Source organism: Rattus rattus, chromosome 3 (assembly GCF_011064425.1).
Source record: "Rattus rattus isolate New Zealand chromosome 3, Rrattus_CSIRO_v1, whole genome shotgun sequence".
Classification (NCBI taxonomy): domain Eukaryota; kingdom Metazoa; phylum Chordata; class Mammalia; order Rodentia; family Muridae; genus Rattus; species Rattus rattus.
In genome coordinates, this window is record NC_046156.1 from 69,313,489 (window position 1) to 69,438,141 (window position 124,653).

General features: G+C 44.8%; 1 protein-coding gene across 6 annotated transcripts; it reads left to right on the top strand.

Moving 5' to 3' along the window:
- The first annotated feature begins 7,787 nt into the window (after positions 1 to 7,787).
- Trim2 (tripartite motif containing 2) lies at positions 7,788 to 120,940 on the top strand. 6 transcript variants are annotated; one of them, XM_032898167.1, is made up of 12 exons: positions 7,788 to 7,903; positions 69,654 to 69,835; positions 73,225 to 73,462; positions 86,600 to 86,751; positions 87,751 to 87,931; positions 88,771 to 89,494; positions 101,324 to 101,427; positions 101,717 to 101,884; positions 107,324 to 107,504; positions 108,652 to 108,722; positions 113,791 to 113,931; positions 116,375 to 120,940. In XM_032898167.1, the coding sequence occupies exons 1-12, from the start codon at positions 7,874 to 7,876 to the stop codon at positions 116,525 to 116,527; spliced, it is 2,325 nt and encodes a 774-aa protein (XP_032754058.1). In that variant the 5' UTR covers positions 7,788 to 7,873; the 3' UTR covers positions 116,528 to 120,940. The 6 variants fall into 6 exon arrangements, with proteins under 6 accessions (XP_032754058.1, XP_032754059.1, XP_032754062.1 ...); XM_032898168.1 differs by having other exon boundaries at positions 7,789 to 7,903; positions 107,324 to 107,492; XM_032898171.1 differs by lacking the exon at positions 7,788 to 7,903 and adding an exon at positions 19,375 to 19,792.
- Positions 120,941 to 124,653: the final 3,713 nt, after the last annotated feature.

The following is a 124,653-nucleotide window of genomic DNA, read 5'->3' on the forward strand; positions in this document are numbered from 1 at the left end:
ATTTGCTTGGGTCTTCTTTCTTCTATCGATGTGACCAGACTTGTGGCCATCTCCTTTGCTCAGCTTGCCTGGGAGCTGTGTTCCTAGTGTATGTATCAATACCTTAGCTTTACTCCTGAGTGAGGGAAGATGGTTTTTTTCACTATTCTCTTACTTCCAGATCTGTGTTATTATTAACATATCTAAGAGCAATCTAGACATGTTTTCGTTTATCTTAATTAATTGGATGACACGCCTAGGTTTCAAAATGCTTACCTTTATAAAACACTGCCCAAGTGTCATTCCTTAAGTGGGCGTGCCACACTACGTACCCTGGCCACATGGAAGAATTCCAGCTACCCTTGTCATTGCCGGCTCTCGGCGCTGTTAGGCTTTTGAGTGTTAGCCATTCTGTGGTTGGTTGTGCAGTGGCTTTTGATTTTTACAGTAATGATTAATAAGCATTTCATTGTGTGCTTTTTTGGATGTTTATGATTTCTTTTATAAAATACTTGTTCAAATATTGCCCCCACTCTGAGACAGTGTTCCCCTGAGTATCTCTGGCTATCCTGGGACTCACTATATAGACCATGGTGGCCTCTGAGTCACAGAAATCCTGTCTCTGCCTTCTGATTGCTGGTATTAAAGGCATGTACCACCACGCCCAGCAGCCCCCTCTTCAAATTAATCTTAATGAATAATAGGATTCTGAATAGCCCTAAAATTTGTCTCAATCTGTGACTTGCCTTTTTGTTTTATTTTTCTTGCCAGTACCTTTAATTTAATTTTATTAAAAATCGCATTCGTCAACTCCTTTTGTTGTTTTGTTCTTTTGATTATAGAAGGCATTTAAAATACTGAAATGAGATTCTGCTTTTTAGAGTTTAAAATGTTCAGGAGACTTTTAGAAACCTAAAATAGACCTAAGATATTGGAGCTTTGCCCAGAATTCTATGCAAAGGGGAAGAACGACTAGCAGCCCCGGGATGGTTTGAAGAGGGTCAGTGAGATAGACATGCTGTGTGACTGCACGTGCACCCTGATCCCTTTCCGTAATACCACAGACACCTGCAACACATATCAGCCCATCAGCCTCTGTGTCCACCCCATTGCCCAGTTTCCACGATAGAGTTAACCTGGTGCTCTAAGGCATCCGTGGTATAGGGTGGTCAGAATCTATAACCAGCCTTGGAGGGTAGAGAAAAAATAATCCTTCCAGTGCATCCCTGTGCTCTGATTCACAAAGGGAAGCCTGCTTTACACTAAGAGCCCCTTTACTCACAGAAAAGGCACACTTTTATTTATCAAACTCGAAGTTTTACAACCAGGGAAACTCTTTTCCTGAGCTGGGCCTGCCTGCCCTCCAAACTCACTTCATCTACAACTACTCCCACCCGTGTGATTGTGTTTGTGCCGGCCATTTTCTCTAATTAGAATATCACTTGCTTCTTGTGATACCAGGTAAGCCTCTTGTATAAAAGCTGTTACTGATTCTGAAAATCTCCTACAGGTTCATGTTGAGAATGCCTGTGCCCCAACTTGCTAGTGCTTCGGAGGAGAATAGGGGCCGTGGGTCATTTGGTAGATGGGGCTTGTCTGGCAGAAGTTGGTCACCAGCCTTTGAAGGTTATATCTGGCCCCTGGGCCTGGCCTAGCTTTCTGTTTCCTGTTCTGTGGTGATTGTCTTGGTTAGGGTGACTATGATGAAACACCATGACCAAAAGCTATTTGGGGAAGAAAGGGTTTGTTTTCCTCTTACTCCCATAGAACAGTTCATCATCAAAAGCAGTGAGGGCAGGAACTCAAGAAGGGCAGGAATCCGGAGGCAGGAGCTAATGCAGAGGCCATGGACGGATGCTGCTTACTGGCTTGCTCCTCATGGAGCTGGGCCCATCCACATCAATCACTAAGAAAATGCCTAAGGGGCTTGCCTGCAGCCTGATCTTATGCAGGCATTTTCTCAGTTGAGGCTACCTCTTCTCAGAAGACTCTAGCTTGTGTCAAGTTGACATAAAAGCAGACAGTGCAGTGATGTGGACAGCCCTGAGACACCCTCACTGTAGTAGATTGAGCAGCTGCTGTGGTATACTCCCTGTGTAAGGGATTGAGAGCCTCTGAAGCAGCGAGCCCAGTAAGCCTTCCTCCCTTAGCATGTTTGGTCAGATGTTCTGTCAATTCCTCAGAAGTAGCTAATACAGAAGCCAATTCTGTGGCCTTGGGTTTTCGGTAAAATAGGTAAAAACTGCAGTGACTGCAAACAAGGAGTCAGGAGGTGTGCAGATCCATTTCCTCTATTAGTGAAGGAGCATGCATGCCCAGGAAAGCAGCTGACTGGTTGTAACTGGCATATTACTGAAACAGTGTGTGTGGGTACACAGGGTCAAGTAGATTGTGAATAATTATAGATAGCAGAAGATTTGTCCAGGGGAGACCCTGGGTCCAATCTCAAGCAACACATTTTTTTTAAAAAAAGGAGATTTAGTTTAAACTCATCTGTAAAGTACCGAGCATATGTATATAGCATGCAATTCTGTCATGAATAAAAGGGTCAGAAGAAGGCTGGACAGGTGACTCAGCAGTTAAGAGCATTTACTAGAGGACCTAGCTTCAGTTCCCAGTGTCCATGTCAAGCAGTTCACAGTCACTAGTAACTCTAGTTCCTAGGGGACCCATCACCTTTCACCTCTGAGGGCATTCACACTCACCTATACAAACCCAATCTCCACATACACACAATTAAAAGTGATTTTAAAAATTCAAACTCATGACAAGTTCCTTTCTGCTTTCTTGTCCGTAGAGTTTGGGAAAGTCTTGTAATATGTGAGATACAGTTTCTTTCTCAGAAGTGTTTTGAATAATAATTCAAGATTATTGCCAGGCATGGTGGTACATGCCTTCAATCCTAGCACTGGGGAGGCAGAAACAGGTGGATCTTTTTAGGTTCCAGGAAAGACTGGTCTACACAGCAAGTTCCAGAATAGCTAAGGCCACATAGAGAGACCTTGTTTAAAAAGAAGAGGAGGAAGAGGAGGGGGAGGAGGAAGTGAAGGGGAGGGGAGGGGGAGGGAGAGGAGGAGGAAGAAGAGGAGGAAGAAGTCATCTACACTGAGAAAGGTAAGAAAGAGGTGGGATGAGAAGGAGAATCTATCTTGGATAAGCCTGATAAAAGCAGAGCTAGCAGATGGTAGGAAGGTGACTTGAAGTTCACTGTGATGCGTGGTAACAATACTGTACATTTTCTGAACACCTATTCTGTGTTCAGCACTGTGTTAAATACATCCTAGAATTCATCCCACCTTCTGAACAAGAAGCCTATGGGTAAATGTTGATATTATCCCTACATCACATTTGAAAAAAATGGGGGCATATTTTTATAGGGAGATGGCTCAATGGGTAAGAATGCTTGCTGAGCAAGCATGAGTACCTGAGTTCAAATCCCCAACATTCTTGTAAAAATCAGATGTAGCCATACACATGCTAGTAATCCCAGCTCTTTGAGGGGCACAGATGGACTTTGCTGGCTGTCAGTCTAGCTTCTTCAGGTTCAGTGAGAGACTATGTCTCAGGGGAATACAGAAAGTGATAGAACTTCTGTTCCGTCAGCTACCCTCCTTTGGCCTCCAATCACCCCTGGCTAGACACAGAGAGAAATCATTATATTAGCTTGGGTATGGATAGACCATGAGCAGGTTAACACGGCAGGAACACAACTCCAGGGTAGAAGGGTCATCCCAGACAAGAAAAAAAAATGCTAAATTCAACAGACACCAGCCACTCGGTGCTTAGAAACACAACAGAGATGCTTGAGGTCCTAGGATGAATCTTAGCATCGGTGAACAGTAACAAAACAAAACTCAAAATCTATATCCTGAGGGGTGTGGAATGTTCAAATGGAAGCATCTCAATGAGAAGCCTGTGAAGGGAGGCTCCTGGGGATAGGGTAGGAGTCAGATATGCTCTGTTCTTAGAGAATGCAGCAGACTGATGCTGTGTGCTCCCCATGTGGGGAGAGCTCGCCTTGCCTTAGAACTAACTTCCTCCCCTTCAATTATCCCCACACCTCCATCCCTCCAGCCCCTTCCTGTTCCTTCCTTCTTTCCTTTCATGTAATCTTCTGAGGTTTAACTCGTTTTTATTCTCCCATCAGTGGGTGTACACCATGACAGCATAGACAGGCAGACAGATGGAGGGTTATTTTATTCATGTGCTTCTTCCTTTCAGTAATTTCTGTGACCCAGAGTCACACGGTCTGTCATGTAGAGTGTAGCAAGCCTTCCCAGGCGGACGCTTTCTCTCTCACGGACAACACCTGAAGTCATCGTGCATAAATCAGGCCCATTCTGTTTATCCTACAAGGAAATCGGAAGAGCACAGAGCACACGCCCCTTCTATTGAATACACTACTAGTTTACATTTTAAATATAAATGTTAAACTTTCAAAAAATTTTAATTTGTATTTTTAATAATCTTCACTTACTGCCTTTTGTGTCCCCCTTGCTGGTGCCTTACTCTGAGTGGTTCCCAATTCTGTTTTGGTTCTTGTCGCACACAGGCTCCTTTAATTTCCCTTCTTCCTTAATAAATTCCCTTAAGCTCTCTTCCTCCTTCTTATGTTCCCTTCCACTTTTATCATTCATTTTTGTGCATACACACACACACACACACACAAACACACACAGCTCACACTCATTCACACACACATATTCACACTAAAACACACACACAACTCATACTCACACTCACATACACACACACTCAACTCACATATACACATATTCACACTAACATACTAACACAACTCTCTCTCTTTTTCTCTCTTTCTCTCTCTCTTTCTCTCTCTCTCTCTCTCTCTCTCTCTCATACACCACACACACACACACACACACACACACACACACACACACACACACACACGTTCCACAGAGAAAATGGGAAATAGAACCGGAAACAGAGAAATTCATGTCTAGTAGAGTCCACAAATGAGAGAAAATATGTGGTATCCATCTTCCTTAGCATCCACCCCCAGCACCACACCCACAGCACTGGAGCTGAAGTGCAGAGCCTGCTGAAGGATTAGACTTTGGCCATTTCAGCTTTAGAGTTCCTGCCCACAAGCTCTTCTTCCCTCTGTTTGTGGAGGCCTCCCCTGAGAAACATGAGAAGCCAAAGGTTATGGTACGGGTCTGGCCTTTGACCTCCCTCCCCAGGAGGCCTGATGATAATGCTTGACACTGTCTGCTTTGCTCTGAGAAATGCCATGAGCAGAACCAACTTGTGAGAGGAAAGGGTCTATTTCATACTACACTCTCCAGGTCAGTCCATCACTGAGGGAAGTCAGAGCAGGAACTCGGGGCAGGAACCTGGAACAGAGATCATGGAGGAGTGTTGCTCACTGACTCATTTCCCCTGAGTCAAGCTCAGCTAGCCTTCTTCCACAACCCAGGACCCAGAGGAGGCACAGCCCGCAATGGGTTAAACCTTCCCACATCAATTAGCAATCAAGTCCCTTACCCACGGATGTGGCAGCTGGCTAGTCTGCTTTGGACAATCGAAGCTTCCCCTTTCCCGGTGATTCTTGGCTATGTAAGTTGGCAATGAAATCTGACCAGGACCCAGAGCTGCATGGACATTATGCTTTTAGTATGAGGCACCTGTCACAAGCTCGCACGTTGAGTGCTTGACCCCAACTATTGGCGCTATCTTGTAAGAATGAGCCTAGCCAGGGTCAAATTTTGAAGGTTGTATCCAGTCCCTGGTCCTTTCCTCTCTTTGTGCTTCCCATACACCATGAGGTAAGCAGCCATGTGTCCCTGTCACTTTGATGCTCTTCCCCACATGGCTCAGTACAAGGAGCCAAGTAACAGTGGACTGACTCTTCTAAAACCCTGAGGCAAAATAAAAACGTCTGTAAATCGTTAATGTCCAGTACTTTGTCACAGCAATGAGAAAGCTAGCAAAATAGCCTGACTGGGACACTTGCCTGGAGCCTTGCTCAGAAACTTCTGGGTTTATCAGTGATTCCCCAGAACTTCTGACCCCTTGGCCTACAGCTGAGGCCTTCCTTCATCACCAAAGACCATGAGTAACGGCTGAAGAGCAGAGGACTGTACCCGGATGGGAGCCAAGCACTACTCAAAGGTGCTAGGAAGCCTTTGTTTCAATGTAAGGAGCCTGGGCTACCTCTCCGGCCCCTGTCTTTGGGTTAAGCAGAGGAACTGTAGGTTACATGTGCTGTAGGCCACCGGAGACTCTCAGCATCCATCTGGACACCAGGAATGGTGGATTACACTGTGCAGTGAAAGAGGAAGAGGGCTGTATCTGGCAACTGTCCACTCTGACGAGGCTTGTTCCTTGACTGGACAAGAGTAGTCCTCCACAACGCCCTTTCCTCTTTCTCCCATGAAAATGCCTGCTGATGTTCCCTCAGAGAAGTACTTGGCTCCTTCATGAGCCCCACATGAGGCCCATCTCCTTCCTTGGAGTTTCTAACACCCTTCAGCCCCTGACCTCAGAAGACCGTGAGGTTAGGGACTCTCAGCGAGATGAGCTGCCAGCCCTGAGCTGCTGCTCCCTTTATAGGGACTTCAGCCTCTGTGGGAAGACAGGACACACAGGAGGACCGTCTGCAATGCACAGTAAGGTTTTGGGGCTCCTTGTCATCCAGAGCTTGATCCTGTCCCTCAGGACACTTGGGACTTCCAAGATGCTCTCTACTGGGTCCAGCCTCCCGCTGAGCTGATAGATACTGAGGGTAAGGGAGATTTTGTTCAGCCCCACCCCCCACCTTGGCTTATAGCAGCCAGGCCTTCCTAGATATCAGCAGCAGTGCTGGAGGGCTCCCGCAGTGATCTGAGCTCTGCTGCAGCAGCGGGGGCTGGAGAGACGCTGAATCACAGCACCAGGTTGAGATAGCCCAGTATCTGAGTGCAGGTAGATAGCCCACTATAAAGTGCAGTCAGAGACTGGGCTTCTGTAAACAGAAAACAAGCTCAGAGGGATTCCCGAGCATGATAGGAGAGGCTTTCTCCTTCCTCTGCCCCACTTCGACTTCGACTTTGGGTGGGGGCGAGGACCCAGCACCAGCAGCTGTGTTTGGAGAGCAGTCTAGTTCCCTTTCCTGATTGGTCCCATTTTACAACTCTGCTTTCGGATGTGGACTGGACCACAAAGACCACAGCACAGTGGTCTCTAGATAGTAGGACACATATTTACTAGAGGAGAAAGGCTCAAGAGTCAAACTCTTGATGAGAATCCAGCCCCCAACTGACTCCTGGCTCCTGCCTGCTTAGGGGGTGATTATAGCTTGAGCTTTCTTCTGGGTACTTGGAAATTGAGACCCAGGACACCAGTGTATCACAAAGTGGACACAGGAGGCATTGAGAGCATTGAGACTAGGAAAAGCAGAGGGCAATACATCAAGTAGGTGGGTTGGAGGGAGAAGCTTTGACTTGAAGGGAGCCCGGCCCCCCTCCCCCACCCCCCACCCCCGCAATGTGCATTCTGAAGTAAGGAATAGGGACCGGAGATTTCAGAGTGGGATTCAAGCTTGTGCCATATTTGAGGGGATTAGGCATGGCCTGTGAAGATAGTTGTTCAAGAAGAGGTCAGAAGCAAAGAGAACCTCAATTAAAAAAAAAAAAAAAGGCATTGCCCTTCCTGCTCAGTGTTCCCTGCTTCTGGGTGAAACACAATATCTTAAGCAAACAGAGCTCAAAGAGGCTGATCATTGGCTCCCATTGTCCCTTGATACCACGGCCCCTCCCTCCCTCCCCTTGGTCTGTGCTGACAAGCTGTTTGTAGTTTTTGTAAGGGCCACCCTTTAACTCATGGGCTCACTTGTCTGAGGGCTAAAGGGAGCTGAGTTCCTCGTGCTGAGGAGGCTGGGCTGTCTCTGATGCCCAGCAGTGGCCGTTATGGAACCCAGGTAAGAACTTCTGTATTTGTGATGAGTCTTCCTCTGGGCTGGCTGGTTCATCTTGGGCACGGAGGGGAACAAGCTATGTCTAATCCGGTTGCTAACTTTTTAGCTCTTGTCTGCAAAGGCAGAATGAGGGGGAGACAAGTATCTGAGATCCAGGAAGCTTTACACGGGACTGGTCCACCCAGCTGAGGAAGGAGAGAGAAAGCAGCATGGGGCTGAGCTGAAGACTTTCCCCTCCCCACCGACACCCACTCCCCTCTCCCACTCCCCATGCTGCCGGCTCAGCCATTCACTTATCCAGTGCCGCTCTTTACAGCTTATGTCTGCCACAGTGGAGTTTCTGTACCTTGTGTATCCAGGGTCGACCCCCTTTGGGAGATCTAATATATTTTAGTATTTTCAAAGGGAAGGGGTAGTGGACTTGTCATAAACAGCCATTCAGAAATGTGGGAATGGTTGAGAGCCGGCAAGCTGCCGTAAAGTTTAACTGCCCCATAAAACTGCTCAAAGGGTAGTGGAGTAAGGAACAGCCTTGGGCGAATAGAGAGTTTGTCCTTGATTACTGAAGTGAAAAGGCTGGGGCGTGGCGGAGTGGGCCCCCTGCTGCCCCACCCCCATCCCCTACGATGGTTCAGAGGATATTGTGAGGTGGGGGAGTCTGCTGGGGTTCGGGCAGCCATCTGCTCTCTATACTTTGTGGTTCCTGGTTCTGGTTTCTGGGGATGTCTGTCAGTCTGGTTTCCTCATCTTAGCCCATTTGGCAGTAGACACCTGTCCCAACAAGAATTGATGAGGGCAGGAGAGTGATGGCTGCAGGGCACCCTAGGTAGACTGTCCTAGAAACCGCTTTAGAAAACCCCCCTCCTGCTGAGCAAAAGGACTGCCCCGACAGCTTTGATCAGACATTTCTGTCTGAGGAGCCCGGTGGTGTGGGAACTTACTGTGTGTTTGGTGTGGATAGCGGTCTGATGAACTGTAGAAGTGAGGCTGGTAGTCATGGTCCGTTTGCTCCCAAATCTCGGGCTCCTCCCCGTCCTCAGGAATTGTATGTTACCTGGATACAGTGCCTTTGAAACTGTCATCCTTCTGGGGAATTAGATGAGAATGCAAAAGTAAGTCCTCAAGTCAATTTGGACCAAAAGCAGCATGGTGTTTAGTTCACCGTATGAAAGCACAAAGCAGTTTGCAAGCAAGGCCAGGCTCCTTATGCAGTGGTCAGGAGTAGGAGTCAGGGGAAGAAGGGGGTTAGGGGTGGGAGCGAAGTTGCTCCTTGGAGTAGGCTAGTAAAGGAAAGAAAATGAGTTTCAGACTGCCCAGAGTGGGACCAGTGCAAAAGGGAGGAGTGCGTGTCACCTGCCTTCCAGCCACACTCTGCAAATTCAGTCTGTTGGGGGCACTGCATCCCCACACTCCTACAGGACTAGATAGCTTCTGATTTCTGAAAGCAAAGTTCTGCAAATTGCCTCACCCCAGGAGCTAACCGCATTCCTGGTTGTTGTGTCTTTTGCTACTGACATCAGCTGTCCCAGCAACCTGAAAAGGTTTGGTGACTAACAATGTAACTGCCTGACTTTGTGCTAACTTGGAACTTCTGCGGCTCTTACCCGCAAGTTCAGTGAGTTGTTAAAGAAGGCTGCGGAACTCGGGGAAACGCCTTTGATGTCTGCGGGGCGTGAAGGATGCAACGGAGAATGTGAGCGCAGCCACGCGCAAAGATTCATGGGATAGAGATGGGGTACGGAAGGCGTCCTCCCGGCACCTTCACCTGTTCAGCAGATGTACTGGGACTGCTGTTGTTATTGGCCGCTTTGTTTTGTTGTGTGGGGACTTCATTGCATAGTTTCAATTGGTTAGGTTATTGCCACTGGGGACTGAATCCATCTCCAGAAACATCCTGCCTCCTGGAGGTTGGCACTGGTGCTGCAGCAGGAGAATGGCTCTCCTGACAATCAGACCCCTTCCCAAGGGATGCCCTCGGCCTTTGTCTATTCCCATGAGCACACAGAGGTACTTTTTCATTTTTGTACATCCTAATGGCTTCAAGAACTGTTTGCCAAGAAACAGGGACAAGATATATACCTATATATCTATAATCTGTACTATATTCTAAGTCTCAGATCACACCTGTCTAAGGATTTATATGTCAGGCCACCTCTTACATATATTTGTATAAATTGCATTATGTCTCTATGCACTAGTCCCCAAGTCTACAGAATTTGGTTCGTCCTAAGAAGGGACAGTCGAGGGTAGGTCTTGGGGCTCAGCTCTGCACATTGGTGGGGTAACCCCAGAAGGATGAGGGGGAAGTTCCAGAGCACGAGGCTAAGAGCAAAAGCTTTGATGTAGGCTCATCCCGATCAACTCTTCCATTTGCTGGTTTATTTGTGTAGTATTAGGCAAGTCACTTTTCTAGCGTTTCTGACTGGGCCATTGTGAGGTTTGAATGTGTCCAGAAGAAGTCTGCTGAGTACTGCTCAGCACAACACAGAAACCCTGTGATAAACTCATCCATCTCCCAACTACAAGCATTCAGTGATAGGCCTTACCTATAGTGCTATAGAGAGATCATCTTGTACATTGTATGGATGCTTAGTCTGTCAATTAAAAAGCCTCTGGCCTGTGGCTTAGTTAGGAAATGGAGGTGAGACATCAGGAGGAGAAAGAATTCTGGGAGAGAAGGAGGGAGAAGGAGCCTGAAGAGAGGTAAGAAAGACATATGGACGTTTGATACCCGGACACAGGTTAAAATTAAAGGATAGCTTTAGTTATGATCTAGTCAGAGTAGACCTAGCCATATGGCAAGTTATTTATAAATATAATTTGAGTCTGAGTCTTATTTCTGGGAGCATGGGCCTGGGAGGCAGATTCAGCTTTAACTACAACAGAGTGCATCCCAAGTTTACTTGAAAATTCTTGAGAGAGGAACTAGTCAGTCAACTGTACAGGGTCGTGTTCTAGTCTGTAAACCACGCTGGCTGGCTGGTGACTTTGAATGAAATGTGTTCCTCGAGCCACTGTCATCTGACCTGTCTGTGAGACAATGTCTTCAGTTTTCTAACTCTTGGTCCATGGGTAGATCTGGTGAATCTAGCATATACCCCAGAGTTGAACTTAATCTCAGGTGTCCAGTTTCTACTGATGATGTGTCCTGGGAAGTCCCTTACTCTGTCCAGATCCCTCACATTCCTCACCATCACAGGGTGCCCCTCCTGGGGCTATTTGAGGACTGGAAAGATAGGAAACAGAAATGCCTTCAAAATGCATGTCCTTCCTGTACCTTCCTCCATGAAGCATGCCCCCATTGTGATGGAACTTTCTAGAATTTGTTTCAGAAGTTTCCCACAAAGAATAGGCTGAAATTGTTTCTGAGTACAGAAGCCGGATCCTGCAGGATGAGGGTGGAAGCCAGGAGCCACTCAAGGACAGAGGATGAAAAGTAAAGGCCACACCCACACCACAGAAAAGCAGCCCTTTAGAAAACCCAGCCTCAGCCCCCTCCTAAGATAGACAAGAGCAGTCATTTCTTCACTAGGCCCTTTCTGTAGAAAACCCTAAGAAAATGGAGGCCCCCAAGCCAAGGATCTAATACAGTGGAGTCAAGAAAACTGGCAGGCATTCCCTTTCATCTAAAGAACACACAGCCTGCTGACCTTTGTGCTCCTGGGGCCTTCTTACTGGAGCAATGGGAGGAGTCACAATTTGGTATGTATTCTTAGTCCCTGTACTTTGGAGTTTACTGCTGTCTTTAACTTTCAAACTAGTCTAAATACACCGTCACCCACACTCAGTAAACACCCTGGTTTTTTTTCATCCAGGGACATTAAACGGACTCAACAAAAAGACAGAAAGGAAATCAGACACCTTCCCGAGGAGCCTCTAGACATCTTTCACCTCGAGCCACCCTCTGGGAGCACAGCTCCTATCTCACCTCTGCCCTCCCAGCCTTTCAAGGATCTAATTACCACAGAGTTTCCCTGGGTCTCCACTGCAATTCCCAGCACTGTGGTTGACAAGCTGAGATGCAGGAACAGCCCATCCCACAGCCTGCAGTCCAGCCTCATACCGTTGACTCTAGAAACCACAGGGAATCCAAAGGCCATATCTGACATCACACACACACACACACACACACACACACACACACACACACACACACACACACAAGCACAGGAGCCATCTCTAAGAATGATATTTATTCTTTGCAGGTATGTGGAAGACCTTGGAGTCCATGGCCCCACAAAGCCAGTCTGTAATCCTGTTACTCCCACGGGGGCAGTTGCCAGTGTGTGACCCTTGATATAGCAGATGCCCTGCCAAGAATCTCCAAGGACAGATTCTTACGGGAAGTCTTGTCTTTTAATTCTCCCCTCTTCCCAGAAGAGTGGAATAGAGACTTTTCTGTTTTGTTTAGTTGTTTGTGCTCAGGTGTCACATGGGGTGTATGGGGTGTCCTGCATGCCAGGTCACCCTGTTCCACTAAGTCACATTCACCCCACCTCCCCAAACCTACAACTGAACTGAACTTTAAAGCTGTTAATTAGCTCAGAACCATGTGTCATAAGGCCACTTTCATGCTTCCCAAACTAGTTTAGTTTGCATATCCCTGCCCCCACATCTTTGTCTCTGTCTCTGTCTCTGTGTCTGTCTCTGTCTCTCTCTCTCTCTCTCTCTCTCTCACACTCACACACACACACACACACACACACACACACACACACACACACACACACACTGATGCTGTGGGTGGAGAACATTGGTGCTGTAGGCAAAGGACATGCTGCAGGTGGAGGACAGTATTGATGCTGCAGGGAGAGGACAGCTGATGTTTCAGGTGGAGGACAGCATTGATGCTGCAGGTGGAGGACAGTATTGATGCTGCAGGGGGAGGACAGCTGAGCTGCAGGTGGGGACAGCATTGATGCTGCAGGTGGAGGACAGCATTGATGCTCATGTGGGGACAGCATTGATGCTGCAGGTGGAGGACAGCATTGATGCTTATGTGGGGACAGCATTGATGCTGCAGGTGGAGGACAGCATTGATGCTCATGTGGGGACAGCATTGATGCTGCAGGTAAAGGAGAGCATTAATGTGCATGTGGAGTACAGAACTGATGCCGCAGGTAGCAGACAGCACTGATCCTGTGGGTGGAGGGAGCATACACTGACTTTTCTGCACACCCATATCTATTATAATTTTCTTTCTAATGAGGCACAACAAGCAGTGAACAATAGTGAATCTCAAGGAGCACTTACAGGAGTAAGCAATAGGGTGGACATTCCACCTACAGGCTGCTAGCTTCTAGAATGTCCCATTTTATGACCTTAGATCACAGCTAACCGCGGTTTCCTGAAATCAGTGGAGGTTTAAGACTGTGGTTATAGTGATCCTTGAACAGGGGCTTCAAGGAAAATGTGTGTGGCCTCTGCCTGCTCCAGCAGCCCAGTGAAATCTGTTCTATTCTCTCTTGTGGTCCCAGGTGCTTTCCAGAAAGCTGGAAATTGAATTTCCCGAGTGCCCAGGCTAGCCCAGTCCTTTCGATGTCACCAACCCGAGAGTTCTTCCTCTGGATCCAAGGAAACAGAATGAGGGCTGTGAGCTTTATGGTTCTTGCCAGATCTTAGAGCACAGGCTCATCCCTGGACACAGCTCTTTTCTTGTGTCAGTCCTTTGAACAAGAAATAGCAGCCATTACCATTTTCTTAGGAATGAAAGTTCTTTCAATCCATCCTCAGCTTGGATAGCTGTTGTATCTCTGAATCTTTTCTGTGTTCTGGGCACACTGGGGACATAACATAAATATTAATTACTCCTGGTACATTACCAACATAAAATGGAAAGACCCCTATAAGGCAGCAGTGACCCCAGAAGTCCCAGAAGCCGTGTTGGCTATGTGACGAGGACAGATAATGGCAAGACATTAAAAAGCAGCTGTCTTCCCACACTCAGCACTTGCAATAAACCAAGGATGCCATTGTCTGAGCTGTCACTGAGGCTGGGAGAAAGCTGGGAGTGGAGCAAGGGCAGGCATCCCTGCCTTCCACATGGGCGTTCTGAGAATACTGGTCTCTGGTGGGAGCCTCCTTTTCTGCTTATAGACCACACCAACTATGGGCTCTGAGCTGTGCCCGGTCTAGTGCTATCTCAAGCTTCTGGGTGTGGTTTTCGAGGGCAAAGTCCTTGAGGAAGGAAGAGCTAGTGATCGTGAGGGGAACTGAAGTCAGTAGCACAGGGTAAGCAGAAGGGTTGGTAACCCGCAACCTCCATCCTCTAAAAATTGAGGTTAATGGGTCAGAAAGGCATCTCAGTCTCCAGCAGCCTACAAGCTACTTGTAAATCCTTTTCTGTAGCAACCACATCCAGCTTGTTCCCCCTCACCTAGTGTGTTAGGAGAAAGAGGTAACCTGGCAAGAAGAGTTGGGGTGGCAACTGGGGATTAAAACCACTGCAGCCCCTCTCTTCCTTGTTGCTGCATTGGGTGCTTTTGCTTGGGGGTGGCTCTTCCACTTTATTGGAAGTAGGGCTACACCGATGCTGCCCATGATCACCTGTCCTGTTCCCTCACAGGGTGATTGTAGAACCTAGGTCCAGGCTGGTGTCTATTGTGTGTTCTGCTAACTAAAAGGGACCTTGGATTTTGTTCTGGTTTCTTGTTCCAAGGAATGTCCTCTCTCAGCCTCTGACTGGGAGAGCAGGCACTTGGGAGACAGGACCAGGCAGTCAGGCTGCAGACGGAGATGCTTACACTTCGTACGCTCAGATGGCTCCCAGCTCTGTCAGTCAACTTTCCACATTAAATAGGCCTTCAAGTAAGAAAGCGTTATTTTGACTCATGGTTTCAGACGTTTTAGACCATGGTTCTCTGACACCGTTGCTTTGGGCCTATGGTAAGCATGACTGAGGAAGACACCTGAGGTTGACCTATGATTTCTGGTCACACAAGAACATACATGTGCGCACACCTGCGTGTGAACACACACAGACAGGACACGAACAGGCCTTTGGAGGCACACATAAAGTAATGAAGATGAGTTGTCTACCCAAGTAACTATTGCTGTCAGGGCTTGCTGTGTGTGCATGACTTCCCAAGAGGCTGCAGTCATCCAAGGCCAGTCAAAGTCTGCAGTCTGGGTTTGGGTTAAAGATAGGCTATAGACTGGGGAAAGAGAAGAAAGGCAAGCTTAGGAGGAACTAACACCACAAAAGCTGTGCGAGCTGAAACCGAAGGAGGCAGATGAAAATATGGAGTTTAATCAGGTAGCATAGGAGGGAGTCAGGGTCAAAGGCTTAAAGAGTCAGCAGTCTCTAATGACCTGAGCCATACATGATGTCACTAATATATCACCTGGCTTTTCCTCCAGTCTTCCAACAGATGACTTCTTTGCGCACTCGAACTCTCCCTCTCTCCATCAAGCCTTTCTCACTCCCTAGAGAATGGACAGGCTGCGAGTCTAGTTCACTGTTCCAGCACTTACTCCAAAGGCTCACGGCTCCTGGGTTTCATTTCCAACACATACAGATACACATACATTCGTGCATACATACACACACACATACATATACTCATGTATACATACATGCATATGCACATGCATACACACATATAACTCATACATACAGACACTCTGATGCATACACACATACACTCCTGCACACACACAAACACATGCATGCATGCACACACACATGTATACATATACTCATGCATACACATACGTAACTCATACATACAGACACTCGGATACACGCGCGCGTGCACGCACACACACACACACACACACACACGTGCACACACACATTTCCCGTGAGTCCTCAGAACAATTGCAGTGCCTCTTTCATGGAAAGGCTCATAGTTAACTGTGTACTTGGACTCTTTCCCCCATTAGTCATCTGACTCTTGATACAGGAAACAGTGTTGTCTCCTTCTGTGCCAAGACGCTGTACATAACCTGTGTGCACAGCAAACCCTGGCTACCCCTGAGGCTGAAGCAACCGGCTCTTTCCAGCTGTCTCATGCACAAATCTTTTTGTCATTGTGACATTTTAGATACTAGGCAGACATCAGTAGGTGAAATTCAAGCTGTCTATAAAGAAGCAGGCTGCAGTCACTGAGCAGCGGTGTCAGGAAGCTGATCTACAAAGAACTCCAGCAGGAAACAGTTTCACCTTGACCTTGCCGTAGCCTTGTAATGTTAGTTACTTCATCCCAGGATTCTCAGAACATCCCTTCCCACTTCACAAACTTCCTCACTGATTCCCAAAAGAATTCCACCCTTCTGGTCCATTGAGCACCAGAGAGTCCTCTCAGGAGGCCTGTTTATGTCAGCCAGCCCTCCAATGGAGGGTTAAGTACACAAGTACTGTTGGAGTAAGAAGTAAGACGAAGTGCCAGGCACAGTAGCACGTGTCTGAGTACCAGCTACTCAGGAGATGGAGGAGGATTGCTTGAGCCAGGGTGGGTTGGAGACAAAACTGGACAATAGAGTAACTCCTGCCTCCCTCCCCACACAATTACAAATAAAAAGCTGTGTGAGGAGAGTTGGGGCTGCAGCTCACGGTAGAGCACCTGCCTAGTGTGTGCAAGGCCCTGGCTTCTGTCGTCAGCACCGTGAGATAACATGTAAACTCTTAAAGATATGTGTTCATTGTGCTCTAAGCTGTTTCAGAGCTTTGTGGATCGCACTGAAGATGATCCAGAAGTTACACGTGGTCTCAATCTCACAGCAGGGCCCAAGGGGCTTTGGCACTAAGACAGAAGGGAGGCATGGGGAGGGGGGAGTCTAGAAGGAAAGGGGCAGTTGTTGACCTTCAGGCTTGGCATCAGGACCAAGCAAGTAGAATTAAACGGGGAGGCTGTCATACCTGTGTCTGTGGTTGTGTTCACAGTAGCCACTGGCACTTAGAACCTGTGCCCAGGTAATACATGGTACATGATCGATTCATGTAGAGTAGAAACACTTTAGGAAAAAAAATAGTACAAGTTTACAAGTTTCCAGGCAGTGTTAAATAGAAGATGTGATCAGACAAGTTGGGGTGTGTGTGTGTGTGTGTGTGTGTGTGTGTGTGTGTGTGTAACCGAAATTTAATAAAACCTCTTGTATTATCTGGTCCTCTTTCTCACTCTTTGCACCCAAGGTGTCCCCTGCTCACCTACAATGGCTTTTTTCCTCTCCATCCTCTGATGTAGCTCTGCTCACAATGGGCGAATCTTTTTTTAAAAGATTTATTTATTTATTTATTTATTTATTTATTATATATCAGTATACTGTAGCTGTCTTCAGACACACCAGAAAAGGGCACCAGATCTCATTACAGATGGTTGTGAGCCACCATGTGGTTGCTGGGATTTGAACTCAGGACCTCTGGAAGAACAGTCAGTGCTCTTAACCACTGAGCCATCTTTCCAGCCCACAATGGGTGAATCTTATGAGTTCAATTGTTTTCTCCACATTCCTATGTCAAAGCCTTAACGCCTGTCTCCATACCTCAGAATGGGACATTTTATGGAAAGAAGGTAATTTCCAATTATAAGACAGAAACAAAATGCTATTAGATCTTAGACTTCTCAAAAGGTCTGTGTGTTGAAGGCTTGTCCCCTACCCCAACCCCAGCCTGAGTGCTATTGTCAAGCGCAGGAGTGTGCAACTTTAGAGGCTGGGTCTAATAGAATGAGTTCAGTTGTGGGCACCTGTCCTTGAAGGGAATTTTGGAAGCACAGTCTATACATATCTCTTTCCTGGCCACCATAGGTAAACCGGTCCCCTTTGTCATGTCCCCAACATCATGTCTCACCCAGGCTTCCGTGGATTAACAGTGTGAAACAGAGCCAAGATAAACCTTCCCTTATTCTAAGTTGATTATTTTAGGCATCTTGATATCATGACAGAAAGCTGACTGACTCATGAGGACTGATGTAATTAGTGAAGTGCAGTAATTCTGGAGTAAGGTTGGCCCCTACCCTAATATGACTAGCAGGGGTGAGGGGCATCTGGTCACAGACCCACAAGGAGAGAGCCAGGGAAAATCAGTGCTACAATGCCACAAGCCACAAGGAGCCTACAATGGTCTCCAGCGGGCCCTCCCTGGAGTAAGCCCCTCCCCATCACATTGGCTGCAGACTCCCCGAGGCTGAGGGGCAATGCATTTCTGTTATTTAATACCCTCACTTCCACATATTTTGTTTTGGCAAATGCATCAAACCAATCCGAACCATTTTCCCCTGCTCCGTATTTACCCTTGATGTCTAACTCCACACCTGCCCAACCTGTCTTGCTTAGCCAGAAGGCCCCAAACGCCTTAGAAATCTGTGTGGTTGGTTTGCATTGTAACCATATTCAACTTCTGTGACCTGGTTCTGAACCCAACACCTGGCTTCTCTGGGTCCTCTTTCATTTTCTGCTACTTTTCCTGCTACAGGAGGCACAGACCTCGAGGCAGCAGGCTACAACCTCTGTATGATATGTGTTCCTCTCTTGTATTGGGCGTGATAATCCTAGTTTCTCTCTTGCTGTCTTTGGAGTCCTTCCTCTTCATTTCAAACTCACCTCCACTCGCTATCTAGGTTGGACTTGCCTTGTGAAATTATCTTTCTGCAGTGGGAATCTTATTATGTCACTTGCCAGCTCAAAATCTCTCAAAGGATCCCTTTAATTTCTAGCCAGATGACAGGATCCCAGTTTATGGACAAGCAACCTAGCTTCCTTGTCATCCACCATAAGGCAAGGTTTGTCCTCATTGCCACATTCAGGATCAGCTAGTGCCTAGCCTCTTTGTTCTATAGCCTGCAGAAGCCCAAAATTTAAAAGGTTTGTCTGGGAGGTGGTGGCAGGTGGGGGATGGGGGCGGAGAACTGTCTTTGGACTCCAGAGTGATTGAAAATCCCCATCTGTGCTCTCCCCAACCTGTGTTCCTTTGACAGTAATTTTGCCGGGTTGGGAACTAGTAAGTCTTCCTGGCACAACCCGCCCTAGACTGTAGAACACTCGAGAGTAAGTAGCGACTTCACGCTGTCCAAGACACTCCAAAGCGAGGAAGGGACAGGATGGAGCAGGGTGGTGGGGGTGGGGAGGCAGCAATTTTGCCCAGCTGTTTTGGAGAGTGAAAAATCAATTTGCAACGACAGCATTTCCTCATTATTTTCAGCGCTGACTGTATGATAATTGACTGGTGAATTGGAATTAAAGCAAATGCCGAGCTCCCCCCTCCCCCCGGCCCCCCTTCACGTTCAGCAGTGTTTGCTTTCAATACTGAAGGCTCGGCGGTGGAGGCCGGCTGAGTCGAGCTCGCTCAGCCGGGTGCAGCTGAAGTCACTTCCCCTGCAGGGACAGAGCGTGCTTTCGTGGGGTGGGCGGGCGGGCTGGGTGTGTGTGTGTGTGTGTGTGTGTGTGTGTGTGTGTGTGTGTGTGTGTGTGTGTGTGTGTGTGTGTGTGTGTTTCCCGCAGTAGACCTGAAAACCCAGCCAGCCGCGGATTGGCGCATCCCAACTGCGGCCGCCTTAGTCATCGGGGTCGTTCTGGAACTGGGCACCAACTTGCGTGTTTGTCCGCGGCTCTTTGTGCGCGGATCAGCTGCGGTGTGGGCTCTGGCATTTAATCCAGGATTTGCCTCTGCGCGAGGCTTATGGAAAACAGATGTCTCGCGGCTCTGGGACTGAGCACAGAATGGAAGTGACCCAGAGGGGAGCTGTTTGGCACCGACGACACGGAGGGAAGGCCCCGGCGCGGCCCGCGAGGCCAGCTCCGCTCCTCGCGTCCGTTCTCTCTGCCGAGTCCGCCGCTCACACCGCGTCCCTCAAGCGAGCCGTGTGACCGCGAGGCCGCGTGGGGCGGGAGCCGGGACACCAGGGTCCGCCGCCGCCAGAGATCCGGGTGCGAGCAGCAGCCGCGAGGGTCGCGGTAAGTGTCCCTGAGGGCAGGGGCGTGCGGGGCGCGGGCATTTCGGCTTGGGCTGCGGCTTTTTGGTGCTGTCATCCTGCCAACAGTGTTCCCAGGGTTCCACAGACCCCTGCAGACACTGACCTGCGAGGAACGCTTGCAAAGTCATTTGGAGAAGAAAGCTATTCTACAATCTTAAAGCTTGGAAAGGCATCTTCTTTTTTCGCGTCCTTCCTATTTCTTAAAAAAAAAAAATGTTCTTTCTCTTTGAAGGGACTACTCAACTAGATTCCCTTCCGATTAGTTTTTAAGACCAACTCATGCTATACTTCTGCTTTATTAAAGGGGGCTTTTTGATTGATGTTGAAAATTGCATGCTGCTGTCAAGAGGTGAAGGATTGGGGGTGGGGAGGAAGCTTGTCCTAAAAAAAAGATGCTTGTCAGATGCAAAGCAACCCGCGAACCCCAGACCCTTTCCCATTCGTAATCTAATCAATTCTAGGGAGCAACTGACTTATTTTCTGCACCTCCTTAGTCGAGTTAGGACACAGATAGCATTAAATTCAAATGCTTTTTAATTTGGGGGGGGGCGTGTTTGTTTATTTTGAGGTTCTGGTGATCAAATACTCGGATGAACTAATGAGCTCCTGCTCTCAAATGCTTTTTAGGGAGTACATGTAAGAGCATTTGGAGTTCTGAGAGTCTAAAGATTAGGCTAGACCCTAGGATATACCTGAGAGGTTGTTCTTGTGACAGTGTGCCTATCTATGCCCTCCCCCTCCCCCACTCCCACCCTCACCCCTCCACCCCCACCCCCAGCCCCCGAACCCCCCCGCCTCCACCTCCCACACCCCTACCCCCGCCGCTGCCGCTCAGGATTTGGAATTTTTTTTTCCTTCTAAAATGGAGCTTAACCTTCACATCTGGATCCTTAGAATATAGTTATAAGCTCAGCACAGCATAACTAGTATTTCCAGATTCCTTACTGGGGGCGGGAGTTATCGTGCTGGATTGTACATGACCTTTAGTTTCAGATTTCCACTTGATTTCACCCCTGGCAGTTAGCACTGGCCCTTCAACTCCAAGCAACAAAAGAGCAGGAGTGATTCAGAGCACTTGGTCCAACTCCGCCTTCACCAAAGACAGAAAGTAGTTTATAGACCTTTTATGACACATATTACATTCCCATCCTGTTTAAATGTAGTAGGCTCATATCATCATTAAAGATCAATTAGGAAAAGACCGGCTCTGCCTCCTTTCTCCCTCAGGTAAATATGGATTTTGGTGAGTTGGGCAAGGCCTTCTACACTCAGGATTGAGCAGGGAAGGGTCACACCATATCTCACTGCCTTCCTGTTAGTGTCTTCTTTTCCTGACAGCATCCCCTTTCTTCCCTCACTCACTTGTAGAATTCTATTTCACTCAATTACCGTGACCTCATTTTGGATTGTGGCATGCATGAGGTCATCACCTGTCATTATCAATGTTTGTTTAGGTGAAAATGTTCCCTATCAGTATTTTCTGAGAATGTCTACCCAAACCTTACCTTTATTTTCCTAGAAAACTCTCCATTTAATAAATTGTACTGTGTCTGTCAAAAAGCAAATGTGGCAGCCATATCTTTAGTTATCCTTGTATCATCCTGTTACTGTTGGCTTGAATGGATTATTGTTTGTAAGACTGTAGTTTTTATTTTATACTGAAGTACAACTAGAAGGAACTGATCATAGGACACTAAATATAAATGGGTTAGAAAGTACAACCAACATTACATGCTCTGACTTTTTTTTTTTTTTTTTTTCCTTTTCTCTGCCCTTGGGTTGAGAAGTCTATTGACTCTTTAGGAAGAACTGATAGTTACCATTGCAGATTAAGAGTAATTTGTTTACAATTCAAGATACAGCAGTTTACTGCTCTCCAAATTCATTACTTTGTGGCTGTGTCTCATTCAGTGAAGATATCCCAATGGGGTAATATTAGCAATTTCCAAAGAAGCTTTGGAAAGGAAGTCCCAGAATCCTGAAAGGAAAATATCAGATTATCCTCCTTTCTTTACCGTGGCTGAAGATGACGTTGCTTAGTTTATCTTATTTCTTATCTTGGATAATCAATATGTAAAAGGCAGTGTTCATTTGATTAGTTTACTCACTGAAGGTTTGTTCTGACAGGTTCTTCAGAAATGCCTTTTCATGAGGTTGCTAATGATTAAGGCTGGGACAATGTGGCATTCTCAAGCACAACCACTCCAGAATGTCTGCATGAGTGACCCTGCCAGTCAGAGTTATCATAAAACCCTTGTGGCAGAGACTGAGGCCTTTATCAGACCCGCCATCAAAGTTAAAGTTGGCTCCCTGCACCCATGGCTCCCACAGCTAAGATTCAATCAATGGAAGGTATTACCTTATTGCTGACATTCCTTATTCAGTGAGGCCCACCATGGTATCGTGTTCCTACTGAACAAGCAGCCCCCTTTTTGTCTGGTCCTTACTCCTTAAACAGCACATCAGAACTGTAATTCAAAACTGCATAGACATTACAAACAATCTGAGATGACTTAAAATGGGCAGGGGATAGGCATGGGCTATGTGCAATAGTGTGTGGTTTAATAGAAGCACTTAGTTATATGCAGAGTTTAGTTTCTATGGGGGTGAGGATGTCCTTGAACCAACCCCTTCAGATACCAAGGAATTGCTCTATTTCTTATATTCTTATATATTAGACTTTAAAACTGAATGGCTAGTTAGCAAGTCTCTTTTATTTAATTATTTTTATATGTATTTTATTTACATTGATGTTTGGCTTGCATGTATGTTTGTGTGAAGGTATCAGATACCATGGAACTGGAGTTACAGACAGTAGGTCCTGGGACTTGAACCTGGGTCCTCTGAAAGAACAACCAGTTTCCTTAAGTGCTAAGCCATCTCTCCAGCCCCTAGTTAGCAAGTCTTTAAAAAGAAAGCCCCACAAGTTATCAGTGTGTTCAATGCAATAAGTTCTCTGGAAAAAGAGATACTTAAAGTCTCATCCTATGGAGGGTGTTTGATCTTAGACACAAAAGGAACTGACAACTGCAACTTTTTTGAGGTAAATAGAAAATTAAGGGGGATAAATATGGTGATACCAAACCAATATTTACTTCCCACATGGATTTTATGTCACTTGTGGGGTTTGGTAGAAGTTAAACCTTAGAACCAGTACTTATGTTTTCACATATTAAAATTTCTTCACAATGGTTACCTCCTATGTTTTATATATATATATATATATTTATTTTATATATATTTAATATATACAATTTGTTTCCAATGTAAATAAAATGCATATAAAATCATTAAATAAAAGAGACTTGCTAATATATATATGGTTACTTCCTATGTTTTATATATATGAATAATATATAAATATATATTATATATTTATGCATACACACACACACACACACATATTGCATCCTGCCATTGACTCTCAACTTAATGATAGAACAGAAATATCACTTCTCTAGAATTTTCACTGTTCCCATTTCGCCGAACACATTGTATGTCTACATGAAATTTATTAAATTTATTTATGCAGAATGGTCCTAGGAGATGCTGACATCCTGGGGTCTGTAAATGGAAGGTGTGGGTTGCCTCCTGGCATGCACAAGGCCCTGGGTTTCATCCAGCACCACACCAAAAAACAAACAAACAAAAAATTGCCTATCCCGAGTCCTTGGATCAAACAAAATCAGTGTAATCTGCCTGCATTGTCATCGACCTGTGGTGGGTTAGAAATGTGCAAATGGAAGTGACGGATACAGGCTTCCTTCTGCTTAACTGGAAACAAATGAATCCACCTGAGACATCCCAACTTCCACATCCAGTTTCCAGTAGCAGTTTGCTGAGGATGCTAGAGATGGCCGCAGCTCCAGGAAGTGATTAGTTTTTTAAAATTCCCGTCTTCAGTGTGTAAATGTCGTTGGGTTTTCAGAGTGTCTGCTTCTCTTAGAGATGCCCTGTACCTCCCTTTAGATGCACCCATCAATTTAAACTAAAGTATCAAGAGAAGTTAAAAATCATTCTTACCTTTTCCTCTCTCCTTTTTAGACCTAGACCAACGCTGTAGAATTCTCTGTGTTGTTTTTCAGAAGTGGTGATTTTTAGACCCCCAAATATGGCAAGTTACAGATTTTGGCTTTTGTAAGACCAAAAAGTGGTGGGAAAGTTAGAAGGTTTTATTTTGCTTGTGGGTAGGGGCCTCACACTTACTAATAATGAACTCTACCTCAAGTCCCTACAAGTGTTCATTTAGATTGTTCTGCTCTGTCTGGTAGAAGGAAGGAAAGGTGCCTCTCAAGACACTATTCTAGTCTGTCGGCCAGAGATTTATGGAGAAAAGATCTGATTTCAAAGTCCTGCTTTATGAGCTGGAAAAGCAATGATGCAGATGGGGCAGTGTATAAAGTCTTCCTTTATACAATGTATCAGGCTCCTAAGCCTGGAAGCCATTTTCAAGCATTGGTAATGTCTTTTGAGTAGCTACTAGGAGCCTCCTTCTCCCACCAGTTTCCTCCAAGCCTTCCCTCCAGCTGGGACTGGTGCTACCCCTCTGTGTTGTGTGACACTATTCCTGTGGAGGCATGAACAAATGTCTGCTCACCCCAGATAGGGAATCAACTACAGATCAAAGTAAGGACAAAACCAAAGTCCAATTTGATGAACTATTGAGCTTTATTGGGGTTATCTCCAGGAGTAGAGATGACTCAAATATGGATGCATCCCCAACCCCCCAGCCCCACCCCCAACATAGTTGACAGCTCACCACAGCTGGAAAGCTGGAGCATTCTACACAGCTTACAGGCAACTCAACAGATTAGAGAGTGTCTCTTGATACCCGTGGTCTGAGCCTTTTCTAGGTCCCTAGGCTGATTTCTGCTTCTTCCAGGTGACTGGGGGAGTCCTTACTTCTTGTAGGCAATTAGGTTGGTCTCTTTCTTCCAGGTGGTTCAGATCTGAGCCTCTTCTAAACAGCACAGCTTGCTGAGAGTCTTCTAGGCAGGTCAGCTGGTCACTGTCTTCTTGCGAGTGGCTTGGCAGGTCTGAGAGTGTCTCTCGGCAATCCTTACTGCTTATATATGCTTAGGAGAGAAAGGCCTAGTGTATTTGTTCAGTTTTAGGAACTTCCGGAGGCATGAGTTGCTTACTTCCTGTGTTTAAGGAGTATCCTTGCAGTATACAATGTTTGACTTTTCTTGAGAGTATCCTATACCCTAATAAACATCTCCCTAAACTGGAGGTTTATGGGAAGATTGCTACCATAACACCCTGTCATCCCATCCAGTCAGCTCTTAGGTGGCTGAGGCAGAAGTACTAGACTTTTGAGACCAGCCCAGAGCTACGTGGTGAGACTGTCTCAAAAAAAGCACAACAGCAAAAGAAATCTTTGGGGAACTTGGAGGTTCAGGTGCAAACACTGCCTGGAAGAATCTAAAGACCCCTGGGACTGAGATACATGTCCCTTGGTGGTAGAAAGTATCTTTTTGGGTCTTTAAACATAACCAGTGTCCTAGTATTTGTTGCTTATTTACTCTCAAAGACTCTTAGTAGCCTTGCTCCCAGGGGATTACTTCCGCAGATGCCCAGTTTTGCAGTGGCTATGAGTGGGATGGGTAGTTGCAAAATGACCCATAATGGGAGTGTTGCTTGAGGGTAAATGATAGACACTCTTGAGCTTTGCAGTAATTGAGAAGATGATATCAGACCCCTGCAATCACGAAAATAGCCCCTCAGACTAAACAAAGACAAAGCCGTCTCGTTTTCTTTGACTACATACAATTTATTTAAATTAGTGTTGCACTTTCTGCCATCGTCTGAAGCCATCGTCTGAAGCCAGCAAATTGAATGAGTTTTCCGGGCCTTTGCTTAGAGATGAAAAAGGTCTTAGGCACATTGAACAGGATTTGCATATTGTTAGCTTTCCTGTGTGTCTTTGGCCACTGAGGACAATGGAGAGCGCAAGTCTATTTTTTTCAGCCAGACGTTCTGCCTTGGTTATGATTCTGCTGGGAATTAAACTTGCTATCTAGGAGCCCGGGGAAGGTGAGGGAGCAGCAGGAACTTTCAGAACACTCAAAAGAAGCAAAGCTTGGGGTCAGACCTGACCCCCCTCTTTCTTACAGTTTGAGATTAGGCAGTACAGTTTACCTTGGCTGAAGCAGAGGCTTCCTCCACATGCAGGGATCTCTTTGATGTTACCATGTGAATTGTTTCCTTCTAGATCTGAGTTACTGACCCGTCTTTGGTGTGCAGAATATAGTCAGAGTCCTTCCTTTCACCCAGTGCATTGGATTCTGCTTCAGTCAAAAAAAGAAGCTGTAAAGTCAAACATTGTGTGAAATGTAAATGCATAATTTGGGTCCTCCTTGAACCAATATTTTACATGGCCAAGAAACAGTCTTCCAAAGAGAGTAAATAAAAGGCTACTCACAGGGGCTGAAAGCTTCAGGGTTAGCCACTTGCTACCCATAAACACCTATGTGGCTCACAGATGTTCTACTTGATGCCCTTCACCTTCTGCTCCTTGTAATAGGAGTCACCCTTGCTTACCCTTCTATTTGCTCCTATCTTTTTAAAATATTTTATTAGATATATTTCTTTATTTACATTTCAAACGTTATTCCTCTTCCCGGTTTCCTGTCCATAAGCCCCCATTCCCTTCCCTCCCCTTTCCCCATACGGGTATTCCCCCTATACATCCCCCTTACTGCCCCCCCCATATTCCCCTGCACTGGGGCTCCAACCTTGGCAGGACCAAGGGCTTCCCCTTCCACTGGTGCCCCAACAAGGCTATTCTCTGCTACCTATTATTTGCTCACATCTTAGTTATATAGTTAGTACCTCCTGGCTCTCTAGACCAGAGGGCCCCGGCCACTGTCCCTTATGGAGGCTTGTCATGGCTGAGACAAGCAGTACTGAGTAGCTTTAGAACGGTTTTAAGTACAGAAAAAGTAATCTTGCCAGTGAGAAAGACTAGGCTACAAGCTCACACTCGGTTTATGCAGCTCTGTCAACGGTAATAGGGATGTCAGCATGGTGACTTGCTGTGCAGAACAAATGGCCAAAGCTGGATATCTTTTCATCTCACTCTGCCAATAATGAAGACAGTGATCAAAACCGAATGTAATGAAATCAAGTTTGCAGAGTACCGACCCCAGATCGTTGCCATTAAAATTCTCCTTTGCAGAGCTGTTTCCCTTTCATGAGAACAATACGTTCGCCATCTGCGTAGCACACACTCTGCAGCACAAATGCACTGTGCTGATAAATGGTCTCTTTCACTCCAGTCATGTGGCTGGCACCCACTCTGCGTACAATGAAGTGACAGGGAGCCGTTTGCCCAAGGGAGGGATGGAAACCAGTGCAATCCCTTTCTGCTTTTCCTCAATCTCTGCTATAAAGTAGCAATTACCCTAGGAGGTTCCTTCCTCTCTCGCCCTCTGCTCCCAACAGTTTTCCATCCAGAAGTCTGAAGTACAAAGTAATCTATGCCTGAAGCCTTAAATCTACTCTGAGCTGCACAAACCAGCCACTAGACAATGTAGAAAGATTTAATAGGGGCCGCGGGTGTGGTTCAGCTGTACAACACAAGCTTAACATGTAACAGACTCTGGGTTCACCAGGCCCCCCAAAAAAAACACTATCAGCTACAACCCTAACCCCCAGCTCACTTATAAATACAGTTTCATTAAACAATAAAATACTAAATTTCTCAGGTATTTCCTTTATAAATATTTTGCCTGTAAGTTACATAAGTGTTTTGCTTGAACAAAGATTCTAAATTTTTAATACATTTATTATTTATTTTTAAAATTTAAAAATCTATAACAGGTCAGATTCATATAAATTCATATTGCCTCCTCCCTGAACCTCTCTACGTGGATCAAGTTGGCTTTGAACGCTCTGGAGATTCCCATGCCTGTCCTGTGTGCTGGGATTAAAGGTGTATGCCACCACTCCTGGCTTTTCCTTTCTCTCTCTCTTTCATTCACTCTTTCTTTCTCTCTACTGGCTTTGAGCTCAAAGCCTTGTCATGTTCATGGGAGCTCTATCACCAAGCTATACCCACAGGTCCCATTACTACCTAAAGAGCCTCTCTAAACACCCAGAATAGGTCTTTTTTTTTTTTTTTTTTTTTTTTGGACTTGCTTTCAATAGTTAAATCAGTTTCTGTTATGGAGGAAGACAGATTTATGGGGTTATAAAATTGAGAATTCCATCTGCATAGAAGCTGGTTTGCATTTATAATGCGGAACAAAATATTCTCGGCATGCTTGAGGCTTATTTCCAACAGAATGTTCAATGCTAAACCCCAGTCAAGACAGAAGTAAGTAAAGTGCTTTTCCTAGATGTCTCCTAAGCCATTTGCTTTTTCTTAGGTCTTTGCATTCACCAGAGTGACATCAAGTCCTCTATGAACCAGTCAGGCTTCAGACAGCCGTATACAGACATTCTGCTAGTCTGCTAATGGCTGGTCAGGAAGGTATAAAAGACCCCCAGACCTTCTGCTTGTACCCTGTGAGACCACCCAGGGCTCAGCCTGTGACTTTGCACACAATGGCTATTGCAGTAATTAGAGTTTACAGCCACAACTTGGAATTATTGCTTCTTGGTTCATTCACAATCTTTGGCACAAGTTTTCAGAACAAAGATCAAAGGTGACATGGGAAGAGAAGGTTCAGCTGTGAGGCAGAGGCAGGGGAAATTAGAGGTCAAGGCTAGCCTCACCTTTCTAGTGAGTTTGAGGCTATCCTGAGCTAAGTAAGCACTGCCTCGTACTATCCCCTCTCTACTAAAGCATTCGTTTATTCACTTTAAAACAGAAACAGTTCACTTAAAGTCGTGGGGCTGGAGAGAGCATGGAGCTCAGTGGTTAAGAGCACTGACTGCTCTTCCAGAGGTCCTGAGTTCAATTCCCAGCAACCACATGGTGGCTCATATCCATCTGTAATGGGATCTGATGCTTTCTCCTGGTGTGTCTGAAGACAGCAACAATGTACTCATATACATAAAATAAATAAAAATTTTAAAAAATTTAAATTAAAGTCATATGGAGGCTTTCATGAAGAAGGTTTGGCAGTTTGAGGCTGTGAACACCAAACATACGGACTCTGTCCCACTGCAGTGTGTCTTATTTGAGACAGGCAGTGAGGCCAACAGCTCTTCCTCAATCTGCAGTGTTCATGGGACAAACCGTATTGATACTTGTAGTTGGATTTCCATTCTATTTTGCTTGAATGGTTAGCATTCTGGTTAGCTTTCAGTTGTAAATCAATAGAATTCAATTAAGAAAGAAACAAAACCCACAAACAAGCAAATGTTAAACTCCTGGCTTAGAGTAATTACCGTGTGTGTGTGTGTGTGTGTGTGTGTGTGTGTGTGTGTGTGTGTGTGTGTGTGTGTGTGTGTGTGTGTGTATGAACGTATGTATCAGAGATGTTTATTGGAGACTGTAGGTGGTTTCTCCCTGGAGCCTAGGATACTGGAGCTGCCAGGAAGATTGAACTGACAATCTGCTGTCTCTTTCTTATTTATTACGGTTGCCCTGTTGACCCACCAGGATGTGCTTGGCTATTTTCTTTACTCTTCCCACCACTCTCTATTAGTCATGAAATTTATTGGCTCTGGTGGCGTGAATCTAGAGGAACCTGCTCCCTCAGCTCAAGCCCATAATTCCTTCAGTGCGGCAGTTAACTAGCTGGGCTCCCTTGGCACGGAGACCGTAAGAATGATTTACTCTCAGAGTTGAGAAAGACTTTACCTTTAACGAATTCCCTTCAGGGCTGAGGGTGGGCTTCAGTGGAACAATGCTTGCTTACCTGTGTGTGCTGGATCCTGGCTTCCTTCTCCAGCACCTCAAGTAAAGACTAAAACACAAATAGATACATTGTCTCCTCTACGACCCTTTGTGTGAAGTAACATTTTAGAAGGAATGCTCCAGGAATTTGATGGCTAAAAGGACTATTCCCACCTAGGACATCCTTCTCACTAGACCCGATGCTCAGTAGTTCCCGACTGAATGATACATGATGAAGAGATACTAGGAGTCAGAAAGGTAGCTTATGCTAGGGCCCTTGCTTAGTATGCACGAGGTCCTGGCTTCCACCTGTAGGGACAATAACAAGAGAATTGTGGAAGACTCTGAATGAAAGTGTCTCCGTAAGGGTTTCTATTGCTTCGACGAAACTCCAGGACCAAAAGGCAAGATGAGGAGGAAAGGGTTTCTTTGAGTCACACTTCCTTTGCTGTTCATCACTGAAAGGAAGCCAGGTCAGGAACTCAAACAAGGCAAGATCCTACAGGAGCTAATGCAGAAACCACAGAGGGGTGCTGCTTACTGGCTTGCTCCTCGTAGCTTGCTCAGACTGCTTTCTTATAGAACCTTTTCGTGTAGGTCCAGGGATGGCACCACTCACCATGGGCTGGGCCCTCCCCGAATCAATCACTATTTAAAAAAAAAAAAATGCTGTCTAGCTGGATCTCATGGTGGGTTTCTCAATGGAGGTTCCTTTCAGATCGCTCTAGCTTGTGTCAAATTGACATAGACTTGCCAGCACAGAAGAGACAACCTAGAGTGCAAACAGATCTAAGAAGGCATTCTGAAGAATGCTTTCCAATAATGGTGAAGAAAAAAGTGGGAGGAGCTTAACGGACGGTTGGACGCACCGCAGGAGGGATCAGTTAATAGGCATGTGTGAGGGCAGCCCATCAGGGTTTGTGGAGAGTCACTTCGATGAAGAAAATCAAAGCAAAGAGGCTCTTCATGTGGCCGTGATGGCCAGCCACAAGGGATGTGCACGTAGTGCTGTCGTTGAGAGCTGTGACAGGTACTGTTCTATGCCTCTCATCTAGCTGAATGTAGCTTCAGGCATTGCTTGGCTTCCAGATGGCATTCTCTCTATTGTCACATCATCTTCTCTCTGTCATCTTTCCCCCTTTCACAAGATCAATGGTCAGATTAGGGTCCGCCCTGATGTCCTCATGAAAACCTGGTTTGACCTACAGTCTTCCTGACTTGAGATGGCTTGATTTACAATTGGCAGCTTTACTGTGATATGAAAGTGATATATATCCTATAGACGCTGTACTTTCAATTCAGAATTTTGAAATATTGTTTTTACTTTATGTGTATGAGTGTTTGCCTGCATGCCTATCCGTGTGTAGTGTGTGTATGTGTGTGGAGTGCTGGGGGGGGGGTGCCAGAAGATGGAGTCAGATCCCCTGGGAGGGAGTTATAAATGGTGGTTAGCTGTCATGCCAGCACTAGGGATTGAAACAGAATCCTCTGGAAGAGTAGCCAGTGCTCTTAACTCTCAACTCTTAACTCTCGACCATCTCTCTGGTCCTGAATTCTTAATTTTGAACACTTCCTGAGGCAGCATTATGGAATTTGATCATCTTGACACGCAATCTGGCCATGTAATCCAACCACAGCACCCCAGTCCACCCTATCAGCTCATGAGCACAATTAGAAAGAAGTAACACACTCTACGAGGTGCTGGGTGGTGCCTGGGGTTTCAGATGCAGGTCTCAAATACACTAAGTTATCCAACATTCTTGCATAAATTTGGCTTTGGAGGTGGCTTCCCAGCTGTAGGCACAGGGTAGGCTAAGCTAAGATGTTGATTAAGAAGAGGTATTAACGCTTTATCTGTTTACAACCTTTCCAGCTTCAGGAGGGTTTGTGAGAATGTAACCGCAATGTGGGTCGGGGAGCACCTGTGTCTTGAGGTCTCTTGTGGGGAGATATCAGCGCAGCAGTGGGGACTTGGGCCACAGCAGGGACTTTTGCAGAAGAGTGAGGCACTGAAAGCAGAAAGTTCTAGCAAGTTGACTGAGCAGAGACTGATAAATGCACCAGAGGAAGAGAGATCTGTTGGCTGGTGAGGGAAGTGCGGGAAGAAATATGTAAAATCCAAGGGAAGAATCCACAAGCCTTAAGCAGGGACAGTGATGGTGTATTTTGGGTGTGGCACCTGATGCCTGGAAACTTCTATTGCTTCCTCTGGTGTTGAGGACCGGGAAGTCGATGCTGTGTTATCATAGAGTCTAGCTGAGGAGAAGTGAGGGAGAGGTCTCCCCCAACAGGGTCTGTAGCTGCCAGAAGCAGGAGGATGAGCCCCAGTGCCACAAGGGTTAGCTCTTTGGAGATGGCTGCTGGACCAGCTGTTCTCCCATGGGATAGACTTGGATTTGGGTTTTAGATGCATAGCAGCAGTCCTTTAATCCCCAGAGTAGGTGGGCTCTCTGACAGTGGGAAGCTAAGCCTGCGGATTGCTATTTCGGTAGCTTTCTGGACTTGGGTGATTGCCAAGAACCACCAGTCCAAGAAGCGTTTATAGAAGTCAGGGAGAACAGGGGAGCTCTCCAGTGGAGGCTTTGCAATAGGATGATTGGGAAGGCAGAGAGTGGTCTGAGCTCTTGGGAAGACTTTGTATCAACAGTGAGGACAGTGGAGAAAGCAAGTACCAGGGAAAGAAAGAAAGAGTGTGATTGCAGGATGGCGGGATAAGAAAAGGGACCATAGGCTTTTACTCTAAAGCTGTGAGTTTTCCTACGCAGGGGATTCAGTGGACAGACTTACAGTGTCAGAGGCTGGTATCATTGGCCCCAAATGACTGTGTGCAGGCCAGAAAACTAGGAAACCAATGGGCTCCGAGGAGCTGGAAGTCTCAGAATAAGAGAGATCAATGAGGCAGAGGCATCCTCAGTCTGAGACTGAAGGCCTGGGGTCCCATGTGGAGCTGTTCTATACTCAAAGGCTGAAACGTAGGGAGATGGAGGTCCGTGGGCCATAGATGGAGCAAAATTGTATTCACTTAGGAAGAACTGATAATGCACAAGAATGTGTGCCTCATCTTTACTTTGTCTTCCACAGTTTCCCCCAACCGGCTTTCAGGGAGCGTCTTCTCCCCTCAGTTTGCTCACAAATAGCAGTTAGCCTTAACAATTGACTAGGAGTCTGCCCATTCACTCAAGCCAACATTAACCACCAACTGATAGGGCGGCAGGCGAGCCACTCAGTGGCAGGCGAGCCACTCCCACTCGGTGGCAGGCAGGCCACCAAGAAGGAGTCATTTGGGGTTGGGGATTTAGCTCAGCGGTAGAGCGCTTGCCCAGCGAGCAAGGCCCTGGGTTCGGGTCCCAGCTCCAAAAAAAAAAAAAAAAAAAGGAGTCATTTGATGAAAGGGAGCATGACACGTCTTTCTGTGGAACAGAAGGTAAAGGAGGAGTGCTTACATTCAGGGTCTATGATGTAACTGGGAATCGATTCCCACAGTCCCATTCAGCATTCCTGCTGAATAAGATGTTACCATTGCATTCTATCATTTCTGCCCCAAAGATAATACATCTCCTGCAGTTTCTGTCTGCAGGAATTACACTAAAGAGAGTGCAAGCACGGGGCTGGTTTGCTTTGGGCTCTGTGCCCAAATCCTTCTGCCATGTAACGGTGTGGCAATTTTAGAGCAAATAACTTGAAAAATTCTCCAAAGTTTTGTGCATCTGCCTCCCTTCCTGTATTATAGATGGGGGGAGGGGGAAACTTGGCAGCAACCATGGCTTTAATCCCCACAAAGACTCGTGACAGCCACGCATGACTCAGTGTTTAAGAACTGGCTTCTATAGACATGTCCTCCAGGTATGACTTGGCAGCGGAGGCCTCATCGGGCTGTACTGAAGACTGAAAACCAAACAGAAGCCAAGTTTTTGTCTTTATATTAGCATCTCTGATGTCGGTCACACCTCCCCTCATCTCTGCAAAGCTGCCATGAGAGTCCAGACGCAGGGGTGGGAGGCAGAAGGGCGTTAGACAGCCATTCTCAAGCTGTGGCTCTCACGAGTGGGTTGGGAAGCAAGTTCGTGCATTGCAGTCAGTCTGTTTTAGAAGTGAAATCTGTGCCGGGCGTGGGAGCACACGCTTATAATTCCAGCACCCTGGAGGCTGAGGCAGGAGGAGCATAAGAGCCAAGCCAGCCTGTGATACACAGCAAGACCTTGTCATGAATGCATAAATAAAAATCAAAGATTAAAAATGAAATAGCGGAGGTTATCGGGCTGAGTATGATCTCATACAATCTTTGTTTCAGAGAAATGTATGTCTATATTCTCTCCAACATAAAATACTGGTTTATAGTCACAAAGGGGTGGAAATGCAGCCATAGAAGGGCAGGGAGACTGACTGACTTAGTCTATCCTATAAAATCATGGTGGTTATCGACTTTATTTGGGCATTGAAAGGGTTAAACACGGAAGGCACTGTGACCTTTGCCTGTCTAATATTGCTTAGTGTAATGGTTTCCTCTCCTGGATTTCTTTTTCGTCTCTAATCCTTCTTTTCTACCCAGGCCTCTCTCCTGAGGTTAGAAAAGAGAACTCAGCAGCTGCTGACATTTCCATGTTGTTCACAAACAATTGGAGCTCAATATGTCTGTCGTAGTCAGTTTTCTGTTGCTTCAACCAAATACCAGGAATTGGATCCCTTATAAATAATACACGCTCACTCAGCCAGCGGTTCTAGAAGCCGAAAGTTTGAGGTTAAGAGGCCTCATCTGGAGCTGATCTCTTGGCAGGTGGAGACACTTCCAAGTACCCTGAGGTGGCAGAGGGTATGACTTGGTACCTGGGGTACAGAAAAGAAACAAAATCAAACTAGCTTCTACAGTAGCCCCACCCTCAAGGTAATGTTAACCCATGGACCAATGACTCTGCCCTGGTAGCCCATTCACCATGGAGTGTCCCTTCTGGACCCAACTCTTAATACCTCACAAGAGAGATTGAATTTCAACTTGAGTGTCGATGCGGATATCCATGACAGGTAATGTCCAAACTTAAACTCAAGTCACTGTCGCCTTCTTTCTCTTGTTGTCACCTACATGTCTTATCCCAAAGCACACAGTCTCCTCCATCACCATCCCCCCAAGAGCTTCCTGACTCTGGGACTCTGAAGGGGGAAAGTTTGTAAAGTGAGAATGGCGATGTCCTTTGTGATAATTAAACAACTCACTGTAACAAACGCTACCTGGACCGGGGATGTGGCTCAGTTAGTAGCGGACTTGGCTCACATGCCCAGGACCCTGGCTTCCATCCTTAGCACCAATAAACCAGGTGAGGGGCACACATCTGTTATCCCAGTACTGGAAGGGGAAAGCAGGAGGAGCAGTGAGGCTTATCCCTGACTGCATAGCAAGCTGGAACCGTGCCTAAGACATACAAGACTCTGCCTCCAACACAAATGAACAAACACATTAATTAATAGAACAGAGTCTGGGCTGGAGGGTACAATCAGGGACTCATGTCTCGTATGCACAAGGCATCGAGTTCATTTTCCAGTACTGCAAGCAAACAAGTACACAAGCAAAATCACCCAGTGCCTAAACATATCACACACTTGCTAAACGACTGAGGTCATTATTTGATGTGTAAAGTTTTAGAAAAGCCCAATTTCCCTTATCCCAGACTAGAGCTACCATGAGTGTGAGGTTGCTTAAAGAGCCCTGCACCAGCTGTTCCTTCTGACCAGCGTACACTTCCTAGTCTTGTTCTTTGACCAATCTCTGCTTACCCCTCAAGACTCAGTCTAAGTGTCTTTTGTCTGGGACCCTCTGAGGTTACCCTGTGTTCACCTCCACCAGAGCTCTTGCCTGTAAGAATTAAGATGTTTCTTTGCCCCTGGACTCTGTGTCTTCTGAGAGCTCCATGGGCAGCTTGCCACAGTAGCAAAAGGTCCTCCCTTGAGTGTGCAGGTACCTGACACAGGACGCACAAAAACGCCTACTTGAAGGTGAGCATCCTGGTCTGTTTTCTGTTGATTAAAAAAAAAAAATCTACCACCTGGAAGATTTTTGTTAAAGAGGTCTATTTTGTAGTTAGGGAAGCTGGGAAGTCCAAGGTCGAGGGACCCAGCCTGTTGAGCACATTGATGCTGGTGAGGACTCTGCTGAGTCCCAGGACAGTGCAAGGTGTCACACAGTTGATATAAAAAAGCCAAGAAGCTCACTTTAGAACAAAGCCACTCCTGAGATAATCCATTTCCTCTTAATCCATTAATCCGGGATGCATTAATCTCCTCTTACAGAGCCTGCCTGGACCCATCATTTTACCTCATGGTGCAAATTAAATTTCAACATGAGCATTGGTTGGAGGCATTTAAACCAAAGTCATGAATGCATGAAAGAGCTGACTGGTGCCTCCTTCAGGAAATTCGTCCCGTTGGCTGCTGGATAGTCAGTGCCTTTGTTCCACTTTAGGTCCCCATTGTCCACATAATATCACCGAAAAGTAGGCCATTCACTCCGACAGTGGCCCCCTCCTTCATTCTCTGGTGCCAGAGGTGCTGATCGTTAGGAAAGACTCACTGTGGTTTCTGCTTGTCTCACAGCCCTTTGAAGGCCTCTCAGATGTCACCACATGACAGTGTCAGGCCCCCTCTCACCCACTGTGCAACCAAAAAAACACTTACCTTCACTCTTCTTTGCAAACTTCTCTCTTACAGAAGTCCCTTCGCCCAGCAATGTCTTCACTGCTTGTTTTCAGTGGCTTTAGAGTCCAAGGATTGAGTCTCAAATGTCCTTTTGCCAACTCCCCGGACATCGGTTCTTTGTCACCTCTCATAAGTGCTGGAGGAGCGAAGGGAGAGTTAGCCCAACCTGAGGCTCCTGTTTGCGCTGGCTTAACTTTGGAGACCAGCATGTGAGAGAACTGAGTTGAACCTGCCCTCATCTAACTCTCCAGTGGCACCATGTTATAACCACATGCTGCTAAGGCCTTAAACCGTTTTGACTGAGTGATTGGCTGGTTTCTTTCCTCACTAGTAAGTGTGCCTTAAGTCTCATGCTTAGTCACTTTGAGGTATGCACACTAATAAAACAAAACTTAAGAGTCAAAAGTATATGGGATGTTAAAATGTTAATACACAGACACACCAATGGACTGCTGTGGACATATGCTGGCCCGTGCTGGGTCCAGGAGAAACAAAGATCAGTTTCTTTAAATCACAGGAAATGGAACCACTGTCCCTCAAGAAACAGAGCTCCCAGAAGTTGGGTCTTCTTATTCATTTGTTCTGTCCCCACTCTATTGAACCCTCAAGGAAAGATGAGCCTAGAGTAGGAGTTCTGAACCTTCCTAATGCCGTGACCCTTTAATACAATTCCAATGTTGTGATGACCCCCAGTGATAAAATTATTTTCGTTGCTACTTTGTGACTGTGATTTTGCTACTCTTTTGAATCGTAATGTAAATATCCGTGTTTTCTTATGGTCTTAGTCAACCCCTGTTGAAAGGGTTTTTCTCCCCCCAAAGGGGTTACTACCCATAGACTGAGAACCGCTTACCTAGGGAAGCTGATAGACGTGCCATTTGTATAAGTGTCTATGCCAAACAATGCTCAGAAACAAGCTGGCAGGCCACTCGGTTATCACAGTTTGGCAGGAGGCTTGTCAGCCCCCAGTCACTCACATGTTTCAAAGTCTGTTCCCTTTCCAAACTAAAAAGGCAAATGGTCTACAGAGCACATTTCCCAACATGGACTCGAGCAGAGTCCAATGAGGAAAAGGGTGATGAATTGTGAAAGATCACGTATGCCCTTGCTGGAGACAGCAAGGGCATGCAGAATACACTGGTCATGGCCCAAAGGTCACTTGCTAGTAGTATCTTTTGTGGGTGACCACAAATCAGAACAATAGGAGAGTGTGTATGTGGTCAATGGAATAGTTTTTAAAGAATTTTTCATACAATTTAGAAGGTATCATGCCCACAACACAGATGGAGAACATTTGTAGGTAGGAATCATATGAGAAGTGATGTTCCAATCCAAAGGACACATGAGTAGAGTCCCTCCATCCAAGCCACTGACTACAGACAGGGCGGACCAATGGGTAAAGTCCCAACAGTACAAGTTACTAAAAACATATAGGCCTGTTGGTAGAGCCCCCCCATCACAAGCCACTGAATCCAAATGGGTACCACATAGGCTATGCTAACATCACTGAGGCAATCTTATTGTTAAAATCAAGCTGATAGCCCCTTGGACTCTCACATGTTTTGGTATAAACTGTGCTAAAAGGTTGAATTTCAGCCATGTATACATCACGTTGCTTGGTAAAACACTGACTTCAAGTATTAGACCCCTTCAAAGTAAAGATAACTAAGCCCCAAGAGTACCATTCATTCAAAGTAGAACTGGCATGGCGCTCCCAGTCTGACAATATTCTCTTACTTCTAATAAAGTGGTTCTCAGTCCCAATTTTATTCATATGCACACAGTCATGTGCTGTGTAGGGAAAGTCTGGTTGGCACCGGGTCACGTGTGCAGCGCTGTCTCACAGGACTGGGATGGAGGGAGCTGAGCCTGGTGATGCTGAAGTCATCACGGTGTGCAAGGCACTTTTCCTATGAGTGCCGGGACGCTGTGTAAACAAACCTGCTGCCCTGCCAATCCCATGGCCTCAAGCACACAGCTACACACAGTGCACAGCTACACACAAGGAAGAGCAGCTTAAGGTTTTATACACTATACTCTTATTATTTTAAAAAAAAAACCCTACTCATTTATTTTGTGCATGTGTATGTGTGTACATATGTGGGTACATATATATGCAGAGGCCAGAGGTCAACATCAGGTATCTTCCTCAATAGATCTCCACCTTATCTTTTGAGGCCTGGATCGTTCTTTTCTCTCATGCTGACACAACACGCTTTTTACTGACTGAGCCATTCCGCCAGCCTCCACTCCCCCTACTTACAAAGAAGCACGATTACTACAAACAGCGCACCACGGCATGTGAGCAGTGACCTCGGGACTTGTCCTTTCTGTCACTCTTCATTGTGTCATTTTCTCTCATGCCACGGAGCTTTATCTATTGTGGCCCTGGGGACAGTAAGTAATACCATATATATATTTACATTCAATGAAGCCAAGTTGGATAATCCCCTGGACCACTGGGGTGTCTTCAGGCATATTCTGTGGTGTTACCACCATGAGATCAACTGAGAACTCACCTCAGAACTATCCCCATCGTTGTGTGATGCATAATGGTGTGGTGGCACACACCTTTAATTCCAGCACTTGAAGGCAGAGGCAGGCAGATCTCTGTAGGCCAGCCTGGTCTACATATGGAATTCCAGGTCAGCCTGGGCTACATAATGATCTTCTATGCAAGGAGGAAGTGAGCACAAGAAGATAGCATAGAATCTGGTGTACCTGGTAGTTATTCAACAATCCACTGCCCTTTCTTTCTACCTGCCTGTCGTGACCTGCACCAACACGGTACCGAGAATCGGGCGAAAGCCTACGGGATTAAAGAAACACACACACACAGGTTATTCGTGTCAAGCCAGGAGAGGAAGAGAGAGAGAGACTCCTGTAGCTTTATTCACCACTTATGTACCCAAGTTCCCCAGGTAGAAAATATCTGGGAAGCACAGTGGGAAACCCTGGCTCCTGACTACCTGGCTTAGGTAACAAAAGACCTGAATTAATTAGGGAGAAATCCCAGAAGACCAGCCTAAATCTCAAGGACAAAGGCTGAGAAAGCAAAAGGGAGCGAATTGACCACTGCCCAGGTGTGGCCCAGGTGTGGCCCAGGTGTGTCGGTTCCACTTGCATCAGCCGGGCTCAGCAGGGGTCATGCGGTGGAGACCCCGGGTATTTGCTCTGGAGGTATTTGGTATTTGTTCGGGCTGATTGTTATCTTCTTGTGCCGTTAATTCATGGGAGAGGCTTTTGTCCAACAATCTCAAGACTTTATGGCCATACAGTCACAAAGCGGCCAGGCCCAAATCCAATACGGCTCTCTACACCTGCCTTGTAGAACAAACAACTGATCTTTATTGAGCACTTACTACACAAACTGGAACTGGGAATTCACTCTCAGTCAGAAGGGGTAGACATTTGAAGAAATAATGGCTGAGGCGTGTGGTAGCATCTGTGACAGGATGTGCCGGCCTTGCTGCTAACTGAAAGGGAGCACATGGGGCTTCCCTGTGTCAGGACAGTTTTTGGGATGATGATGATGATGACGCCTAGTGGAACTTTGACAGAGGAAGGACAGGAAAAGAGAACAGTATTTCGTCAGAGGGGAAACACATACAAGGTGTAAAGTTTCAGGGCTGGAGAGATGGCTCTGTGTTAAGAGTGCTGAGTGCTCCTGCAGGAGACTATCGTTTGTCCTCAGCAGATGGTGGCTCACGGTCACCTGTGGCTTCAGTCTCAGGGGACCTGACACTGACACTGACCTCTGCCAAAACCTGCATGCACATGGTAAACTCATGCAGGCGCACACACATATGTATACCCAGAAAGAAATGATAAAACCTTTATTTTTTTTTTTTAAAGACGCTTCTCTGTGTATCCCTGACTGTCCTGAAACTCGCTCTGTAGACCAGCCTGGCCTCAAATTGAGAGATCTGCTTGCCTCTGCCTCCCAAGTGCTGGGGCAAAAGATTTGCGCCACCACAACCCAGCTAAATGCTACTTTCAGTCCCCTTCCACACGTCCTTGCCCAGTGAGCACTCATGCACCATTTCATGAGTTGGAATAGCACAATGAATGGATGAATGCGTAAGTGAGTGACGGCCGGAAACAAGAGACCCACATCATGTTTCCTTCTCATCCTCTCTTCTTCTCCTTCCTTTTTTCTCTTTCACTTTTCTTTCATTGATCCTTGTCTTCATTAGAAGCAAAATTTTAAGGCCAATGAGATGGCTCTACAAGTTGAGGGGCTTGCTGCCAAGCCTGACGATCTGAGTTCAAGCCTCAGGACCCACAAAATGGAAGGAGAGAACCAACTTGTCCTCTGACCTCACATGTGTGCCGTGGCATATACACAAACACACACAGTCATACAGCAACATTTTCTGAGCAAAGCTCATGTGAACACAGAGGCTGAAACAGCATGCGCAGGGCCCGGTCCTCAGTGTCTATATTGTGACTTCCAGCTTAGTGTTTCTATGGGTTCCTGAGTGTGTCAACAGTGGGTATTTGTTTCCTGTGCCTTCTCTTGGGCTCTTTCCCTTCTGTTTGTTTTCCTTGTCCAACCACAACATGATGGATTTTGTTTTATCTTACTATATTTTACTTTGTCATATTTTATTATTATCCCTTAGAAGCCTGTTTGGTTTCTAATGAGAGACAGAGAGGGGGCTGGGTCTGGATGTAGGGGATGTAGGGAGGAAATGGGAGGAGTAGAGGGAGGGAAAACTACAATCAGGATACATGTGTGAGAAGAATAATTCAATAAAAAGAAAAAACAAATAGGTTTGATTTCAGTTTTTAATTTAGAACAATATAATATAACCATGTCTAGGTCCCTAAATAAATGTTGCCTATGATATCTTGTTTGAGTTATACACAAAAGGTCACTGCAACTGAACTATGTGTAAAAAACAGTTGGGCTATTTTTGAAAATATTTTCCTTTGGTAATACTGGAAAGACTTAAGGGCGGGCAGTAAAAATAACAAGATACATCTCATTTGCTAATATTTTGCTTTCGATATTGATTTTGGCCTCTAACTTGATACAGTTTTACAGATAAGAGTTTTGCAGGAGGGTAAAAACTACACCTTTGCATAAACAGTAGTCATCTCTTTCTCAATAACTCTCAAAGTGCTTAGTGGATCTACTATTTCTGCTTGCTTGTTTTGATGGCACTGTGGATGGAACTTACATAGAACTTCCCTCATATCAGGTAGCAAGCATTCTACCGCTGAGCTATACCGCAGCCCTTAGACGCCCTTGGTAAGTTAGAGTGCTGTGAGAGGTCTCTGGGAAGGTGTGGTGTCCTTACTCCTCCCCGTCATCAGTCAGCTACCACATATTCTTCCAGGACTGGACGGTTTACTGGAGCTCCCGAGTTCAGAACTTGTAAAAGCAGGAGTGAAGTGCAGGACTGAGATATGGCTGAGGTAAAGCCTGGCCTAACATGAGTCCCTCTGTTCCCTCTCCAGCACTGAAAAAAGGGGGGCGGGATTGGAAAATGTCCAAGTGATGCTGATTTCTCATTACTTCCGGTATTTACTTGCATCCAGTAATAACATAGGCATGTAAATAGACTGTAAAGCACAATTTAGTGCCTTTGTGCATTAACTATTTTTCTTGTTGCCATAACCAAAATATTTGACCATAGCAACTTAAGGAAGAAGGGTTTACTCTTGCTCATGGTTTAAGATTCCTTCATGGTGGGTAAGGCCCAGCGGCAGGAGCTGACTGGTCACATCGCATCTGCAGTCGGGAGACAAACGCTGGTGCCCAGCTCTCTCTTCTATTCAGACCGGGACCCAACCTATAGGATTACACTACCCACATTCATGGTACATCTTCGCTCTACAGTTTAAACTATTTTGGAAACAGTCTAATAGACTCATCCAAAGTGTGTTTCCACGGTGAAGCTGAATCCAGTCAGGTTGACAGTGAACATCAGCTGTCACACAGATGATCAGTGTAGACACTGTCCCCACAGGATCCGTGTCACTCTTAAGGGAGGGCAGCTGTCCTTTTAGCTTGCAAAGGCCACTTTCCCAGCAGAGCCCATCTACAAAAACAACTCAAAGGGATCTTTAGCAGACAGGTGCTGAACCATTTGACTGTTTCTGAAGTGCCTCACATAAGAATCTGGTCACTTCTACTATGTTCTTCCAGGCAGTGATGGTGACGTTACCCTGGGTGACAGGCAGGACACTCAGTCATTTTTCAGGATGCCATGTTTGGAACTACAATATGTGCTGAGTTGCATGTATGTTGCGTGATCCTGTGAACATGGAGTTAGAGGTTGATGAGGGGTTTGCTCTACCCATGGGAACTGGCCATTACAAACTATGGCAACTGTCACGAAGGATTCAGATGGGATGCTGTGGCATACATAGGTGACACTTAGGATAGGATGGTCACCATGGCCTCAGAAAGGAGGCATCACGTAAGGATGGAGACCTTACATCAGAAGCTGCCCAACCTCTCACAGAGACCCTTTAATATTCCTGTGAACCAAGGAACAGTAATAATCTGTTATAGACTTCGAATCTCAGAGATTGGTGTCAAGGTCATGTGTCTGCTCCCAAAAAGCCAGACAGAGCTGAGAGAGTGTGAAAGGGAAACTTAGAATCTGGAAGCTGCATGAAAGCTGGCTTAAGACTCCAGGCTGTTGCTGGAGAAATGCTCGCCATGAAATAGCAAATTGAACTAGGCTCTCCTCTTAATGAGTAAGTTTTATGGAAAATTGAAATGAAGGCGTCGTTCTCCTGTTTCCGCATGCAAATAAACATAGTAATAGCATTTTAAAAAAAAGAATAAAGTGGGGCTTAGGAGACAACTTAGTCAAGCACTTGCCAACCAGTACAGTGACCTAGGTTCTGGTCCCCAGCACCCATGTTAAAAGCCAGGCGTGGAGTGTGGAATGCTGCGCTGTATTCTAATGCTGTGAAAACAGAGACAGGAGGAGCCCTGGGGGCCACTGACCAACAGAATAGCCAACAAACTGATCTCTAGGTCCAGGGGACCCTGTTTCAAAAACGAAGGTGGAGGCCAGGCATGGAGGCCATGCCTTTAATCCCAGCACTAGAGGCAGAGGCACAAGGACCCCAACAACTTGGAAGCCGACCTCGTCTACACAGTAAGTTTCAGGTCGGCCAGAGCTGCATAGTGAAACCTTGTCTCAAAAGGACTGGAGAGATGGCTCAGCAGTTAAGAGCACTTACTGCTCTTGTAGATTTGGTTCCCAGCACCCACATGGTGGCTCACAACCATCTATAACTCCAGTTACCAGGATCCAATGTCCTCTTCTGACCTCTGTAGGCGCCAGGCACACATGTGGTACAAATAAAGTCATTCAGGCAGGATGCTCATGCACATAAAGTAAAATAAGTCAAAACACAAATGGCAGAGAGTGACAGAGTCACCACACATATACACTCACACATATGAGCATGAACAGATACAAATAATTTTTAAAGAGAAAGTTTAAAAGCAAACAAGTAGAACGGACAACTGAGTTGTAACTTACGGTAAAGCTCATACCAAAGTCCTGAATCCAATCACTAGCACTGTACCCTCCCACCCCTGCTGATAATGCTGACGCCTAACCAGATGCCCAATAATTATGCCAACCACCGCTTCTGTGTTTTTATCACCTCAGTCTGTTCACTCTGCACTAAAAGAAAGGCTTCAGCAGTGAAGCTCCTACACACACACACACACACACCCCACATACACATCACATCACACACACACATACACCACACACACATACACATATCTTACACATATACACACACCACACACACATACACATACCACACACATATACACACACCATATGCACACATCACACACACATTACATCACACACCCACACATCACACATATACATCCACCACACACACATCATACATACACACACACCCCACGCACACATACACACATCACACACACCCCATACACATACACACATCACACACCACACACACAATCACACACACACACACCACACACATATACACACATCACAAATATATACCACACACACATACACATCACACACACACACCACACATACACACACACACCACACACAATCACACACACATCACACAACAATCACACACACACACCACACATATACACATATCACGCATACACAACACACACACATACACATCAGACACACCACATATACACACCACACACACACACACCCCACGCACACATACACACATCACACACACCCCACACACATATACACATATCACAAATATATACCACACACACATACACATCACACACATACCACACATACACACACACACAACACACACAATCACACACACATCACACACAATCACACACACATACCACACACATATACACATATCACGCATACACAACACACACACATACACATCAGACACACCACATATACACACCACACACACACACACACACATTCACACACCACACACACAATCACATACACATCACACACACCACACATACACACACACATACACAACACACAATCACACACACATCACACACAATCACACACACATACCACACACATATACACATATCACGCATACACAACACACACACATACACACCACACACACACACACACACACACACACACACACACACACACACACTCTTTCATGTTTGGGTCAGTGCTAGCTTTTTGAAGCCAAGGCTGTTTTGAAGACTTGGCTGTTTCACTACAGTGTCCTGTGTCCTTTTGCTTCTTTACTATTCCGGGAGTTTGCCTTTTCTGTGAATCCCCTTCTAACAGGATGTCATGGTTTATTTCTTCCCTGCCCTTTGCCCAAGTGGCTGGCCGCATCTTTGACCTTTGAGGACTACAGTACTTTGTGCAGGGTTCTGGTTTCTCTGCTGTCTTGGGAACTCCTGCTGTTTGACTGGGGAGTATATATTCACAAACCTTGAGACATTAATCCCTCTAGAAGCTGGCTGTGCGGTGAGAGCCTTTTTCTATCCTTCAGCCCAGTTTTCCAGCATCACTTACAGCACCTCTTGTTTCTCATATTGCTAGTCATCTCTGTTGTGGAGCGTTCTCTATGAAGCTGTTATTATGAAAGCTATGCCAGCCTGCAAAGGTCTCCAAGGCCCCAGTCTTACCAGTAGATGATGGTAGGACAAAGAGGTATAAGCCAGAAGCTGGCATGAGCTCTCTTGGAGGACTTGCTACTTAGTTGTATAGCATGAGAGAGTCACAGTGTCCCCTTATACCTGCTTCTTTGTCTCCACAGTGGGGATCAAACTGGCTTTATACCCAGCCACCCCACTGTTCTGAGGAAATGTGGGGGAAGGGGAGACAGTGATAAGAGTAGTGATGGAGCACCTTTTCCTATGCCCCTATCTCTGCACTGGGATGGACCCAGAGTCTCCGAACAGTTACTGAGCTACGGCCATGTTGTTTGGAGAAGGTATTTGTGGCGTTCAAATGACTGGATGAAACCATCTCTAAGGTCCTTTCCACTCTGATTCTATGAAACCTGACTTTTGTGTTTACCTTGTTCCAGTTATTGGCAAGATCTGGAACTGGGTGGAGTCCAAGTTCCCTACCAGCATAAGCACAGTGGACCTGGAACCAATGTCTGCCCTTCATGGTAGAGAGAGCACAGTAGCACAAACTTCCTTACCTTGTTCTGAGATGTGAAGTAGAGGAACAGGATAGGCTTGGGGTCCCACGGTTCTCTTGGAGAGCACACCCCTTGTGACTAGAAGACTTCCCAATAGAACACACCTCTTAAAGGCTCCCCAGCTCCCCATAATGCTGCAGACAGTGGACCAAGGCTTTAACCACAGGACCCACAAAGAATGCATCCGAACTGAAGCAGATGGCGTTTATGGCCTTGATCCAGGCTTTTTGGTCCACAGCTTTAAGATCTATATGTCACAGGGAAGTAGACCTCCTCCCTTTAGAAGGAGTGAATGCCACACTTTGTGAGAAGGCAAAGAGGAAAGAAACCGTCAGGTTCTGTGACCCCAGGCTTGTGCTTTTTAGAAGAAATTGATTGATGGATGGATGGATAGATTGATTGATTGACCTGAGAGGTTATTTAACCATTAAGAGTACTCGCTGCTCTCCCAGGTCCACAGGGCAGCTAACAACTGTCTGTAAATGTAGTTCTGGAGGATCTGATGCTTCCTCTGGCCCCTCTGGGTGCTGCATGCATGTGGCTCCCAGACGCACATGTAGGCGAAACATCCATATACATAGAGTAAAAGTAAATAAAATATTAATAAAAATTAGTATATACAACATCTTCTGTTGATTTTTCCTCCCCTTGTCTTTCTCCTGACTCCCATACCACCTGGTGGGCTGTTGCGTATACTGTGACCTAGTTCCATTTCTTTCTTCTTTCTAATGGTGCCTGAGATTGCGTCTTGCTTCCCCCCTTCATCACATACCAGTTAAAACACAAAAGCAAGTCGGCAGGGAGGCAGCTGGTTACCTGTGATCCAAAGTGTCCAGATGGAAATGTCTATGCTTGCTGTAGTGGATGAATAAGGATGACCCCATAGGCTCATTTATTTGAATGCTTGGTCACTAAGGAGTGGAACTCTTTGAAAGGATTAGAAGGATTAGGAGGTGTGGCCTTAATGGAGGAAGTGTGTTAGTAAGTAGAACTTTCAGCTACTGCTCTAGAGCCATGTGTGCTACCGTGCTGCCATGTTCCCCACCATGATGATCATGGACTCACCCTCTGAAACTATAACACGTCTTCAATTAAATGCTTTCTTTCAAAAGAGTTTCCTTGGTCCTGGCGTCTCTTCACAGCAATGGAATAGTGACTAAGACAATCATGGTTTTCCTGGAGGAGAGGTTCCAACGAGTCAGTAGTTATTGGCATGGCATCCAGCATTGAGGGCTATTAGAGGGATCTGTTTGGCTATATAAGCTATTCTCTCTCTAAGGATAGTGGCTGGAGATGCTGAGGACTCTATATGCAAGAGTGAACTAGATTCTTGGATGGCTTTATGAAAAAGTCTTAATTTCCTCTGGCTCGTGAGAAGCAAGTTTAATGATTATTATTATTTAAATTTAATATTAATAAATTGCAATACCTCTGGATTTGGCAGTTACTTTATGTTATTGGAGAAAAAAATCTGTGGCCCGCAAGAAATTTGATATAAAATTGAAACTGAGAGTCTTCTCACATTTCAGAAGAAAGGACAGCAAAGTGCTCTATTTATATCTACAATTATTTAAGAGAAGCACGGCAAGGCAAGGCAAGTGGGAGCGTGCACTGCTTGGGGGAACCCAGGGTGTCACAGCGGACTCATTTATGATCTGACTCCCATATTGTTCAGGACTGCCTCTTTCCAGGAGGTTCTTCCTACCCTCCTTTGCACTCCCCAGGTCTCTTCACTAAACATGAATTCTGATGCCTTCTGACCAAGCCTGTGACCCTCAGTCCAGTATCTCTCACAGCAGCTTCTCAGCTCACCACACCAAGAAACAAAGTCAAACCCTGGCGTCTGTCAAGAGCAGCATGCCTACATTTGCAAAGCCCAGATTGTCTCTTCCATGTCTTATCTTGTTGATTAGCGAATGGGAAGCATTGTTGTCTTGGCTCATGTACAAGTCAAGTGTAGGCATTACTTTTATGTGTGAGGTTCATGCAATCTTTGGATTGGGCTATAACTGTGTCAGTCTGGCTTGCATCTAGATACTGACACAGAGGGGAACTGGAGACCTCCAGTTGGACTTTCCTGTGAAGTGAAAGCTACAAAAAGGAGTGTCCACCATTTCACTCAGCTTATGCAGGGGTGGGCCAACTAGCCAGTGGGCCAACGCCTGGCTCCTGGCCTGTTTTCTACACAGTCTGTGCGGTGGGGATGGCTTTTATGTTGATAGTCAAAGTGATTTGGAGAAAGTCACAGCAAAAGCCTTTTGCAATGGGAAAGTTTGACCACTTGCTCACCCATGCCCATGGCTGTTCCTCAGTAAAGTGGGTGGCTGCTCTGATGCTGCGTTGGTCCACCGAGGCCGAGGTGTTTATTATCTGGCTCTTTAGAAAAAATGTGTGCCTGACTTCTAGGCCTGAGTAGGTAAAGCAGCAATGATATGTGATATGTTTGAGTCTTGTTATGTACTAGGGACTAGGCTAACACCATTTAGGCAACATTTCACCTAGTTCTCACATTGTACAATCTCTCTGTATCTCTCTCCTTTCTGCACCCCACCCATCTCTGGGGTTGGGGGGGGACTACAGAAAGAACTTTCTCTACCTGAGTCTACTATTTTAGAGACAAAGGCCAGAGAGATTAGATAATTGCCCTCCTTCACACACACACACACACACACACACACACACACACACACACACACACACACACAGAGCTTGCCAATGTCAGAGCTGAGGTTCATACCTCTATCCATCTGTAACCCAAATTCTTTTTTTTTTTTAAGATTTATTCATTTATTATATATAAGTACACTGTAGCTGTCTTCAGACACACCAGAAGAGGGCATCGGATCCCATTACAGATGGTTGTGAGCCACCATGTGGTTGCTGGGAATTGAACTCAGGACCTCTGGAAGAGTAGTCGGGTGCTCTTAACCGCTGAGCCATCTCTCCAGCCCTGTAACCCAAATTCTTGCCCACCACAGAAACTATCCTGTCAGCTAGAGCCACATCCATTTATCCCTTCCGGTCTGAGGTAGAGAATGCAGGTAAAAAAGTATTTGGGATTTATTTTTATTACCTTTCTTGTCTAATGAGGATGTTTATGCTGATCTCTCATTAAAATACCTAAACCCCTTTAGTGGTAGTGACCACTGCAGCCCAGTGCCCTGCACATCACAGAGGCTAAATAAGGTTTGTTGGATGGAGCTGGTAAAGAGTAGGGGAGAGGGCAGGATGCCTGTCACACCAAACAAACAAAGCAGGAGAACAAAGAACAGAGAGCAGAGGTAGAAAGGCATCAGGGAAGGATGGGGGAACCTCTCTATCAGCCATGAGTTCCCGGTGGCATGGCCCCAGGACTCACAGGCCCAGCACAACACCCAGTGACAGGTCCAAGCAAAATCTTATTTTCTTTCCTTCCACTGTGACCCAGCTGCTCCTGTTTCCCAGCTCCCATGCCCTCCCCTCCAGTGGTACTGTGACCTCTTGGCTCGAGGCCCAGACACACTCTACTCTCAGAGGGCACTAGGTAGGTCAGCCTTCACGGCAATGTGTCCTCTCAGAAGAGGACATAGAAAGAAATCCTGAGGGCTCCATGTCCAAAAATTATGGCTGACATTAAAAGGCATAGGTAGCTTTGACTCTGGAAGAAGACCAAAAGGGAAACTGGTCTCCTCCAGTCTTTCCAGGAAGTCTGCTGGCTGGAAGAGAGAGAGATGCTGGTGCCAGGCTTTCTCTAAAAAAAAAGAAAAAAAAAAGGAAACAGTGGTGGAGAGCAGAAACTCTCTCCCTTCTTGAGACTGGTCTGGCACTGAGAATCTGTGTGAGGAGCTTCCAAGGTCCACAAGGAGGCCAGGAGGAGATAGCTAAACATGTGGGAAGGAGCCGTGGAGGCTGAGGCCAGACTGGTCCTGTGAAGTACACAGATAGGCCTCTCCTGTATGAGCCTGTCCTCTCTCATATGTTGGCTTTAATGAAAGTAAGATGAGAACGGAAGTTACATAGAATTCTTAGGGTGTTTGTTGTTTATCCTGCTGTTCGACGAGATCTCCCGACACATCCCAGGCTGGTGTAGAACTCACTATGCTCGCTGGTACTCTTGACCCCCCTGCCACAGCCTTCTGAGTGCTGGGATTATAGGTGTATGCTACATACCCGGCTTTACTCTATTCTTGGCTCCAATAATCAAAAGTTTATTGAGTCTTATATAAACCCAGCTCCAGAAGTACAGGTTCCTGAATGAACTCATAAAATCTACCAGGGCTTCAGTGATACCACTAGCTTACGTGCTGATGTGCTGACGGGCCGACTTGCTTCGCTCCCTCTAGCTTGCTCAGTTATCTTTCTTATTCAGCCTCGACCCATCAGCCTAGGGATGGAATTGCCGATCGTCAACTGGCTCTCCTACATCAATTAGCAGTCACCAACCACCCATCCCCAACAGACATGCTCCTGGGCCAATCTGATGGAGACAATTTCTCAACCATTGGCCCCCTCTTCCCAGGCATTTCAAGTTGTCAACCAAGATTAGTCGTCACACTCTTGTCACGTTAATTAGAAAATGGAGGCGCAGAATGGTGCCATTCTGACAGGCATGATGAACTCTCATGCTGTGACCTGCTCGGAACGGTCCCTTTGCTTAGTGTTGTGCGGCTGCCCACCTGTTAGTTGTCAGCCTCCGAGTACGTAAATCCATCAGTGCCTGTGTTCAACTACGCTTTACTAACTTAATAAAGACCCTGGGTGCAGAAGCTGTGTAGCTGTACCAGAGAGACTGCAAAGTGCTTCCTTTAAGTAGAAGGGTAAAAAGCTAATTTACGAACAACATATCACCTGCTTACTGTCTATTGCTTTTGTTCTCTACTTTAATCAGCTGTCAACTTTCACCGCTCCTAATTTCTACATAAAATATACCACCAAAAGTAAAAGTCATCACAGCTACGCAGGTACTTAGGGGAATATGTAACACATCTAGGGTTCGGTACAACCCAGTTTCAGACATCCACAGGGATCTTGGAACTCACCCCCCAAATTAGGGGACCTGCTGTAGAGAGAATCTGAGCCTACCTTAATCAGAGCCCCGCGCTGACATTCACAGTAAGATTCCTTGGGGTTACAGGATCGAGAGGCCTGAAGCCCCACAGACTGCTTCGAAGGATATTGCCCTACAGTGACACACTGGAAGAGGTAGCCAGTGAGGACTAAAGCCCAGTTCTCAATTTATTCCCCTTAGACAAGGTGTCTATTTTATCATCCACTTTGGCTTAAAGCTCTGAGTTATTGGATGCTCAGTAAACGCAAGCCTGTTTCCTTCAGAAAGGCACCTTAAGTCCGCAAGATCCAGAGCATCTGAGACTCTGGAACCCGGATGGGCAGGAGACAGCCAAGCTTTAGTCCTAGAAGACTGGAAAAGGGCGTCAGCTGAGAGAGCACGCGCGTTGTGGGAAGTCAGTCCACCAGGGCGATTCCAGTTACTTATAGTTTAGAATGCTGTCATCGCAGCCGGCAACGCCCATCACTGCTACTTCTAGTGGTTTTATAAAAAGGTTTAATGCCCTGTGAGAAATAAGGTTAGCCAACGAGACCTGCCGAGAGAGGGAAAGGAAAAATTTTTATAAGCAAAGCCACCAATGTCAGCGAAGAAGAGAACGCTTGCCTATGTGTTTTAATTGAAGTAGGGCTGGCTTTCTGAGGGGGAGGGACCCATTGCCATAGAAACGGAAGGCGTGGTTATGCAGAACCAGGAAGTTCCTGGGGCGGCTACAAGCTGAGATTATCTTGTTGATTTTTTTTTTTTTTTTTTCTTTTAACCTTAGAGCCAGAAGGTGGGATTGGTTGCTTAGTACGGAGGAACGCGTGCCAGGTTCTCTCTGATCTCTCCACAGATCAGATATCCACACTGGTGTAAATGTACTTTATTATGTGGACAGAATAAAAAGAATTTCCTTAAGAGAAAGACGGGCGCCCCGCCAGGCACGAGTAGCCATGCACCCAGTCACCCACCTACTGCCTCAGTCGGACACTCTGGGCTTGGTGGCACCTCTGGGTGAGGTCAGCCACGCCCCCTTGGTTGCTAGATAGGACCGCGAGGCCAGAGTTAGAGCCCTTACTAGACATAAAGGCCTCAGGCTTCAACCCTGCACTAACAATCGGGGACTTGCACTAAGTCGAATTTGATCTTTAAAATGAAAAGTTTGATAGCCTCTGATATGCATGTTAATGTTGCCATGAATAAACCTCCTGTACATGTTTCCAAACGCACACGTGTGTGCCCGTGCACGTGGGAGCCAGCGACAACCTCAGCTGCCCTTAAGATGTTACCACCTTGGTGTTTTGGTTTTTTGGTTTGTTGTTGTTGTTGTTTTGGTTTGGTTTGGTTTGGTTTGGTTTTTGTTTTGAGATAGATTCTTGTTGCTCTGAAACTCAGCCAAGGACTAGGCTGGATGACTGTGAGAGTCGGACTCTCCTGACTTCTTTAGCAGTGGTATAACAAATACAAGCTGTTGTGACTGGTGTTTTGTCTTTTTAAACATGTTTTTGGGGGAGAAAGGTCAGGTCCTCATGCTTGCAAGTAAAATCCTTTACCTACAGAGCTATGGCCTGGCCCAGCGTGGATATAACCAGGAACCCAGAGTTAGCACTAAGTATTAGAAGATCCCATTCCAAGTGTGGGAAGAAGACATTCAGCTTTGAATTATACACAGCCAACAATGGCAGAACCAAAGAGCACTTTGCCTGTTTGCTTTTGAACTAAAGTCACCTTGATGCACAGAACTCACAATCCCACTTTCCACCAATCATCTGCCTCCTCCTCCTCCTCCTCCTTCTTCTTCATCGTCGTCGTCGTCGTCTTCGTCCTCCTCCTCCTCTTCCTCCTCCTCCTCCTTCTCCTCCTTTTCTTCCTCCTTATCCTCCTCTTCCTCCTCATCCTCATCCTCTTCCTCTTCCTCCTCATCCTCCTCCTCCTCCTCCTCCTCCTCCAATTTATGGTCTTTTTAACATATAAATATTCTGTCTCCATGTACACCTGCATACCAGAAAAGAGCATCAGACCCCTTTGTAGATGGTTGTCCCCTTTATAGATGGTTGTGAGCCACCATGTGGTTGCTGGGAATTGAACTCAGTACCTCTCTGGAAGAGCAGCCAGTGCTCTTAACCGCTGAGCCATCTCTCCTGCCCAATCATCTGTCTTCTTAGTTGTGTTGCAAACTCACATGGCAACAAGTGCTTAGCGCAAACAAGGCAAACACAGCGCTTCCCACTGAATTTAAGCTCTAGAATCATAAGGGAAGGGTGTGTGGGAACCCAGGTGACACTCAGACAACCCTGCGTTAGCCTTCGCTTCATGTTATGCCTTTACCTGACACAGATGATACAGGTTGAATTATGTCCCCTCCCCTCAAAGTGCACTGTTGGAAATGGAATCTTTACTTGCATAATCAATTTACCATGAGGCCATTACTCAGAGTAGGCCCTAATCCAATGTGACTGGTTTCTCCATGGAGAAAGGAGGCATGGGGAAAATGGCATGTGAAGACAGAGACATACCGAAAGGTTAAGTTAGAGCATGTAACATGACTGGAGTATTGCCTCTGTAAGCCACGGGACATGAATGGGGACCAGAGGAAAGGATGCTCCCTTGATGGCTCCTGGGAACACGATCTTCTCAGCACATTGGTTTTGGATGTCTGGCCTTTGGAACTATGAATGAACATATTTCTCTTAAGTCTGTGAGGCGTTAGCACTGCAGTATCAGAGACTGACAATTATGAGTAAAAATAGTATAAGGGGAAATACACACGATCTAAATGAACCTGTGTCCTAGCTTCCACAAATTACAGTCCAGGACCCAGACGATACACAGTCAACCCTCAGTTTAGGGAGAGGGAAAGATCCCTAAAGACTCAGGTAGGAAAACACACTTTTCAGTCAAGAAAATAAGATGATGAAATTCACAAATTATGGAGGAGCAGGCTATCGAGTTCATGCTGGGTGACGACAGTGGGCAGCTCAGGAGCACCCACTGAAGAAAGCACCCTCAGTTCCGGCATTCCAGACCAACAGAAACGCCTTTCTGCGTAGGATTATGGGACTCGACATGAGTCACCACGGGTAAGGTATTATGAACTCAAAGGTCACTGACAGAAATGCAGGGTTTGGAGGAAGAAAAGCAATCATTTTGTTGCACTCTGAGCTGGACAGACTCCGCCAAAACATGTCTTCAGGTGGGGCGCTCTATTCGGGTCCTGTCTGGAAAGAGCTGTTCTTATCTTTGCATCCAATCCACATGACTATGAGTATGAGGCATGGACCCCACCCCCAGGGGTGATTTCTAGAAGGTCTCCTTCTATCATTTATTTTTCTGAGCCTAACACACCAACTGGCACAGTCATTTGTGAACTGGACACATATTTAGTGGTAATACCAACTCCAGGTGTGGTGGTTTGAACATGCTTTGCCCATGGGAAGTCGCACTATTAGGAGGTGCGACCTTGTGAGAAGAGGTATAGCCTTGTTAGAGGAAGTGTGTCACTGTGGGCTTTGAGGCTCCTAAGTTCAACTCCACCCAGGGAGGAAAGAGAGATTCAGTCTGTCCCCGGCTTCCTTTGGGTGAACATAGAGAACTCTCAGCTCCTCCAATGCTGTGCCTGCCTGGACAGTGCTGCTCTTCCTGCCTTGATAATGAGGGACTCAACCTCTGAACCTGTAAGCCAGCCCCAGTCAAATATTGTCCTTTAGAAGAGTTGCCTTGGTCATGGTGTCTCTTCCCAGCAATAGAAGTATTAAGACACCAGGTCAGTTCTGATATCAACTCTAGCTTTGAATCAATTTGTCTTTCATAAGAGTTGGGCAATAATTCTCACAAGAGTTCATTGAAAGCCAAAGACAAGAAAAATGAAGTAATGATTGCCCCTGGCAGTTGCTCAGCTCTCTGGTTTCTGGTTGCCCATGTGTCACTGGTTATATCTATTATGTCACTGACACACATACCTCTCTAATCAGTTGGCTTTGTTCTTCTCTGTAATTGCCTGTTTACTCTTTCTGCCCTCGTTATCCACTAGGGGCACCATGGCACAGCTCTCCTCTACTCTGTAGCAGCTCCTTCTATAGCTAAGCACTCGACTTCCTAAACCTCAGACTCTACTAAGCCAATAGTAACACCCACACTGCTCCAGGTCCCCACATCTGACTCTAGGAAAGAAGAAACATACCAACAGCCACTACCACCACCCGAACCTGTTGCCTGGGAGTGTCAAGAGGAAGACACCATGACCTGCTAACACATCCTCCAGTAATCCAATCCCCAGCTTCCAAACAGCTGTGCTCAATGCTAGGACTTGCCCAAAAAACAAAGGTGCATGTTCCTATGGCAACCTTAGAAATACTCATGAGATTTCAGCTGAGCTCCCAACACCCCCACAGTAGTAAAACCATAGTGACAAGGATATTTGGGATAAGGCTAACCTATGTAATGCTATATCTACAGAATGGGTGTTCCTGTCCACGTAAAAGATTGGGAACTATGAGCCTTGTGTTAGTCAGTCTGTGGTCACTGACAAATAACTGAGAGTAACAGTTTCAATGTGGGAAGGTTTGTTTTGGAGTTTTCAAACCAAACTTGCTTGTCCCCAATGTAAAATGAATTAAATATTCTGGCTAGCTAGCCTGTATAAAAGACACGTGATCCAGGTATTTTATTCATAAGCTATAAACCTCCCTCATGGAGCCTTCCTCTTCTCTCCTTTCCCCTCTTTTGTCTCTACCTGTGACCCTCAGGCAGGTAACTGAAAACCTGCCTACCTCTATCTACAGCCCAATCACAGGCTTTAACGTTTTATTGACCAATTAACTTGGGGAACAAGGTTACATAGCATCATTTGGTGTACATGAGGATCTCCTCATTGGGGGCAACCAGATCTTGGGGTCCGGTAATTAGCATTTGAATACATAGCAGCACCAGACCAACCCCAACAGCAACATGGTAAAGAGGATAGTGGAACAGGCTTGCCAGAAAGCAGGAGCACAGGACAGAAGGACAAGGTCATCAAAGACATAACCAGCACCCTCAATAAGGTCATCAAATGAGGAAGCTGTTAATCCCTCAATAAAGGTAAAGTGCTCACAGTTCTAAGATTTATTTATGTATATAACCACACTGTCCTTGACACACCAGAAGAGGGCATCAGATCCAATTACAGATGGTTGTGAGCCACCATGTGGTTGCTGGGAATTGAACTGATGACCTTTGGAAAAGCAGCCAGTGCTCTTAACTGCTGAGCCATCTCTCTAGCCCAGGTGCTCATAATTCAATCACTTCCCCAAAGCCCTGCGACATTGGGAACCAAGCCTTTAACACATGACTGCTTGGGGGACACCTTACATCTGAATGACTCCCATTTGTCCTGCTCTCATTCTAGGCTCCAGCAATGATCCAGGACTCCCAGTGCCATGAGCCAGCTGTCCTCCCGGCCTTTGTTGTGTTCAGTGTGTGGATGAATTCACATCCCTCCTGTGGGTGCCCAGTGTATCCCATTCCTCTTCTGTCAGGCACTTACTCCTTTACTCCATGTCTGCCTGGATGCTAAAATCCATCCTCTGTATTTGATTGTAACATAAGTGCTCAGAGCCTGTTAAACTCTTCCCTGTGTCCTCAGTACCGACTCAGTGCCTAAGACACTAGGTAGTGAGTGTTCATTAAAATGGAGGATTGAATGTGTGTGCCTTCTTTAACTATAAAGCCCAGCAGTAAGACCAAGGACCACTCCCTACCTGCAGCCTCAGTTCTTACTGTTTTCCACCATAGCAAGTCAGATACCTTTGTAATGTCCTGTCTTAGCAAGACATCGTAAACTGGTGTATGGGGGACCTGGTTATGGCTTTAAGTATTGGTCCTAAATGCATTGTAAACTTCAGAGGCAGAACGTACATCTATGTAAAACCCTGTACATAAATTTATTATTTATTTTTATTAATAGCCACCCCAAGTCAGAAAGAGCCCTGGTTCCCACCAATTGGTAAGAATGGATAATTATAGCTGGGGGTTGGTGATGGCAGCACATGCCTTTAATTCTAGCAGAGGCAGGCAGATCTCTGAGTTTGGGGCCAGCCTGATCTACAATGTGAGTTCTAGGACAGCCAGGGCTAAATAGAGAAACCCTGTCTCAAAAAATAAAATAAAATAAAATAAAGGAATGGATAATTACAATATTCTACTTCTATACAATGAGATATTGTTAATAAAGGTATGTGATACTGATATATGCTACTGTGTATGAACTTTGAGAACATGTTTCATATATGTGTATGAACTTCGAGAATGTGCATTTTATATGATTCCGTTGTCATGAGTCTAGACCAGAGAAATCTATTTGTGTGTGAGGGTCCCCTCCTTACAAGTCTACACAGCCAGAAAGTAGATTAGAAACTGTTAGGATTATAGGGGATGGAAAGGTAGGTGGTGACAGCCGAAAACTGCAGGGTTTCATTTGGATTTGAGGGATCGAGAATCTTACACCATTGAGTGTGGTCATCGCTGTCCACATCTGTGAATACGCTAGCAGGCTTTGAAATGTGTGTTTTATTATTGTCAGGAGAAGTAGCACTTTGGCTATTTTGAGAAAATTTTTTCCTCTGCAGCCTAAGTTAACCTGGAACTCAATATGAAGACCAAGGTTGGCTTCAAATTCATGACAATCCTCCTGCCTCAGCCCTCTGAGTGGTAGGATTCCAGATGAGACTTACCATGCCTGGCTGAAAAACACATGTGTAGTATATGAATTATAGTTCAGTAAATCTATAAAAAAGAAAAAAAGTCAGCTGGATGTATATAGCATGGCATGCCTTTAGTCCCAGCACTCAGGAGGCAGAGGCAGGTGAGTCTCTCTGAGTTTAAGGGCAGCCCAGTCTATAGAGTGAGACCCTGTCTTTAAAACAAACAAACAAACAAACAAACTCACCAGTTCCAGAAAAGTCTACAGTGTTAATCCTGGTTTCTGAGAGCTTAGCGGTTCTAAAATAGCACACCCAAAATTGCATGTCCCTACATTTTCAAGACCAGTTGACATCACTGGACTGTCAACTGGCCATCCCACTACTAACCAAGGTAACCTTCACCGATGATCTCAGGAATCACAGCTTCTTTAAGGTCTCAGTGCAGTGCTTAACTATGAGGAAAGATTAAGAGTCATCGATATGAGAGCTATATGCAATTTCATATGTTTGAATAAAGAATTGTCAGTTGTCACTTTGAACCTGACAAAGATCAGCATGGAATAGTATTGCCTGCCTCCATAGCGAGAAGGAAGTTGGTGAATTCCATTCTAACATGTATGGCTTTGATTCTGAAATACTGGTTACAATATAAAGAACTAAACGCTGTTTGGTAGGCACTTGTTGGCCATTTTGTACTCTAAATATTTGAAGGAAATTTGATGACTTGGTAGGAAATCAAGTTATGGGCAAATGCAAAGTTTATCACGTTTCTCAATCCTTAACTGAAACCAGAAACAGAACAAAGTCTGTTTTCCCCTGAATCAGAGTACATACCATCTACTTTTTTTCTTCCCTAAATGATTAGAACTGTAAAAATCAGAGAAATGTCCTTTGTATTGTTTGACTTGGTGGAACTGTGTGACACAGACCTTTTCTTGGGAGATACATTGGGTGGGGAGGGTAGAAAAGGCTATGGAGTGGATCTGATCTTGCATTTCAAACAATCTGTATTGTTTCAAGCTACTTGCTACATTCAAAGAAACAGATTTTAGTTTAATTAACCGTTGCGAATCCATGCTGTCACACCCACCCAAAACACGCCTCTAAATGTGAACTTTCCATCCATTCTCAAATCTGTTCTTCCTGCGTCTGCACTGGCTTAGTTGACCAGCAAAACTTCTTTCCGATTTGCAGCACGTTCGGGTGGGTACCAGTTTTGTCTGCACGGCCAGCGATGCTTGCTCCTTATGCTTCCTGGGGTTAATCCTGCAGTCGGGATTTAGGGATGGAGCCTGGCGGCCTTGCACGGGAGCATGCGAACAGCTGACTGCTGACTCAGAGGGGAAAGCCAGCCACCCGCGAATCTCTTTGCAGCTCGCTGCTGCATCCCTATCCCACAATCCCTTGCTGCAGTGTGGCTTGCTGCAGTCTTTTCAACAGACGCTGAGAAAAAGATGTCCTGTAAGATAAAGATTGATTGGTCTGAATACGGAAGGGGGTCTCCTACTTGTTAATGACCCAGAAACAGTCCTGCCGACTTTCCTGAGCCTTCTCTCATTTCCTCCATTTTTCTCTTCCTCTGTCCTGGTCATGAGCCGGCACATCACTACTTAGAGCAGAAGATATGCTGGGCTTCTGATGATGGCTGCATTGCATGGTAGGGAATTTTAACCAGTCTCTTTGCATGGTGCTCCCAAACTTGAGACGGTAGCAGAAATGGGCATTGTTCTTTTGGATGGCCGCGGAGCTGCAGCGTTAGCCTCGAGGGGGTGTCTTTCTTTACCTCGCTGACCAGTCCGTTTGTCGGGAGAAATGGGTAGGTCCTCTGTGTTTGCCTTTATATCTGGTGGATAACTGCTCCTGCTGCTCTCGCTTCCTTTTCTTGGTGATGCTGCATGTTCTTTGACTACAAAATAGGGGAAGACCCACTTTTGCCTAAACAAAAGCATCAAATTAACAAGTGAGGGGAGGAAGCTGTTGTGAACCGATTAGGTTTTTATCCATTTTAGTCGTTATTTTAGTGTTGTCTTGACTTATTTCAAGAAGAATTTCTTTTCCTGTATCTTGATAGTGAGATAAAGTATTAAATTTGCAGGGTTCCTTCCTGGCTACTCCTAGGTGGAGGGTGTGCGATTCTACCCTTCCCCCATCCGGCTCCCTGCCTTGGTTTGAGCTCCCTGCCTCTCAGTTACCATTGGAAACCCATTCATTCATAATGCATGACTCGACCCCCTGGATTCTAGATGCCATTGAGAGCTGCAAACACACATGCATCAAATATTTCTTTCTGACAATTTTTCCTGCCATGGAAGTACAATAAAATTTGGGTGGAGCTCAATGGAAAAAGAGAGAGAGAGAGAGAGAGAGAAATCCTTGGGTTGGCCCTTGATTCTGCTTCCTCGAATCACAGGCAATTTTTGTCAGAGTTCTCTTCTCTCTCTCTCTCTCTCTCTCTCTCTGCAAGAATGCCCCACCCTGTCATTAATTCTCGTTGTACGGCAATAGGAAAGCCAGTAGGAAGGCCATTTATTTCCAACTAAAAACTGAATGTTGAATAAATGAACTCTGGAGCCAAAAGAAAATATTTCCATCTGAAGAGAAGATTGGTCCCGTGTCACAACCTCCAAGAGCTAGGCTCAAAACGAGGCATTTAAAAGGCTATCAGCTCTTCAGCGTATGGTACAGCAGTTTTATTCTCCATGAGCAAATTGCTAGAGGATTTTAAACAGTGTAATAAAGAGGGCTATTTGTTTGCTCGGCTCCCTAAGTTGGATTCTGCTTTGCGTAGTATGAATTGATTTTCAGAGTACTTCCCTGATTTTTAGGCAGGTGCTTTATTGGCCATGTTCTGACCCAGTGTAGTGTTAAATAATGCCGGCCACTGGAGGGCCAGCCGGCAAGCACACAAGGAGAAGTTTCCTGTGTGGTGTGGCCTGGGGAAGCTCCTCTGGTGCCTAGCCCTCCAGCTGGGCTTCCTGGCCCTCAAGAGTTCTTCTAAAAAGACAAGCGATTTGCATTGCAAAGATTGCAAAACAATGTAAAAAATTGGAGACTAATGAATGTCCCATATGTAGCCCACATAGTTTTTAAAAAGATTTCTACCCCTGTGAATGTTACAATTCTAAGATAATGTTTTAATGATTAGGACAACAAACGATTAATGGGCGCTATGAGTTATGAAACAAAGTAAAAACACGTACTCATTGTCTCCAAAATGAAAATGCCCATCACTGGGATAGCCTTTGTCCATCATTGGGCTAGCCTTTGACACTGATTCTCCTAATTCAACATTCTTATCTGCCTGCTTTACATAGAAACCCTAAATATGAAGACATTTCTTAAAGTTACAAAGCTTAAATTTTAAGAGCCCCCTCACCTCTTCTCATTATTTCTCTGATGGAGACTAATGCTCAAGCTAAATGTTCTCATGTACTAGAGTGTATAAAAGAAAGAAATATTTTAGGTGTAAAAAAATGCTGGGTTGGGGATTTAGCTCAGTGGTAGAGCACTTGCCTAGCAAGCGCAAGGCCCTGGGTTCGGTCCCCAGCTCCGAAAAAAAGAAAAAAAAAATGCTGCAATTATCTTTGTGTGTGTTTTCCGAGAAGGGGGTGCGGAGGGAGGGAGGGAGGGAGGGAGGGAGGAAAGGAGGAAGGAAGGGAGAGAAAGGAAAGAAAATGAATGTGTGGAGGCCTCAGCCCTGTTGAAGATCCATGTGCTTGCCAGACAAGTGCTGCTTGAAGCAACTCCCCCAACCCAATCATAGTTTATTCCTACAAAATTTTGAGTGTGTCACTTCTAAACTGTTGCAGAGTGATAACCTGAGCACATCTATCATGGCCTTTAAGAAAAGAAAATCCTCTGCTGCCACTGTCCCTTACTACAGGAGGGCTGCAGGTCAGAGCCCAGGCTTCACCAACAGTGGCTAGCAGGGGTTTCTGGGTATTTCTGTTCTGCAGGTTGTCTGAATTCAGGGGATCAGGTTTCTGCCTGAAACTTGGAGCCTGAGATTAGAACAGAGAGTGGGGTGGGGAGCCAAGTATTCAAATCGCCTCACTTAAAGGAGCCACATGTTGCTGCTTTTTGTATGTCAATCTTTCTAGACACTTCTCTACCTTTTTCTTTCTTTCTTTCTTTCTTTCTTTCTTTCTTTCTTTCTTTCTTTCTTTCTTCCTTCCTTCCTTCCTTCCTTCCTTCCTTCCTTCCTTTCTTTAAAATAAACTTACTATTGAAGAAGCACTTACGCTCACTAACAGCCGGAAGAACATGCTTCCCATGCACCAGAGGCAAGGGCACAGAGGGTGTCTGTCACACAGGTTTGTGTCCTTGGGAGTTCTGAGGTGAAATACTCTTCTCCCTTTTTGTCATCCTCTTGAAGCTCCCAGAAGGGATCCTTACCCCTTAGCAACATGGCTGCTCCCTGCCTTTCTGTGGTTGCAGAACTCTTAGCTGCTTTGTGTAGCCCCCAGAGGGAGCTGGGGGAGCCATGGCACAGTGATGGATGAGGGCAGAGGAGACCCCACTCATCTTGATTGTCCCAGGGCACTGCAAGGTAAATGTCTATTAGCTCAGCCACTTAACACTCCTCGCACAGACTCTTTGGAATCTCGAAAGCCCAGAGCAAAGCTTAAGAGAGTGGGGGCTTGAGTCCTGCTTAGAAATCAACTTCCTGTAGAGAACCCAGCACATCAAGGGAACTGTCACACATCCATCCAGGCAATACAGGCAGAGCTTTGCGGAGCTTGGGCACACCTTCTCCTGGAGACTGAGATTAAAGGAGAGGCCTTCATCCATCACACACACACACACACACACACACACACACACACACACACACACACACACACACACACAGGCTCCTTCTCCTGGAGACTGAGATTAAAGGAGAGGCCTTCATCCATCACACACACACACACACACACACACACACACACACACACACACACACACACACACAGGCTCACAGAGGCACCCATAAAAGAAAAGATCTTGGATTCTAATTTACAAAGCGACTCCCAGGAGATCAGACTTGATTTAACTGAAAGTGGGTCACCCTGTTTTCATCCCGCTGAAGACTGCCCTCTTTCTTCAGGCGGAATCACCAGTCACAGTGCAAATTCAACTACAGAAGGATGACAGTAGGCTCATAACTTAACCCAAAACATCAGCTGGGGGAGATACAGCGTGCATGCATGTGTGTACATGTGTGCCTGTGTGTGGAGGCCAAAGTTCAATGTCTTATTTGATTCCTCTCTACCTTATTTTTGAGCCTGGGTCACCAACTTGGCAACACTGGCCTATCAGTGAGCCAGGGCTCTGCTTGTCTCTGCCCACCAGAGCCCTGCTTGACTTTGTCTGGGGATTGGAACTTGGGTCCTTACCAAGCATGGTAAATACTTTACTGACTGAATCATCTCTCCCAGCTACTAAAACACCTATTCTTTACATTGTGCTTCACCCATGCCTTGGTCACTTATCCTGGCGTAGCACATAAGGATTTATTAGTCCGCTACTTCCTTTCTGTAAATGTATCGAAAAGTTTTGATCTATTAGAAAGCCGGGGTTTTGTTTGTTTGTTTTGTTTTGGTCTGTCTTCATCATTAGCTAAAGAACTTGAAAAAAGAAATGTAAGCATAGTAGTAAATAAACTCACCAGAGAGGCACAAGGCTAATACTGACCCAGGAGTGCCACGAAGCTGACCTGTAGGGACAGAGGGAAAGCCAGGCATGATAATGCACACCTGTAGCGTCTGTTCTCAGGAGGCTGAGTCAGGAAGGCAATGAGTTCGAGGCCAACCTGGGCTTCATAGTGAGACCCTGTCTAAAAACAAAAGAAATAGATTCTTGTGCCTCTGGGATAGTCTGTACCACATCTTACAAATCATACACTTCGATTTTACTGTTCAGCCATCTTCTCAGGACCTGTAAGGCTTGCTTGCAGCCTTCTGGCTTTTCTCTTCTCTTTGCCCTTCCTACTTTTCCTCATGCTGGTGTCAGCAGCAAAGCCGGCTACTCTCCCCTGAATGGTATAATTTGGAGTGAGAAGTGTGGTCTGGATCTTGGAATTGCAGATGCAGCCTTCTCTACCCATTTCAGTTCCTATCGGGTTTCCCCCCATCCGGTGGTAATTCCCATCACCCTGGAAGAGACTTGAGCAAGTGAGCCAGGGGAAACACGAGAGTTGGTGCAAGGGAAGAAAGGCTGGGGCAGGATTTTTCTGTGTAAGGCCTGTGTTTCCTGTTTGCTGAGTTGCTTCTCCCACAACATGCAATGTTTAGCTGGTGGAGCCGCCCGTCATGAGGGCCGTCTGTGCCAACTCTTACGCTGTTTACTGCCGTGCATGTGTGTTCTCAGCAGCTTTCTGATTCTCCCTCGGAATTGGCGAACATGTTAAAATATGTTGCTAATACGTACCCTCTGGATGCTAACGTGTGCTGCTAAGGTTTAGATTGTCACACCCGGAAGCAGGCAACGCTGATGGCAAAGACAACATTCCCAACAAACATGCTTTGTCACAGTGTCTCTTTCCCCGCGTCATGCTTTTGTCCCTCCCTGCTCCCCGCAGTATACTCTGTTTATTCAGAAATTAGTGACAATGAAGTGCCAGGCACATACAGTTCTAGCTTCTAGGATGACTGCAGTGTGCACACATACATCCTCGTCACCACAAACCTTACACAGCAAGATGAGGTGGCAATACAGGGATGGGAAGACAATACGAGATATGTTGAATAAATTGCATATTGTATCAAAGGGGTTTTAGTCAGTTCTTTACTGTAACAAAATGACCGTAGACTAGGTGGCTTTCAACAATTGTTTCTTCCGGTTCTGGGGGTTGGAAGTCCAAAATCAGGATACCAAGACAGTGGGGTTCTGCTGAGAGCTGCCCTCCAGCTTTGCAGACAGATGGCCTTCCCTCTTATTGTATCCTCACATGGAGAGAGACAGCCGGGGAGAGAGAGCAGCATGCTTCACTCACTGCCAGCAAGCACAGTGGGAAGCATGCCATCACTAGGATCAGCTGAGAACAGGCACAGAACTGGCTGCCTTTAACCAGAGTGTTGGGACCGACCAGTTCCTGGTCGTTTTTATTAGAAAAGCAATTTGTACTTGGATTCTTGACTGGACTCCTTTCCCATCTGGGTCTCTGAAGTGTTGAGACCCTTCCTACCCACAGAAGCAGCAGAAATCTGTGCAGGATAATGGGGATGGAGAAATACCACTGCTCTCCTGTTCAGGGCTTGTCATTTGGGCTGTGTCCTCATGACCTAAGGCTCCCCCACAAATGATCGGAGTCTCCAAATACATGAGGGGACAGGACTTTGACATATGACTGGCAGGGTACTGCACAAACATGGGGTCCATCAGAGAAAATAGGTGCTTATGAAGCTAAAAACAGCAAAGACAAGGGATAACAAGTGCTGGAAAAGTGGAGACAGTGTGGGGTTTAAACTGTGTGATCAGGTTGAGAGGGATCCCCTAAGATAGCAGTACGGTGGGGGTCAGGGCTAGGGATGGGAGCCAGGGTGAGAGCGAGAGAGCCTCTGGAACTACAGTGAACTTCAGCTTGGTTTCATGTAAAAGTTCTTCGAGCTGGTGAATGTCAGGATCTGTCTAATGTGGACTGTATCGTGTAAAAATGACTTTTGACAGGGTATGGTGGCCTGTCATCCCGGCACTTGGGAAGCTGAGGTAGGAAGACTAAGAAAATCTGGTTGTGTAACAAGACCCAATTTCAAGAAGAAAGGTTCCTCTGCCTTACCTTCATTGGCCCTTTGCCAGTGGGGGTGTGATCAGCTCTGCTGGGCTCCATGGGGGTTTCTCCCACGTAGTTCTGTTGCCAGCAGAGAGCAATTCTGTTTCTGATCTTCACTCTCTTGCACTGATTTCTCCCTCGAATGGGTAGGAAGGCTCGATGACATTTTGGAGCCCAGATACGGAGTGGGCAGGAGAAAGTAAGTTGGTCTTCACTGTTGGTGGCGCTCCAGCGCTTTGATCAAAAGCTGCCGCCTAGTGGTAGTGGTGATTCCTTTAAGCACAGCACTTGGGAGGCAGGGGCAGGTGGATCTCTGAGTCTAGCCTGGTCTACAGAGTGAGTTCCAGGATAGGACAGCCAGGGCTACACAGAAAAACCTTGTCTTTAAAAAACCAAAAAGGAAAAAAGAAAAAAAGAAGAAAGAAATAAAAGAAAAAGAGAGAAAGAAAAAGAAAAGAAGCGTCTCTCTGAGCCACGGGCTCGTGCTGTGCCTGAGTTCTTCCAAGCACATTGTCCCTTTCGGAGCAATGAATGCTTTTCCGGTGGTGGTGCACATCCAGCAGTGTTCCCAGAGGCGTCCTTATCCTGGAAAAGCTGGGGGTCTTTGGGGCTTGGAGAGCTTTTGTGTTGATTGTGGGAGTTCTCAAGAGCAAGATGCCTTCAACAGGTCACTTGTGACAGATCTGCAACATTGTCATGATTTTAAATGAGGGTTAATGAGCAGGCATAGTTAATTTACCGTGCAAATGAACAATACTAACAAAGACTAGTTATCACCACAATAATTACCACAGAATGAGAATCACATTTTTTTTTTAAGCTTTAGAGCATAAAACTGTTGGCTTAAAAAATTTCATTCGGTTAATACTTATCATTCGATTAACACAAGGCTTTAAAAAAGTATTTAAACCTAACGGGCTCTGTCTCTCTCTGTCCTTTCTTTTTGCTGTTGTTAGCCAACATTGCTGAGCACATAAAGGTCACGTGAGCCACATCAAACATAGTAAGGACGGGCGAGGTGGCTTGGCAGGTAAATGTGCTGCTGACAAGCCTTAGAACTCAGTTCAAACCCTGGGACCCCACAGTGGAAGAGTCCACATAACCTCTGACCTTCCATATGTTGGCTGTGACATAGTAGCCCTGCTGTACTCCCCAACACAAATGGACAAATAAATGCAGCTTTAAACTGTTAAAGCTATTCAAAACAAAATTTAGTTGGCTTTTCGAAAATATTTATTTATTTAATTTTAATTTTTATTTTTGGTTTTCCAAGACAAGTTTTCTCTGTGTAACCCTGACTGTCCTAGAATTCCTCTGTAGACCAGGCTGGCCTCAAACTCACAGAGATCTCCCTGCCTCTGTCTCCCGAGTGCTGGGACTAAAGACATAGGCCATCACATCTGGCCGGTTTATTTATTTTTAGTTTGCGTGTATGAGTTTTCCCATATGTATGCCCTGGATGCCAGAAAGAGTGTCAGAGCGCCCGGAAGTGAAGTTACAGTTGTGGCCCATCCTGTAGGTTCTGGGATCTGAACCCAGGTCCTCTGCAAGACTAGCAAGGGCTCATAACTTTTGAACCCTCTCTCCAGTCCCTATTTTAGTTGATTTTAACAAAAAGTTTAAGAGAATGTAGGGGAATAAGGGGAATTAATACTGAGTATGTGCTCTATCATTGGCCACATCTCCAGCCGGTAATAATAATAACAATAATAATAATAATAATAATAATAATAATAATAATAATAATCACTTAGTGAATTATTTTTCAGGAATTGTGTCGACTTCTCACAGTCATGAGAATTCTATTGGCATTGAAGAGAGCATGCTGTCATTTCTAGAGGCACATACAAGTGTTACCCTTGTTTAAGCTTAGCTATCACAGACCTATCAGAGAAGGCAGAGAGCTGAAATCTGAGCTTTCTGCTCCACTGATTTTCCTGGACGACCTTGGGCAGGTCATTTAAACCCTCAGCTTTGGCTTCCTTTCGTCTAAGACAGACAGTGCTTTTCTTCACTAGTCTGATGTCATAGGATGTGGTAGGGCTCTTGAGAGATGACCCGCCCTTCATTTGATCAATGAACGTCTTTCTCTAGCTCTTTAGGGAGCACTCTATGGAAAGTCTAGCCAACGGTGATGGCTGATTAGCTGTTCCTACCTACATTGTCTCACCGTGCAGGGAGTCCTGACTGAAGGTGATTCCTAACAGATGCTCCACAAGGCGCCATTTATTAAATCATGTCCTTTATAAAACTGTCTGTGTGTGCAACTCTGCTGAAACGGATCTTGACTGGGCTTTATTTTTAAATTTTATTTTAAATTAAAACATAATTATATTATTTCTTCCACTCCTTCTACTCCTTTCTGCCCCTCTCATGATCCTCTTCTCAAATGTGTGATCTCTTTTTCTCTAATTATTATGAGCATAGGTACATAGAACATACTCGATAGTGAACATGTAAGACCCAGCCTAAAGCCTCATAGCTTCAGAATGCCTATTCTACCTTTGGAGAAGTTTATTGAGATATGTAGACTTTGGATCTCACTAATTTGGGTGTGTGGTACTTATTTTATCTGCATATTTTAATAAGTTTTTAAAATTAAAATTAATATAAAATTGTTACCTATATAGATATATGTATAAAAGTGAATAAATATGTAATTAAGCCTGCTGAGCCCACTAGTGTTGCCTGTGTGCACATGTTTTTAGGGCTGACTTCTTGGATTGTAAAAGCTAGAGTTTTCTTAGTAAAAGTGGAGATACTTGGGACCGGAGAGTGGGTCAGCAGTTATGACCACTGGCTTTCTTTCAGAGACTGGGATTTGGTTCCCAGCACCTATTGTTCACAACTATCTGTGACTCCATTTCCAGAGGGTGTGACACCCTCTTCTGGACAGCAGACATGATCGTAGTACACATACATGTGTGCAGGAAAGGCACTCACGTACACAATAAAAAAAAATAAATGTCTTTAAAACAAAGAGCTAAAGTACATCTAAACACTCTGGTGACTTTGCGAGGCCTAAGAACTCTTCTTATTCATGCTGGACAAAGAGGTTCCCGCAGAAAGCACAGGGCTGTCGGTGTTGTAAATTGCTGCGTTTTCCAGCTTCGGACACAGGTCACAGACCAAGTTCCAGTGGCAAATGTAAACTGTGCTTCCAGAACACAGCCTTATTCTGGCACACGTGTGTTTAATGAGAATATAATATTCATCTCTATTACGTTGAGAATTAACTAGGTTTTTATCATTCCTTCTTCCCTCTTTCCCTCCCCTCCTCCCCCACCTCTTCCTTTTTTGATCGAGTATTTCCCTGGAGAAAAGAAGGTCATAGGCTCCTTACCAAGTACTTAGAAAACTGATAAATGAATTTCAGTTCCACCCACACTGACTATTGGAGACAGGAGCCAGAAGCTTTAAGGTGGCTGACCGGAGCTGTGTTGGTTATAACTTTTTGCCCAGTGGTCTCTCCTTTCTTCCCCGTGGTCTTCTGCATACTCATCACCATTTGAAGCTTCCTCTATTTTGACTTCCCACCCCTCTCAAATGTACAGAAGTGAGAGGATGAATATTCCTTCAGGGTTACAGGGCCGGTCTTTGCTTTGTCTCCACTCTGTTACTAGGTAATAGATTTTAACAGAGATCGTGGTGAAGACTGACAAAGGCACAAGGGCAGGGCTCTGGGGCAGTCCTGGGGCAAGGTGGCATCTAGGAGCTTTCTCAAGCACGGTTTGCAAGGAAGACCCATCTCCCTGCAGCCACAGTGACTGAGAGCCTTCCCCACACTTCAGGAGGGACAAATGTCCTCTACAAAAGGAGAATTTATGTCCTTTTTAGACCAAGGGAGAGTCAGCTCCTTTGTGCTTGCCAGTGTTAAAATGCCCAAGTCTGATCACCTCCTTGGGTTTGTACTTCGTTTCTTTGAAACTTCTGAACATGTATAATTAAGACTACATGACACCAGGCCGAAGAGATGGCTCAGTGGGTGAAGCAGCTTACAGCCTATCCTGAGGGCCTGAGTTCAGTCACTGGATCCATGTGTAGCTATTTTCCCCTTGGGCACCACTTGCTTTTAAACCCAGCAAACATCTTGGTAGCACAGACCCTCTCCTGTATAGTTGTGTGCGTGGGGAAGACGCTGTTATTTTATTGTTATTTAGAGCATAGACAAGCTTGCTAATGCTTCCACTGAGAGCTGATTATTCTGAGGTCACTGACATTGGCTTTTCTCTCCCATCACAGCAGCGTGCAGGGTCGAGGACAGCCGGCCCCACATGTCAGTGGTCTAGGATGGCCAGTGAGGGCGCCAGCATCCCGAGTCCTGTGGTACGGCAGATTGACAAGCAGTTTCTGATCTGCAGTATATGCCTGGAACGGTACAAGAACCCCAAGGTCCTGCCCTGTCTGCACACTTTCTGCGAGAGGTAAGCTTCTTTTGTGCTGCCTCACCTACCTTCTGCACAGACTCTTTCCCAGGTCTCTGCTGCGACCAAGGGAGACAATGCCCGATGTGTGCTTCTAACAGACATCTAGGAACCCAATCAGGAGTTACCAGAGACTTACTTCATATCAAACGATTAAGGACGGAGAAAGCATCCAGGAATAGACGGGCTCAGAGACAGACGGACAGAGCTAAAGAGAACACGTTTCTTATTTGTCTTCTTTGAAAAAGTACTTTCCACTGTTATTTCATCTTAGTTTAAATATGTTGTTTGTTTAATTTCAAGGCAGGGTCTCACTACGTAGACCAGTTGACCTTGAACTCACAGGGAACTGCCTGCTTCGGATTAAAGGCGTGTGCACCACAACACCCAGCTAGGATTTTCATTTGTGTGTGTATATGTGTGTCTACTGGCAGAGGCCAGAAAAGGGTATAAGACACCCTGAGCTGGAGTGAGAGGGGGTTGCGAGCCACTGGCTGGATGTGGGTGCTGAGAACCAAACTCCAACCCTCTGTACGAGCAGCTCTTTACACAGAACCACCTCTCCACCCTTCAAAATGCACCTTTATACTCCAGGGCTCGGTTTACTGTGAGAAAATGATTGCTAAGCAGCTCGTCGTGAGACCTGCTTGTTGGCACAAGTGCTTTGCAGTACTTGGGAGGCTGAGGTAGTAGAATTTAGTTTGAAGATAGCCTGGGCTGTTCATTGAGATCTTTTTTAAACAATAACAACAACAAACAAACAAACAAACAAACAAACAAAAAACAGGACTAGGCATGGTGGCAAATGCCATTAATTCTAGCACTCAGGTTGCAGAGGCAGGTGGATCTCTGTGAGTTCAAGGCCAGTCTGGTCTACAGAGTGAATTCCAGGACAGCCAAGGGTATGCAGAAAGATCCTCTCTCAAAAAAAGTAAAACGAAAAAAATAAAACAAAACAAAAACCAAACAAACAAATAAAAAACAAAAATAAAAACAAAAAAAAGAAGTTGCTGGCATAGAGTTTATTTGTGGCTCAATTGAAGTGCATCCTTAGCAAGGCTGTATGAATACTTTTTTAAAAAAATAAATAAAAACTGTAGTTACATTTGAACACATGTTAAGTACATTTTCTATTTCTTAATAGATATAATTAAAATAGCATACTTTCATATATAGACCATGTTCAAATATACTCAGGTTTTATTTACCATCCAATTCAAATACATTTGTTATTTGACCAGGGATTTAAAATAGTTGGTTTACTTTGGAGGGTCCTGGCTGCTGCAGAGCAACCCACCCTTTTTTTTTTTTTTTTTTTTTTAAGATTTATTCATTTATATATACAAGTACACTGTAGCTGTCTTCAGACTCACCAGAAGAGGGCATCAGATCTCTTTACAGATGGTTGTGAGCCACCATGTGGTTGCTGGGAATTGAACTCAGGACCTCTGGAAGAGCAGTCGGGTGCTCTTAACCACTGAGCCATCTCTCCAGCCCTAGTAACCACACCCTTGATGGGGATGATGGGTAGGGGAACTTGAACTAGCTAGAAGTTGTGGGCTTGTCTTCGGATTTGGAATTCTGTAGGGGGTTATTTGTTTTGGTGACAGCATGTACCTGTGCCTTTCATTTTATAGACATTATTTATCCAAGTGCCTTATAATTTATATTCTATAGTAATTAAATAGTGGCCATCCTCTTCACTATTCCAACATGGACTGGGCATGGCTAAACACCCGAGAATTGCTACCGAGCCCCTGGATCCAGGTGTGACACCATTAAACTTTATTTGAAGTCACCATAGCCTGACACCCACACGGTACACACCAGTTGAGAGCCACTCAGACTGGGTGAAAGAAATGAAGGACAGGAGGGTGTTACTATCACATGAATGACTCCTAGCCTCTGTTTTGCTTAGATGAATGGACGGAGATGCTGTTCATCAAGATAGGAAAAGAACACGGTTTGAGGAAGAGCATTGCTTCAGTTTGCTGCCTGATGGGTTTTATGACCCCTGAGGTATCTAAGAGGTGTCAAGAGATAGAAGACATAGGCCTCAGAAAGCATATCTGTAGGGCAAAGTATAATGTCTGCTATACTTGTAATGCTATAAAGATCCTAGAGGTAGAAGAGCTCTGAATTCAGAGCCATGAGTAACACTAAGCTCTATTAACTCAGAAAAGATAGAGCAGCCAGGAGGACCAGACGCCGTAAAGACAAAGGAAGATGATCCACCAATAAAGGGAGCAGAGGCAAGGCCACACTTGACGACTGTCTGTCGTCTAGCAAAACGACTCTTGGGCTTACGTGTCATTCCTGACTTCGGCAGATCCGTCTCCTTTCTGGTAGGGATTCAGCCCTAGTTACCCCTGAGATATGGAGCTGCCAACTCTCCTCGGTATCGCTTTCTCCATCTGCAAAAGAGGCCACTTGGTGCTTCTCAAACTCTGGCTAAGCAACTGGAAAACAGTACACGGTATAATTTGGGGTTTGTTTCTGCAGTGTTTGAATGAAAGCCAGGAATGCGGGGTCAGCACTTACCCACCGAGTTGCAGCTCCAGCCCCAGTTATTTGCGGTTGGATTGTGATGTCAAACTGCCTGGGTCTGGGTTCCCACTCAAACTCTGGCCTACTAAGGAACTCTAGGCCGGTATTTAGCCCCTCTCTGTACCTGTGTTTTCCTCACTGTCCAAGGGGATCATAATGGCGCGTCCTCCGTAGGCTCATGGGAGTATGTCAAAGGGAGTTTGCATACATGTGGTGGTCATTATTGTCAATGCATTTCTTTCTTTGAGTGACTGTTACATGCTGCTCCCAGAGAAGCAAGAGATGACGTGACTGAGCATGTGGATCTCATGCTCGCTTCAACCAAATAATTCCATTTTGGTGCTTTTTAAAAAAATTGATTGATTATGGATTATGGTTTTGTGTGTCAAATGAATTTCAATATTAACAAACACATTTGACATTCCCTCCTCCCCCAGTTGGTAAAGTCCACACACTTCGGAGCTCAATGCTTACAGAGCAAGATTTTTCAACCTTTACAGTGTGTGGGAGTCACATGGGCATCTGATCTGTTAGGTCAATCAAGTTCCTCAGAAGGTCAAGGTTGCTTGTCCTTGAACCAACCATCCTTTGGGTGTTATGGCTTCTAGATACTACAGAAGTCTATGACGTTTTCTTTTCCTCAAGCACAGTCATTTGTCTGATCAGTGGATAGAGACCATAAGAGGACAGATTAGCTCCTGGTGTCCGAAGCATCATTTCCCAGGTATAGAACACCACAAAGTGGGTTTCTGCAAAGTGGCCCATTGTCAGCATATCATTGATGAGAACACCTCAGGAAGTGGTGCTCTGTGTTGACTGTCCCCATGTGTGCTCTGCCACAGGTGCCTGCAGAACTACATTCCAGCCCACAGTTTAACCCTCTCCTGCCCAGTGTGTCGTCAGACCTCCATCCTGCCTGAGAAAGGGGTGGCTGCACTCCAGAACAACTTTTTTATCACAAACCTCATGGATGTGCTGCAGCGAACGCCAGGCAGCAACGGCGAGGACCCTTCCATCCTGCAGACGGTCACCGCTGTGGCTGCAGGAAAGCCTCTATCATGCCCAAACCACGATGGAAATGTAAGTTAAGCAGACAGCATGCTGCCTGGGGAACATGGTGGCTGTGGCCCTGGGTGGGCTTTGGATACCTCAGAGGTTCTTCATTAAACCAAAACTGCTTCTGAGAAATGACTAATATAAAACAAAAATAACAACCATTAGACTATTTTGCCCGCTCACTGCCTCTAACCTGTATTGCTTAAATTGTAAAATCCATCTCTACTTGGAATATACCGTTGCTATCATCAGGAAAGGGAGTCAGTAGCTGCTTGTAAGCTAGGCATTCACACTCTGACATGAGTCAAAAGTCATGTATAAAGATTTAATAGCTGATACAAGCTATTACAAGTTGAGAGTGATTGCTAAAATGCTAATTAGAGTTTCATTATTATTATTATCATTATTATTATTATTGCTGTTGTTATTGTTATTATTATTGGAGAAGAGCTTTCTCATGTTTTAGATTCTACTCCTTGGGAATGTGGTACTGAAGCTCTGTGAATCCCTGATAAAGACTTCAGATTGTGAGTTGCAACCAACTTCCTGCTTCTAGCAAGCTCAATAACTGTTATAAATGCAAATGAACCTATAACTCTCATCGAATACATGACTCACGATAGCTCTGTGCCTGGAAGGTGCAGGATAATGGCATTGCTAGGAGCACTGGCTGTGAGTCAGCCTGGCTGATTCAAACCCGGCTTTTGAATGTATTCCCTGCCTTAGCTCTAGCAAGTTTATTGAACTCTCACTTCCTTTTCTGTGCAAAGGAAGTCATGCTAGAATTTACCAAATAGGAGTGTTTGACATCTGGGAATTGAAATGTTGAAATGATATCAAGCAGATAGTAAGCTCTCAGTAAAGATTAGCGATTCCAGTTATTTCTTGGTCCAGGAGGGGCATGCATCCTGCCCTATAATCCTAGCACCCACGAAGCAGAGGGAGGAGGATGATGAGTTTGAGACCACCCTGGCAGTACAGAGACTCTCTCTAAATATATATACACATATAATATATATATATATATATATATATATATATATATATATATATATACATTTCTCAGAGGTTAGAAGTGTAGCTCAGTGGTAGAGTGCGCGCCTTGGTGTCTTAGTTGATTTTCCATTGCTGAGATAAAGCATCATGACCAAGGCAACTTGTAAAAGAGAGCGTTTCGTTTGGGGTTTAGGTTTCAGAGGGTGAGTCCATGAGCATCATGTCAGGGAGCATGTCAGCAGGTCGGCAGGCATGGTGCTGAGCAGTAGCCAAGAACTTAAATCGTGAGACAGGACCAAACCATGAGGCAGAGAGAGACTGGGAAGACTCGTATGAGTCTTTTGAAATCTCAAACCTTGCCTCCAGTGACAAACCTCCTCCAACAAGGACAAGCCTCCTAATTGTTCCCAAACAGTTCCATCACCTGGGGACCAAGCATTCAAAATGAGAGCCTATCGGGGCCATTCTCATTCAAACCACCACACCTTGCATATGAAAGTCTCTGGATTCAGTTTCTGGCACTGCTCCCTGAATTGGATTATGGTGATGTGATGGTGGTGGTGGTGGTGGTGGTGGTGGCAGTGGCGATGGTGATAACGATGGTGATGGTGATGATGATGGTAATGATAATTTGGTTTAATGATGACTTGGTGTGAAAATTAAGCCCAGGGACTCATGAATGCTCAAGCCCTGTCACTGAGTTATACCTCAGCCCTAACATTATATCAATTCTAATCAATGACTTTGTTCAATTTTTTCTTATATTGGTCAATTTAAAAGTATTTGAAACTACTTGTAATATAAGTCCCACCTACTACAAACCACCAGCCAAAGCAAGTGGTCGTTAGAGCCAAACAATCTTTGTTAGCCATTGGCTGCCTCTCATGCTGCACTTTGCCTGCTCCCTTGCAGCCTGCCTGGCCTCCTTAAAGCCCTCAGTGGGCTTCCTGCCTCCAGGCTGGCTGAGCCATTCCTTCCTTGCCTTCTCTATGTGCCTTGTTTGTTCTTCTGTTACATTTCCATTTCCTTCCCAGAACAGCTAGCTTTCTCTAGCTATGCTCTCTGGATAAGCCAAGCCACCTCTTTTTCTGGGCCTCACTATGTAACCCTTACTGGTCTAGACCTCTCAGGCTAAACCAGGTTGGCCTTGAACTTGAGGAGATAAGCCTGTTTCATCCCAAATCAGGTTGAATGTTATTTTTCTGACCCCTTTTCTAACTGGCTTAGAGTAAATACTGAGGCTCTCTGCCTGGGTTCCCACCCTAAGTGCTACGTCTAGGACAGATTTCTATCAGGTACGAGTTCCCTTAAAATTTAATTTGTTCATGGGGCTCCCTGCAGACCCCATTTGATAGGGAAGGAAGTCTTAGAAACAAACAGCAGGAGTCTCGATGTTGGCACCAGTCTAAAATTGAACACAAGGTTGTGTAGAATGCAAAAAAAAAAAAAAAAAGACGGTTGGAATGTACGTCATAATCAGCGTAAGGGTGTGGTGTGTGCAGGAACCGTAGGTTTCTGGGTTCCTAAAGCATGAAGTCTGGAGGTGGGGCCAGATCACAGGTGGGCAGGAGAGTTGCTGGGAGGAACTAGAAAAGTAGATTGGGAGAGATTGTGACATACTGTGATATCATCAAGAAAGTGCTTGACCTCAATTCCAAGAGCAACGTGGAACAGTAAACCCTCCAAGTCAGAGGTGGAGAGTTCACCGTTTGAATGGTAGACAGAGGTGAGACGGAGGCTGGGCGCCAGGTTTGCATTTACTGAGATCTTCAACTGAAGTCGATAAGAGGTTGGACAGAGAGGACCACCGGGCCCAGAGCAGAAGACGGATTTCAGAAGAAAGAGTACGTTCATGTGAGAATCTGCATCCCACACATAAAAACCCACATGTTTTAAGAAGACAATATGTGAAGCCAAGCTAAGATTGGGAGAACATGAGCCCACTGAAATTGACTGCATAATTAGTCCACAAGGGGTGGGGGCGTGCTTGAGAAATGGCTCAGTGGCTGAGAGCACTGACTGCTCTTCCATAGGCCCCAGCTTCGATTCCCAGCAACCACATGACGGCTCACAGCTGTCTGTAACTTCAGTTCCAAAGGACCAGACACCCTCACAAAGACATACCTGCAGGCAGAAAACCAATGCATGTAAAATAAAAATAAATAAATTACTTTTTCAAAAAGGTCAGTATATTTACCTCCTGCTGAGTGTACTAAAATTAAATTGTCAATTGCTCACGGAAACAAAAACGCAAAATATCTTTTGAAATTCATAACCATTTAACACATAAAGGGCAAACAGGACTATGTAAAACACAGAATGAAATGAATATTTTACTCTCTAATGTAGGGGTAAATAATCCCATGCTTTTTTTTTTTTTAGGAGTCTTTTTATATAAAATAAAGTAGTTTCCTTTATTTGGAAAGACTACAACTCATGAAGTTAGAAGCCAGACGTATGGCATAGGCTTAGGCAAGAGGAGTTCAAACCTCCTCAAAGGCAGTGTGAGTTCAAACCCAGTCTGAGCTACATAATGAGATCCTATCTCAAAAACAAACAAACATGCACCAAACCCAAGAATCTAGGAAAAGAGCAACCAAATGGACTGTGAAATGTGAAAGGAAACTGCGTCTGTGGTTCTTGGTGTACTCCTGGATAGTGAGAGAAGGAAAGCTACACACATAGCCAGGCAGTGACGGCACACGCCTTTACCCAACACTCAGATGGCCAGCCTGATCTGTAAAGCCAGGACTACACAGAGAAATGCTGTCTCCAAAAGAAAAAAACACCAAAAAGCAAAAACAAACAAACCAACAAAGAAACCAGATGAATGAAAGAAAAAAAGAAAGATAAATTTATGACACACTTATATTCCTGCTACCAAAATCTAGGGAGGAGGGGAAAAAATGAAAGCTATTAATAATTTAACTTATAATACTAACCATAAAACTCTTAATTAAAGTGCCTCAGAGGGTTCATTATATGTAAAGAGCACTGATAAGCAAACTATGATTTTTCTCAAAAGATGAGAAAAGAATGTAGAAACCCCACAGGGAGGGAATAAATGGCTAACAAATCACATCAGAAAGGTTAGGCTTCACCAATAATTATCTCTATCTAGTTATTTTAAGTGAGAGGCAATAACCAGGGGCTGGCAAGATGGTTCCTCAGGTAAAGCTACTTCCCACACAGGCGTAAGACCTGAGTTCAAACTCTGCACCCATGGAAGGTGGAAGGAGAAAACAACTCCGAAGAGTCGCCCTCCGTCCTCTAGGTCCTGTCCTAGGTCTTATGGGGAAAAGAGCAAACTGCTTTCAGAAAAGTAATATCAGCTGGGCCAAAACCTAACAAGTGTTTTAGGTAGACTTTCATCTTTTAATTCAGTAATTCCACTAAGAGAATTATTTCTAAGGAAATCACCAGATAAGATGATGATTGTTGTCATTTCTACATTGTAGTAAAAATTAGAAATATATGTTTACAATATTAGATACCTGTTGAGGTTATTATAAGCTCATATATAACTGATTGCTAGGTAGCTATTAAAGCTGGTTGATTGATTGATTGACTGATTGATGCTAAGAATTTTCAACCCAGGGCTGAACACATGCTTTAACCACTGAGCCTTACTCACAGCTCCAAATAGTTTATTTTTGAAATAAATGACATGAATGTTAGTATATGTGAATGTGTATATGTACATGTGTATGTGATGTATATGTATATGTATATATATATATGTATACACACACTCACACACACACACACACATACACACATATATATATGCTTATTGTTCTGGTGTTTGTTTCTCTGTGAGACCACAGTGTATAAACTATATACCATATAGCGTATACTGTCTACAGGGTATACACTATAGTAAAGAATGGCATACTGCTCTGAAGGGACAGCGTCACAGAGAATGGAGAAGTTCAAGAGTCTGCTGTGCTTCACTGTCCCATCAGCCCAGTGTCTTCAGGAGCTAGAAATGAGATTGGCCAGAGAGGTTTAAAGGTCAGGACCTGGAGGAAGGACACTGGATGCAGTTATTGCAACCCTGACCTGGACCTTAGTCCGAGGCTCTGTTGAGGAGCATTAACCCTTGGCACACCTATGTGAGATTTTCACTGAACTCATCTCAAAACTAGTTGGAGACGTGGGAGGGTGGATTTAGAACAGAGGAACTTAGATGTACGGAAGCCGTGGGAGTCTGCTGGAGTAACCCACCAGCTGGCTCTGAACCAGACCAGCAGGAATGAGATTGAAGAACCAGACTAAGGGAGTTGATTGACACCAGACTTAAGTGATGTCAGGTGGCTACATGTCGAATTTCAGGGTGCCCTCCACCAAGGTGATTAACTCTAAAATTACGATGCACCAGGAATTCTAGCACTTGGGAGGTTCAGGTAGGACAATCACAAGTCTTCAAGTTTGAAGCCCGCTTGGACTATGAAGCAAGATTCCCATCTCAAAACAAATGGGCAAAGGGTGGAGCATGTCTCATACTCATAGGCCTTGGCCTCAAACCCCAGTGTGGAGAAAAATGTGAATAAGGTTAAAACTACAGGGTTTAGTACGTGACTTGTGGTAGAGCATTTGCAAGGCCCTGGGTTCCCTCCCCACAACCCCAGAAACTAATAATAAACAGTGGCTGACTTGCGTTTCTGTAAAATGGCACTGCCTTTTTTAGGAAGAACTAAGCAAGGCGGGATCTCTGGCTCTCGCCTGGAGGTCAAACTAGAAAATATTTCCTAGGTTGATCTCACGTGTCTTCAGTCACAGCATTAGGGAGCATCTCTGTGAGCCTGAGTTCAAAGTTGAGTCTTCATACTGAGACCAAACTCAGTATGACTCAAAAGAAAAGAACAACTTTCCTAAAGAAGCATATCTGAGCCTATGTTAGCACCGGAGACCCTTGGATGACAGATGTCCTGCTAATTCCGGCACCCAGAACCGTTAAAGATTCCTCATGTTAAAATCGCCCCATCCCCTCCTTTCTACCAAATGCATCTCATCTGGCCCCATCAAAACTATCTAAAGGCTCTCACCCTCCTTGAGGTGAGCAAGAGAATTTAAAATATGTTCTGAGCACTTCCTATATGCAGAGTCATTGTGATTCTTTGCGATCGTAAAATTTATAAGCCAGTGCAAGGCCCTGGGGAATTAGCAGCATACATCTTAAAGCAATCCGTTGTCTGATCATAGATTGTAGGACCTCACGGCTATGCTGGTTTGAAACGGGGGTGCTCATTGTGTATGCAAGCCAAACGCAGCATCCCAGATAAATTGCACGCAGTTAATTGCCATGGGTAAATCTTTAAAAACAAGTCAAGCATATGAAGGTTAATAAAGTCGGGTGATTAACAGCAATGCAGGGTGCTGCCACGCTGATTAGCACCAGCCGATGAGAGCCCGTCCAGTGCTGAAATGCTGTGTGCTCTGCTCATTAAATGGCGGGGACAGCACTGCCAAGTGCCAAAGAATGGCAGGCAGTGATCTAAGAGGCTCTTTGCTCTGAAAGCCAACTCTTGAGCTCATGCCTTGTGATCCTAGGTAGACAAATGACCAGGGAACCCTGTCAGTGCCCAGTGAGGCTCCTCACTAACGAGGATGCTGACAGGAAGGGGATGCTCAGGATCTCCCCTCCCCCATCCACCATCAGGCTCTCCACAAAGACCTCTGGATTGGCCACAGGCCTGGAGCATGCTTTTCCCCCAGGAATGCATGCGGTCCTGCCAGCTCCGCTGCTGATGGACACAGACGGTGACCACCTGTCAACAGCAATAAGCTCACCCTGGCCTCTGGCTGCCCTCCCACCCCTGGGGACAGTGGCATCATCTCTCCAGAAACGATGAGCTCAGCTGAGGGACGCATAGTCACCCCACAATTAGTGCTGAACTCAACAAGCCTCAACTGGTAAGGCCTAGACGAGCATTTAAGAACCACTAGCTTTCGGCACTTCAAAATGACTCCCAAGCTCTTTCTCCCAGGTTGGACTTGGAATATTGAACCACGGGGAGTGAACACTTCCTGCCGTCAGCTCAGAGCTGAATAGGGGTTCTTTTTCCTTTTTCTTTTTTTCTTTTAAGGTAAAAAATAGATAACATCAATTTCAGTATTTCCAACACCTGAAAGTGTACAGTTAGTGGGTTTTATATTTATAAAATTATTCAAGTACATTAAATAAACAAATAAGTGTGTGTGTGTGTGTGTGTGTGTGTGTGTGTGTGTGTGATTTCCTAATTCCCTGGTCCTAATTCAACACCCCACAAAAGTCACTTCACAGCTATAAACAGCTATCTTGCCCAGGTAATACGGCCTGTCCTAGTTGTGATTTTCCTGTGTGACTCTCCCTGCAATCCTGGGATCCCTCTAATATGTGGCTGGGTCAGTTTTGTTACTTTATTGTGCAATCCCAAATTTACAAGGGAGATCAGTCTGCCGTTGTCTTGCAATGCCCTTGGCCTAGTGAATTAGGAAAGGCCACACAGACACACAGACACACAGACACACACACACACACACACACACACACACATTTTATTTACTTATTTATTCATTTATTTATTTGCTAGTTTACCTGTTTGCTTATTTACTGATTGATTGATTGATTGATTGATTGATTGACTGGAGACAGGATCTTACTACGTTACCTTGCCTGGCACTCTACTCTCTCTATAGACAGTATGTGTTAACACAGGGCCTCACACTGACAGCAGATCCACTGGCCTCTGCCTCCCACAGACTGTAATTAAAGGTGTTCACCACTACGACCAATCCCTTTTATACATATATTTGGAAGCATTTGGGATTGGGAAATGCCTTATCTAAAAGCTCGGTCAGTTCTCCCATTGAAGCTTTTGGTTTGAGACTGTCCTTGCCTGCAGGTTTCTGTGTCCATTCAGAACTGCATTTCACCTTTGCCTCTGTTTTGGAAGTCTGGGTGTTTCTAGGAATTTGTCTGGGCCCTTGAGGCTATTAAACCTGTTGACATACAACGTCCATAGCGCCATTATAATTCTTTATGTTTCCAAGATGTCAGTAGCAATCTACCCACTTTCCCTCCTGATTTTAGTAATTCAAGGCTTTCCCCTTTCTTGGCCAAACTAAATAAAGTTTTTCTTTTCTTTTTCCCACTTCAGCTTACATTATGTCTTGTCAGCTACACATTTTTCTCTGTGACAGCAACATTCGCCTCAGTCTGTTATGTCTGATGCTAAATTAGCTACCCAGATCCTTTCTGCTTGTACTTTACAGGAAATTTCTTTTTCTACTCCTTTATGCTCAACATTCAACTTGTTTCTTTGGTCATTTATTTATCTATGGCATGGGGGTTAGGTCCACTGCTTGTGCATTTTGGGTATCACTGAGCTGTGTCTCTAAACCTTTTATTGTTGTTGAGTTTTTAAAGATTGATTTTTATCCTTTTACTTGTGTGTGTGTGTGTGTGTGTGTGTGTGTGTGTGTGTGTGTTTATGTGCAGTGCCCTGTGAGACCAGAGACATCCTCTCTTGAGCTAGAGTTACAGGCAGTTGTATATAGCCTGAGGTGGGTGCTAGGAACTAGACTTTGGTACTTTGTAAGAGCAATACATGCTCTTAACAGTAAGCCATCTCTCCAGCCCTGAGACTTTGGTTTTTTTTTTCTTTTTTTTTTTTGGTTCTTTTTTTTGGAGCTGGGGACCGAACCCAGGGCCTTGCGCTTCCTAGGCAAGCGCTCTACCACTGAGCTTAATCCCCAACCCCGACTTTGGTTATTTTGAGGAAGAGTCTCCCTATTTAGTCAAGATTGGCCTTGAACTTACAATCTGCCACCTTCACCTCCCAAGTACTGGGACTGTAGACTGATGACATCATGCTAGACCTTGAAATGTTCTGGGATAGGAACTGCATTGCTAACCTTACTGACCGTTTCCTGTCCATTTCTTGTGGCTTTCAGGGTTCTCTCATTTGTGTAATAGATTGGTTATTAGGTACCTCGGTTCAGTTCTGTTTGAGTTGTCTACTTAGGGTTTATGCAGCCTTTTTGGCTATGTTGATTTGTCTTTTTCATCAAAATTATTAAATATATTTAGTGTTGGTGTGTGTGTGTGTGTGTGTGTGTGTGTGTGTGTGAGAGAGAGAGAGAGAGAGAGAGAGAGAGAGAGAGAGAGAGAGTGTTCTGTACCTAGATCCATAGGTATAGAAATTGTGTCCCACACTGGGCATAGCTTGCGCATATATGACCTCAAAGTCCACCCCCACAGTGACACACTTCTTCTAAAAAGGCCACACCTCCTAATAGAACTACTCCCTATGGACAAGCATTCAAATACATGAGTCTACGGGGCCATTCCTATTCAAACCTCCACATAGATGGTTGTGATCTGCCATGTGAGTGCTGAGAATCGAACCTGTGTCCTCTGGAAGAACAGGCAGCTCTCTTAACAGCTGAGCCATCTCCAGCACCGTCTTCTGTTTTTTTTTTTTTATGACTTATTTTTTCCGTTGGAAATTAAGGCATTTAAAATACTGTGATGAAAGTTGGACATGATGTCATACACCTTCAATTACAACCACTTGAGAAGCTAACTCAGGGAGATGCTGAGATTGAGGATCGCCTGTGCTACACAGTGAAATTCTATATTTACATAGAAAAGTCATGGAAGAAAGAGAATATTTGGGAACTCTGAAATCATATTTTCTCCCCATTCTCTCTCTCTCTCTCTCTCTCTCTCTCTCTCTCTCTCTCTCTCTCTCTCTCTCTCTCTCTCTCCTTTTCTTTAGTGACTTTTCTGGCCCAATTTTGTAAAGGCTGTAATTTTTGTCATGTGTGACCACTGAAATTATGTCCCATTAGGTTAGCTTAGTCGTTGCTAGTGATGTGACAGAGATTTCCTTACTCAGTAAATCCATTTTCCTGTCACCAACTGTTGAAAACATAAATTAAGAAGATGGGCTGGAGAGACAGATGGCCCAGTGTTTGGAGCACTGGCTGCTCTTTCGGAGGATCTGGGTTCAATTCCAGGCACCCTTGTGGCAGCTTAGAATCATCCACAAGGAGAGTTCAGAGGGTGTGGCATCTTCTGCAAGCACCTGGCAAAAAGCTCATCCACAGAAAGCATCATGAAGAGGAGAAAAGGCCTGGTAATCCTAGGCCGATGGGCTCCCCTCTTGATGAGAGTTTAGATTTTGAGTGTCCATGTCTTACCTCATGCTTTTCTCTTTGCACAATTTTCTCCCCACATCATCTCACTCCTCAGACTTCGAGGACAATTGAACTCAGACCAGAAAGTGCAAGTAAGATGACACAGTGTCTGCGACCTCTAACATCAGCGCAGACACAGACTTCAAAATAAGCGTTGCCTTGTCTAACCCATTCTACACTGAGGCAGCATGCGGCCATTCGGAGGGGGGGAGGGAGGGAGGGAGGGAGGGAGGGAGGGAGGGAGGCAGCCTCGGTTGGCAGGGGAAGTGTGCCAGTGGGTCGCATGAGCACTGTTGGTGTGTCACACTCTCCAACCCAGACACTCGCGTCAGTCTCCACACCCTGAATAACCTGAGGGAGGAAACCTTCACATCCCAGTCTTGACTCTTCCATACCGTGACTTCCTGCACTGGTGGGACTCTGTGAGGGTTTACCATGAAGGTGAAATATTTGCTATGTATGATCGAGAAATAAAGGTTCTGATATTGTAAACCGTCTGCTGAAGCCAAGAAGTGGAGAGAGCCTCAGCCCTCACAGAATCGTTTGGAGGATTTACAGCCCTCGAAGGACTGTGCTCCATGGATTCCGGGGAGGACATTTTTTTAAAAAAAAGTTTTCAGAATTTTTTTTGGAAAAGTTCAAATAATTCCTTTCACCAGCCCTTTGAAAGACAAGAATCCTTTTAGATTAATGATTTTTTTAATAAATAAAAAAATTTGTGATACAGGGCTCATATATTGTCACCTAACATTTGCATTTCCAAAAGTAACTTCCAGAAACCTTACTGTAGGGAATTTAGCAGGACGTTGCTTTAGACTTATGGCTTCCTGTTTCCTGAACTGGGAAAGCAAGTACTGTGTTAAAGAAATGTAAGCAACCCAAAGTGCACCCCCAACTAGAGAAAGGGGGTGACTGTGAGGACCCCTCAGCCCATACCTTACCCAGCAGTTTCTGTGTGGTGGACATTGGACTGGAGTGAATAACATAAGGTAAAAAGCAAGCATCCGGCCTTCCCTTGGGAGGTTCAAATCTCCATTTGAGTTTGTCATTAGCATGCCATTTAACAGAGCACAGGCCATGGGCAGAGAAAGCTTTGGGCTACAGTGATGCTAAATGGTTCAGCATCTGCTTACCATACACAGGGCCCTGGGTCTGAGCCCCAGCCCCACTCCCCAACAAACGGGAAGAGAAAGAAAGGGAATTTCCGATTTATGGTCCAAGTCCAACAGATCTTCCTACATGACAAAATTTTTGAAAAATTAATTGATCCTTATAGCAAAAAACAAACACACACACACACACACACAAAACCAAAACAGGTGTGGGGTTTCCAATTTATAGCCCAGGCATAGTCCTAAAAGGTCATTTTATATGACAAAAGGTTAAAATGAAATACACGTTCCTGTAACTTCCTATGTCCTGCATCAGAGTGCAGTGGTGCATGAAATCTGAGATTATTGTGGAAACATTCTGAAGGACTTTTATCTGAATCTGGTTCGCTCAGAAAGATGGTTTCCAAAACATAATCAGCTCCAGAAAATACTATCACAAATAGTGGGACTAAATAAGGAAGGAGTCCTTTGGGTTGCCGTGACACGGACCCCTGGAAGTATGAGTAAGGACATCCTGTGATTCCACAACCCTCAGACTCAGCCATAGCTGAGGCACGACCTGGGCTCTGTGTAGGCAAGTCCCTGTGGTCAGGATCTCGGTTTCAGTGGCACTGTGGAAAATCTATCATCCATCAAGTCAGGTCAGGATCCACGCCCCTTTTGGTCTGTGCGTGACTAAAAATGCCACATAGAGCTCTCCCTTAAAGTGCTATGAGAATTCAAAACAGGCTTTGTGTTACATTGTTACTACCGAGTGTCCATCCTAATGGGGATAAGTGGCTAAACTTCAGGTTAAGGACAGCCAGATGATGTCATTGTCGTCACCACAGCAGTTACTAACTGGGAACTATTCTGAGCTGGTGCAGGGCATCAGGCTCTTGAGTGTATTAATCCAGTGAGTCTGCACAGCAGTCCCGGGGAGCTCGTTGCTGTCATGGATACTCTCATCTCGACAGATGGGCAGAGGTGGAAGTTGAGACTCAGTAGAGTTAGGTCATTTGCCTATGGCCATTCAGCTAAATGTGAGCTGGACCCAGGAATCTGAGGTGAAACTGCAGAGTGCATCTCTGTTCAAGCAGGGGCAGTTGTATGTAAAGTGCAGGAGAGCCCCACCCCCACCCCCGTGTCCGCAGACCTCTCCGGGGATCCTCGGGGCGAATACCACAGTCAGAGCGCAGCAATACAAAGACTGCGTTTGTCATGTCCACTCTCTCGTGTGTATACAGTGGAGCTTTCTGGGGTCTCTCCGACATGTTCTATGATGACAGAGTGAATGCAGAAGCAGGGAGGAGAATCCAGCTGCCTTCGGTCGAGCGAAACAGAAATGAACTGAAATGCAAAGCAATGTCAAGTTTTCACCCTCAGTAACAAGTTCTGTTCCTCACCGCTAGTATTTAAGTGGCTTCATGATTGCAGTCATTATATTAATAATGTTTTGTTTCCTTTTTAATATGACAAATATGTATGGGAAGAACCACATATGCAAAAGCACTTGTTTTCTTTTTCTGAGACAGGGTCTCGCTGTGTAGCCCCGGCTGCCTTGAAACTTGCTATGTGGACCAGGTTGGCCTGGAACTGACAAAACTCCATCTTCCTTTGCCTTCTGAGTGCTGGGACTAAAGACTCCCACCACCATGCCTGACTCAGAAACTCTTTTGAGGTCCTCAGTACTTTTTGAAGAGCTTAGAGGGGTTCTAAGACCAAAGTGTTTAAGAGCCATAGCCAGTGGCTTTGGCGTCCGATGCACCTGTCTGAGGCCTGTCATGGCAAAATTTGGGCCGTGTAATACCAACAGCTTCAGTGACTGGGGATGACGGGAGAATGTGTATGTGCTTCCTGTAGAGTAAGCTCTCTGTGTTACCCACAGGTGATGGAATTTTACTGCCAGTCCTGTGAGACCGCCATGTGTCGGGAGTGCACGGAGGGGGAGCACGCGGAGCACCCCACAGTCCCGCTGAAGGACGTGGTGGAGCAGCATAAGGCCTCACTCCAGGTCCAGCTGGATGCAGTCAACAAAAGGTGCCATGCCCCTGCAGACTCCCCATCCCATGGGAGGCCTGGCCTCCACATCCAGTATCTCTGAGATGGTAGGGTCGTGTTAGCCTTATACATACCTATGTCTTATGTGCTCCTTGATCATGTGACCTCAGAAATTCCTGCCTGAAGCCAGAGCTGAGCCTTTCCTCAGAGCTGCTGATGTAAGCTCTGCCTGCGGTGCTAGCTGGGATGGCTCCTCCCAGCCTGAGCCCTGCACAATGGTGCTGAGCAGGGGTTGCTCAGATTTCCTCCTGCGTTTGCTTTGAGGGTGTTTTGTTTTGTTTCCCCCTTTGGCATGGACACGAATGAATATAGTAGCCATGTCCGATATGAGAGAAACCAAAAAGGAGGTTAACAATCAGCTGTAAAACAAAATAGTCGATAGTCTTCCTGTCAACAATCCTAGTGAGAAAAGTATAGTTGTTCAATGTTACCTAAAGGAACTTGGAAACCTACAAGAGTTCTCCAGGTACACTGAGTTCTGAGAAGTTTACGTGGCTGGAGGGAAAAGCAAAAGATAAAGCTAGACACTTAGAATATAGAGGTTCTCCAGCACGGGCAATTCTGTACACACACACACACACACACACACACACACACACACACACACACACACACACATTTGGTGGTACCTATACCCATTTTGGGTATCTTAGCAGTGGTGGGTTGGGATATGCATTTGGAGTAGAGGAGAGAACTCTGATAAACATCCTCTATGTACTGGGTAATCTTCTGCTACAAGGAATATCTGGCCATAACCGTTCTTCAAAGACCTTTGTACCATCAATATTTAACCCAGATGATTGAAGGTAGATTGAAATAGATGTGACCCTGAAGGACTCACTCCTTCCATTCTATTGCCTTTTAAAGGTGACGCAAAGTGCATAGAAAAAGCCATTAGAGAACCTGAAAGCGTAGAGAGGCTTTGGAATATTTCTAGGTAGATGTTAAATGATCAATAACAACTGTCCTGTCTCTCAGACTCCCAGAAATAGATTCTGCTCTTCAGTTCATCTCAGAAATCATCCATCAGTTAACCAACCAAAAGGCCAGCATTGTGGACGACATCCACTCCACCTTTGATGAACTGCAGAAGACTTTAAATGTTCGCAAGAGCGTGCTGCTCATGGAGCTTGAGGTCAACTATGGCCTCAAACACAAAGTAAGGCTCTGCAGTCCCACAGGCTTCCTGTAAGAGATGTGGCACAGGGGGCCTCTGCACTCACGGCACCTGCCTACTGCCTTCTAACAGTGGCAGGGGCAGCAGGGACCTACAGCACTGTACTTCATCACCACTCTTCTTCCTGGGGACCAACAGTGAACTGCTCTTTACATTTAGTAGAAAACTCCCCCTTTTTTCTTTCAGCAAAACTGGGATCCTGTGACTTTCTTTCTGTAGCAATTTATAGTTTGCTGTGAGGAGAGGTTGCATATAGAAATGTTTTCAGGGCTTAAGGTTGCCTGGAATGTTTTCCTCCCTTAATTATAGGTGGAGGAGCCTCTTAGCTGCTCTCACCTACACTAACCTGTTCCTCAACTTCAAAGTGAACCTGACTGCAGCCTTTGTTTGGCTCTGCAAGTCTGTTCACCAAGCCAGGGTGGGGAGCTTCGGGTATTCAGGTGTACACTTCTCAAATGCTTGGGTTTTGTTCCCTGAGGTGGTGACGGGCGGCTCTGAACGCTAGGGAAAAGCCACTGAGTAATGACTAATTCACATCGAGGAGACAATTTGTTTGCCCCATGTAAACAGATGACCCAAGAAACGCACGTGTGGGTGAGAGGCAGGGTGAGGCGGAAGGGAAATGGTACTGGAAATGCAACTTAGCATTTTGCATGGGTTCACTGGGTTAAATGGAATGCAGATGGTTCTGAGCCACCTGAGTGGGCGGGCACAGAAGTTGGTTCTTTTGGGCGGAGGGCTCTGCCCCAGCTCCTGACAAGTGTCCTGCAGGTTGCACTGTGTCCTGTAGGAAGCGCTCATTGCCTCTGTGTACCTGACAGGTGCTGCAGTCGCAGCTGGATACCCTGCTCCAAGGCCAGGAAAGCATTAAGAGCTGCAGCAACTTCACAGCGCAAGCCCTCAACCATGGCACGGAGACGGAGGTGCTGCTGGTGAAGAAGCAGATGAGCGAGAAGCTCAACGAACTGGCGGACCAAGACTTCCCACTGCACCCGCGCGAGAACGATCAGCTGGATTTTATCGTGGAAACTGAGGGACTGAAAAAGTCTATCCACAACCTGGGGACCATCCTCACCACTAACGCGGTCGCCTCTGAGACGGTGGCCACGGGCGAGGGGCTTCGGCAGACCATCATCGGGCAGCCCATGTCCGTTACTATAACCACCAAGGACAAAGACGGAGAGCTGTGCAAGACAGGCAACGCATACCTCACCGCTGAGCTCAGCACCCCCGACGGCAGCGTGGCAGACGGAGAGATCCTGGACAACAAGAACGGCACCTACGAGTTCTTGTATACTGTGCAGAAGGAGGGGGACTTCACCCTGTCTCTCAGGCTCTACGACCAACACATCCGAGGCAGCCCGTTTAAGCTCAAGGTCATCCGCTCTGCCGACGTGTCCCCCACCACCGAGGGCGTGAAGCGACGAGTCAAGTCCCCAGGGAGCGGGCACGTCAAGCAGAAGGCTGTAAAGAGACCGGCCAGCATGTACAGCACCGGCAAGCGAAAAGAGAACCCCATCGAGGACGACTTGATCTTCCGAGTGGGTAAGGAGTGGGCGCTGTGCCCGGACTGAGGGACTAAGGGGCTACCTGGCAAGCACTCCTTGCCAGTTGGAATCCTGCATTTCCGAGCAGGTGGGGAGTTTCTGGTTGTTTTGTTAGGCTAGTTTCTGTAGGCTCTTCCAAAATGTTTCTTCTTTCCTTCCCCCTCCCCAACCCCCTTCCCCCTTTTCCTGATAAATGCAGCCAGTGAGAAGCTGAAAATAAGAAGGGGCCGGGTGTCGGGGGTGGGGGAAGAAGAACCAATAATACAATAGCAATTAAAAAAATTGTTTATAACCTGGAAATTCAGTAAGATTCTCACTTTGGCGGGAGTGTCTTTGGAGGACTCCTGACTAACCCAAACACAGAGCCTTGCCTCAGGCAAATTCTTGTATTTCTGTGAAATCTATGGGTTTGGGAGCAGCAGTCCCACAGAGTTCAAATACCTCTCTGCCTCCACTCCTGCAAGGAGTGGGAGATCTGAGGGAGTCAGTCTGCAGGGCAAGCCGGCTGTGCAGAGCTGGAAAACAGCTCCCAAGACCTCAGGGTGGAGAAGGAAATTGGTTTGGGGTGGGGTTGGCAATGAAGCCAGAGGTGTAGCATGAGCTCAGAGGTGGGAATGCAGTTGCCCCTCCCTCTGATTTATGACGGGTAGCTTTTAATGTTTGTTTTCACCGCTTGTTTTCTCAAGAGAAAAGGACCTAAACATAAACCAAAAAAAGGGTGTTCAGCCATTCTTAAGGAAAAGCAAAGCTTGCGTTTTGTTTCAGAAAGGATCAGTAGCCTGCCTCTTTCCCGTGTTATGCAGCCTGCCTGTTCTTCCTGCTCCCTCCTGTGCAGGGCCTGAGAGTACTGCACAGATTGTTAACTGACACACCTAGAAAGGAAACGGAGTTCTCTACCACAGAATTCAGAGACTGGGAGTTTACAGATACGCACAGCATGTATGCTCTGGGCAGGAAGGAAGGAGGAAGGGAGCATGCTGGCCAACTTTCCCTCCCATCTCTTTTCCCTGTACTATCTTGGCAACTAAGTCACCTTGGAACACTGTGGGCTGAGTTGCCCTGTTAGTTCTCAAGGCTGAATCCTGGTAAAGACTGTGGAATGACGACATGTAATTTGTTCATTTGGAGCATGCTTTTCTTGGTCACCTGTGTAGTATGGTTCCAGGGGACAGGCTAGGACAGACACAGGACTGGATCCTGCCACTCCAGTTCTTCCACTTAAGCCTTAGTCCTATCCGATTCCTTCGGCTTCCATGTCCATAAAATGCAAAGTTCTCCTTTAGATGCTTCCATGGGGTGGGGGTGGGGAGGGACCTTGATAAATCAATTTCATTTCTTTTTATAGTCCATTTCGTCCATATAGTACCATCTTTAATTATGTATGAGGGACCTTCATACTGTTTACATAATGACTACAAGTGGGCATTCTCCTCAGCAGTGTAAAGCTTCCCTTTATCCACATCCTCATCAACATACTTTGTGTTTTTGACGGTTGGTCGGTTTTAATTTGTATTTACCTAGTAGTTAGTAGTGTTGAACACTTTTATATACTTGTTGGCCACCTGGATGTCTTTTAAGAAATGTCTATCTATATCATTTGCCCATGTTTAAATAGTAATAATAATGAATTATTATTATTATTGGCACAAGTACATCAGCATGCATGTGGAAGTCGGAGGACAACTTCAGGGTTAGTCCTCTCCTTGCTCTGTAAGAGTTCTGACCATCAGACCACTAGGTCTGTTTCGTGAGTCTTGACCTGCTGTGCATCTCACTGGCCCCCGGCTGTCTTCTCGCCATTGACTGTTTGGAGCCCAGAGCCCAGATGGACTGGTGCACCAATACAACTCCAGCATTTGAGAGTCTGAGGCAGAAGGATTTCAAGCTCAAGGTTACAAATGCAATGATTTTTCTTAATTTCTTTTTATGAGTATAACAGCTCGGCAACATTAAGCTAAGAAATTTCTCTTCAATAAATAAAATAATCACCAGAGTGAAGAGACTAATAGCAAACAAAAAAGAAAGCTTGTGTGATTACTTTAGCTCCTTACGTATCTTGGATATCAAGGCTTTCGTAGATGTGTGGTTGGCAAGGATTTTCTTCTATTTAACTCTATGGATGGAGTTGCTAGGCTCATATCTAAAGCGCCATTGCTCCAACCAGCATCGTGAGCTCCTCTCCCTGTGCTTCTTCCTGTGGGGTTGGCAGCCTCAGGTTCTAGGTGTTGAGTCTTTAATCGGGTGTAGGTTGCCTTTGTACTTGATATGAGGTCAGCTCTAATAATCTGCATGCCAACATCTGGACCTCCCAGCACCGTTTATGGAAGAGATTATTTTTGTCCCCATCGTCGCCTCTTTGTCACAGATTAAATTAACCATAAATGTGTGGCTTTATTTCTGAGCACTCATTCTGTTTGTGGTCTGTGAGTTTTTCTCTGTTTTTGGGACAATCTCACTCACTATGTTCACTTTGTAGTCCAGGCTCCCCTTAAATTCTATATTCCCTATCTTCGACTACCAAGCGCTGGGATTATAGGACGAGCATGACTTCTGAGTCTTGTATTCCACTAGAGTGTGTGTGTGTGTGTGTGTGTGTGTGTGTGTGTGTGCGCATGTGTCCTTTTTAGACTAATATTATTCTTTTTGTCAGGAATAGCATAAAGTAGATGTTGAAATCAGATGCTATAATGTCTCTAGATTTGCTTTTTTTCCTTTTAGCTTTAGCTTTTTGGAGGTTTCTGTGGTCACACATGAATATTAGCATTGCTTTTTCTACTTCTTTGAAAAAAAAATGTCATTGGGATTTCGGAAAGCATTGCAGTGACTTTGCAGATCACTTTGAGTATGGATGCTCTCCAATATGTATTCTTTCAATCTGTGAGCACAGAATATTTTCCCACTTATTAATGCCTTCATAAATTCTTTCATAAATGTTTCTTGGTGTTCAGTGTCCAGACCTTTTATACTATTGGTTAAAAATATCCTTAGGACTTGTGTAGTTGTTGTTTTAATTCTTTAGCCTCATGCCTTAATCCAGACTCTAGTAAAAGTCAGCACTCATGATGCAGTAATGAAGCTCAAAAAAAGTGTTTTTAATTCCAGAACTCCAGAGGCAGAGGCAGGCAGATCTCTGAGATCAAGGCCAGCCTGGTCTACAAAGTGAGTTTCAGGACAGCCAGGGCTACATGGTGAGACCATGTCTTGAACTCTGCACCTCCCACAAAAAAAAACCCCACAAAAACAAAAACAAAAACAAAACCATTAAATTAAAGGTTTTCGGGCTGGGGATTTAGCTCAGTGGTAGAGCGCTTGCCTAGGAAGCGCAAGGCTCTGGGTTCGGTCCCCAGCTCCGGAAAAAAAAAGAACCAAAAAAAAAAAAAAAAAATTAAAGGAATTCTAGATGGTGTTTGGAATCAGGGGAAGGGTGTGGGCATTTTCTGAGGCAGGCACTGTGCTGTGTGTCATCTTACTGAAGATCTCTAGTAGATATAAGACTACTCCAGTTCTGATTCCTCCGCTGAATAATATACCTGTTGATATAATAATATACCTGTTGATATGATGTTAGGTACGCTGGAGGCAGCTACTGCTAGCTTATTCGATGGTTCCATGGTATTAACTTGAAGTCACTAAAAATTATTTAAACTTTGGAAATAAGTAAATACCACAGATCAGAGCTCCCTCTCCCAATCCCTCAGCCTACTCCTAAAGCCATATCATCAGGGCAACATATAATTATCCTTACCACGGCAGGAATACAGACTTAGAGAAGTGAAAGCTGCAATCTTTAAACGCCCCTTAACTTCTGTGGTTTTCCAAAGTTGAGTGGTGCGGTATCTCCCATGTCTGACAACTTAATTGAATGCCCACTGTAAGTGAATTATAGTGTCTCTCAAATATTTTGTTGGAAAAGAATTCTGAATGAGTTGAGAGAAGTAACTCAGAGCTCCTGTTGGTGACAGTTCCCGGCCATGCAGAAATTCCTTTCTGGGCTTGCTGACTAGGAGTTATGAGCTGGTTTAGTCAGCGTCAGAGAGCATCATTGAACAAAGGGGAAGCAGACGATGTGGGAGGGAGGGAAAGAATCACAGTTGAATTGTTTCGAAATATGTAATTCATACCCCATACCTTAATGAGTTAGTGGGAAATTGGATGAAGCACTCATCTGTACTCTAGAGTGTGTCATCTGAGATGGATGTGTGGGGCTGGAGAGGCAGTGTAGCTCAGAACATTCTTCAGACTCTGGGATTGATCCACCAGGATGCAGAAGAGAAAATGTGCATAGAATAGGATGGAATAGAATACAATAGGATAGGATAGGATAGGATACAATACGATACGATACGATACAATAGATTTCATGTAGCATGGAAAAGTTCATAGAAACATTCTATCTTATCTCATGTCCCATTCCTCCCTCACCTCTGTAAACCACTTTCTTCCTTAAACTCTGAGATAGGGAGGTCATGTTAAATAAGCTCACTCTAAGACCTCTATCTCAGTCCTTTGATAATCTTACCCTTGGGAATGCTCCCTTCATTTAAAGTGGAAGTAGTAGTTTATAGTTACTGTAATGTTAAGTACTAGGCACTGTACTTAATGTGCTAATCAGATTTCTCTTCCTATTTAAAAAAAAAAAAAAACCCTTGAGATATTAACTAAAAAAAGAGAAAAGGTTTATTTGGCTCACAGTTTTGGAGACTCTAGTAAACGGTTGGTCAGTTCCATTGCTTTGGGGCCTGTGGTGAGGCAGTGCCTTGTGTTGTGAGGACATGATGAAGTGATTGTCTTACTTCATGGTGACTTGAGAAACAAAGTCAGGAAGAGTAGGGCTGAAGTCCCCATATCTTCCTCAAGGTATGCCACTAATGAACTAACTTCCTTCTACCACGCCTTTCTTAGTCAGGGTTTCTATTCCTGCACAAAACATCGTTGCCAAGAAGCAAGTTGGGGAGGAAAGGGTTTATTCAGCTCACACTTCCACGTTGCTGTTCATCACCAAAGGAAGTCAGGACTGGAACTCACACAGGGCAGGAACCTGGAGGCAGGAGCTGATGCAGAGGCCATGGAGGGATGCTGCTTATTGGCTTGCTTCCCCTGGCTTGCTTAGCCTGCTTTCTTATTGAACGCAGGACCAGCATCCCAGGGATGGCATCACCCACAATGGGCTGGGCCATGCCTGCCCCAATCACTAATTGAGAAAATGCCTTACAGCTGGATCTCATGGAGGCATTTCCTCAAGGGAGGCTCCTTCCTCTGTGATAACTCCAGCTTGTGTCAAGTTGACACACAAAACCAGCCAGTACAACACCCTACCTCTTAAAGGTTCAAACACCCCCAGTAGTGCTGTAAGCCAAGGACCAAGCCTTCAATACATGGGCCTTTGGGTCACTTTCTACCTCCCAACTTGAGCTCTGTGCCATAAAGTGTAACAAGGGAACAGGACAGATGTTACAGATGTTACGCACTCAGAGAGCTTATGGTGTAGGGAGGGATACAATTAAGCAGTTAGTATAGTGTGGTGGGCAGGAGTGGACTTCTCTAAAGGATTCTAAGAGAAAATGTGATCCATGTGAGCCCAAAGAAAGCTGTCAATTTAAAGTCTAAAATGATACACCCTGGAGCTGGCGAGAGCGCTGCTGTTGCAGAGGACCAGAGTTCAGTTCCCAGTACCCATATAGGGTGGCTCAGGACCACTTGTAATTCCAGCTTCAGGGCCTCCGTGGACACTTGCACACATGTGTGTGAATCATCGGCCTATTCCGTCCATAAGGGCAGTGGAAGCAGGGACGTCAAAGGGGGGTTTGGAAGCCCAGTGAGTGTGTACGGTGAATGACCACACTGGGACCGCTTGTCAGTAGGCAGGACAACTCTACTTAGGGTGATTGAAGGCTTAGCAAGTGTTAGGGGACTGAGGGTAAGGACATCCAGGATGGGCAAAGGTCAGTGGCTTATGGCTTAAGGTACCTGGCAAACCTCATTAGCCTGGGGAAGCATTTCAGGAATCTCAAGTGCTGAATGAACGGGTGTTATCAGGAGAATGGAAATTGATCTTATAAACTAATTGAGGCCACCTGACCTTCCTCAGATAGAGGTGAGTGTGGAGGCTTAGAATTCCCTGGACAAGGTCAGAGAAAGAGAAATTTTGTTAAAGGAAGGAATTCCCCATTCTGTTCTAAGTCCCAGAAGGCTACCATGTCAGTGGTAGACTTTGACCTTAATTAGCAGAGTTTTTCCAGACATGTGCACATACATGCAGATGATGATGATGATGATGATGATGATGATGATGATGATGATGATGATAAAGATGACGACAATAACTATTACTTTTGGACAGGGCCTCACTATGTAGCCCTGGTGGTCCTTGACCTCGATGTAGACCAGACTGGCCTGGAACTCAGAGATGGGGCACATGTGTCTGCCCCTGCCTCTTGAGTGCTGTGATTAAGGAATATACCACCGGAGCTGGCCAAAGAGAAATCGTGTGTATATATTGAAAAAGTGCAGTTTTCTCTTTCTTCTGTGTCTAACGTGACTAGCTCCAGCCTTCTCAACTGCACGGTGGAGGAGATGCTGTTTATCCCGATGGCTCATGACAGAGAGTTTGTAAGAAAGTGCTGTGCGTATTGCTGAACATTTCGTTTTCTCACGATGCAGCACGTCCCTGCCTCAGTTACATCTGGGAAGATTCTTTCATTCAAACTCCTTCATACCAAGTTGGGGAGAGTGGTCAGAAGAGGTATTCATTGCTGGTCCTCTGAATTCAGTTTAGGGGTTCACTTCCTAGACGTTTGGAAGTGATCATGGAGAGTAGGGTTCAGATGCTGTAGGTTTGAAAATTCCTCTTGTGATTCCTAGGCTAGTTTTCCATCCAGAAAAAAAAAAAGCTTAATTATCTTTTTTCTTACTTTTCTTTTCTTTCTTTTTTATTTTCTTTTTGATACAGAGTTACTCTGTGTAGCTCTGGATATCCTGGAACTTGCTCTGTGGACCAGACCAGGCTGGCCTCCCACTCAGAGATCCTCCTGCCTGAGCCTCCCAGTGTGGGGATTAAATGTGTGCACTGCCACAACCACCCTAATAGTTTAATTACCTTAAGAAATTATTGCTAAATTATTTATAGCTCCCTTAAGTCTGATTAGTTAATAACTAATATAAGTAATTATGAAATGAATCTTTCAGATGAAAATAGGAAATGATTTGATAAGTACTGTTAATATATGTATTGTTTTTCTTATCAGTGTTGTGAAAGACTTTGTCTTCATTACATATTTTTAATGTTCTGTGTACATATATCTGCACGCATGTGTGTGCACATGTGTGTGTGCATGCATGTCTGTGTGTGTGTGCAAGTTAGGAAAATGCTCTAAGACCGGGACACGTCACCCGCCCTCGTCAGTTACTTAAAATACTGTAGAGAGACAAAAAAGACTTGTCTGTTGACCAAATAGAATTTCCTAAGGAGCTGGAAATGTAAAGCTTGACCCAAATAATTTCCAACTTCTGTAATTCCTACTTTCTTCATTTTCACGACAAGCCACTGTACAAACACTTGAGTGTTCTATCCACGGGTAGCACAGTGTTGGCATGGCATCTACTTCAGTTGCCAGTAAAAGGTAATCAGCATCAATTGTCCTTCGAGATAAGCTGATGCAAACTGGGTTCAGGACAAAGAAAGGACGATGGGAATCTCTGACGAGACGGAAGGTGCTCCTAAGAATGAGGGCCGGGGAAAGTGCAGGCATGCACTAGGCTGGGGCTGGGGAGGCGTGGACTTTAGCCTCTCTCTCTCTCTCTCTCTCTCTCTCTCTCTCTCTCTCTCTCTCTCTCTCTCTGTGTGTGTGTGTGTGTGTGTGTGTGTGTGTGTGTGTGTGTGTGTGTGTGTGCAGGCATTCATGTGAATGTCAGAATGTCAGAGGACAACTCTTTCCTCTATGGGGGATTTGGGGCAGGAACTCAAGCTTGAGTACTTGAGTGGCAAAGGCTTTTTTTTTTCCTACCTGCTGAGTGGCCTTGCTGAGCCATACCTGTTTTATCTGGCCTGTTTTATAAGTGTGCACTATGGTTGCCTGATGACCCTCCCTTCCTGTGGTTTTATTTACAAACGGGGCAACAGACACAGGCTGAGGGCACCCCATGGCCAGACACAGGCTGAGGGCACCCCATGGCCAGACACAGGCTGAGGGCACCCCATGGCCAGACACAGGCTGAGGGCACCCCATGGCCAGGCCAGACACAGGCTGAGGGCACCCCATGGCCAGACACAGGCTGAGGGCACCCCATGGCCAGACACAGGCTGAGGGCACCCCATGGCCAGACACAGGCTGAGGGCACCCCATGGCCAGACACAGGCTGAGGGCACCCCATGGCCAGACACAGGCTGAGGGCACCCCATGGCCAGATGCTCAGCAGAGGTGCAGAACCTCTTTTCAGCAGAGTGCTTTGTCCCACTGCTCTGGTGACCCAGTGCTCGCAGCTTTCAAGAACTCCCTCATTCATCGCAGAGGGAAAGAGTCACCCTGCCCTGGATTCTGATCGGATTAACATGGAGTTTGACGGAATGTCTTCCTGCCCCAAATTCAGGTCTTTGCCATTTCTACTGGTGCTCAGAATCGTGGCCTTGTTTCTGTACAGCACAAAAACATGTCAGTGTTTTGGGAGCCTCTGTTTTTTTTTTCTTCTAGCATCAGCTGTTTGTTCTAGAAAGCAAATGGAATCTTTTCACTAATACCATTTTTTTTCCTATTTCCTGGTACGCACTGAGTCTTCTAGAAACACAATGGCCTTTGTCTTTAGCCAAAGGTTAAGTGAAGGAGATCCTCAGGCAGTGTTTGTCCCTGCCTGTATCCGAAGGACAGCAAATCAATGTTCATCTACTCTCCTCAGGTGTCTCCCAGCTGCCTTTCTTCTTCTCCTTGTCATCAGCCGCCCCATGGCTGTGGGGACATTGCCCATCTCACATATGCAAGGGTCTGATAAGTTATTTCTCTGTCAGTGAAATGACAGATTAAAGTGCACAAAGGCAGGTTTATTGGGAAGCTGCTCACAAGCAGGCTCACTGGTCCCAAGGAGGAGGCCAGGGAAGTGGCCCTGGGGTGGGAGTCACAGGGGAGGGGGAAGAGAATGAGAGAAAGCACTCTAGCAGAGACAGAAGAGAGAAGAGAGACCAAAATGACTGGATTATGTAGGCAAGAGCTTCGAGGGGAAAGAAAGCCCACTCCCTGGCTAGAAAGTTCAGGGCAGAAGGCAGGGTATACACTGTAACAGGTAGGGACTGAGGAATGCTGGGAGAAACTGGAGGCTGGGACCACCTTGGTATGCTAAATATACACCTTAGCTTTTTGTCCCAGGGTCTGAAACCCAACTGGATTTACAGTATTGGGGGGGGGGTGTTGTCATTTCTTTGTTTCTGCTCCAATCCCAGTTTGTTTTTTTTTTTTTTTAAGGCTCTTGCTCTTTTAAAAAATGTATTTAGGGCTGGAGAGATGGCTCAGTGGTTAAGAACACTGCCCGCTCTTCCAGAGGTCCTGAGTTCAAATCCCAGCAACCACATGGTGGCTCACAGCCATCTGTAATGGGATCTGATGACCTCTTCTGGTGTGTCTGAAGACAGCTACAGTGTAGTCATATAAATAAAATAAATAAATCTTTAAAAAATGTATTTATTATTAGTGTGTGGTGACATATGCCATTGACTGTGTGGAGATCAAAGGAAAACACGTGTGTGTGTGTGCGTGTGTGTGTGTGTGCGTGTGCATGCGTGTTCTGTCTTTCACCTTTATGTGCTTCCAGGGCTTCAGTCCCAGTTGCCAGGCGGTTGGGATTGACCTGCTGACTTACTGAGACACCTCATCCACGGGCCCCAAGACTCTTACTTTCAAGTTGGTCCTGATACCTCCTTCTGATAATGTCCTAGTGTTGTTTATCAATTTTAAATTGTATTTATTTATTTTGGGGCAGGGACTATCTGTCCCAAGCCATTCTCCTTCTTTCGCTCCTCCTGTGCCCAGTTGTTCAGCCATCAGCAGGAGAGACCCCAGACAAACCGCACGGGTGCATACCTTTTTAATGGGCCAGCCGCACCTTTCTCATCTGCATGACCAGATATCAACTCATTGTTTCCATTTCCGTTCTATTTTTTTACTTTTCTATTTGTTGTGAGCCCGACTCTCACAATTGTCCAGGCTGGCTTTGAACCCCTGGGCTCCAGCAGTTTCCCTGCTGGGCTCCATTTGGGAACCACAATGCCCTGCTTTCACACATCAGTTTTAAAACAAGCTCCCTCATTTTACATTCATGCCTCTTGCCAAGGTCCTATGGACCAAGTGATACATTTAATGAACTAGGAGTTTCCTTCATGGTGCAGGGCTTTCTCTTTGGGGATGTGAGGTTTTTCTCTCTCGTGCTTGGAGGCACTAGACACAGAATAAGTAAACTTGAGAGGGCCCCTGACTTTGGAACAATGATGGTCACTGGGATCTGGTGAAAAGCAGCTAATCCAAAATGGACCTGCCCGGCCCAGCAATTCTGTCGTTGATTTGTTCACATCAGCCGACATCTGGGGACGGCTAAAAATTATTCCATTACTCTTTTTTTTTTTTTTTTTCTTTTTTTCGGAGCTGGGGACCGAACCCAGGGCCTTGCGCTTCCTAGGCAAGCGCTCTACCACTGAGCTAAATCCCCAACCCCCCATTACTCTTTTAATAGAAATTAAATTATAATTTATTTTTCTCTTTAGGAATTAAAATTTGAGCTTCTTTCTAGGACACACTCAGGCATTTTACCTGTTTCTATCCATGAATACTGAAATAAGTTATTCAAATTTTTTAAAAAAAAAGTGATAGCTGTTAACACGCAGATATATATTTTTACTTTTCTTCCCTCTCTCTCCTTTTTCTTTGTAATAATCAAAGAGTCCAGTGGTCAAGTTTGACCTTAAACCCAGCACTAGGGAGATTAAGGCAAGAGCAAACTCAAGGCCAGTCTGGACCACACATAGTAAGACCCTGTCAGCACGAGCATGCACACCCATGCATCACACACATGCACACGCACATATACACACATACATGCATACACATGCACACACGCAGACACACACACATAAACAACACACACACGCACACACATGCACACACACACACACACACACACACACATCACACACACACACACACACACACACACACACACACACACACACACACACACATGCAAGGGGTGAGATAGATATCAGGAATGTAGATAGCCACAGAAGTTCAGAGCCTTAGAAAAGAATACGGATGTGGATCCAGCGTGGGAGAACCAGGCTGCTGGTTCACGACATCTGTGGCTTTAGGGTGCATTGTGTACTCTGAAAGACAGATGCCCGGCTTCCTCTGACAGCTGCTGAGTAAGAGTGAGATTTTGACAAAACTTTTATATACACTCCCATCTTGTAGCTGAATAGTTGGAATATTTTTATTATTTCTTTGTGAAAGCTGAATATATTTTAACAGTGTTAATATTCAGCTACAGACTAAGAAAATTAGCATTTGCCTAAGAATGGTTTTTGCAAAGACCTTATTGGTCTGAAAGCGAAGGCCAGCAGTTCATGGATTAAGTCATAAGGGAACCCACCCCACCCCCCACTATATATCAGTGCAGAGACTGTGGCTGAGGCTCACTGAACACCGGCTTAGCATACACACAGCTATGAGTCCATCCGTACAGTGGAAAAGAAAAAAGACAATATATTCTCATGCTACTTAGGGAAGCTTGGATTACCCTTCTGTTAATCTAATTCTCTATAACTTAATTTCTATGCTTTTCTCATTTATCTTAGGTACCAAAGGAAGAAACAAAGGAGAATTTACAAACCTGCAGGGTGTGGCTGCATCTACGAGTGGAAAGATATTAATTGCAGATAGTAACAACCAGTGCGTGCAGGTATAGCCCCACATGCCTTCCTTTGACTGTGTGACTAGAGATAGGTGTGTATTTCTTTACTTTAGATTCAAGATAAAGAGTATGGGGAAGGAACAAGAGAAGTATGTAGACTTCTGTTTTAAGTGTGTGTGTGTGTGTGTGTGTGTGTGTGTGTGTGTGTGTGTGTCGGGGGAGATTTCTTAAGCAGCATGGGCAGATCCTGATCTGCAGTGCACTTCACAAATGCCTTTCCTGCCCCAGTGATTTCTGAGCTAGCTTAGATTCTAACGGATGTAAATCTGTTGTACAGATCTTTTCCAATGACGGACAGTTCAAAAGTCGTTTCGGTATCCGAGGTCGATCCCCAGGACAGCTCCAGCGTCCCACAGGGGTAGCGGTGCACCCCAGTGGGGACATCATCATCGCAGATTATGACAATAAGTGGGTCAGCATTTTCTCCAATGATGGGAAGTTTAAGGTAAGAGCGACTACTATTTGAACACTAAATAGTAGAAAGAACAAGAAATATGACATTAAATTATGTTTTCTTGGTTTAAATCCAAGCCATTAGTTTATAATTCATCATATAGGATGATCAATCTCAGTTATATTAAAGAAGAGTAGCTGTGATAATTTTATAAACTTGCTCTCTCTCACCCCACATGCATGCGCACATATATAGGCACATATACATGTGTATACATACACATATGTATATATATGCATACACACATACATGCTTACCCGTTCATGTGTATTTTAAGTGTGATTTATTTTATAAAGCTTATTTGCTTTAAAAATCATGTTTATCAGGAAACTATATTGGTTACCTTAATTTGAATTTAAAAAAAATACTCCTGCAAAGGGTTATAAAGAGGCAGTTTATGATTCCCAAATTAATTTCCAGACTGCCTCAAGGTTTTTCTACTTCCTCAGGCCTGTGGTAGAAAACCTGGGAGAAGCATCATTAAAATGCACTTAGCTCAAATTTAAAACATACGCAGTCATATTGAGGAAAAAAGCCAGAGGCACAAGAGCTGTCGGTTGTAAATCATTTGCCATAACCTGAAAAGGCAACATTAACGAATGTCGCGTAGAACTAAGAAGGAAAAGAAAATGGATAGGGATCAAGCCTGCACCCGGGATCCTGTCTCCAGACTTGTGCTACTGCCCTTCTATCCCTTCTTGGCAAAATGTAAAAATGGCGTCTCTGTTGGTCAGCCCTTTATTGTTGAGACAAAATGCCTAAGAAAACAAACTTAGAAAAGATTTAGTTTGGCTGACGACTTTGAGGCCTTCAGTCCACAGTCACTTAGCTCTTGTGCTTTGTTTCTGTGGCAAAAGGAAGCACAGGATGGAGGGAATCGCTGAGCCCACGGCTCAGGAAAGCAGAGCAAGCCGGAAGTGAACGAGTCCCGGAAGTGAACGAGTCCCACAGCCTCCTAAAGGGGTGTGCCCCAGTGATCTCCCTTTTTTCCACTGGGCCCTACTGCCTCCCAGCACCAGTGAGGACTAAGCCTTCGACACCCGGACTTTGGGTATATTCAGGATCCAACCCTAACAGCTTCTGTTTCTTCTTAAGTCGTCAGGAACTAGTGGAGCCCAGTGGAGTCTCCTCTCCGGTCTTCCCAAAGAATCACCGTCACTCAGACCATTTTGTGCCATTATTCACAAGCCTACAGGGCGCTGGGTCAAAGGTCTTTCGGAAGATCGTGCGAACTGTGCTTTGTGCTGTCTCTCACCCAGCCTACCAAGGCTTCTAATTTATTTGACAACAAGAACTTTAACTTAGATCAACCCCTAAAATCCCACTTCTGGGTTTTACTAACTTTTAGTCTTTGGAAAAATCCCATCATTTCTCTGAGTATTTAAAATTTGGGATTTAAAAACATCTATCTCATAGGATTTGAGTACAGATTAAATGACATTTATTTCTGGATTTTATATGGGTCTCATCTAAGACATGTTTGTTTTTTCTCATGCCTCTTGTAATCTTTTCCAAAACATAAAGTTTGGGTGACCAGCTGTGACTTGGGCTTCGTGGCCTAATGAAGGTGTTTACTTGCCACCACACCACTCCTTTTCTGAAGGTTTGGAGTGTTTTTCCTAATTCGTTCTGGAACTTTCTCTCACTGATTAGAAGCAGTGGAAGGCTTCGGGTTGTCATGGTTACTTCATGACATTTACAAGATGGTATTTATGAGATGAGTCACATTTTTTTAACTCTTCGATTAGAACCCTTGCTTTATGTGAGGTAATACCTTTTCAACCTAAGAAAGTAAAAGGCTGTCCACTTTAACACTGATATTACATCTTTTTGTTCCGCTAGAACCTGACAGCTCCATGTATCCAGTCATGGGTACAGGAAGCTCTCATGCCTTTCTGTATCTTCCAACAGCCAACCGTGACAACTCTGGTAGGAACATGGAGAGAACTGTTTGTTGTCCTTTAGAGGAACTCTAGTTTGGAGAGAACCTGCTTACTCTTGTTTTAGACTCTGGCAAGACAATCAGCAATCTGTCCATTCGGGAGCAAATACAGCAGCAGCTTTTGCATATTGAGCAAGAGTTTGCTAGTTAAGAGAGAGAGAGAGAGAAGGGCTCCCTGATTGAGATATTTTCCACTCATGACTTGATAGTTCAATACCCATCATAAATACTTGGAAGAACTGAAATCCTGAAGCTGGGCGCTGTTGGTCATGAGTGCCTTAAACACTGTGAAGTGCAGCCAAGACCTTGGAGCGCTCCTGCCCCCTAGAGGACAGAGAAGGATATTGCCTGTTGCAGCAAGAACCTTTAGGATAGATTTTGCTTAGACCCCATTAAGATACAAAGAGAGTGCATAAAAACACTTGAGCGCTGTACAAACTTCATCCAGGTAGGCAGGCTCCAACATAGTGTCAGGGGATTACTGTTTTGCTTCTTTAATGGGACAGTGAACTCAACAGTGCAGCTGACTTCCCTCTGACCACGGCACGGTCTTTATATTTGCTCCTAACTATCTCAGATGTGTAGCATCTTTACTACCGTTTTTATAGACATCTGGTTTGTAGTCGAGCAGTGATCCTTCCCTGCCCCCTTTTATGTTTTCCCTTTCATCTTCCCTCATGGTTTATATCTTCCAGACTGGCCGGGAGCCTTTTGTAATCAGAAAATAAAATTAAAATAAAAAATACATACATACAAAACACAAATATGGTGACCTTTGCGACCACTGTATTCTAAATGTCTCAACTTTTCCCTCTTCAGCGTGAAAGCCATCTGTTGAGTTAAATGCTCTCGTTTAACTGTCTCCTACCAAGATCTGAAGTATGTTTCTTACTACTCTAAGTTAGCGGGGGAACTCGGGGAGGCCAAACACACGGCTTCTTATTTCACTTTGTAGAATTCAGTGCATCTGAACTGGAAACAATAGCGAGGGGTCGGGGAAATCGACATTTGGTTTCAGCTTTAAGTTGTGCTTGTAGATCTGCCCTGGCCGGCATCCCATGGTAGAACTGAGATAATCCTTTGGCTTCTGTTTTCATTCTAGATAATTATCCACTTGGTATTCTATGGGTGAGTCACCTGAATAACTACTGTTGTTTGTAACATTAAGTAGTGGTGTATTAGGCGGTAATGAGCAGAGTGTCAGCTCTCCTTTTGATCTCTCCTGATACCTTCCTTTCAGTCTTGAAAGAGCGTGAGCGATTTCCTTACATGCCATTATGTTAGAGCCTCTTTGATCTTCCGGCTTCGTTGCAGCATCAGAATCAAACTTACACAAGAGATTCCCTTGGCCTAAGACAAGATGTTTCCCTTCAACGTAATTGTGTCTCCCTGCTCTAGGGCAATCTCACCTTAATCTCCATCATTGGTAGACCTGGAGGAATAAAGAACCACAGGAGAAGTCCTACTCAGAGAAAGTTCCATCGCTGTATTAGGCAGTGAAGAGTACATTGTAGGAGGCTGGAGAGATGGCTCAGTGGATGAAGCTTTTGTTGATTTTGTAGAGAGAACCCAGCACCCATGTTGGTGGCTCACGACCATCTGTAACTCCAGTTCCAGGGGATTCGATGCCTTCTTCCAACCTTCGAGGTCACCAAACACACACGTGATGCCCAGACATACATGTGGGCAAAATACTCATACACATAAAGTAAAATAAATAACTCTAAAAAATTAAAGTGTACATCTGTGGCTCGCAGATTTCTATCAGGCAGTGCTTAATGGAGAGAGAGGGCTTTATAGCAAACATATGAGGTGTAATCAGTGAGGAGTTAGTTTTTTATTTAAAAGATAACACAAATAGGCTTTTAAAACACGTGTAGAAAAAGTATAAAATAAAAGGTAAGAGTTCCTTTTGCCACCACTGATCCTCCCCCTACCTCACACCTCACCTCCCCCACACCCCACACCCCCATCACTACTTCCTAGGCTACAGACTCTGGTGTCTTTTCTTCCCAGAATTCCAATCTCCATATGGGAATACCGAGACCCAAGATTGTTCAGGTTTTTCCTACAAAATGATGCAGTTCGAATGTCAGCCATGAACACCTTTATATCTCTAGTTTACTATAAATACTCTCGATCTTTATGTCATCTCTAGATAACTTATACCTAATACAACACAAATGCCATGTAGATATTGGTTGTGTTGTATTGTTTGGGGAATAGTGGAGAGGGGGGATCCGCATGTGCTCACTAGAGATTTGATGTGAGGTTGATTGAGTCTATCGAGTCTGTATAAATGCAGTATTAAAGTATATGGAAATGTGCTTAAAAAGATCTAATGCTTTGCTCTTGCTGTGGAAACTGAGAGGATTTAGTCATGATTTGGTAGCTGGGAGGATGGCTCAATCTATAAAATACTTATGGTGTAAACATAGGAGCCTGAGTTTGATCCCTGTAACATACATCACCTTCCTATTTAGCAAGCTCAAAGGCAACGAGAGACTCTGTCTCAAAACACAAGGCATCCGTCCCTTGATAAACAACACCCAAAGTTGACCCCTGGCCTCTACACACATGTAACACACATATACATTTACCTTCCCACATACATACATACATACATACATACATACATACATACATACATACATACGTATATGTATATCTAGGCACACACACAAATAATAACCACGATTAGGTTAGCTTATAAAAATTCTAGACTTCTGTTTTTTTAATGTAGTAAACAAACGTCCATTGAGTACAACTTTATGAATCAGTAAGTGTGATAGGCTTTGAGCACGCAGTGGTGGGTGGGATCGATGTGACTTCCAACCACGTGGAACTTAACGAAGTTTAATGGCACCTGCCCCAGATTTTAGTGCTGAGTATGAAATGTAACAGCAATGGTAATGGCTACTATTTAGCGACCATTTACTATTATATAACATTGAATATTTTTATGTTATTTATTAGTTGCTTTTTTAAAGGTTTTAGAAAGAAATATAAGGAATCCCAAGGTTAAAGGAAGTGAGTGAATCTGTCTAACTTCCGACGGTCTCAAATCAAGTGACAGGAGCAAGATGTCTTTCTCTAGACCCTGTACTGTATCATCGAGTGTCCATTTAGAAGGGCACTGTGGTCTAAATTTGGTGGCAAATGTCTTTCTTTTTTTTCTTTTTTTTTTTTTTTTTCTTTTTTTCGGAGCTGGGGACCGAACCCAGGGCCTTGCGTTTGTTAGGCAAGCGCTCTACCACTGAGCTAAATCCCCAACCCCGGCAAATGTCTTTAAAAACAAGCCTTTTATATAAATGCCTGTAGCAGATGATGGATATGGCAGAGCCGTTTTTCTGGGACAGAGATAACCTTGGTCGACGTGGTACGCAGAACATTCGAGCAGATGTTTCTCTAAGACAGCTAACTAGCTTCAGATTGTTTTCTGGAATGCTTTGAACTTTGATGTATGTTTCTGTACTTTTTTTTAACAGACAAAAATTGGATCAGGAAAACTGATGGGGCCCAAAGGAGTTTCGGTGGACCGCAATGGGCACATTATTGTGGTGGACAACAAGGCATGCTGCGTGTTCATCTTTCAGCCCAATGGGAAAATAGTCACCAGGTTTGGTAGCCGAGGAAACGGCGACAGGCAGTTTGCAGGTACACTCGATGGTAATATGTGAACCCCCTTCTTTTGCTCACACTTGCATGATGTTTGAGCATGTTGAAGGTGCCCAGTTCCCCGGTGTGCCCGCCATCTTTAGGGAGAATGCAGCGGGTGGAGCCAGAGCAGGGGGCGTGCCGGGGGCGGAGCCAGAACAGCAGCAGTAAGCAATGAAGACACTTATTTGTCCTGAGAAAGCTCAGTTAAAATGGCAGCCTTTAAATGGTTTCTACCGGTGGCTGCTCACACTGCAGACATTGGCTTTTTAAATATTTGTATTAAGTGAAGTAATACATCTTAAAATAAAATATTTACCACCACCACCACCAACAAAAAACCCACAAGTGTTTGAAGACCAATGAGCGACAGTTTCCCATGGCTGCAGTTTTCTTTCACAAGCCTCTGGATGGGGGTTATTTCACTTTTGTGGGTTACTGTAAGAGAGCAGGAGTATAGAATATTTGCTAAGAGCAGCAAAGGCAGTCTTTTTTTCCTTCCATTTTGCGCTGTGCAACTTTGCAATCACACGCTTTTTTGGTTGTGCACATCTGCAAGAAAAGGCTGAGCACGGTCCATTGATTTTCCTTTCAAAGGATGCTTGGCGCGATTTCCGAGTTCAGCTGGCATTGTCTTTCTTTGTGTTCATTCTCTCCTTCTTTGTCTGGCCCAGATTCTGAACAGTCACTCAATATTATAAAATGCAGGCTTTCTGCTCAGTTTTGTTTTTTGTTTTTTTTTTAAGGAGAAAAATTATATTTTGGAACCTCTATCCCAGAGCGGAGAACAGCGATATTTTTCTTTGTAGGATTCCTTTATTTCCCTACTTAGTGGTCAGAGGGGATGGGTATGGCTTACGGAGGGCAGTGCAGAGAAGGGTTGCTGGTACTTCCTGCTCACCCTACTTTCTTAGGGCTGCGGCTTTTAAGCCTTGGTGGGGTGAGGCCAGAGCAGACAGCTGAGAAACATGCTGGATCCAGTTTATCAGGAGCTAGAAGTCTGGGCGAGTGACTGTCCATGGACTGGGGCTTGGGCTCTTTGTTCTTTCTTGTTAATTAAGTCAATGTGTAGCCTTGTGCTGTGCTGCAGCAACTGCTGTGTTTGTCATTGTGTTCGCTGTCAGAGCCCTCATGTGTTTCTCCCCCCGTTTCATTGCAGGTCCCCATTTTGCAGCTGTGAATAGCAGTAATGAGATCATCATTACAGATTTCCATAATCATTCTGTCAAGGTACTATTATCACTCCAACTGTTGTTAACTCGGCATTGCTTGCATGGAGAAATTGGTCTAGTTGTAAATAAGAGACAACACTGTGCAGACACTCAGAACCGAATGGAGTAAACCTGATCTGTCTTCAGCTTCAACACAAAGGTTTTAATGTGGAATTCCATACTGGTGGATAAAATAAGATGGCTGCCAGTGTCTTAATTGGAAACGGAGATGAATGAGGATGAATGGAAAGTTTGTAAAACAGTTGCTCGGACATAAAGACAGAACTTTCTGGAACTCACTTGCCACTTCAGTTTGTTGATAATCAATACACTAAAAATTCACTGCTTAGATCTTCTGCACCATAAGGTCTTTAAAAACCAAGTGTTAGAACTCCGCTAAGGCAACAGACTCACAGGCAGGTCGGGAGTCAGTCAGTGTCCATCCACGCAGTGTATCAAATATTTATTTCTTCCAACATTTTCTTGCACTCAGGGCAACATAGAAAATAATGGCCTTGATGGCATGGTGGTGGGAGCCTTTAATCCCAGCACTGGGAAGGTAGAGGCAGGCAGATCTGAGTTCGAGGCCAGCCTGATCTACAGAGTGAGTTCTAGGACAGTCAGGCTACACAGAGAAACCCTCTTTCTCAAACAACAACAACAAAAGAATAGCTTCCTCTAACAATTCAGTGCATCTATCTTACTTTAAGATCCCTACTTTGAGTTCTTGTTATGGGAAAACTGAGACATACAGTGATTTGATATATTTAGCGGTCGTGGGTAAGGCTTCTCCAGGAAGCATGCATGGTCTGTTGACGGTATGTGGGTAGTCATGCCAGTATGCTGGCAAGTATATTCTTCTCAGGGTTGCATTTGTTTCTAGGGTTAGTTTTTTTTGCTGAAGGTCAAACCCTGGTATATGTAAAGCCATGGGTTCAATTTCTGAGGGGTGGGGTGGGGAGCGAAACAAAAAAAATGTATAATTACCTGCTTTCTGTAATTAATATTTCTGTAATTGGTATTTCAAATAATATCGCTATTCATTATAAAGGTGAGCTAAAGCTTTTCTTACGCTCATTTAAAATTCCAAAGTGTATTCGCTTTAAAGGACACCTAATAAAGAAATAGCACAGTGAGGTAGGCCAACAGCCAACATTGCACTTTGAGCAGCCCAGTTAATGAGAACTTATTAGTGTTGGTAACTGGATATGCAAGTAAGGGGTCGGAATGTCGATCCCATTGATTTTTCCTCTCCTAAGCTTTTTTTTCTGCTTCATTCCTCAGCCTATCATCTTCCTCTGAGTAAAAGGAGAGGCTTTGACCTTTTGAAGGGAAGCTAAGTCCTCTTGCCAAAAGTAGAAAACAATGGGCGGTGGGGACAGGCAGGCTGAGGGGAAGGGATACACTGTTGCTTTTCTGTTGCTGCTCCACAGTAGCTGGTTTAGCCGTAGGAAATCAGTCAGCAGTAATCACATGCAAGCTGCTTTCTCTGTGGACACTTCTCCACTGGCAGGGTCTGTGTGAAAGGAGAGGGACACAAAGTTTATCTGAATGGGTGCATAAAGAAATGGAAAGTAGAGGGAGCAGGAAGGCCATGGTCACACTTCCGCCATCACTCAGCGAGAGCAGACTCCTTCTTTTAACCACAGTAAGAGGAAAACCTAGACAGACCCTAGCAGCAGGAGGTCAGCATGCCGGCTCCTCACTGGCCTCACCACTGACTGTTGTGCATTGCTCTTTCCATTAAGCCCCACTGGGGTCTCAAAACTTTTCCGGCCCATTAGTCCAGTGGGTAAACCAACTGGTATCAGTGTGTGGAAGGACCCCTAGTTGGCACCCACTCCTAGAAATAAATAAAGTCCTTGTAAGTAACGAGAAAAACGCAAAGCAGATAGCAACTCCTGAAATGCACAGAAATGACAGAAGTGCATGTTTCTAGAAGGAGGAGATTTCCTGAGGGCCGGGTGATGTAACTCAGTGTTTGTCTTAGTTATGGTTTATTGCTGTGAACAGACACCATATCCAAGACAACTCTTATAAAACGAACATTTAATTGGGGCTGGCTTACAGGTTCAGAGATTCAGTCCATTATCATCAAGGCGGGAAGCATGGCAGCATGCAGGCAGGCATGGTGCTGGAGGAGCTGAGAGTTCTACATGGTGGAGGCACTCTGGAGAAGGCTGTCCTTTCTGTGCGAGCAGGGTTTGAGCTTAGGAGCCTCAAGCCCACCCCCACAGTGACGCACTTCCTCTAACAAGGCTACACTCCTCCAATAAGGCAACTCCTGACAGTGCCACTTCCCATGGGCCAAGCATATTCAAACCACCGCAATGATACAGTATGGGCTTAGCATGTTCCAGGTGCTGGGTTTAATCTGCTGCACCAACATTATTAAACAACAACTCCATGCACATATAAAAAGCAAAGCTATAAAAATTATCTCAGCTCTTAGATTGTGCTCATCTGAGGAATGTATGAGTAGGTAAATGACATTAGGTGAGATGCAGAATAATTAGTAAAGTTGTAGAAGCGATGACTTCAGGATCTAGAGATATCATTCCAACTATTTAAGCTCACTTTTCATCTTAAGGAAATCATAGCATTTGTTTTATTTTATTTTTCTCTCTGACAATGATATGTATGGGGTTTGTGTCCCATGATACAGCAGTTAGCAGTAACTCTCAATTCAAGTAACTTCTTGCTTAGCAAATGTGAAATCTGTAAGTCAGAGTTAGTAGTCTACTATAGTTTTTTTTTTTTTAATGTTGTTATTGTTTTAGCAGTGTTTTGAGGGACAATACTCTGGGCTGCTATGGTACTATAGGCTTTTCTTTCCTGTGCGTACATACTTCTGATACAATTTAATTCATAAATTCTGTATAGGAACCCGTTCTGTCAGCTTTCTGTTGCTGTGATCCAATACCACAGAATAACAACATCAAGGAGCAAAGGTTTATCTCGGTTCACGGTCTCAGAGTTTCGGTCATAATCACTTGCTGAGACCAAGAGAAGGAGAGACAGAGCTAGGGCCAGGTTATGTATCCTCGACCTATTACTCCAGATAGGCTTAGACCGCCTTCAGCTTCTGTGGCCTCCTATTGGTCCATTCAGCAATGACCCCATCAGTGAATTAATTCATCGATGAGGTCAGAGCCTTAGGATCCACTCCCTTCCTAGAAAGCTCAGCTCTGAACACCCCAGCATTTGGGGACCGGACTTTCACACATGAACCTATGAAGACGCACCAGATCCAAACCACAGCAGCGATGAACAGTGATGACTAATTATAAAATAGAACAATTATAACAGCATCACCCTGTAGTTGTGGTCTGAAGCTGTGAGTTACTTCTGGAACTTTCCATTCCTTTCCTGCCGCAGTTGCAGGAAACTGAATAAAACTGCAGAAACTGCATGCCTTTTGTTTTCACCACAAGATGACTAAGTGAGGTGGGCATGGTGGGCACGCCTGTAATTCCCAGCACTTCCAAGGAAAAGGCAGAAATGTGGGGTGGGGTAAGAGGATCAGGAACTCGAAGCTAGCCTAGGCTACATATTGAGACTCCACCCCAAAAGGAGATGCACTTATGCATATATATATATATATATATATATATATATATATACATATATACTGTATGAAAAAGTAAGCAAGGACCACCAAAAAGATTGTGTGTGGGGAATTAATAGCACAGGTGCACAGGGTAACAGTGTCCTTACCAATCCAAACTCATAATTGCTGGTCTCTGATGTTACAATGTTGTGTATAAGTGGGTATGTGACTAGAATTAAAGAAGCCTTTTAAACTCCTCCCCTTTTTCCTGCCCCTTCTCTCCCCTCATTCCTTCCCCTTTATTTCCTTTTCCTTCCTTCTTTTCTCTCATTGCTGAAGGTAAAACTCAAGGTTTCATGCATACTAGGCAAAAGTGTGCCTGCCACGTTCCCAGCCTGCATCAGGGCATTCGTAACCTATTGTATTAGCAAGAGCTGCCTGTGCTTGTTTCTAAGGAGCCAAGGAGGACTCAAGGAGTCTTTAGGCCTGATCAGTGCTCAAAGCTAGGAACTCTCTGAGGTCCACTGGTGAGCAACCTTTAAAGGTTGCCATGACTGTAACACTTCTTGACTGGTTAGTTAATACTTCCAAACATCTAAGCAGTGCCATGATGGATACTTAAAATAACATCCCAGGAACACCTCAGAGCCATTAAGTATCATATGAAGCATCAAGATACAATGGTTCACTATAGTGTCCTTAGATACAGTGAATGTGTTTAATGTTGTCATTAACATTTTCAGTCCAAAATCTGTAACCTGTATTTGTGTTGTGTGTCACTATTATACAGATATTCAGCAAACCACAGTAACTGATCGATCAATCACACCAGGCATGAGAGACCATCCCCTTAAGAGCTCTGTTCATCCCTCACTTGGAACAGCCTCTGTTGGTTCTAATAGTGAAGCCTATTTATAAACTTGCTATTTTAACTAAAACATTTCCTGAGGGAAAGAAAACAGCCCCTGCTTATCCTTTACCCATGAATATTGTATGTTCACACACATGTCGACAAACTTAATGCCTGTAACCCTAAGTATGACATTCAGCCTTCTTGTGCTTATCATGTTGATATAGTAAAAATGGTAATAAACCATGAATGTTTGGCCTAACAAATACCTGATCCAAACTGAATGGCAGCCCATGCTATAGAAATGCTGTGCTTCTTTTTGGATTTTTATTTATTTAGTAAATAAAGCTACTTATTTGAAGATAGAATAATTTTTAGTGTTGTTCTAAAATAAATATTTTCAGCTTTATTCAGAACATCTTATATAGTATTTTGCAATTTATAAAAAAAGTATTCAGTAACCAGTAAATGGCAGAAAAAGAAGAGTAATTTAATAAATAACACATGAGATTGCATATGCTTTGGGAAGCACAAGCAACAAGCATCTATTATATAGATCACTTTCCTCAGACTTTTCTCAACTCACGGGTCTCGTTATAAATAACTAGCTCAGACAGCTATTTAAAAAAAACAATTTGGTTGGGTCACCTATTTTTAAATAAAAGAGTTTTTCAATATTTCATACAGGTATTTAATCAGGAAGGAGAATTCATGTTGAAGTTCGGCTCAAATGGAGAAGGAAATGGGCAGTTTAACGCACCAACAGGTGTAGCCGTGGACTCGAACGGAAACATCATTGTGGCTGACTGGGGGAACAGCAGGATCCAGGTACCTTACATCTTCTAAGGAGTGTGTTAGGTGGCGGGGATTTTCTTTCTTGGTTAAGTCATAACACCATAGATAATCTCACTGGAGGGACCAAACACCCAAACAGGAAAGGTAGAAAAAAGGTGACATCATTAGCATAAGATCCTCTAATTCAAAGTTGTTATTTATTTATTTATTTATTTATTTATTTATTTATTGTTTGAACATTGTTCTCTTCAGACCCCTAAAGAGCCCATGCATGGGATTTAACATAGCCGTTAAACAAAAAGGTACTGCTTGGATCTTTTACTAGTGTCAAAGTGAAGACTCGAGTTTTCCTAATTGTGAATACAGGCGACAATCAGTAAATTTAGAAAATTATGGTTGTCACTAAGAAAAACAACACACGCATGTGCGCGCGCACACGCGCGCGCACACACACACACACACACACACACACACACACACAAAGAGAGAGAGATTTTCATGTTTCATTACAGTTGTTCCAGACACTCCACACTGTTGTTTATGTTTATTGCAACATTGTTTCTTTTCATTTAATGTGTCAGTTAATTAGCAAACATCCAAACCCAGATGTGGTGACACTTGCCCATACCCCTAGGCACATGGGGAAGTAGAAGAAAGATAAGTAGTTCAGATTGTCTTCATCTATGTAGAGAGTTCAAGTTCAGCTTGACTGACTTCAAACCATATATATGATTTATACTACACATATTTCATTTTTAATCTTTTTCATTTCTTTGAGACATAGTCTATATAGCCCAAGCCGATTATAAACTGCTTGTATAATCAAGGAAATAATTGAAAATATCAGTGTGATGCTTTTATTTCCCATATATATTTCTCATATGTATATATTTCCTATATATATATTCAATCTATTAATCATCTATCATACATATGCTATATATGTATTATAAATTTATATTATATATCTTAATACTCTGGTGTCTGTATCCATAGATACATTCTAGGATGAAGATACATGTAGTGGCTCAGTTGATATAGTGCTTGTCTAGCATGCACAAGGTCCTGAGTTCAATCCCAGTACTGTGTAAGTTGGTCATGGTGGCACAGACATGTGATCCCAGCACTTGGGAGGTAGAGACAGAAAGGTCAACAGCTATGTAGGGTTGACTACTTAGCAAGTTTGGGGTTAGCCTGGACTATGTGAGAACCTGTCTCAAAAGAGAGCAAGTCATGAGATCTCTATCAGTGGTCTCATTGTAGTTGGTAGGAGGGTACTTTAGAAGGCAACAGCCAGGCGAGTTACAAAGGCCCACAGATGCTGTTTACATTGTGTAGCTTCATGGCATCCACCTACTTAGAACTCCACATGGGCTAAATGAAATGGTCAGAAGGAACCCAACCTGGGAACTGGTAATGGAGGAAGCGTTATGAGTCTGGGTTTGTGTCTCTCAATCTCATCACAGCAGAATCACATGGACCATAAAAAAGCTGTTGTCTATTCACATGGGCGGCACACTGAACTATAACCGTAGTAAGATAAGACATGGCAGCCAACAAGTTCAACGCCAGTGACTCTAGTCACGGAGGGAGCAGGGGAGAAAACAAGACAAGTGTAAACGGAGACAAGGGTGCTGTGCTAGGGTCCTTACTAGGACAGAAGTGACAGACTGAATGCGTGTCACAAAGCAGTTATTAGATTGGCTTCCATGACTCAGGCTGTGAGTCCAACTGCAGTCATCTGTCTGCTGGCAAGGCCGAGGAAGTGGTAGCTTCTCAGTCTACCAGGCCACTGCCTCAGCCGTTCCAACATGGCAGTTAAGGGATAGACTCTAGGCCCTGAGCTGTGGTTCTCAACCTTCCTAATGCTGGGACCCTTTAAGACAGACAGTTCCTCATGTTGTGGTGACCCCCAGCCATAATGTTATTTTCAGTGCTACTTCACGGCTGTCATTTAGCTACTGTTACTACTTGTAACGTACTTTTGAAGATAAGGGGTTTGCCAAAGGGGTTGAGAATCACTGCCCTAGAGAATTCTGAGAGAAGCTCAGGTCTTCAACCTGGGCTGGAAGGTTAAAGAAGCTGGGTTCCATGTCAGCAAATGAGGATAGCAGTGGTGGCAGCAACAAGGCAGATGCACGCACCTGCCAGGATAGAAGGCAATAGGCCAAAAGCAGCAACTTCTTTCTCAGACCTCCTGCCACCTAAGCCACCACAAGGAGGATCTGCCCACACTGAGGGAGAGTCGCCCCTTCTCTCTCCAGGTCACCTTTTCAGGAAACACTTTCCTAGAACCCACCTCATCATTGTTTCCAGACCCAGCTAAGTCAACAACCAAGGTTAACCATCAAATACCATGTGTGTACAGCAGCAGCGAGAGCAAGCCCGGGAAGTCCCTTACATGCTTTCTTTATTTTAAATACATGTTCTTCAGTGTATGCAACGTCCCTGATGCTCTGGTTTTATGTTTGTGCAGGTTTTTGATGGGAGTGGATCATTTTTGTCCTATATCAACACATCTGCTGACCCACTGTATGGCCCCCAAGGCCTGGCTCTAACTTCGGATGGCCACGTCGTGGTTGCAGACTCCGGAAACCACTGTTTCAAGGTCTATCGGTACTTACAGTAACCGCGGACAGCTCTGTGCCGAGGTCTTGCACTAGAAACTGGAATGGAGTTCTCAATGTGGGACCAGATTCCGATAGGACTTTCTGTACTAGGAAGAGTCTTTGGTGAACTTTCCAAGGTTATTTCTGAATGTAATCATTTCCTTAAAAACTGCTTATCCAATTTCCGTAATTCACTTTTAGGATTTAAAAAAGAATCTTCTTCTACTGAATCTGTACAAACTGCGAAGTTTTACACCCGTGAACTATGGCTCATAGGACAGGGATTTCTGTAGTTAAACTAATTTTGCAAATCAGACGTTAAAAAGAATTAGTGTATCTGTTGACTGGTGAATGAATGATAGCCTTTGCATAGAACTTCCAAGAACAAAACTTGTAGTTGCCTATTTTATTTAACTTCGATCACAAGACCCAAGGGACCGTCTAACCTCACTTTTACAGTAGGTGTCATTATTCTGGTGACATGTTTTTGCTTATCAACAACCACATATAAATCACCTTAGAAAAATCCAAGGCTGTCTTGCAAGATCCTCCCAGCTCTGACTCAGGGCCCTCTTGAGTTGAGCCCATCAGAATCAATGCAAATCTCCCAAATTTTCTGGGTTTGATCAAAGGTCTTTTCCGTGTGTTCTCTTCACCTTCTCATTTCTGCTCACCTTGCATCAGAAAATGAAACACGTTGTCGGGGAAAACCTGAAATTCCCGATGCTTTGGAAGGCACGTAGCAAACAAAAGCAAGGGGACCCTTTGGTTGCTAGCTTCAGATCAACACACTGGAAAGGAACCGAGAGAAGTCACATCCATGTGCCATGTGTTCATATGTCTTTCCTCTTCCACATCATGAAGCAAAAGCTTTACCTCCTGCAAAACGTCAGCACATGTAGTCGGACTCCAGTGTCCTAGGACAGAGAGCCCTAAGCAGCCCTTAGGAGGACGGACGGTGTCAACCAAAGGCGTGTGATTGAGTCACGATTTCCCCTTAGAGAGCAAGTGTTACCAAAGTTCTGTTTGAGCATTACAGGTAAGGGCATGTTGTGGTTATTTATCATTGTCTAATGACTAGTAGAGGCATTAAAGGGGCAAGTATACATGGTTAGGGTAAGATAGAATGTATTATACATATATATAAATATATAGCCAAGTCCTGGGCGTGTGGGAATAGGCAGCACTCTGAAAGACAGAAGCATTGTCCAGCCATTCTTCAGCACATTCCCTGGCTGCTGCGGTCTGAAGCCGTCCTTGTGGAGTGAGCCCTACAGCAGGTTTCAGGGTTAACATTTTCTGACGTGATGGTGATGTCTGGCTTCCAGTCGAATGACCTTCTTTGTGTTCAAGAAAAAAAGAAAGAAAGAAAAAGAAAGAAAGAAATCGTTAAACATTGAGCTTGAGTTACCCTTCATGTAGGTGTAAATGCATTTTGAGAGCTTTTACCTGTCATACTGTAAGCAAAGATGTGTTCTCTTTCCACTGATTTTCTACTCAGTTCTACCAAATAGGAAAGCGTGTGCGATGATGACTTTGGGATGTCATTCACTGAAAGCACCTTAGATATGTAAAAACATTTCCCTTAGATACAAGTGATGTTTATGGCTTATCTTAAAATCCAAATGTTCTTGATATGAAAGTTTTAAAAAATTTAGAAGGGAAATCTGGCTACTTCCAATGGTCTATTTAATTCATTATGCCCAAATCTGAGTGGAAAAACTTTTATTTTCAGATTTACATTGGCATTTTAGCTTGTTATCACTTTAGTTCTGTGGGGTTTTAAACTATACAAGCCTGTGTGTACTAGATATAAAATTCAACACCAGTTTTAGAGTGATAAAGTAGGACTACTTCTGAATTCCATAAAATGAGTCTTTGACTTTATATTTTGGGTTTTAATTTTTCTTTCTTGGTGCCGGGGATGGTACTCATGGCCTCAGACATTCAGAAGAGCCCTGCAGTTGGGCAGTGCCTACAGCCTAAGCCTTCGGTATGAACTTCAGTGTTCCTATCCACTGCCTTCCTAGCAGGGGCCAGGATTGCATCTATGCACTGGGAGCAGAGAGATGCATAAAAGAGAGAGGCATGGCTGTCCTGTGATAGCTTATACTCTGGAAAGGAGATTTCCTTGTGCTGTGTATTAATAGTCTGCCTGCAGCATTTTTTTCAGCTTCTGGGCTATTTAAAAGAAAGCTTTTTAGAAAACGAGTACATTAATTTTAGTTAATTTTCACAAGCAGAAAACATTTTTTAAGAAGCTGCCATAGGCTGTTTTTGTTCGCTTGCTTGTTTGTTTCTGTGGTGCTGGTGATGGAATCCAGGGCCTCGGGCATGCTCTGCAGCTGAGCTGTACCTCCAGGTTGCAACTCTTACTTTGAAAATGAATTTACCAAACAGGTTTTTTTGTTTGTTTGTTTGTTTTTTGCACAAGGTTGAGATATGTGTGAACTGAGAAATTAACCCATACGCAAGTCGGCTGCGTATGTAAAATCCCCCATCTGGCTTGATAGCTAAATAAGAAATAATACAAATTAGGTTTTTTTTTTTTCTTAACACACAAATACTGGTACGAACTGGAATGAGAAAATAATTTGATTTAGACCTGTTCCACCATCGGCTACTAAAGCACCTGCTGTGGGCACTGCAGGAAACACTACATTCTACACGTGGGTACGTGTGTGCATTCACTGTATTTCTTTGTGGTAAGCATATTTGGGGGAGGGGGGAGTGCTGCTACTAAGATACACATAGACAAGATCTGAATGAAATCTTGTCTCATTTGGTAGGAATGGTTTCTGGTAAACTAAGAAGGATTATTAAAATAAGTGGCTTTTTTTTTGTTGTTTTTTTTGTTCTAGGCTACTGTTACTGTCTAATTGATCTTTGTCGAGTGTATAGAACCCGTCACACATTCACGATGCATAGCACTGAGAAAGTAAGCGTTCAAATTTCCCTTGGGCACGAAGGACAAACAGTTAGGTTTCATAGGTTCGTGGTAGTGAATCTTCTCCCGTCAGAAACCTCCCCTGCTGGACACGGGATGGTAGGGAGTCACTTGACTATCCAGAAACACACAATTAGAAAGTCGTTATGACTGTTTGCTGGTTTTTAAATGATGTGTAAGGTTTTGATGAAACTTTAGTCTCTGTAACCAAATAAGCCCCTGAGTTTCCTAAACTTGACAAAATTTGAGGCAATAAGTAGCCCTGGTCCACGTGGCTGTTGCGCGACTGCTCCCACTACATGTACAGGGTATATATGTCCTCACAGGGAATGAACTGGAATAGTGGTACGTAACTGGGTATGTGGAGCCTCACTCTAAAGGGTTGGCATAAATGCTGTGGTAATTCCTACAGAGGAAACTGGAGAGAGCAGGTCGACACCAGGTCATCTGTAGATCATGACAAACGGGGAACGTCTCTCTATGCATTTGGACTGTAGCTCCCCCTCTCGGCTCACCAGCCTCTGAATAGGGAGGAGGAATTTCTTTTTTTTGGTGAATGCTTTTAAAACAAGACCTTTCCGAGTAGGACAGCATTGAAGCTGCCCCATGCAAACCTTAGCTACTTTTCCTTCCAATCAAAAGTCCTAATACCGTTACTTTATGTAAATGTTGCAGGGTTTTAAAAATTTACAATTATTTTAATATTTTTGATAACTAGGAGTCTAGTATTGCCATAAAGGAAACTAAGTGCCCATTAAAAATTTGTTTGGTATAAATAAATGCTTTCTGGGTTTTGTTTCAAATGACAGTAAGCTACAAATCACGACGCTAATCTTCAGAAACACTTTCTAATGAACCGTGTGGTAGTTGATTGTGTGGCCTGTTTGTGGAGAGTGTATGGGTGCGATTCATTAATACGCTAGAAGAGACTAATAATCAGCTATCTTGTTCCGATGAATGTACGGCACTTCCATTACCTTTCGAAAGCAACACAGCCTTAACCTCAATGCTTTTGCTTTACAACATGGGGCGTTTGGCTATCAACGAAGCGTCCCCTGCTAACGTTCTTTCTTATCATTCCTGACTGCGGCCTTCTGAGGCTGCCTATGAAAATGAGGGTGTCTGTTTCCCTTTCGTTTCTTTGAAGATTTTGTACATTCCACCTTGACACATCTGTCTCACACATTTTGTGTACAGACCGCTGGTCTTGCGTTTTCTGCCATCGATAATGATACAGCCTCCTCATGTGTTCTTTTATGAATTGAAATGCTGACTGCCTATTTAAATAGAACGGACGCTGTGCATCAACGTGTTTGTATGTTCGTAGCTACATACGTACCACAGTATTTTGGATGCTTTAGTCTATAATAAAACTTTAAATTAATTCTGTCTTGAAACACGGGAGAAACAAGATTCGTGTGTGTATATCGTTACCATGCACAAAAATCTCAAATCATTATAATAATAAAGCTTGTTCTCTCTGTCTGCAGACTGGATATTTATTTAACAGATTGTCCCCCTGGATGAAGGAAGGGGAGTGGGAACTGTTCTAGAACATCTAGAAGATTGCAATACCTAGACTAAACTGTTTGGAGTAGAGAAGAAAACCTGAGTACTATTTTTGTTGGTTGTGCTGCTAACCACTAGTTCGTACCCAGGATGTGTATGAAAGAGGAATTGGGGAAATCTTGACAGAATGGGCAATGTGTTTACTTGTAGCCCTCAATGGATTTCAAGATGAGATGGCCTTCTGCTGGCCATGACAGACACTACTGGGGGCAGTGACCCAAGAGGGAGTTCACTACAACTAGTACTTCTTCAATCAAGAATATATTTTGCACAGAGATCATCATAGTAAAAGTTTCTGTATTATATCAAACTGCTAGATATGTATGTACTTCAAAGCCATAAAACCATCTAGAGAATAGCTTAAACAGTGCTCTGGAAGTTCAGTGTTAGGGAGTTTGAGTGTAAGTGGGTGTGTCTGTTCTTCTCACCGGAGCTTATTTCCACAGCCCTCAAATTCAAGAAAACACTTCTCAAACAATGTCTCTGTGTGCCATATCCAAACTGTCATGCTCAAATGTTTTCTACTTCAGAACAGACTGGAACTCTGAAAGAGGTGGTTACAGTTAGCCTTACAAGGAGATATTAAACCAACAGAAATTAGAATAAAGACCCAAATTGACATTCCTGGCTACTGACTATGTAATAATATTTCTTTTATCAGTTCCCATCTTTGTTTTCCACTTTTGTTATTATTGTTCTGGTTATTTTGAGGCAAGGTCTTGCTCTATTGCTCTGGCTGGGCTGGACTTTATCATGTAGATGAGGCTGGCCTTGAGCTTGCGTGGGGCTTCCTGTCTCCCAGCTTTTACTTTTCCTCTTCTCCAGGCATGTACCATTGCCATCACCAGCTCTTTAGAGTCTGTCAGATTTAGAGAGGAGTGCCTCCCATCACCTGGTACCTCAGATGTTCACTCAGAACACAACTCACATGAAGCCAGTGGCACCATCCAGAAGAGCAGGGTTCAGTTAGAGCTACGGTTTGTCCTTGCAGCAGTGAGGAGACAGGCAGGGCAGGCAGATAGACTGAGTGTTGGCCTACTCTACCACTCATGCTAACTGTAGTAGAAACATGCATGATAGGCTAGAGTCTCTGCTCAGTGGAAGGGTGTCGGCAATGAACAGTGAAACCAGTAGCACCCAGGAGCTTACAGTTCAATGGACGAAATAGACTTGTATAGCAGTGTTATGAGTGTTGTTACACTTACACACTTGCAAGTATACTGCACGGTTGGAACCCTGCTCATCCCCTGGACAGGCTAAGAAGCCTCATTTGCTTTTCTTCCCCCAACCCTGTCTGCAAGGAGAAAATTCCCAGCAACACATCATCTTTCCCGGTCTCTGAGTTTCTGGCTACTTCTTTACCTTATATGGCCACAATCTCAACTCATATGTCATCACCCCACACTCAAAACCCATAAAAATCTCTTTGCTTTAGGCTGGTCTCATGACTTCCCTGACCTCTACCTGTGAGATCAGTGAACTCGCCTGAGAGCTATCTTTCAGTAAACCTGTCTTATACCGATTCAGCTTTAATTGGTTCATTTCGTTGGTAGAGAAATCTATCATACACCATGACCAGCAGAATGCCCAGGTACTGTTCTACTTGCTAGAGGATAGCAAACGCCCTAGGTTTATTCCAGCACTTAAACAAACAACAACAACAACTCCCTCTTCTATGGGCTTGAGATAAATATATTTATCAGCATCATATATATTTATGTAGCATCAGCTACATGGTGTGAAGTGAAAATGCTGGGCCCCCTTTTTGTAGAAAGGGACCTGGAGAGACAGTGTCTTAAATAAGGCTGCTATTGCTGTGACACTATGACCATGGTGATTCTTGTAAAGGAAAACATTTAATTGGGGCTGGCTTACAGTTCAGGGGTTTTAGTCCACTCTTATCGTGCCCGCACAGGAAGCATGGCAGTGTGCGGGCAGACATGGTGCTGGAGAAGGAGCTGCGAGTTCTACATCTTGAGCTGGAGGCAGCAGGGAGAGACCGTGCATCACACTAGGTGTAGCTTGAGCATAGGAGACCTCAAAGCCCACCCCCTCCAAGAAGGCCACACCCACCTACAAATAATGTAACTCCCTATGGGCCAAGCATTCAAACATGTGAGTTGATGGGAGCCATACCTATTTACACCACCACCATACAACTTAGTAAAGGGCTTGCTTTGTTGTTGTGAAGACCTGAGTTGCATCCTCAAAATGTACATGAAATGTTAAACATGGTGGTGTGTTTTTATAATCCCAGCCCTGGGGAGGTAGAGTCAAACAGACCCTGGATCTTGCTTCCAGGCCATCTTAGACTACTTGTCAGGGTGCCAGAAGCTAGAGAGTGGGAGGAACCTAGTAGACTCTAGGGTCAATGGGGACCCAGTCCCCCAAGCCACTGTTCCATCAGCATGCCAACATCCTACCAGCACCACCGGCTGCTGAGTGGTTGGAGGCCATCATTGCCAGGTGACATCCTGGAGATCGGGGACACCAGGTAAACCATGTGTGTGGACATGCTAGCTATCACAGAATAATTGGGAACAAGATCAGACCCACCCATGTAGGGACAAAGACACCACTGAGAAATGAAAGGAAACGTCACTCTGTCTGAGAACTGGCTGGGGCCTGTTTGGCTGAAACACTATGGGTTGCCAGATTCTAGCCTCCTAGTTAGCTCCAAAGGTTCCCGTCTTTGACCAGAGGGTACCTCTCATCTTCTTATGCAGATGAAACTCTTGCTTTTAAAGTAATTCAGCTTTTCCCTCCCCAGGCATCCAAGACTCCAAACTCACAGTTGGGGAAAGATGATTATGGCTCAATCATAAGAGTTTGTATTTTAAGTAGCTAGGAAGGCTTTTGGTTCCTTCAAAGCATGAATTTAAAAGGTATCTGTGAGGTGATCATAAAGCAAACTGTTTGCCTTCCAGAGACAAGGCTAACCCACCCTGCTGAGCACAGGACATTCAGACTGTTTCTTTCCACACGACTCTAGGGGCTAACACAGCTCAGTTTACTTCTGGGTCTGTTCGCCACACAATTTAAGTTCTAATTAATTGACTTTTTGCTCAAGCATTTGAATGACTCTGTGTCTTGACCTCAGTCTTTAAAATTCTGTGTTTTAAATTATGTGTTTAGAAGAGCAACCTACCAAACTTAACCAACACCCAGAAAGACTGCACTTAGATTTCAGGTCTACTGTAAGCTGGCCAAAAGGAAAATGACTAAAATTGCTTGCATTTCTAAAGTTGTTACTTGATTGAATAAAGTTTATTTCCAGGGCTGGAGAGATGGCTCAGCGGTTAAAGGCACTGACTGCTCTTCCAGAGGTCCTGAGTTCAATTCCCAGCAACCACATGGTGGCTCACAACCATCTGTAATGGGATCTGATGCCCTCTTTTGGTGTGTTTGAAGACAGCAACAGTGTACTTATATACACAAAATAAATAAGTAAATCTTAAAAAGGCATTTTTTCAGTCTAATAATATAATAATAATATAGGGTGAGGTGGGGCACTTGCCGTCAGGAAGCTCTGCTTGGAAACCTAGGGTTGAAAAAGAACTCAAAAGAATAATTGCAATACTGAGCAAATTAAGAGCTCTAGAAAAGTGTAAGTAAAGTGTATGTGACAGA

Bases quoted from the DNA above. Each gene is read 5' to 3' on its own strand.
- Trim2 (XM_032898167.1), top strand. From the start codon at position 7,874: ATGCCCAGCAGTGGCCGTTATGGAACCCAG. The intron at 87,932-88,770 runs GTAAGGCTCTGC...TGTACCTGACAG, and splicing joins ACTATGGCCTCAAACACAAA to GTGCTGCAGTCGCAGCTGGA. The intron at 107,505-108,651 runs GTAATATGTGAA...GTTTCATTGCAG, and splicing joins GTTTGCAGGTACACTCGATG to GTCCCCATTTTGCAGCTGTG.